Source organism: Meriones unguiculatus, chromosome 1 (genome assembly GCF_030254825.1).
Source record: "Meriones unguiculatus strain TT.TT164.6M chromosome 1, Bangor_MerUng_6.1, whole genome shotgun sequence".
Taxonomy (NCBI): domain Eukaryota; kingdom Metazoa; phylum Chordata; class Mammalia; order Rodentia; family Muridae; genus Meriones; species Meriones unguiculatus.
Window position 1 is genome coordinate 131,700,961 of NC_083349.1, and position 121,896 is coordinate 131,822,856.

The 121,896-nt window shown below is 43.4% G+C and overlaps 1 protein-coding gene, 1 long non-coding RNA gene and 2 other non-coding genes across 5 annotated transcripts; 3 read left to right on the forward strand and 1 right to left on the reverse strand.

The window, feature by feature from the left end:
• The first annotated feature begins 8,742 nt into the window (after nucleotides 1–8,742).
• On the forward strand, nucleotides 8,743–10,861 carry LOC132647157 (uncharacterized). The gene is made up of 2 exons (XR_009585453.1): nucleotides 8,743–9,715; nucleotides 10,633–10,861. It is a non-coding gene; the product is annotated as an uncharacterized LOC132647157 (long non-coding RNA).
• A 49,920-nt stretch (nucleotides 10,862–60,781) lies between these two features.
• On the forward strand, nucleotides 60,782–82,352 carry Sypl1 (synaptophysin like 1). Of its 2 annotated transcripts, XM_021645884.2 has the most exons (5): nucleotides 60,782–60,948; nucleotides 72,800–72,921; nucleotides 74,649–74,856; nucleotides 79,651–79,839; nucleotides 81,004–82,352. In XM_021645884.2, the coding sequence occupies exons 1-5, from the start codon at nucleotides 60,880–60,882 to the stop codon at nucleotides 81,136–81,138; spliced, it is 723 nt and encodes a 240-aa protein (XP_021501559.1). In that variant the 5' UTR covers nucleotides 60,782–60,879; the 3' UTR covers nucleotides 81,139–82,352. The 2 variants fall into 2 exon arrangements, with proteins under 2 accessions (XP_021501559.1, XP_060222885.1); XM_060366902.1 differs by lacking the exons at nucleotides 60,782–60,948; nucleotides 72,800–72,921; nucleotides 74,649–74,856 and adding an exon at nucleotides 75,738–75,798.
• Nucleotides 82,353–96,925: 14,573 nt separating this feature from the next.
• On the forward strand, nucleotides 96,926–97,068 carry LOC132651550 (small nucleolar RNA SNORA48). Its single transcript, XR_009589160.1, has one exon. It is a non-coding gene; the product is annotated as a small nucleolar RNA SNORA48 (small nucleolar RNA).
• A 10,883-nt stretch (nucleotides 97,069–107,951) lies between these two features.
• Nucleotides 107,952–108,079, reverse strand: LOC132652050 (U6atac minor spliceosomal RNA). Its single transcript, XR_009589543.1, has one exon. It is a non-coding gene; the product is annotated as a U6atac minor spliceosomal RNA (small nuclear RNA).
• Between the last annotated feature and the right edge of the window lie 13,817 nt (nucleotides 108,080–121,896).

Consider the following 121,896-nt stretch of genomic DNA (forward strand, 5'->3'; position numbering starts at 1 on the left):
AAGAACATCTCCAAGGCTCAGATGCTTTCTTGAGACTCCTTTGGCTTGAGTTCATATTGTACATATTAAAGAATTCATTAAATCAGCTTTAAAATACCAATAATTTAACATGTTTAAATAGTAACAGCAGCATCACACCTGAGACCCGAGAATCCGGTATTCACTCAGTCCGTGAGGCAGGGCGCCTGAGCAGTCGCAGCCTCATCCTAAATCCCAGAAGGTTCCCTCAGAGCCAGCCCCACACTGAGAGTTTGGAGAGGCTAGTTCTGATAGCAACCATGGAATCATCATCATCATCATCATCATCATCATCATCAGCAGCAGCAGCAGCAGCAGCAGCAGGAAAACCAAGATGGCAGCTCACCCAAGGCGGCAGCTGAAGCAGAGACCGTGAAGGAATTCTGCTCACTCCCTATGGCTCACTCGGCTTCTACCAGTCACCCAGGGCCACCTGGCCTGGGGTGGTACCACCCACAGTGGGCCAGGCTCCCTCATGTCAATCATGAATCAAGAAAATACACCGCACGCTTATCCACAGGCCAGTCTGGTGGTGGCGTTTTTTCTCAATTGAGGTTTCCTCTTTCCAGAGGACTCAAGCTTGTAAGTGAGCAAAAACTAACCAGGACATGCGCTAACTAAAAGCTAAATAAGAAAGGAAATAATCTGTGAAAGCGGCTGTTGAGGAGTAGCAAAGCCGGCTCCCTAAGTAGCACTTTCTGGAGGCCTTGCCAGTGCACTGAACAAGCTCTCTGGAGTCATGCTTTACCATCCCACCGAGATGATGGGGTTGAGTGTGTGGCACCTGACAGTGTCGCACCCACTGAACTTTCAGTGGTGCACAGGGCACAGTGAGGTCCAGCGTCCCCCCCTGCTACCATGTCGTACGAACAGCGCTGTCTCTACTTCATCTTTAATCTTCACCAGAGACCTGCAAGCATCCAGAAGACGGCTGTTTATCTTCTACTTCGCTCACTGATCTAACACACGTTGGGATCAGTTTGCTCAGTGCCAGAAATAAAAGAAAAAATGCTGTAAAGCAAAGTGCCCTGACCTCCAACGCCCTGCTGAGCCTGCTCCTGGCAGCCACCTGTCTTCTGCATCTCCCCTCTCTCTCCCTCTGAATCCAGAACCCAGAGTCCATCCCTTCCATACAACAAATCTTGAGAGAGCTTTCCCCCAAAAGGAGGTCAACAATGGTTAACAATGCCTGCTATTTCCAACTTCTCGTGCTTCAAATGACTGGCTGCTAACCAAGGTCGCTACCCCCATCCACCTGGCCACTTTTTCCTCCATCATGGTACCTTTTATATTGTTACTTACTGATCTCCAGTGTCTTCCCTGGTCTGTGTTCCTCTACTTTCTCTCTTAGCTAAGTGTGGTTTCTCAGTCTCAGGAACCTCCTCTGCTTCGCAGACTATTGGATTTACAGTGTCTTCTGTGGTTCACAGCACATGGCAAGTAGCTATGTGTATTTATTAGATAAATCAATGAGAAGCCGAGCTTCCATTTGGAGGGGAGGGTCACATTAGTCTCGCTCTTTTTGTTAGCCTGGAGTTGTAGGCTCCAGAAAAAACATACAGTGTGGGTTGTAAACGAGGGGGCTAGCCTTCAGCAGCCTCCCTTCCCCTCCGCATCTTTTACAACTGAGCCCTAAGGTGCCTGCCCAGCTTTGAGCCTCCTTAACAGCATGGACCTGCCCAGTGGACTCTGGGTAGGAATGGGCTGTGTCCCCCCCTGAGTTTTGCCCCAGAAAGAAATGAGCACACCTTTCCAGTCCTCATTGCCCTCCTGCTCCCTCAGTGACATCAAGCTGGAAACTTTGTGTTATGGAGAAGAGTTTACTTCTCAGCTGTTACTTAAGGAAAAGCCGTTAGGTTCCATCTCTCCTGAGCCGTGGTATTGGAGAGTTTCTTAATTACAGTAGTTAGGCCGGTACCCTAAAACTTGTAAACATTTTTCAGGCCCCTCCGATGACTCAGAGTGCCTTTGCTGTTCCTGGTTACTGGCTGCCAGAACCTACTACCCCAGACTGTGTGTTGTGGTGGCTTGTGCTGTCCTTACTTTGTCCCAACCTAGTAACCTTTGTTCCATAATTGTTGTAGTGAATAAAATGGTGTTGGACCATATTTATTATTAGCCCCATAATTATTGCTGCAGTATTATTTAACTCGTTATCACAAATAATAAGACACAACACCTGTTAGATTTTATAATTGCCTTATCTACCATGGGCCAGGCAGATACTTTACCTACGCTGCCTCAATGACCTTACCATCCACCTCCCAGCCCCCATCCAATGCCATCCACCTTAACCATTCCTAACTAGGCTACCTTCCATTCATAACCTTATAAATACTCGCTTATATTTTTCATCTTGGTTTTTTTTCTTTTTTCATCCATACCGTCACAGGAGTCCTTCCTCCAGGCCCATGTGGTTCCTTCTCCACGATAACCCATCATGACAACTTCCTTCCTCCTCTCTTCCCATCCATCTCTCTGTTTCCCATGGTTCTCCTGCTCCCAAAGCTCAGGAACCTTAGCCTACCTATTCCGTTCTGCCCTGCTCAGGTTTTAGGCCTTTTAATCAACCGATCAGCTATAATGGCTTAGGCAGGTTTACACAGCTAGGATAAGTGTATCCAGCAGTAAACAGATCTTGAGAGCCAGTAATTAGCACCAAAATACAAGCATCAGACCAACCCCCAACACATAATAGACAATATTTGAAACCTTTCACTCCCAGAAAAAGGGGAAACACAGGAGCTGAACTCTGACAGGAGAGGGTGACAATGCTAAACACCGCAGCTGTGTTGTCTTCATCCTTCCAGTCGACCTGAGTGTGACATCAGTGTTTTCACTCAGTACAGGAGTAAACAAGCTCTGGCTGGCCGTGTAGCTTGTCAGTGGGCACAAAGCTTGAGAAGGGCTGGACTTTGAACCTAGCAAATACCTGACCCTGTGCTTCCTGGTACGATGAACTGACACACACAGTGGTTGAGGACTTATGTTCCAGCTCTAATATTTGTTTTCTCTTTGACTATAACTGATTTTGTTAATAATCATGTGACTTTCATTTTGTACCTGGCTGTTTTTATCTAAAGCTCCATTCTTTGGAGCCATGCTTGTTAGGTTTATAGCAAAAGCTTTGGTACCGTGCATTGTAACATAACCTTTACCCCTGTGACCCATTTTTTAGTGCAAGGTACAGGGCATCAAATACAATCACACTGAGCATCACCATCCATCTCTAGAACTTCTCAGTAGCCCTGAAAAACTACAGCCGTGTCTGGGATTGGCATGTCTGCCTTGCACAGAGCCGTGCTAGTTCCAACTCCAGCATTATGCTACAAAGGGAGCTTTGGTGCTTGTGTCTGTCACTGCTTGTCTAATTCTTGGTTCCTCCCACCCTTTTCTTTCTTCCCTCTGAGCCATGCAGCCCAGTAGTGAGATGGAGCCAGCTCTGAAGAGTGGGAAAAGAGAAGCCAACACAGGCACGCTTCCTCAGACAATGCCCAGTTTGGCTCTACTCCTGTACTCCGCTCTAATAACACCCAGTGATGTGGGCAAATTCTCAGTCTGCCTAACTGAAAGTACAACAGGTTTGAAGCCTTTTAGCCCTCCCAACCGTGAGTTGGTAAGTCAGGTTTGTTCCAATTTGGATACAACATTGGGGTGAGCCTTGGGATGCCCCACAAATGCTACTCATGGAAAGAGGCTCAGAAGCTGAGCCTTTTCCTGCCCCATAATCTTGTCAAATGAACTAATTTAACAGTACTTAGGCCTTTCAGTGTTAACTGAAACAATTACAAACATCTGCTTGGTACTGAGCCTACCCATCACTACGCTTTCCCAAGCCTGGACCTGCTACTTTCTCTTGTTCTTTGCCCACACTGTGTACCCAAGAGAAGTCAGCAGAGTCCTGCTCTAGTCCAGGACACCACACTGCTCCTTGTGGGAGTGACTGGAGGCAGGGATGACCCTGGCTAGCAGAGGAAAGATGGTGAGGATGTCCAAGCCACTCCTCAGCCTGCCACAGGCACAGCTGCATGGACCCTCAGAAAAGGCTTTAAGGAGCTCCTAGTGTGGCATGGACACTCACACCTGTAACCCCAGCACTGGGAGACATAAGTGGGGGGTAATGAAAGTCTGAGAGCACTCAGGCCCAAACAAGTGGAAATAAAAATAAAAAGCAAAAATGTCTGCAAGTTGGAAGCCAGTAATTAGTGGAGGAATGAATTTTAAGAGGACTTCTTATTAACTTACTTGAAGTTTTAAAATATATATTCTATCTTCTTTGGCTATAATTTGCTCTTCTTTTTCTAGCCCCTTAAGATAGAAACTGACATAAGGTGTTCCTCAATTTTAAGACCTTTTTATTGATGCTTTGTGGATTTCACATCATGCACCCCAATCCCACTCATCTCCCCATCCCTCCATATCCATCCTCCCCCATAAAAGAAAACAAGAAATAAAAATAAACACAACAATGACAACAAATCTTGCCATGGAAGCTGTGGTGTGTGACACAGTATACCCCTTTGTCCACACATCTTTATTTACAAATGTTTATTGCAATGAGTCATTGGTCTGTTTCCAGGCCTCTGGCTTCTGCTACACCGTCAGTACTGGATCCTCACAGGGACTCCTCTGGGATATCCTGTTGTTGCCCTGTGTCATGGAGGTCCTTCTGCTTCGGATCTGTAGGACCAGACTCTTCAGGCATTCCAGCAGTTCACAAATGATGTAGATGTTGGGGTGGGTCAGCTCAAAGCCCTGGATCTGGGCCTGGGTCAGCCTGCCAGCTCTCCTGCTTCTGGCTGCTGGCAAGGGGTGGCACAGGCTCTCTGGAACTCATGCCAGCTCTCCAGCACCGTCCCGGCTAGGGGCAAGCCCAGTTTTCTCAAGAGCTGCTGCGGCTGGTGAGGAGCAGGCCCAGCTCTGTGCAACCCAGGGACATCAAGATGACCCCAGGAGACAGCCCAGACCAGGGATGTCCACGTGGTGGTAACATGTGCCACAGACATCAACACAGACCCTTGAAACTTAAGACCCAGACATGACCCTCAGCGGCAGCACAGGCCAGGACCTCAGCATGGCCTCAGGTGACTGCGCAGGCCACTCACATCAAGCGGTTCTTCCCTACCCTTGCTATTCCAGTTCCTCCTCTCTTCAGAGTGCACAAACTATTCTGTTTCTCTTTCTCTCCCAGCTCTCCAGCACTTGCTTGTTCATCCCAGTGGCACCCACCTGCCTTCCACTGTGTGGCAGCTGGACCAGTGTCTCTAGGTGCCTTCAGTAGTTTTTCTTATTTTAAAAGCAATTTATCTTCTAGTTGCCACCATTTGCCTGCAAATTTCATGATTTCCTTGGTTTTAATAGCTGAGTAGTGTTCCATTGTGTAAATGTACCACTGTTTCTTTATCCATTCTTCATCTGAGGGACATCTAGGTTGTTTCCAGATTCTGGCTATTAGAAATTAAATTGTTATGAACATAGTTGAGCAAATGTCTTTGTGGTATGGTGGAGCATCTTCTGGTATAGCTGTGTCTTGAGGTAAAACTATTGCCAATTTTCTGAGAAAATGCCAGATTGATTTCCAAAGTGGTCGTACAAGTTTGCATTCCCACCAGCAATGGAGGAGGGTTCCCCTTTCTCCACATCCTCTCCAGCATGTGTTGTCACTTGAGTTTTTGATCTTAGCCATTCTGATGGGTGTAAGGTGAAATCTCAGAGTCATTTTGATTTGCATCTCCCTGATGACTAAGAAAGCTGAACATTTCTTTAAGTGCTTCTCAGCCATTACTGACTCCTCTGTTGAGAATTCTCAGTTCAGCTTTGTACCCCATCCTGAGTGAGGTAACCTAGATCCAGATAAGACACACACGGTATGTATTCACTTATAAGTGGATATTAGCCATATAATACAGGATATGCATATTTCAAACCACAGACCCAAAAAAGCTAAGTAACAAGGAGGGCTCAAGGGGAGGGGTGCTTGAATCTCATTCAGAAGGGGAAATAAAATGGACATTGAAAGTGGAAGAGGAGAGAGAACTTGGTGGAAGAAGGACTGAGGAAAACAAGTATGGGTATTAGGTGTGAGGAGAGCAAAGGCAGGAGGTGAGAGGGCTGGAAGAGAGAAAGAAAGGGGATGGGGGCATCTCTGGGAAAAGCTGGAGACCTATGATTGAGTAAGCTCCTGGGAGAATATTGTGTTGACTCCAGTTGAGACTCCTAGCAGTAAGAGGATATGAAGACAGAAGTGGCCACTTCCTACATCCAGGCAGGACGTCCAGTGGAGGGATTGGCACATCAACACACTCACAAAACCTTCGACCCAAAAGTTGCCCTGCCTACAAGATGTGCAGGAATAAAGATGGAGCAGAAATTGAGAGAATGGCCAAACAATGGCTGGCCCACCTTGAGACCTACCCCATGGGAGAGAGCCAGCACCTGACACTATTAATGATTCTCTGCTATGCTTGCAGACAGGACCCTAGCATAAATGTCCTCTGAGAGACCCTACTCAGCAGCTGATAGAAACAGACACCGAGACTCACAGCCAAATATTAAGTGGAGCTCAGGCAGTCCTGTAGAAGAGTTGGAGGGAAGATAGAGGGACCCAGAATGGACAGGAACTCCACAAGAAGACCAACAGTCAACTAACCTAGGCCCATGGGGCTCACAGAGCCTGAACCAGCAACCAAAGAGCAAGTATGAACTGGACCTAGGTCCCCTACATGTATGTAGCTGATGGGCAGCTTGGTCTTCATGAGGATCCCCTAGCAATTGGGGTGAGGTTTGTCTCTGACTCTGTAGACTGCTTTTGGGTCACTTTCCCCCAGCAGGGCTGTCTTGTCCGGCCTCAGTAGAAGAAGATGTACTTAGTTCTGATGAGAATTGATGTGCTGAGACATGTTGTGTGTGTGGGTTGCTCCCCTTTCCTGAAGAGAAGGGAAAAGGAAAAAAGGAAGAGGGTGGGAGAGGGAGACCAGGAGGATAGGAGGTACAGGACTGTGACTGGTATGTAAAGTGAATAAACAAATTAATTAATCAGAAAAAATCAATTTATTGTTGGTAGAAAATTAGATATAATTCAAATCATCTTAATTCTACCACCCATGGATAACTTCTGTCAGTATTCCTGACATTTTCCATTTATTTTGACTTGGGTTTGATAGCAAAACGATAGATAGATAGATAGATAGATAGATAGATAGATAGATAGATAGATAGATAGATAGATTAGACTGAAAGAATATGGGCTGGATAGATAGCTCAGTGGTTAAGAGCACTGGCTGCTCTTCCAGAAGACCCAGATTCAGTTCCTAGCACCCACTTAGTGGCTAACAACCATCTGTAACTCCAGTTTCAGAAGATGGTGCCCTCTTCTGACCTGGCGTGAGGGCGCACACATGGTACACAAACATACATGCAGATGAAACACCCATTCACATAAAATAAAATTAATAAAAATATATTTCTTCTAAATAAAAGCTATTAGTTTCTATGGAACTTTTCAAATAGGTTTACACAAACATGAAACAATAAAGCTGGGGTTATAGAATACTAATTAGTTTATACTTTTTTCTTTTTCAAAACAGGGTTTCTTCTCCCCTCCCCTGTGTGTGTGTGTGTGTGTGTGTGTGTGCCTGTTGGATATTGAACCCAGAACTTCATGTATTACACCCCTGAGCTACACCCTCTTCATCCATTATATCTTAACATTCAGTATTTCCAAATATACCTTTTCACTTGAGTCCCTTCACAATATTTTGTTTTCTTTGTGGAAAATTATATTTATTTATCTATTTATTGGGGTGGACAGTGAATCTGTACCTATATAGGAGTCAAAAGACAACTTGATTGAGTCAGCTCTCTCTTCCAACATGGGATTGGACACAAGTTAGCTAAGGTTATCTTTATCTTACCTGCTGAGCAAGCTTGTCAACCATCTGAAGATTTTAATGATGCTGCTTTCACCCTTGCAATGTAGAAATTCCACCAGTTATATATCAAATTATGTATCAAACTGAATAATTAGTCACTTCCCTAATTTGTTTTTTGGTTTGGGGAGGGGGTCTTTTTTTGGTTTTGGCTTTTTGAGACAGGGTTTCTCTGGGTAGCGCTGGCTGTCCTGGACTCACCTTGTAGGACAGGCTGGTCTCAAACTCAAAGATCAGCCTGCCTCTGTGATCTGCTGTGATCACAGGTGTGTGCCACTGAACCTGGCCACTTCTCTTATTTTTAATGTCCTCTTTCCAGAGTCTTCCTGCCTCATGGATAACTGTCCAGGTATTCTCTCAGTCTATTCCTCATCTTCTTTTTGTTTTTACATCATGCCTCAGCCTTTGGGGAGATTTCTGTTGTCACCTTTATCTTCTGCACAACTAGCTCAGTTCTCAGATGTACCTATTTAATTTCATTGACTTCTTTGAAATTTTAGAATTAATTTTGGTAATCAAACTGCCATGATCGCACACCTAAGAATCCTTAGTTGGGATTATTCCTCTTGACAGGAATTTGTGTTTTATTTATAAACATGTTGTCCTCCTGAATCTCACCAGGGTTTCTAATGAGAATGTATCTAAAGTGCCTTCTTTCTAGCATTAAATCACTTTCTCCTCGAGGTGGGCAGCTTTGCTGTGCAAGGTTCAACTCATTTTTCAATGGATGATTTTGCCTAATCACCCAGCTCTCTTTGTGCTTTCACGTTCACAAACAGAAGTCAGCTTGCCTTGGGCTTCCACCGGGTTGTGGTTTGGAAGATCTGCTGACTATGGTGTCTGGTATGTGGCACAGAAACAGAAATATGGATGTTCTCACTCTAATATGGCTAGCATGTGTGAAGGGTTTTTCCTCCTTCTTTCTTTCTAGAGAGAAGTGAAATTGAAAGATTTTACTGTGTACAGGAAGATGATTGAAAATAAGATTTGTAACAGGAGAGACAGACCAGTATGATGGGAAGCAAGACCCCTCTGACAACTCCACTGGCAAAGACTAGAAGACTGGCCTTTCCCCAAGAGCAGAAGCCTGCATCTCTGTGGGATCCCACAGAACTGAGAGGCAGCTACAAAAATGTAGGAATAGTAAACTGTCCTTTATGTTTGGGGCTCAGGGGCCAGCACTGTCCTGGCAGGCTACTCAGGATCCTGGCCAGATCCCTAACTGCCTTATTACTCAACACCCCAGCACGAGGCCTAGGCCTTTCAGGTCTCCCTCTCATGTCAATTTTTAACAAGCAACGCCTCTGCTTCTTTGCCAGCGCTGCTGAGGGCTGTGGTCTTGATTCGCCTTGTATAATATCAGAACTTCTTTTAAAAAGCTGCTTGTGGCAATGCTCAAACACCCTGGAAAAGAGCAAGCATAGAAGACAGGAAAGAATCTTCATGTGCTATCGCCCAGCTTGGCATGGTCCAAGTGAAGGGTACCTGTGTGAAAGTCAGAGGATAACTGTCAGGAGTCAGTTTTCTTCTTCTACGTTTTGTAATCATGTATTTATTTGGGGCAGGGGTGGTACGGCACCAGTGCCACGGCCAGGCTGAGGAAGTCAGAGGACAACCTGCAGGAGTGCCCTCTCTCCTTCCGCCATGTGGGTACCAGGAACTGAACTCAGGTCTCCAGGCTTGGTGGTACATCAGGAGCCACGTTCCCAGTATCTGCCATGAGTAGGAATGTGTGTACTCTGGGCCGTGGGCTAACGGATATACAAAAGGTAGGTCCTGGACTATAGGATTACAAAAGATACCCGAATAACTCCCCACTCGTATCACAGGGCTGCTGCATTCATTTGTAAATACTGAAGGTGAGCGAGCTTAACCACGTGGCAGAAGAGTTGTTTGTTTTTGTTTTGTTTTTTTAACCTTCTGGTGACTGTGCAGTTTGGAATTGAACCAATGTGTGTGTCCGCAGAGTTCTCACTCTAAACTAATTAGAGATAATCTTTAAATTCTGCTCTGAATACCCTTGTTAGACTGATGGTAGTTACAATGATCTTTGCCACTAAAAATATAAAATGCCCAGTCTTGCTGTGGGTTCAGATTTTAACTTACTTTGACATGGGATAGGAAATAGGAGCAAACATTTTCCATAGAAAATGATAAGGAAGAAAGGGACAGACTTGTCCAGATTTCGAGACAAGGCAATTTCGGCTCCTCCCTGTGAGGGGACAGGGATTTTCGCTGGGTTGTGGGCAAAGCCTGGGCCCTGAAGGGTCCCTTCAGAGGCAGTTGTGTGGCTGTCCCCAGCCTGCCTGTCAAGGCAAGGGACTTTGAGCGGGGCTGTAACTGGCAGGCAAAGAACGGAGAACACGATGACCCCAGAGCCCTGGAAATACAGCCTCTGTTTCCCTGGGAATTTATACCTTGCTTGTTTCCTTTCATGGGAATGTGGAGAGGATATCACGAGTACAATGTTCTCACACAGCCCATGACTGACTGTGCCCACAGCCTTAACTCATGATGGAGAGGAACAAGGCCTCCTGTCCAAAGCCGCCATGTTCTCCAAAGCAATTCCTAACAGGCTTTATGTAGAATGGGGGTAGAGACAACTTATAGGCCTGGGACATAGCCCTGGGCCCAGCATTTCCAGGACAATGTGTTAGAGTGTGTTCTCAATTGCACTTTATTGCAGGTTTAAGGAAAGTGCTCAGCATAAACACGGTGCCAGGGGCACGGGCAGTGTGTGCCAAAGGTGTGCTTGACCCAGTCTGTGTTCTTGAGACCAGCCACAGTGATAACAACACAAAATAAGCAAGAAGCAACTGTCAACCTCATCGGCTGTTTAGCAGACAAAGGCAGCTATGACTCCAGAGGATGTTTTTCTTTCATCATCAACAGCAATAAATCACTATTTAACCTAACTTTGCTCTTTCTTCATACTCAGGGAAATAAACAAACCTTCAACCTGTCTAAGCCCCATCAGGGAGCCATACTTTTTGACATGTATTTGTTGCTCAAGCTCCAATATTGTGATATTTCAGACTTTCCCTCTGCAAAGTCCCTTTACAATTTTTGTTCTCCTGAGGAGAATATTACCAGTTAATCTGAGAAAGCTTGATACAGCTCTCTTGGCTTAAAACTATTCCTGGAATATTACACACTTTCTTATACTGAAACAGAACTGGGAAAGAGCGTGTTGGAGCTTTAATGGATTTAGGTTAAGGTTCTCAGTAGGTCTGCAGGTGGGCAGGATCTGTCACTCTGTGCCTCAGCTATACCTGTAAGATGGGAGCAATAGGTTCCCATTCATAGGTTGTTTGTAAGGAGAAGATAAAACATTGACTGTAAAATATATAGCAGCTTATCTGTATTCAGGAAGCCCTAAATCAACAGTGTTATTACTCTATACCACATGAAAACCGTTTCTTGAACAGTCCAAAGAGTGCCTACCATCTCAAATCTAGCATCTAGCTGACTTGGATTCTAATGCACTTCTTCACCAGCTGCTGTTAACTTCGATACTTAACTCTTTTTTTTTTTCTTTTCCATTTCAATTCTTTTTCATTAGGAAGCAGTTGGGTTTCTTTTAGTGTTACAGTCATGTGCTTTTTTGGAGCAGACCCTGGTCTAGAGGCACTATATAAAGATACTGGACACGACTCTGCCAGGTGCTAGCCAAGATGCTTCAGGGAGATACCAGGAGCTCAAGTTTCTGAGCTGAAATGGAATAAAAATATCCTTCCTCAGGGTATAATAAGAATGCCAAGGGTAACAGACTAATGGTGCCTTATAAAGTATAAAATGACACAAAAATATAAGACAATCACCTCCTCAAGAGAAATAAGGACTCAATAGAGGAAATAAAATTGGAAAATTTCAAAACTCTGAAAACATGTAAAACATTTAAGGCTCTACCTTAGAGTTAGGTGTGGTGGCACACGCTTATGAAATCCTAGCACTCAGGAAGCTGAGGCACAAAGACTTTGAATTAAAGGCCAGCTTGGGATATATAGCAAAACCTTGTTTTTTTAAAAAAAGAAAACACAAAATCTAGACAGAATGACTGAATTTCATGCATCTATAATAACTCAATTAGTTCATGGTCTTTTGAGAAAGATGCCCACAGGGGCACAGACTAACTTTTAGCTAAACTTTACTTCTAAGTGTCGGGCAAATGTTTTGCTGTTGTTTGAGGTGGGTGGGGGGCAGTGGCTGAAGAGCACACCTTGACATTTTGTGGGTATTTGGCTACTTGCAAACTTAAGTTGTCTTCCTAATACACCCTCTCATACAAACAGAAAGATCAGATCTGAAACAAGGTGTCTCACTCACTGCCTCCCGGTTTTGTTCTCTGAAAATAAGTTCATGAACATATCAATTGAACATAGCATGCTAGTATTTGAATCTACATTAAAAATTGTTACTAAGCCCAAAATTGATAATTATTTGACTCCTCAAAATTGTTGCTCGTCTCTTTTTCTTGTTTCCTTCTTGCTCCTTCTCCTTTGCACTTTAAAGAGTATACATCTTTCCTATTTGACATTATGAAGTGACTTATGACTGTAAAAGAATCTTAAAGTTCAAGGTATAAGAAAGGCCATCTCTCTTGCCTAAACTCAATGCTTTGGATGCACTGTTGTGGCTCAGATCCTCTTTCTGTCACATAGTTGTTCTCTGTATTAGTCAGAGCTCTCTAGAAGAACAGAATGAAATTATATCACAAAGGAGATTTATTAGCTAGCCTTGCATGATAAGGGCTGGAGAGTTCTACATCAGCCTACTGGAAAGACTGAGAACTCAGTAGTCGTTAAGTCAATGAAACTGGGCATTTTGGTGGTCCCAGTTCAGCAATGAAGGCGTGGAGGTGTCTCTCAGAGCCACTGGTCTTCAGTCTATGCTGAAAGACTGAAGGAACTGAAGTGTGATGTCAGCAAGACTAGAAGCAATGGAGACCAGTGAGAAGGAACATATCAGTGTTCATATCTGTAGCAGTGCCGTTTCCCAAGTGTGGGAACTGCCTCTAGAAGAATCTGTCTGTCATAATTTATTCTGAATAATACTGTGTGTCCTACAAAATATTTTCCTTTCTATTTTGGCATCTTAGCATGTGACTTCTGCAGAAGTTGACTCCAGTTCAAACCACCATGTTTGACTTGGAGTAAATAGCACATTCTTCCAGAATGCTATTTTTACACAATATCACTGGGGAAGTTATTCTGTGATTAGAACCTCACTTCCCAGACAGGGAAACACCAGCTCTTCAGGACTGCTTCCATCAGCCCCAGTGCACACTTGAGGGTCCATAGAGGAGCACAAAACCAGCCAGTGTGGTCTTCCTGTGCTCCCTGTGACCCTAGTCAATACACATGCCCTGGAACTGTGTGGTGCTATCTTGTGACTATTGCCTTTCCTGTTGGCACCTCCTCCTCTACATTCAGTGTCTGTTCTTTGAATGAAAGATGAATGCTCACCTACCACTCACAGTAGGCTCTCAAATGTTTGCATAAGATTTTAAAGATGAAAACCAAGAGATTGGTTCTTTGAACTACTTCATATTCACAAAGTCTCCTTGCTCCCAGAAAGCATCATGTCCATGTGAAGGCTGCTTAACTTTCCCTGTCAGGTTGGTGACCAAGGAGCAAAATGAGTCTTTGAGGTTACAGATGTGTTTACTGAAGTCAGGCTGCTCTCTTCAGTTCTGGATCCTGCACCATACAAGGGACATTGGTATACTCTGCTACACTCTCCCACTCTGGATACCCAGAGAAGACCATCCAGAGGAAGGAGGTGGGAAAACTTCACTACCAAGAAACCTGGCAGGAGCAATAGTGCTGGGTCGCCTCTGTCCTTGGAGTGCATGTACAAATATTTAAGACTGGCTTAGGGGCAAAGATGAGGTGGCTCCTATCTGCCTGTAACTACAGCTCTAGAGGACTAATGGCTGCCCTCTGACCTCCACAGGCACAGGCACACACACACACACACACACACACACACACCCGGCTTGAGAACAAGGGCCAGCCAACCTCAGTGTAAGTATGGAAAACTGAAAAGCTATGAAAAGCTCATCGCTGTGGGTCAAGCCTGGCATGGTGGCTCACTGCCTATAATTCCAATACCTAGGAGACTGACCCAGGAAGATTGCTATGAGCTTGAGGCCAGCCTGGGATATACAGTGAATACTAGGCTAGTCTTGACTACAGAATGAGTCAGCACTCCCATATTAATTTATATGTATAATTTATATATAATAAGCCAATATTTAAAGTACTGAAAGAAAAATATTGTCTATACATTATATAAATGCATATGTATATATTTATATGCAGCCCTACAGTATGCTAGACAAAGAAAAGAAGAATGTCAGAGTGGTTCTAACTAAGCTCCATACACCCGGAAAGCTACAGGAAGTGTTGAACATGTTAAGTGGAAATGCTGATGGTACATTTAAAAGATGCAGTGGACTTTCTGAAACGAAAATTATAGTGTTGAAATTAAAAGTGCACTGCATTGGGCTAAAGCAGATTACACGGTAGAGAGAACAGTAGCAAATTCAATGACAAGGCAAACAATTAAAAAATAAACAAACATAGCGGGAAGACACACTCCAAAGTAAATTAGCCTTCTGGGCACAGCAGCACATACCGGATCCGGAGAGCAGTGTTCAGGAGGCCGAGGCAGGAAGAGCACAGGCTAGACACCAGTCTGCCCTACAAAGGAGCTCCCCTGTACAGCAAAACACGGACTCAAAACAGCTAGCTAAGTAACAGAGCAGCTGAACCGTGGGAAGCAGCTGCGCCCTGATAGCCATGCAATCGGAGTCTCCAAAAGGTAGGGGAAAGACGCAGCAATCACATCTGTGACTGGGCTAAAAGAAAAGTTCATCTAGCACAAGGCACGTGGGAAAATTACAGCAAGACATTGCACAGCCAAATTTCTAAAACGAAATATGTAAGATAAAAATTCTTAAAATCAGCCACAGAAGAAGTAAAGATGTTTATCTTCAGAGGACCAGTTAGTAATTATTTTAACTATCTTTTGCTGTTGTTATTGGAGACAAGGCAAGTAAAAAAAGTATGAAGCAATATTTGAAGTACTGAAAAAAATTTTTTTTTTCAAGAAAATAGCTAGCCCTGCTTCCTAAAAATTAAATTTTTAATAAAACAACCATTTGTCTTAGATAAGCATTAAAACTTGGGGTACATGGGCTAAAGAGATGACTCAGAGCATAATTCACCTTGTCCCACAGGCATGGGGACCTGGTTTTAGATCCCCAACTTCCCTTTAAGTACCAGGTCCACATGGTGGCCCACGCAATGCTATTCCCCAAGAAGTAAGAACCAGATCCCTGGAGCAAGCTGGCTAGCTTGAGTAGCTGAACTCATGACCTCTGGGTTCAAGTGAGGAACCATTCCTCAAAAGGCAATTCGGAGAGCAACGGAACCCACCTGATGCCAGCCTCTGGCCTCCACGTACGCTCTCACACAAGCATATTCTCACCTGCATACACACATGAGCACACCTACCCACCTTCAGAAACAGGCACCAGCACCCACACTATACACATACATACACATGCAAAAGAATAACTGAGGTAGTGAGCACACAAATGGTGGTCCAAAGGGGGATTTTGAGTTGATTTTTAAATCATCAAAATATTCTAATGAACAGTTTTTCAAATGTATATTGCCATACCTGGAAATTCTTCAAGTGCTATGGCTTGCTTAGAGGGCACAGTTAAGCAGCATTACGATGATTTTAATCTCTAATCACTAAGACTAATTACTGACTCTAAGAAGATACATATATTGAGAGTCTCTGGGGACAAATTACAACTGTGGTGGAGCCATCTGCTACATTAGTGAATTATACTTTGGAAAACACCCACAGTATTAGTTTAAGATCATTATCTTGATTGGTGGCCATGAGATTCGACAAACCTTGCCTAAGAGTCACATCTGCTCTCTTTCCTGTGCAGGGGTGGGATTTCCGGACACCGGACTTGTGTGCTGTTGTGGCAGGACAGACGGACAGGGAACAGGATGTGGGCATGAAAGGGGAAAGAGACTCTTCAGCTCAGACTCTGGGTGAAGCCTCTCAACAGCTGAGAATCAAGAATTACAACACTGTCCGTGGCATCCATTTAAGGCCTTGTACTCACCTGTAAACCTACAGTTTTTAGGGTCTCTCTTACCAGAAACCACATACAGTAAAAGACAGGTCCTAACCCCCCTGTGCCACTGAGCTGGCTCCTGGTGGTGTCTTATCAGAACCCGATGTGTAGCCACCACGAGGACTCTTGAAACACAGCTCTTCTTTGATGAGCCCACACCTGGGTTCTCAGGTGCCTCACTCTTCTCTGGGTGCCTGCCTTTCTGCTTTTAATAAATTCCATCTCTGGATCATATTGGCTCGTCCTGAAATTCCTTCCTGCATGGAAATGGAAGCCCTGGATCCAGCTTTTCTCTGAGTGATTGTCTATGAAAAAAAAAAAAAAAATCAGGCTTCTGGTGACAGTGTGAAGCTGTCACTTGTTCTCATGCCTGCCTTAGAGTTTCCACCAGAGGGAGCTGGAAGGTGAGTCCTATCTTGGATGTCTTGAAGGGTTCTCTATAAAATACCAAAACCCAGTTTGTACTCACTGTTTGGTACCAACGAGGGGATAGTAAGAGATGGGGTTTGCAAGCCTTAGTTCCTTGGTCATCACAATCACCCAAGGCTTGTCTGAAGCTTCTAGCTCTGTGGTCTGTGACGGGTACCAGAATCATTAAAAAACAAAACAAAACAAAACAAAACAAAAAATGCTTGCCTAGTGCTGTGGGAATAGGGGAGAATCATTCTCTCTAATTCACTTGATCCTCTGGCTCTTGGCTGTTGCTCTTTCCATCTTTGGGGGCAGTACACAAGCAGATTTAGAAGGAGGAAAGGGAAGGAAGAAATGATATAAGTACAATCTTTAAAAAAAAAAATTAAAAAGGAAGAGAGGGAAAGACAGTTCTCGGAACTGCTTGAATGCTGAACTCAACTCAAAGCACGGGTGTGAGCCTGGCCAGCAGCCCTCAGCAGCTTCCAGCTGAGCGGCCCTAGCTGCCTCACTGAAAACACACAGCATTCGATGAAGCAGCTGCTGGTTAAATTTAGCCTTGGTAAACTAAGGCCTTAGCTGGGTGCTGGAAGCATTGGGGTGGGTGGGTGGGTGGGTGGATGGATGGATGGATGGATGGATGAACGGACTGATGGATGGATGGGGCAGGTGTGATGGCCTGGGATACTGCAGCCAGTGTGATGGTGATGGAGATACCTGGAGGGGTGAGTTGGGGAGCTCTCCTCTCTCAGTGGCCACCAGCCTGGCACAGCCCTTTGGCAGATGCCAACTTGGCATATGTCCTAGGGAAGCATGAAGAAACAAAGAAAAGGAACTCTGGGGACAGTAAGGAGCGGCAAAGCAATGCCCCTAAGAAAACTGCAGTGGTAGGTTACTCAGTAATCACATCAGCTGAGTAAGATCTTGCATGGGGTCCACAGACTCTCCATGTGACCCTCTGGCCTAGCTGTGTGTCACAGGCTGCCTCAGGTCCTTTATGTCCCCATCAATCCAATCTGCTTCCTCAGGGAACTGTTAGAATGTGAACAATAGCGAGCTTTAAGTTTTCTTGGCTAACTCAGTTATTGTCACTGACCCTGGAAGGGGTGGGGGACAGAGGGACAGGTAAAATATAGTCAGCATGAATAAGCTAATGAAGAGAGTGTCTCTTGTGTTAATACACTGAGAATCAAATAAAAGATACACGCATGGAGTAGCTATAGCTAAATGTTAAGAAATTGTCTTCCCTGTTTGGTTAGATGAGAAATAATTTGTCTACTGGGGGCTTCCATGAAGATTAAATGAAGGAACCCAGGACGGTATTTGACATGAGTTAGCTCACTTCAATAAATGCTGAGTGAACTTAACCCTCAGAGGGCCAGGTTCCTCGCGTGGTCAGGAGAGGCTACTGCAGGACAGTCTCTCCCACCTCACAGCTTGCCACAGTCTGAATTTGGCATCTGTGCCTACGGGTCGCCTGACCATCACAGGGCCACATTGCCACCTTCTGGCCATTTGGAACACTTCAGTTGTGCTGCCATTTGAGCCAAAGCTCATGACCTGCAAATGGACCTGCATTGGCTCCACCGCAGGCCCAGGCTGTGCTGGGTGAACTGGCCAGCTGTTGCAGCAGGTTATCTGGGACTTCAACAACCTGGCTTCCAGTCTGATAAGCAAGCTATGGACGCTGGGGATCGATAGTCTGTTTCAACCCTAACATACAGGTTGCTGGCCTTGATTACATTGTGGAATCTCCTGTATACAGACCCCAACAGCCAACATGCAGACAGGTGGTCAGGCTCACTCTTTCAGAAAATACAGAGTATTACTTTTGCCTGTATAGGTGACAAAAATCAGAAAGCCACTTACTTATTCCTGGGTGAGTGGCTTATTCCTTAGATGCTGTTGGTGGTTAAAAATATAAATCATCAGACCGGCATGGCAACGCTTAATCCTAGCACTCGGGGAGGCAGAGACAGGTGGAACTCTGTGAGTTCCCGGCCAGACTGGTTTACAAAGCTAGTCCAGGACAGCCAGGGCTACACAGAGAAACCTTGTCTCAAAAATAACAATAACAAAGAGTAAATTGTCACAGAACTCAAAGAAGCTGGCACCATATAGCAAAATGTACCACACAGCATTCAACCTACCACCCCTGGGACCAGATACCCTAGGGACAGAGCACCAGTGGAGGGCCACTTACACATACAATTGTTTCTCCTAGAATGCCTGGCAACAGAAGCACTGGTAGAGAGACTGTTAACAGTCCTGTGGAGTCAATGCTGACGCATCAAGCCAGGGTGATATGGCTCCATACCTCGAGTAAGAGGAATGAGAAAGCCATATCACAGTTGGAATTTAAGGCATGAGATATTGCTTCGTAAGGATAATAAGAAAGCAACAATGTTCATAATACTGTGCTGTTTTTGAAAGTACAAAATGACAGCATCTTGTGTGTGTGTGTGTGTGTGTGTGTGTGTGTGTGTGTGTGCACGCGCATGCCTGTGTTACCCTGATAAAGTAGTATTGTACGTTTCAACTAGCTGTCTCACTCTGGCTGGGTGGTCCTATTGGCTGTTACACACAGTGACTATCACCCTGCTATGTTTGTTATTTTAAATGAGTATATAGAAATATAGGTAAAAGCGTCTTCTTTTGCTGTGATGAAACACCGTGACCAACAGAGTTTATTTTTCTTACAATTCCACATCACTGTTCATCACAATAGGAAGATGGGGCAGGGACTCAAGTTGGGTGGCAACCTGGAGCCAGGAGCTTATGCAGGGGCTACGGAGGAGGGCTGCTTACTGGTTTGTGTGTTGTGGCTTGCTCAACCTGTTCTCTTAGAGCGCTATGACCACCAGCCCAGGGGTGAAGCATGTGCCCTGCCCCATCAAACATTAGTTAGGAAAATGCTCTACAGGCTTGCCTACAGCCACATCTTTCTCAGCTGATCCTTCCTTTCGGAGGACTCCAGTTGGCATCAAGTAAACAAACTCAGCAAGCAAACTAAGGACGGGCACACCGTGAGTTGTCTTGGAAAGGAAAAGGGACCTCTGTGGACATGAGAATAAAGAATGGAAAATAAAGGAGAAACTAATTTAGCAAGGAAAAGAGAAAAAACACCAAACCCTCTGTAACAATTATAAATTATAGCTCTAGCCATAAAATTATATGTGTGTGGCTTATGCATACACAGTGTTTTCAAATCACAACAGTGATGTTGAATCTGATGGCACAGCCCTGAAACCCCAGCTACTCAAAACGCTAAGGCAGGAGGATCACAAGCGTGAGGTCTGTCTCAGACACGGAGTAAGTGCAAGGCCAGGAGGAGCACTTTCATGAGCCCCAGCCTCAAAAGTAAAAATGCAAGAAGATCTCTGGGTATAGCTCATGGTAAGATATTTACCTACCAGAGCACATGGTTCAAACACCAGTGAAGCAAAACCGAGTAAGTAGCTTTCACTCATCGGTCTTTTGACCGTGCTGTATAACAAACCAAACTAAACCCTCGGTGATGTACTCACAGGAGTCTCTCTCGGATCTGGAGATCAGTCAGTGTGCTCGCACTTTTTAGGCGCTGTGAGTGCTGTTGTGAAGCCACAACCAGCTGGGGCACACTCTCCTCATGGGGAATTGCATGCTCAAGCTAAGCCCAGTCAATGAATTTAAATCTTCAGGCAGCCTTCTTCACCCAGGTTTATTTTTTGATCCCCAAAGGAGTCCCACTTAGAAACCGACATCTATCCCAACTCTATAGGACAAGGAAACAAGGCGCTAAGTCAAAGGGCGCCACCCTCGGAAAGGATGAATGAAGCTCCGAGGTCTCTGGTGATAAAAAGAGCAAGCTGGCCTCGGCTCTTTCAAGTTTCTGGTCTCTGAAGTGATTTCTTTCACAGATATTCTCACTCTGGTGAAATCATGAGATCCCCATTAAAGAACAAAGAATCCTGGCTTTTCAGCCTCCAAAATTTAAGGCTCAGTAAACGTATTTTCTTTGTGAAATTTCTGCCTGCAGGTATTTTGTTGCACCCACAGAAAATAGATTACCCCAGGAGCAGTTACCCAGCTGTCACTTGGGGTACAAATAGCTATTTCCTGACACAGAATGACAACAGATGTGACATTTGCCAGTGGGAGAGCATGAACTGGCACATTTCAAAAATGTTTAACAATATGTCTTGAAACTTAAAACTAATGTACATTTTGATGTATAATTCCTCCCCTACAAAGAAATCTGTCTGTGGATATACCCACAAAATCACATCAAGTAAACTGGAACAGATGCCTGATTAGACAAACCTTGTATTAGTTACTTTGTTGTTGCTGTGACAGAATACCTCAACAAAAGCTTTATTTTGGCTAATGGTGGCAGGGAGGTAGAGTCCATTCCTGGTAGGAGGGCATGGCAACTGGCAGGGAAGGCAGGTGGCAAACAGGACATGGCTGAACAAGCCCCCTTTATCCACACCAAAAAAGCAGAGAGGGGAGACAGGAAGTGGGCAAGGCTATAAACCCTCAAAGCCCTGCCCTGGGTGATTATGTCCCCAAGCAAGTCTCCACCTCCCAAGGTTCCACAGCCATACTAACCAGCAGCTCCTACTGGAAACTCGTGTGGGGGACAGTCTCAGTCAGACCACTGCAAAGCCATGTCCATTGTACAAAATATTCTGCAATTATTTAAAAAATGCAAGTGCTCAACTTATAAATACCTATAAAGGTATCTTCAAAGCATACTATTTACAAAATCAAAGTTCAGAAAAATGAGCTTAGAGCACTCATAGGCAAGTCAGAGAGGAGTGCTCCAACGGTTAATAAATGTGAAGGTATTCGCTACTTTATAGCAACTGGGAGTTCTCGTAATAAGATACAATTTCACTCTCAGGAAATTTACAAAAACTGCTGCTAACAAGACTAGCTGTTGGCACAGAATGAGACACCGGGGACTCGCACACACCGGCAATCATGAAGGGCCTGGCACCCAGCACTGCTGTCCAAACTTGAGAGAGTTGATCATGCAGAAAGGGCTAGAGCTTCCATTTTTGTTTTCGATAGTCGTAATAATGCAGAACAAATATAAACTACAAGTGTAACAAAGCTCTTCAACACAGAAGGCCTTTTCAGCATTCTGGGAAGAACATGAAGTTATATGGGTTGAAGATTTGAACAACTAAAAACATTTAGTTGACCAACAAAAACCAATCAGTACAGACCAGGTTCTCTGGATCTCCTGGGCAATGAATGGATGGTCTGCTCCACTGGACAAATACTTCATCCAACACAGTGTCCACCCAGCTGATTTACTGGACAAAGGAAACGACTGATAGACCCATCGGGAGCAGGGAGATGGTTTGCTGGGTAAAAGCACTTGCCACACAAGCCTGATGATCTGGATTCAACCCTCAGAAGCTACAGTGAAAGGATAGAATGGACTCACAGAAGTTGTCCTCTGACCTTAACAGAAATGCATGGAACCTGGAAACCCACACTCACATTCACATCTTCATAACTGAGGATGATGGTGATGATGATGATAGTCAGAGAAAATGAGTAGATCCACAAACAATAAAATGATGTCATGGACACTGGTGAGAAGCCGAGTGTACAGATACCAGCATGCAGAGCAAGAGGATGGAGTCTGCAGCTCACCTAAAGATGTACACACACCCAGGAGCAGCTACATTATTTACAAGATCAATACCTGGCAGTGCTGTGATACGGCCACTCCCCAGCTAGTTCAGGAGAGGGCAAACCAATGAACTCCACCACTGTGCTCACATCTGATCTCTCCAAACACCTTCCCTTGTGACGAGGGACAGTAAAATATTACTTCTAGCTACAACATATCAAACAGGATGACTGTGCTCCTAGAAAGAATAATAGTACCTATAGCTGTTTAGTGGCTCACATTCTAGAGCTTCAGGCACTGAAACTATCATCAAATTTAATAAGAAACCATAGCTCAGAGAGCCCAGGTCAGGATGGCTGGGAAACGGCCAAGCCAAGACTCTAACTTTATGTCCCTGGCCTTAGACTGTGACATCCCATCAGCCCAGCTGGAGAGTGACCAGGGGAAGGCCAGGAAGCAGAGAAACAGGCCAAGTTTGAGGACCAATAGGAGCACGGGGTAGCATCCGCCAACACGTGGTGCACATCTGTGTGGCATGATATCAGCAGCAGAAAGCATAGCAAAGCTTGGTGGTGAAGGATGAAAATACGTCAACTCTTAACCAGTGAGCACTTATGGGCTAAGGCTGTCCGAGGTCACTATGTGGCAACAGCTCTTCAGTAATGTGACCACACCGGGTAGGAGTCAAAGGTCCAGGTCTGCTTTAGAGACTGCCAAACATAACCACTGGAGCCCCCCGAGCCTGAGACACCCAAGAATAGAAACCTCCTGGCCTTTCCCGGGAGGTGATGCGTTGCCTCTTCAGGTTGTAGATGTCCCAAGTGCTGGTGCCCTGATGCATAAAAAAGAAACGTGCCAGCCAAAAAAAAAAAAAAAGATGGCGCAGCAAGACCACCCAGACAAGCTTTCCCCAGGGTGGACTCATGAAGATGTCCTCTGGAATCTTTGATGGTATTTAGATTTTTTTTTCCAGTTATAAAGAAAAAAAAAAAAAATCCAACATTCTGAGATTTTTCTCAGCTAATTTAACACGGCTATATCAGTGTGAAAAAGACTCCAAGCTTCTGGTTTTGCTGCCAAAGATGAAAATGGCTAGAATTAGCCATCAGTAGTGTTGGTTAGTTAGACAAGCTTTTGATGCCCGACTATGAACCCAGAAGGGAAGGCTGAAACAAGCGGCAGCTTCGCAGTAAACTGAGCTCTGTGAATAGAGACAGCAAGTTTCTACACAGTTTCATTTGTGTGGTTTGTTTGCATTGCCAATGAAATGAACACAGCATCTATATAAAATTTATACATACATATTTTTATATATGTATATATATATATATATATATATATATGTATGTATGTATATATCTCCAGCGGGAAGACAGCCTACTGTGTGTTGGACTAGTACACTATGCTGTGGAAGATACTGAGGTTTTGAGCGTTCCCTTCTCCAGTGTCCTGGAAACATGTTCTTTTGAGATCCCATCACGACAGGCAGTAGTGGTTATACCCCAAGTGCTTTGTGGAGATACCCTCTGTGTACTTCCTGCCTAAAATATGCCAATTGAGAAAACATTTTCATGATTATTATTTTAATTACACTTATTAGTTGTGGTGTGTGTGTGTGGCACACAGAACTCAGGTTGTCAGGCATGGCAACAGACACCTCTATCCACTGAGCCATCTTATCTGCACTAGTAATTATGTTTTTAAGGGAACAGACCCCTGTGTGCATCAGACTCATGATCAGGGGCCGTCAAGCCTAGCTGTGCTTCTGACATTTCTCCAGTGAAAAGCAGCCTACCAGCTCCTCAGAGGATTCTGAGTACCCCATGGCTGTTGGAAGGATATGTGTGTGTGTGTTACTTTTTATGGTGCGTTTCTGGTGCTGGAGTAACGGTCGTTCTTGCAGAGAACCCTGGTTTGGTTCCCAGTGCCCAAACAGTGGCACACAGCTATAACTCATAGTCCATGGGATCTGATGCCCTCTTCTGGCCTCCAGGGGCATTGTATGCAAGTGCTATACCTAAACACATGCAGGCAAACAAGCACATACAATTAGGATGACTATTTTAAGCATGCCTGTGGCTGCACTCTGACCACCCACTTACCTGGCTACCTGATAGGAACTACAATACTGAGCTTAAGAAGTAGCAGCCGAATAAAGCTTTGCTTGCCTACCAGAATCAGCTAGATGACGTCGCTGCCAACATTCTTACCTGAGTGGTGTGCAGGCCAACAGAGCCTAGCTGGCCCCATCCCACTAGCCTCAGTGGCAGAGCACAAAAAAAGAGAAGGTGGAGGTAAGACTGCCCTGGGTCCATTCTCCCAAGGCAAAGAAACACCCTCACCCCCTGCATCCTTTCAGAAAGAGCTCCTAGGCATGGCAGGGGGTGGGGGCAGCTGCCCATCCACTCTGGTTCTCCTCCCAGTCCCTTTCAGGAACAGGGCTAACTAAAACCAGCCAGGCCCATAGGTACGTTGTATGTACTGGTTGTGTTAGCGGGTCTGTGGTCCCAAGGCAATCTGATTACTCTCCTCAGAAGTCCCCGGATCTAAAGACTGAGAATGGCGGAAAAAACTGAGTTCAGCCACGTGGAGGACTGGTGCAGGGCTGACTTTCCCCCAGGCAGTACTCCACATGTTGGTCAGCTGTCTTCCCTTCAAGAGAGTGAGCTCATAGCCAGGCATGGTGGTGTTCCCTGTAAACCAGCATTTGGGAAGTCCAAGCAGAGGGATCAGAAGTTCAAAGTCACCCTCAGCTATGATTCTAATCCAAAATGCACTGTATGGAACCCTGTCTCAAAACAGATCTGTGAGCTCCTCTGGGCTGTCAGCTCTGGCTGTGTTTACAGCATGTAACTCTTTGTGGCTTCAGTCTACAGTCCTGGCACTTGGGCAGGCTGAGGCAGGAAGACTGTGATTTGAGGCCTGCTTAAAATACACTTTGAGACCTTGTCTCAAAGACAAACAGGCCAAAACTAAATAAAGGCAACTTCAAACTTTAATTCTGATGTTGGTTAAATTTCTACCTGAAATCAGAGGCTGCAAATTCCAGAACTGGCTAAGGAACATTGGGGAAACTAAAACATTGTTATCACAAATGTTTTGTGGGTACCAAAGCCTGGACACCTCAGACTCATCAACAAGCACAAATCTCCTCAGCCTCTGGAGCCCTTTGCCACATTCCCTCCTGGGACAGTGTGTTTCAGCCGCAATCACTTTCTGGCACGTCACCCTTATCCCAGAGAGGCTGGCAGTTGTTTGAGATTTGGCTGTCGGATGTGAGTTTGCTCATTGCCTACACTGGTTCAGGAATTTTGAACCACCTGGAGTCCAGGGTTCTCTTACTGGCCGGCTCTGACTTCTCTGACCTTATGGTAACTAACCAAAGCCAGGACTGTGGAGATGATGGGCTGGCTTGTGGTTAGCAAGGGCTGCAGAGACCTTCCTGTTCGCACAAGCCATAGAAGTGGGCTGTTTACTCTTTAACGATAGCAATAGGACCATCGTCTTTGATACACAATGCAAGAATTGGACATGTCCTTCCACCCAGACACCATTATATGGAAAGCGTACCATGCTTGGCCATGCTTAGTTGATGTTTGCTTCCTAACACTGAGAAGAATCTGTTGGAGGTTGGAGTTGATCCCCCCCCCCACCTCCCTGTGTCCTCTGAAGCAATTGTTAATTTTACCTTACATCTTTCACTTAAATGATGAGGAGTCCTTCAAACACAGGCCTTAATAGTATGAAGAAGGCCGAAATGAGTCAGAGATTGCATTCAACTACTAGCTACATCCTTTGAGCTGTTGGAAACAAAGGTGGCTTCCAGCACAACAGGTTAAAACACGTCATGTGGGGCTAGCATGTAGCTCAGTGGCAGAGTTCTTGCCTAGCGTGTGCAAGGCCCTGGCCTAGGTTCGGTCCCCAGCACTGAGAAATAAAGGTAATATGACCAAGGAAATTGAAGAATGAAAGAGAGAAGATAATAATAATAATAATAATAATAATAATAATAATAATAATAAAGTTTAAAAAAATCATGTTCACAAAGCCATAAATCCAAAGTCCACTAGAGGGCAACAGAGGGCCAGGAATGAATGGACTGCAGAGCTATGCATTTGCAGGAGCTTGGGTGACCAAATTCTCTAGGCCGCAAAGTGCACCAAAGAGCAGAAATAAGAAGGCTGAGACACAGCTCCGGTGGAGACTGGACACATCAATCAAAAGCTGTAAAGAAACCAGGCAACCAGTCTATGAGACAGCTCAGTAGGTAAAGGCAATTGCGGCCAAACCTGCTGACTTGAATTCAATATCCAGGTGGGAGAGAACTGAATCCTGCCAGCTCTGTACATCCCATTTCCCTTCCTCATTAGCTGGGTGTGATCATGATGATGCAAGCAGGACCTCTAAGGGAAATTTTTAATTGTATTTATGTGGTGTGGTGAAGGTATGTCTGTGTGAGTGCAAGTGCCCCAGAGGCCAGAAGAGGGCACTGGATCCCCTGGGGCTGGCCTTGTGAGTGTGAGCTGACATGGGTGCCCAGAACGAGCAGTAGGTGCTCTTAACTGCTGAGTCATGGCTCTAGGCTGAAGCAGGTGCTTTTTATCTGAGGTACTTAACGGAGGTTTGATATCTTACAAACTCAGATGTTTAAAACAGTCCACATTAAACGTTCCAAGCATGTCTGTCAGCAGACATTAAGTCAGTGGCGAACTTGACTGGTCTCCCTGACTCTGGCCAGTCAGACCACCTTGAAACTTCTTGATTCTCGACACGGTTTGGGTGGTAGAGGACAGAGGAGATGTTGACATTTGCTTTACTTTGAGTTTTCGCACACAAGCAAGACTGATATTTTAATCACACATTAGATGATTTCGGCTCATGAAAGTGTTCCCAGTACCCACCCTCAGACTGCTGCAAGGATTAAATGTGCCTCAAGCACAAAGGGCTTAGGACAAAACATTAACAGACAGCAGCAGTCCGTGTCAATCACCCCAGCTCAGTAGCTCAACCAACAACCACTCACACATCTGGAGCCAGCTAGCGACTGGATAATCCTGGCTAAATTTAGCTCACCTCCCATCTTTTCATCCTCCTGAGACTGTCACCTACTCGGGGCAACGATGAAATACAGAAAGCACATGGAATGACAGACCACACGGGTACGCGCCCGGAACGGGATCAGCAAGGCTTCTGCCTCCTGCTGTCACATGGCCAAGCGCAGGTTGGAGGCTGGGACAACAGAATCTGCCATGTGACATACACTGTGTCTTTTTATTGTGGGCTTCCCACAACTACAGTGTGAATGCCTCAGATGGGGGGGGACTGTCTGCCTTACACCATTGAGAAAGGAGAGTACGGAAAGGTCACGAGGTCATACAGGGTAGGAGAGGCAAGATCTAAACAGGACTGGCTCTCCTCAAAGCTCTATTGCCTCTCTTAATAAAAGATGGGTAAGTAATTACAGGCTGTATAAGACTTGGGGCCCTGAGTGGGACTTAGATGTCAGAATGCTTTTTTCCTGGAGTTAGAGTCTCCAGTGGAAGCACTAAATTGTTGTTTATTACTGGATCTGGTGGTAGCACGGGAAGGATGCATTAAGAAGAGGGCATTTGCTGGCACAGGGGCCTGATGTGCTGGTGCAGGCCTGTAATCAGCTTCTCAGAAGAGAGGCTAATAAAGGTGATCCTGCAAGTCATAGGGCAGCCTGGGCAACTTGGCAGGTTCCTGTCAGAGAGCAAAGAATTAAAAATCAGTGGGTATTGTTTTAAAGTTTAAAGCACAAGCCTGAACTAAGGCTAGCTAGGTGGAGACATGTTCAGCCACCTGCAGGGAAGAACTAGCCTTAATGCCCTGAGGGGAAGAACTAGCCCTATTTCATTCATTCCTGCTCTATAGATACAGTTGCTAGGAAACCGGCCCCTCTCCCCTAGGGCAGCCAAAACCAGGGGAGCTAGACAATTAATGATCTGGGGGCCTTCCTATAGCTAATCAATTCAAAATGCAACATCCCTTTTGTGTTGCAACCAACAGATGCTTGTCAAGCTGGAATACCCCTGCTTTGGGCATGCTGGGAGGGACCGGACTCTTTAAAATACCCAACTAAACTGAGCACAAGGCTCTCAGCTCTCACTGCTTCCAGTGGTGAGGGAGTGTGAGCTCAAGCTGTAACTTGTAATAAAAAGATCCTCATGTGTTTTGCAACGGACTAGATTCCTGGTGGTGGTCTTTTGGGGTCTCTCAAATCAGGCACAATATCTGTCTCAAAAGTCTTAAAATGTAATTCACAGGTAAAATGCTGCCTGGCACGAATGAGGCTCTGGTTTCCACCCTCCATACAGAAGTCGGGAGGGGAGGAGGGGGAAGGAGAAGACAAAAGCAAAGGCAGACAAATAGATTTCATCACACTCAACATGGCCTGTCTCCCCGGTGAAAGGGCAGAGAGAACGAACACTCTAGAAAATGGGAGGGACATTTGCAAGCTATGTATCTGACAGTGAGCCAATAACTGGAACATAAAAGGGATTCCAGCAATTCTTTGGTAACAATCCAGATAAAACCTGTCAGCAGATCTAAACAGGTGATTCTGAAGGAAGACAAAAATGGGCAGCAAGAGCCTGAAAAAGTTAACACTAACCATCATCTGAGAAACACCAGTCAGTCCCACAGGGAGGTGTTGCAAGAATGGTCAGGGCATGGAGAAGACAGCCAGTTCTGTGGACCAGGAGGAGAAAAGGGAATGTCTGCACGCTGCCTGTGGGAATAAAAATATACAGCAACTACGGAGAACAGTATGGAGGTGACTTTAATTTTTTTTTTAAATAGGACTATCCAGAAATCTCACACTTAGTAAGTTTTTGTCTGTCTTTCTGTTTGTTTTGCTTTTTTTTTTTTTTTCCCTGAGACAGGGTTTCTCTGTGTAGTGTTGGTTGTCCTGGACTGGCTTTGTAGACTAGGCAGGCCTTGAACTCACATCGATCCTCCTGCCTCTGCCTCCCTGACTGCTGGATTAAAATTGTGCACCACCATGCCCAGCTTGTCAGCTATTTAAAAGAAGAGAAGAGTATTGGTTAGGAAAACTAAGCCAGGCCTGTTAGGACAGGCCTATAATCCTCATTATTCAAGAGGCTGAGGCTGGAGGATTGGAAGTACAGCCTTGTTTGCTCAACACAGTGAGATGTCTCAAAATAAAATAAACACATTTTTTTAAAGATCTATTTATTATTTAATGTATATGAGTGCTCTATACACATGCATGCCTGTAGGCCAGAAGCAGGCATTAGATCCCATTGTAAGTGGTTCCGTATGGATGCTGGGAATTGAACTGTAGAGTCTGGAAGAGTAGCCAGTGCTCTTAACCATTGAGCCATCTTCCCGGCACCCACAACAAATACATTTATTTTTTAAACGGCTGAGTATGCAGCTTAGTGGCAGAGCACATGCATGAGGCCCCAGATTCCATTCAATTCTCAGAGATGCAGAAAAAGAAAAGAAAGAAAAATGGAAGGAAAGACAAGAAAGAAAAGCAAAGAAGTCAAACCACCGCAGGGCGTGCAAGATGGCAGGGCTGAAAGAGCTCACAAGACAACCCAGGGTGTGGCCTGTCTCTTCTGCCTCTAAGCAGTGGGCAGACCATTTCCAGAACTACATCTGAAAATGCGTGTCAGCAGCTCATAATTCCATCAGCAAGTTTTGTTACCATTAGACCTGAGTGCCTGGTCTTTACTGTGCTGTGACACAAGGATGGTCTTTTGTGAGGCTGAGAGCAGGGACTGCAAACTGGCAGACTGTGGCTAGAGCCAGCCAGCAGGCACACTGTGTTTTGCCTATACTGATAAAAAAAAAAAAAGTTTGAAAAGTTGCCAACATTTAAAAATAGAGAATGCTCTATTTAAACTCTAGCTGTTCTTGAACTCATTCACGGAAAGGGCTTTCTTTGCTCAGAATTAACTATTCTGTGAGAGTTCGTTGGAAGTCACGGATAAAATCTGCACTTGATGTTTTCTCAAAGGCTGGTATTGATAGCTGGCCTTTTATTTAAGGTCATAAGACTCCATTTTTCTCCTTATTCTTCAGTCAGCTTTAGAAGATTATATTTTCTAAGGCGGCAATAATGTAAGCCTTCAATTATTTTTTTGTGTTTGTTCTTGTTTTTGTTTTTCTAGACAGGGTTTCTCTGTGTAACAGCCCTGGCTGTCCTGGAGGTCGATTTGTAGACCAAGCTGGCTTCATACTCACTAACTCACAGAAATCATCCTGCCTCAGCCTCCCAAGTGCTGGGAGTAAAGGCATGTACCACCACTACCTTCAATTTTATTGGCAAAAGTCAATTCCCTTTTATTACTATAATGCTTTTAGTTTCTATGATTCTATTTCCCTTTTCACTAATGTCCATTTATCTTTCTCCTTTTTGTGGGATAATTTTGCTGTAAGCCTATCTTATTGTTCTTTATTCCCCAATTCTCTGTTATTTCTTTCCTGTTGTTATTTCCTATGTCAATTATTGGCTTTTTATTATTTCTAGATTGCTTTCTTTGTATGTGATATAATAGATTTATTTCTAAATTTTTGAGATCCGATGAGATCTGATGCTTAGTTCCTTAATATTTTCTGATCTAGTACTGAACTCACTAGTTTCTGAATGTTCTTTAAGTTGTACCTCACATGTTTTGAAATATAGCGCTTTATCAATCAATTTTAAATTATTTTAAGTTTACATCATGATTTTTTTTTTTTACTTTGGTTCATGAGTTGTGTTGGGTTTGGTAAATTAGCATTCATTGTCCATTCCAAATCTCTCAATATGCTAAAAAATTATTTCAGAGTTTGGAATGTTAAAAAAAAAACCTCATCTTTCAGACTCCCTTGCAGCTACAGTTCTGTGGATTTGGTTCTTTTACTAAACACAGTTTTACATTATTTTAAAGGTAGAAAGTAAACATCATCTTTTTGCTGAAGCAAGTTCATGGCATGTTTATTTTTACTTCAGCAGAATATTTACATTCTCTGTCTTTCTTTCCCCCTCCCTCTCTTTCTCTTTCTCCCCTTTCTCTTTCCCATGAGGAAGTCCAAAGTTGGCATTGAGTGTCTTCTTTGATCACTCTCCACTTCATTCACTGAAGCAAGATTTCTCAGGTAAACTTAGAGCTTACTAATCAGCCAGTCTATCTAGACAGCTTGCCCTTGGGTTACCATGGCTCCCAAAAGGCAGGGGTTATAGGCAGCTTCTATGCCTACCTAGCTTTTATAGCTTTTACATGGGTTCTAGGGATATAAATTCTGGTCCTCTCATTTTCACTTCAAGTGCTGTGCCCCCTAAGCCATCTTCCTAAACTCATTCCTGATGATTTTTGTCTGTATGATCCAAAAATTAAAGCGATGTCTTTAAACGTTGCACTATTTGGTCTGGAGAGATGGCTCAGCAATTAAGAGCACTTGCTGCTCTTGCAGAGGTCCCAGGTTTGGTTCCCAACACGCAGTGGAGGCTCACAACTATCTGTAACTCTAGTTCCAGGGAAGATGCCCTGCCTGGCCTCTGAGGATATCAGGCGTGAGCATAGCACACATATGTAAACGCAGACAACACACACACACAAAACAAAAGTAAAAGAAAAACTAATAAAATTTGTACCATCATGATAGATTTATCACTTTCTTCTAATGATTTGAGATGTTGTTTTAAATATTACAATGCTGTGTTGTTAGGTGCAGTGTAGAGGTCTCTGCAACCCTCACAGGCATCAAAGCAATGAGCAAAAAGGCAGCGTGGCCCCACACAACTCAGTAGCCAGTGTTGGTACAAACTCCGGGAGTCTGGCCCCACATGGTTTATTTCAGGCATATTTAAGCTGAAAACTATCCTTGTGATTGTTAGGATCAGTAAGCAGGCACTTCTACAGGCGGCCCCAAGGGACCTGACAGACCAGTTATCAGGCATTTGTGAAGACACCCAGACCACCTGCTGACCACCTGGAACTACCTGCGCATGCCCTGGGTCACCCTATAAGAGAACTGGAGCCCTCCCCCCCTCTCACACTTACTCTCTTCTCTATCTCTCTTCCTCTCTCTCTCTCTCTCTCTCTCTCTCTCTCTCTCTCTCTCTCCAACCCCCCTTCCCTTAATAAACCTCCCACGTGGAACCGATCTCATGGTGTGATTTGTGAACCCGCGTGTAACCTCCACATTCCTGCATTGGTCCTAACATTGGTGCGTTTTGGCTGGGATAGGTCCCTCCAGTGAGTTCACCAAGCGGGTAATGCCGGCACCCACTGGAGCTTCTGGAGACCTATTTTTTTTCTCCAAATCTATCCGAGATCTCCACTTTCCTGCTACCAGTTCGCTACAAATTCATCCAACACCAGCTACATTGGTAAGTTTCCCTTTTGGTCAGCATATCCCTATTACTAGACCCCATCTCTACTAGGGCCTCAGTTTCCCCTGGGAGAGCTTTCTACATGTGGTGTCTCTACCTGCTCTTGCAGAAAGCCCTAGCTAGGCAAAACCGTGTTCTCTCGGCCGAGCCACGGGGCACATGCCTTGGTCTCTGGCCAAAATCTGACGAAATATTGGACCAGACCGGACCAATCTGTCTAGAGACTCGCCTTCTTCTGGACCGCCATTAAAAGGCCACGTCTTTCTCGCCTCCCAGTGGATAACGCCCATACGACGCCTTTTATTTCCTCAGCTTCTCCACTAGGATGTCTTCTAAAAAGTTTTAATACTTTGGGTTTACAACCCCAGTTAAAAGTTTCCAAACTCATACGCCTCTATAATAAAACCTGACCTACATACTCTTAGGTAAGGGTCCAAATTGGCCGATTAACGGCACGTTAAATCCCAGTATTTTACACATTCTCAAACATTGTCAGCAAACTGATAAAGGGAAGGAGGTACCCAGGCTTTCTTTCTCCATCGCTCTAAAACTCTCTGTTCCTCCTGTTCTCCTACTAAACTCCTTTTAACCATAAAACTAAATCTAAGGAGTTCTGCCTTTGACCCAGCAGATAAAGTTCCACCCTGCTGCCGCTGCCGCCGCCTCACTCCTCCTGCCTCCTTCCCGGGTGGCCTGCCGCCGCCCACTATGCCCGGCTTGGCCATAGGCGGTTGGGCCCGGGTCTTCACCAAGGTAAACAGCCTGAGTCGTGCCAGTCCCAGCGGCTGACAGTGCTCCGAGACGCGGAGACACACAACACAGGAATCGACTTTTCAAAACTTGGTAGGAAGTTTTGCCAAATTTAAAATTCCCGCGAAAATCCCTGGGCGCAGCCATCTTGGCTTTGGGAAAAATGGGCGGGACCTTGGTTTCATCAGAGGCTTCCACGTGGCTGGCGCCATCTTTAATTCGGGCAAAGAGGCCCCGCCTCCCGTGTGTCTTTCTCCAGCGCCATCCCTCCGCCCCTTTCCCAAGCGTCTTCTATTTAAAAGCTCTCATCCTGATTCCTATATCCCACTCATATATTTTCAAATGCTTTATATAATCTTTATAATTTTCTCATTGGGTTTACATTCCTGGTCTTTTGGGGTTCATAAACTGGCACAACTTTTTGGGGGCTAATCCCAGGACCCCAAGACACCAGGAACCTGACCCCGGAGGTTTTTATGCCTGCCGTAAGTGTAATGTTTCTGTGCAATGTTTGTATGTGTAGTACTTTCTGTTCTCTGTTCTAAAAATTCCTCAGAGCTCGAGGTGTCTGTATCTGGGTAGCAAGACGTAATCAAGGTGGTCACAGCTGCTGAAGTTCAGGGGGACGCCCCTAGCTTCATCAGTATTTTCAGTATTTTGGTGGGTAATCTGTATGCCTGGTCCCAGTGAGTGCCACTGGGTGTCTCCTGGGGCAACAGCCCACTCTCGGTGTCTTACTGGAGCATCAGGGCCTTTACCTCATGCACCCAATGCAGGAGGAATCAGTATGTTCGGCCTGCCCCAGAAGAGTCAGTTTTGGACCCAGAAAATTTGGCCAGCTGGTTAGTGTTTTTTGTCTCAATGTCTCTGTGCAGTATTTGTTTGTGTATACCTTCTGTTTTCTGTTCTAAAAGGCCTCATAAAACTTGTTTAAAATGTGTGCCTATGTGTTTATAAGCTCTATAAATGCATATGTATAAGTTACCACGTGGTATATAAAGTGCCTCAGTGCCTCACCGCCACCTTGACTTTACCATGTGGGTTATAATGTGACCGCCATCTTGGTATGGGTAATTAAAAAAAAAAAAAAAGGAAACCTTGGTAAAATAATTCTCATTTCCTTCTAGGTTAAAAGGATGAGTTATTTTAAATTGGTATTGGTTTTAGAAATTAAATTGTTTACACTGGTAAATTCTGGTTTTAAAATCTGGGTTTGACTTTTAAGATTATGGTTTTGCCTTGTGACTTCTACAAAAGGGGTACTTTGTTTTGATGTTACAAAAACGGGTTTTAAAAAATGTTTAAATGTTTAAGGCTATAAAATATTTAAAGTTTATCAGGCATTTGGATATAAAAATGATCTTGGGTAGTCTAACAAAAAATTTAAAAGTTTCTTGATACTTTGGGGGAGAATAAAAATACTTTGATATTTATTTTATTAATTTTACTAAATAAAACTAAGCCATGTGGTTTGCACTCATTAAAAAGATTGCAGTTTTTACAATGTATCTTATGGAGAGCTGTTTGTTAAGCTGCTTTGTTTATGGAAAAACATGTTTCCACCCTGATCTTTACCTTGAGACAAAGAAAAGAGGAAGTTTCACCAAGTTCCTTAAAGCTTGTTCTAAGTTCCTTAGAGTTTATGTGACCTTGGACCATCTTGTCTGCTACAGGGAAGTAATTTTAGAGAAAGAGTTTAGCAGTTTCAGAACTTTTTGTATTAATGTAACTTGTTTTTGCTTTGCCTATCAAGCAAATTGTAAATGCTCCACTGTGTTTGCTGTATCATCAGCAACACCTAATGGCTATGTATGGTATTGTCAGTCACAGCCTGTGCTAACACGTGGCTAGCCGCCATAATGGTTCAGCAATAGAGAGAGGGTGGAGCTGTAGGGCTTCCAGCTGAGTTCAGTTACACGTGGCCAGCTGCCATGCTGGTCCGGAGATAAAGAGGGTGGAGCCATGAGTTTGTGATCATCTTTGTTTAGGTCTCAAGTGGTAGGAGCAGCAAGATTTGCTAGCCTGTCTATGAACTATATCTGATTAAAAAGTTTGCTTTAATTTTGGTTCAAAAAGAGCAGATTTAAAGTTATGCTAACAACTACAGTTGGTTAAGATGTTGAGCTATACCTAGTGTCTTTGTTTAGTTTTTTTTTTAAGGTTAAGCCTAGGATGGGTAACTAAAGTTGCCTTTATAAACCTACTTAAAATATGGTTCTAGATAACATTCTATTTTATTGGACACAGTTTAGAGCAGATAATAAAGACAGACAAAGTAACTCAGATATGCTAACCCTCAAGTTTGTCAGAGATCTGATGAATATGGCATTTTAACATGTGTAAGCTTATTGTGACAGAAAGTCCCAAAGTCCTGACAGTAGCTCCCCAAGGTCTCTGAGAAGATTTGGGCACAATGACAGATGACTTGGACTCTGGATTGTGGTATGCTAACCACTGGGCAATACTGCCTCAACTGGCCTACTGCTAGGGCCCAGCCTAAACTGTGGACAAAACTGTGGAGAAAACACCTGGAGAGTCAATGTTTCACGTTGCTAAGGGTGAGGTGAGGCCATTCTCTCATTTCTTTCTCCACAGAAACAGTCACATCTTCTGTGCCTAGCTGGACCACCTCTGCCCATGACGTTATGAGACCCCAGGAGCCAGGGACACTGCCTAGGTGATGGACTAACAGTCATCTCTGTCATTTTGATTGGCACATGGATTGGTATATTTATTTAGCTTATAACTTATCCTTCTCAGGTCTCTGATCACCTTGACGGCTATGCTAAGCTAATGGTAGCTTTGCAGCTAAAGAGCAGACAATTAGATCCACTGTTAGCTCACTAATCAGTTTAAGATATATCACTAGATAAAATATATATAGCTTATGTAGGGTCTAAGGATAAAAGGAGTTTAGGTTATAAAAATACAAGTTACACATATTTGAGAGTCTTAAAAAGTGTCTTAAGGTTGGTAAACGTAAGTCATACATGTTTGAGAGTGTAAAATGTGTCTTAAGGTTGGTAATGCAATTTATAAATACTTAAAGGTTCTAAAAAATGTTTTAAGGTTGGTAAATGCAAGTTATAAAGGTTACAAGGTCTAAGGTGATTTAAGGTATCTTAAATAGGTAAAAAGGCTTAATATTTCTTCCTGTTGTTCTGCTACTGTTGTATTGACTGTCCAGAGTTTTGACCTTTATCAGTAGGACTCTAATTTATTAATCTAACTCTGATACAAAAACATTCCACTATACCAGTATTCCACTATTATGCTTCTAAGCTCAAGATTGCAAGCCTCCATAATGTGTATGTTTATACTAAAGGTTAGGATCAAGTGAGTTTCCCTTTTATTTCATAAAAGGCTTTTACCTCTTCAGAGTTCACCTTAAAAAATACTTATGCCGTTAACACATATGTATGTCCACTGCCTTTTTCTCAATGCAGAGTACAAATTGTAATACTAACATGTCTAAAGTTTTATCTCCTTCTTAAAACTTAAAAGTAATTCTTGTAAGCTGCAGAAAGTCCACCTAAATCTATCTCTCAGGACAACTAGACTCCAGATTAGGCACTTATTGCCTATCTCAAAAGGTGGGACTCCTCCCTTTTCCCTGGTTTTGGGACTTCCTTCCCTGGCTACCAGACTGCTGTTTACTGCATGCAACCACTGGCTAGATTGGTGAGTTCACTCCATTTTCTCAACATACACGCCTCTCTTGGCAGGGGAAGCTTGACCACAGAGCTCTGGCAACTTCCCACTATCTTTTGAGATGGAGGGACCCCCCTTCAGCCGTAGCCTTAATTGTCTAGGTTTGACCCTCTTTGCTGACTTTCACTTTAGGGCCACACTCTCCCTTGGGCGGTACACCCCCTCTATGGGTTCCTTCCCCCCCCTCGCTCATGGGAAGATCCCCTCTCTCACACGGTTCCTCTAATTCTCTGCCCCCAATGGGAGACACCCAGACGCCCGTCCCTTCAGACAGGCTGGAAAATTTCAGGTTTCTACACCTAGTGCCAGCTGGCATTAAGGGCCTCTAAGTTTACATGCTTCTATAACCAAACCTCACCTCGATGACAAATGAAAAACAAAGCCTTCTTTAAATATTGCCAGTGATTGTGTAAATAAAGGTCCCTCCAGGTAGACAGAGGTTCCCATGTACAAGCCTCATCAATCCAAACCTTTCAATGTATACCTACAGGATTTTCTCTATACTCAACTTTATCTTTTGCCTATATATGTGTTTCAGTGTCCTGCCAAACACAGATGTTTCCTATAGCCACAACAGTGCCAAAGCAGCTACAGGTGTTCAACTCCAACAACTACATGTGTTCACGGACTTCCAACAAGCTACATGTGTTCGGCTCTGACCTTACAGATTTCCAACAAGCTGGACCTGTACCTTCCCTCCCAGCCATGGGTGTTCTCACAGACCTGGAAAAGCATCAAAGCAGCCTATTCTTCCTGGACTTGGCCAACATTTCAGCCTTTTGACCTCCCTACAGCGCCCCCAGTGTCAGCAGGAAGTAGCCAGAAGAGAATCTACACCCGTTATCCACTTGTTAACAAAAGGCTGAAGTGGTGTGCTTCAGGACCAGGACAAGCAGCTCCAGGTTCTCCCAGTGTTCCCCAGTCCCTACCCGCTGCCTTGCATGGCTGGCAACTCTCTGTTGACAACCCTCTACCCTAAATTTTCCAGGGCAGAGACTTCTCTTATTCTTAACCTTGCAACCTGACCATTTGTTGCTATAACTCTTCTCTCTCTCAACCTCTTGCATGACAACCAAGAGCTGCTTCCAATGAGCCTAAATTTATATACTTTAACTTACCTTATAAAAGGCAGCCCAAGCTCCCTATTTTTAATTATAGAAAAAGGGAGGAATGTTGGAATCAGTAAGCAGGCACTTCTACAGGCGGCCCCAAGGGACCTGACAGACCATCAGGCATTTGTGAAGACACCTAGACCACCTGCTGACCACCTGGAACTACCTGCGCATGCCCTGGGTCACCCTATAAGAGAACTGGAGCCCTCTCCCCCCTCTCACACTTACTCTCTTCTCTATCTCTCTTTCTCTCTCTCTCTCTCTCTCTCTCTCTCTCTCTCTCTCTCTCTGCAACCCCCCTTCCCTTAATAAACCTCCCACGTGGAACCGATCTCGTGGTGTGATTTGTGAACCTGCGTGTAACCTCCACATTCCTGCATTGGTCCTAACAGTGATCATTATCTCAAGCCCACATGTACAACAAAGCATACCTAAATCTCTTTGAGGAACAAAATAACCTAAGTACAAATCAAATGTGACTACATTGAAATTCTTTGTAAAGACATAAGCGAACTTAGTATCACACACTGATAACTTGCTATTCTAATGATTTTGGTACTATTTTGCAAAGCAGTCACAACGATAGACCTGTTTGTATCGTTGTTGTTTTTTTTTAAATTTATGTGTCTGTGTTTGTGTGAGTGTAGGCCTTGTGTTTAAGCACACACAGAGGCCAGAAGAGAGCATCAAAGTCCCTGGATCTAGAGTTACATGCAGTCTGAGCCACCAGCTGTGAGTGCAGGGAATCATAGTCCAATCTTCTGAGAGAGCAGCAGGTACTCCTAACCACTGAGCCATTTTCCTAGCCCCTGCATCATTATTTTAAAGAGTACAGGGGGTGTATATTTAACAACACCCTTTACCAGGATACCTGCATTTCTCCTTCTCTAGAAACTTCTCATTTTTCTTTCAGTTAAACTTTAATTTTTTTTTTCTGGTGATGATTTCTTAGTAAATTCTAACTTGATTTCCCAAAAAGACCCTGCTTCCTTATACTTGAAAGGTATTCTGAGTGTAGTTTTTAGAATTGAAAAAAAAAAAATTAAAGTTATTTTGTCACTGTTTTCTGGGTTTCATTTGGCTACAAGAATCAGTCTTCTCTGTTTGCTTTTTCTTGCTAGTGTGCCTTTTTAAAAGGTGTCCTTTTTGTATAAGTGCCTGGGCTTTGCTTATAATATGTCCTGGTGAACTTCTTGTAATATAAATTCAGGCTTCCTGAATCCAGGGATGGGTTGCTTTGGACACATCAAGACAAATTCCAGCTGCCACCTCTTCTCTCTTTCACATGTTGCCTCATTGATATTGCGTCCTCCTGGAGCTGTCATCTGCTACATTCTCCTCTCTACCCTCTAAATCTCACATCCTCTCCCATTCTTGCATCTGTAGCCTTCAGATCTACATTATGGATAATTTCTTTTATTTTCTAGTTCACTAGAAACTAGCTCTCTTAGCATTTTTGTTTTGTTTTGGCCTGGTTTGGTTTGGGTTTTGGGGTTTTTGGTTTTTCAAGACAGGGTTTCTCTGCGCAGCTCTGGCTGTCCTGGAATTCACTCTGTAGACCAGGCTAGACTCAAACTCGCAGAGATCTACCTACCCCTGGCTCCCGAATTGCTGGGATTAAAGGCCTGTGCCACCACCACCCACTGCCTCCACCTCCTGAGTGGTGGGCTTACAGGACTGTCCCACCATGCCTGGCTTCTTATTTCCTGTTTCCCCAGCTGTCCTTCGATTGAATGCCTTTCCCCCTCCCTTCCTTTTCCTCTTTAACTCTGACCTTGCTTTGCTCACTTGCTCAGCCCTGAGTCGGTCTCTAGAGGAAATCTCTGCAGCTGCTCTTGAGCTGCCTCCTCCTGGAAATTTTCAGGTATGCTGCCATTTCCCTTGGGGTCCTTTCAACGCAGAGCAGGTCTATATTTAACACTGTTTTAGGGTTGTTGTTGTCTTCTTAATCATACAAGGTATATAAATTTAGACCCGGACTCTACGAAAGCCAGTTGTTCATTATAAATTGTCAGCATGTTTTGAACAGTTTTCTCCTATGTAGTGTTGAAGTGGAAATAGTGAGTCTCCTTTCTGTCCTTCAGTACACCAGGTTTCTCTGTGCTTACTCCTGCCCCCAGATCGTAGCCTCCTGGATTCTCACCCTCATGTGAAAGGCTGTCCTCACACACACACCACCTCTGGCACACCCTAGCTTGCTCTGTGTTCTGCGCCATCATCCTCACTACCAACAATGACCTTCAAATTGCACAGTCTTGTCTTAAACCTCAGAATTCACTGGGCAGTACCTCATGAAAGACTTCTCCACTCTCATTCCTTGACCCCTGTACATATGCTGTAGGAGGCTAACTGATATATATGTTTTTTAAGCTCGTAGTTTACCTGACATTTTAAATTTTGTTCTTAAAATTGGGAGACTGGTCCTACTGGCCACCATATCTGACAATCCAAGTTTGATTCCCAAAACATGTGGACCAAGGAAAGACCCAACTCCTGCAAATTGTCCTCTGACCCTCTGACCTCTACATGCTAGCTGTGATACATATATCCCAAATACTCTGTGTGTGTGTAAATAAATGAATAAATGAATGAATGGAGAAGCAATTTGTGCTGTCTAATTCACTATATGGCTCAAAACGATTATGTCAACATTCAAAGGATAGGTCACCCAGGACTGTAGGTGTCTGTCTCAGTGTCCTTCAAGTGGCCAGTGACTGAGAAGGTGCTGAGTCAGTGTTTCTGGGGCCAGGTCAGGCTTTGTGGGATCCCAAGAGAAAAGCTGGTAAGGATTCGTGATTAGTCAGGTGAATGGGGATTGCACAAGATCCCTAGAACAAGCTTCTCCTGTAGAAATGCTGTTACAAAGAGGTCTCTCCTCACAGGCTATCACAATAACTGAGCAAAAAGGACTGTCACTCACAGCAGCACCATTTGGCAGAGACCAATGGAGTTAGTGGACCTATAGACTCAGTGGCAGCTATGTCACCTCTGTCTCCATCTCCCTCCCAATCTCTTTCTCCCTGAGATGTTCAGATATTACAAAAGGAGAGATAGATGCACAACTATCTGGTGTCTACCAAATAACTCGACCCTGGGTGTGTGGGCCAATCTGCAGGGAGCACAGAGGTCAGAGGACCACCGGAAGGCCAAGCACATAAAGTCAAACGATCCAGGCTACAGGTCAAAGGACTCAGGTTCTTCAACTGACAAATATGGCAAGAGGCAGGAATCCATAATTAAAAATTACCTGATGAGATATCAAAAAATTTTCCCAGAGTAGAGACAGTGTTCTAGAAAGAACTGCAAGGGTGATTGCTCTGATATCAGAACAGTGGATCCTGAAAGGGGAAGGAGGCAGTTGTGACCCAGTGCTCTTACCAGCACTCATTAGGCTTTGCTTTTGTGTGGTTTTCTATCTTTGGTTTTTCTTTCATAGTGAAAGGTATGTCTTAAATGTGGGGTGGGGAAAGGCTTCTTCTTAAAATACTGTCTCACTGCCTCTTCATTTTTTTTTAATCCATCCCCCCATGAAGGGTGTCAGCAGGCTTTAAAATTAAACTCTAAGAATGGCAAGCAAACCTGATAACATTTATGTCAACATACAGGTGTGAAATAAGTAGGTAGCTTCGGGTCTGCTGACACACACGTCATTCTTGTCTGTGTCCACCTAGGCCCTGCTAGGTTTTATCCTCTGGTTAAAATAGTCACACTTCATCTTGGCGTAAGTGACCTTTCATGCGGCCTGCATCTGAGCTCTTCCCCCCTGAGTTTCAGCCACCTCAAGATATTTAGGTTTCATTTTATAATCGTGTCCCTCTTTCTGGGTCACTGATAACTGAAAACATCTGACTCGATGCCTGTGCCCCTTAAGTATGAACACAATGCATTGCATAAAATAGTCACGAGCAAGCACTTGTTTTGCAGTGTAAGGAAAGCACTTACTGTCTTTTCTTTCTCAGCTGATAGTTAAGTTGAAAGGCAACTGTCACCGTTGGCCGCTTTTAACAGTCTTGTTGCGCATTCTGTTAATACAAAATTGATTTTTACTTAGTACTCAGTTGTAAATCACAAAGTCTGTAACTTGCTGGCAGCTTCTGTTAAGGGGAAAACATGGCAAGAAGGAACAGGGACTAAGTCCTGAGGATTAGCACTGGTCGTGCTGGCAGCAATGTTTCAGCAGAGGGCAGTAGAGGGCCAGGGGGTGGGGCGGCAACCCTCTGCAGCGTGTTTGCCAGGAACTGCAGGAGGTCTCCGGTCTCAACACGGGAAATTCTCAGAATTAGAAAGTGAGCAAGTTACCATGAGCGCGTGGCTCTCAGAATGAACACGGTCCTCACTGGGTCCGCACTCATTCAAAGTTCACGCCTGTCGTGGGTGGGGTGGTGGCCGAGGGGGTTGTCAAAATGGCCCTGTTTCTGTCGACACAACACACTGTTTCGCCTGATTCAGAACTTCCTTCTGGAAAGCGACCTTTCTTCCGAATGCTGACTTCCCAGAATTCATCTTCAGGGCATCCTCCCTTCTGTTCTGTAGGGCCGCACGTGTTTACTATTCCCGTTTGTGAATTGTGCGCCCTAACTCGGTCCAGCCAGCAGATCCTTTGCAGCGAGGGCTGCTCCCTTGCTTTTTAAGGCCAGGTTTACCGTCGGCCCTTAGATCACAGAAGGAGAGCAGAATGGATCCCAGACTCCAGGGAGCATGTGTTTGAAAAGGAAACCTCGCCACACTGATGCGCTAAGCATGAAGAAAGTCTATGGGCTGACGTTTCTTTCCTGGTTTATACTGTTCCTTCTGTCACTGCAGTGAAAAATGCTATCACAAAAGGGGCCAGATAACAGGCATTCAGGTTTTATGGACTAGACAGTTTCTGGCAGTTGCTCAAGTCCGCCAGTGTTCTGTAGAAGCAGGCACAATGTACTAAAGAGCCTGTGGCTGGCTCCCAATAAAATCTGTTTAGAAAAGCAGGCAGCCCCCCTCGGAGACCATAGTTTGCCAACCTGGGAGGCAGATGTTGTAATAGAGTGAGGATGCCTCCAGGCTAGAGGAAGTGCGGTAATCGATTCTCCCTGTCTACATACGAACGGTAAGTCGAGCTTGAGGCTCGGGATCAGCCTACGCGGGATCACTCTACAGCCTGAACTGTGCCTAGTGAAGGTGCATGAGTGTACTCAGTGAGGTCCGGGGTGGGGGACAGAGCTTCTGCGTGTGTCTCACGTGTCTCCCTTTAGATGATTCGAACTGTCTATAATCTTGTGATTTTGGACATTTGAAGCGGGTCATCTCAGAAATCAATCGGTCTTCTAAACTTCGGGAGAGGACTTGGCAGCACAGATGTCCTTGGAGTAGCAGTGAGTGCCCATCGCCATTCCGGGCTGGTCTGAGCTGTGCATGTCAGCCATGCGCTCCCCCGGAAGGAAAGCAGGAGCCCCAGCTCCTTACAGGTATCTTGCTCAGAGGCCTGCCCCTCTAAAGGAGTCTTGAACTCACCATTCTGTTTTGAGTCGGACCAATAGTTTCAGCAGCTGGTCAGAAAACACCCAAAGAGAGGGTACTCCCCCTCCTTTTCCTCCCTTCCCCCCTCCCCTGTACACATACACACACTGTCCACATCCCCATGTGCACTGAACAGGCTGTGTTCCTTCTACCTGTTTCTCAGCAGTTCAAGCCTGCCGTGTCCATGGACAGCTTATTCCTGCACAAGCATATGTAAAAAGGCATCACTCAAATGGTGAGCATGGCAGACTTGAACTGTGACAGTTTTACCCTATCCACACAGCAGCATCTTGTTTGAGCAGAACTGGTGCATTAAGCCTGATGGCTTCACTGTCTTGAAGGAGGGCCCTTTTATTTTTGCAAAGGGACACAGAGGACAGGCGTGCAGCGGGTGCAGACTATCCTGGGGTGGGGATGGCTCATGAGTGCTTTGCAGGTGGGAGGGGGAATCTTTCAGAGCCAGCATTGGAGTGCTGAGCCATTAGCACAGACCTCTCAGAGGAAGGGCTCAGAGATGATGGTGTGACCTCAGGAGCCACTACAGAAAGAAAAACATAAAGTATCTCTTCCCTCCTGGCTACTGTCTTTCAAGGAGAGAAAATGAGGTTTCTCTCTTTGGAAGGCAAGCAGAGCAGCGTGTCTTGATGACCCACCCAAACAATACCAGACTCTTTGCAGAGGAGAGCCCCTCTTCTGTCGGTAATAACTTCCCACCTCACCTGTGTGGTACCAATTCTGCGCTCTCTGCTGTGCAGCCTAGGCAATTGCTAAGCAAAACAACCCCTGCCCTTTACCGAGCAGAGCTGTGGACATGACTCAAGCTCCCCCAAGGATGGTTAACTTCATATGTCAACTTGACCCCAGAGACGAGGTGCTTTTCTAGGTTGTTTTTCAATGCCCATCAACATTTTAATCAGGGCCTGGAGAGATGGCTCAATGGTCAAAAGCATTCTTAACCTTTGTTGCTCTTACAGAAAGCCTGGGTTCTTTTCCCAGTATGCATATGATGACTTGAAACCATCCACCACTCCAGTTATAGGGAACCCAACACCCTTTTCTGACCTCTGTGGGGTCGGTGATACACATACCTACAAGCAGAAAACACACACACACACACTGAAATAATTTCTAAAATCATTAAGAGCTTGTACTGCTCTTCCAGAGGACTGTAGTTCGACTCCCAGCACCCACATCAGGTGGCTCACAATCTCTTGTTCCAGAAGATCAGATACTTCTAGACCCTGCAGATATCCACTCTCACCAAACATGCCCACATACATACACAAGTAATTTAACAGAAATGTTTATTTTAAAAAATGTTTAATCAGTAAAACAGATTTCCCTCTGTGATGTGGGTCCTCTTTCTCCATTTAATTGCAGCTGAAATAGAAGAGAACACTCCTCTCCCAAATAAAAAAGAACTCATCTGAGACTGACAGCATCTACACCATAGCTCTTTCTGACTGACAGAACACTGGTTCTCCCTAGGCCTTCAACCTGACAGCCACTGACTACCCAGAAGACTGAGCTTGCAGTTCCTAACCGTGACAAGGCAATGCATATGTCTGGTTCTACTTCTCTGTGGAACACCAGTGTATTCATTCTCCCTTTTTCTCTCATGCCCAAGGTTCTGAAGCCTGCGTGTAGACAATCAAACACAGTAGAGAGCATTCCTGCCAGCAGTAGCTACAGCTGGTGGCAGGGACCAACCTCCAGCAACCCAGGGCCTCGTGCCCTTATCTCTCATTCTCATCCTGTTCTGAAGTGGTTCTCAGTCTTCTGTTTCTTGGCCGGCTTCATGTCCTCTGTCAAGCCAAAATCACTTACCTCTGTGGTAGTTTCCTCCGCAGCTCACCTGTTGGAACTTAATCCACAAGGTGATAGGAGGAGGTTTCGGGACTGATGCCTTTAGAAACAACAGTGAAGGACCTGTTCTCCATTTCCATCGTGTGAGGACACACAAGAGGCGCCATCTGTGAGGAGGACAGGCTCTCACAGGCTACTGGTCTGTTGACACCTGAGTCTTAGACCTCCTTCCTCCACAACTCCGAGGAGTAAATGTGTTATATTATAAGTGACCCAGTGGAGAGGGTTTTGTTGCAGCAGCCAGTGGGCTCAGCCTCCAATAGCCTCCTACCTCTGCAGCTCTGCTCTATCTGGAGACAGGGTGAACACAGTCATCCTGGTTCACAGGCAGCATACCTCTTGTCCTTCCTGCTCAAGTAGACGATCTTTCTTCTTCTTCAGATATGGCCTTGTAATAGATAGCTCAGGTTAGCCTGGGCTAGCCTCAAGTCCCCAATCCCCAGCTTCCTGAGAGCTGATATTGTAGGCACCTGCTGCCGTCCCGTTTCCAGAACCGTAACTCCTTTCTAAAGTTCCTTCCTCTTTCTTGCCACCAATGAGCCACCAGATGCTCATTCTCCATCACATCCTGGGCCTTCCACGGGTTTTTCTTAAATAATCCCGATGACAATCTTCAGGAGATGCTGGAGGAGAACCATGACTCTGGGAATTCATGACAGTCACTCTTCCATGACCACACCAAGGGAAAACCCTGTGACCCCCATGAGGGCATGTGCAAAGTTACCCCCATGAGGGCATGTGCAAAGTTCTTATTTTTTACTTAGTGAATGGCTCTATAAGACACCAACTTAAAAAAAAAAAGTTTCTCAACGGGGTACCCTCGGCCTGAGCCATTTTAGGATGGACATCAGCCTGACAGTGAGCAACGCATCATTTGTGCCTCATTACGACTTGTTTTAATGTCTTCCCACAACCCAGGGGATTTATTCTGGGATTAGTCAGGAGTGAAGCTGTGAGGCGCTCTGAAATGGCCAGCCACACTTTCTCACCAGGCAACACAGTTGGTTAACACGCGCCAGGCAGCGTAGTTAACACAGCCGAAACTATCTTGCAGTAAGCGAGCATGCTCTTGGCTTCACTGTGGGGGATTTCAATGATGATGGCTGGCAATTGTCACAGTTTGGTTTAGCGCTCCTGGCAAACTTTGGAGCCAGTTTGCATAATGCAGTGTCTAAAGAACATGATTCCAGCAGAACAGAGCATGTTCAGTTAAAAACAGAACATGGGCACAGTGCTTGCTGCTCATCTATAAACCATGAAGCTGGGGGAGGGACAAAATTAAATAATAGTCCCCGGGGGTTCATGAGCACCTGTCCCTGTCACTCAGATCATGCAATAGCTGGGGATTGTCAGCACACTGAAACAGGCCCTGCCCTCAGACCAAACGTCAGAAATAAACCACCAAACCGACCCAGTTAAATATACCTTTAAGCAGGCCACAGTTCAGGTAGCCTCTCCAGTCTTAACTTTGGAACTTTACTGTGTGTTGGACCAGTCTAGCCTGCCTTAGCTCTCCCACCAGACAAGCTGGACGTACAGCTGACAGGAAGCCGAGGCTGAGCTGGGCAGGAGTCCACTCTTACTCCTGTTTTCACTGGGTGTGCACCTGTTGTTTTCAGTATACAAGGCATAAAATGGAGTCCTCAGCTGCTTCCAAACTGCAGCGTCACAATGACCCACCAAACAGACTAGCAAAGTGCCGAGAATCAGAAAAGAAACCTCTGATTTTCCATGCTAGGCAACAATTTTGACAGGTAGTACAGTCTATCTTGTGTCAGTAAAAAAATAGATGTTTGCTGTCTGGGTGTGTAAAAAGCTAAGCCATCAAAACAATATTGTAAATGCGCTTCCACAAGACTATGGGAAAGAAAAGAGAAGAGAAAGCTGCCTCCTCTCCCATGCTGTCACTCACCAACATCTGACTGGGCAAACTGCTCCTCTTCTGTGTGACTCATCTCTCTCCATCCACAGTGCCATCCCATCCAAACTAAGTGTGGGAAGACTCGCTGGGATCTTGTGTCAATTATTGTTTCTGAATCTGAAAGTCAGCAGTAATAATATTCTCCATGGTTTACAGCCATCTGCATAGGTTTTAAAAATCACGGTGCCAGGGCTGGAGAGATGGCTCAGCATTTAAAAACACTGGCTGCTCTTTCCAAAGACCTGCTTGGATTCCCAGCACTCACAAGGCAGCTCATAGCTGTTTGCAATCACACATATGATTTTACATAGTTCTGACAACATATTAGATGCCACCAGGATGGAGCCAACCAAAGGTGCAGTTGTAATGGGAGAAACCACATCATGAGCAGCTAGTTACCCAGACCTCTTGCCCTTATTTAAATCTAAAACTTAGATCAAGACTGAAGATTAACTGGGTGTGTGGGAAATGTGTCAGTGGACCTCTATTTGTATTCCTTCTCGGTGTGGCCACACTAAACAACCTCCTTTCTCTGCTTTTCCAAATCTCTTGCCTTTTACATATTGGAGACAAGTGGTGGTGGAGTCTGCAGAGCCCAGGCTTTGACCCTAAGAATTCAGATAACAACACCCCTCTCTGAGTTCTGGAGCCATTCTTGACTGTTGCATCACTGATCACACACTGGTAAAGCTTTCAGATCAGTTTTCTTGTTATTTTTTTCCCCAGGGCCTGGGCATATCCCGTTGTCTCTCTCTCCTTGTCATTAGCTGCTCCAAAATGAACAGCTTTTCTCTTTCTTCTCTTCCTTTGACTTGGAGTTCTTGATGTTGAAGTGCTGGGAAATGTAGCAGAAGTCATAGGCTTGCTGCTGGGCTGAGAATGGTGAATAGAAACTAGATCTCAGGGTCAGAGGCTCCATGGGAAGGATGTGGAATCCATAGACTTCCAAAGGGCCTGAAAGAGTTGCAGGATTATTTTAGAAACCTCCCAGGTCAATAGAATTGGATCATGTAATTGTGAAGACTGCAACCTTGTTGATCTGTCTATTTTCCCACAGAATTTTTTTAGGGGTGACCAAATATAGATCAGAAAACAGAAAAGAGTGTGTTCTCCGTTCTTCCTTGTGCTCACCACTACTTGACAATATATTTTCTCTGCCTTTAATATTATTATTGGCCTACTCCTTCCTTTAGGATGTAAACTCTTGGACAGCAAGGATAATATTGCGTTTCTTCTTGCATGATCAGGGCTTAATAAGGTGCCTGGTATGTATGAATGGTTAATAAATGCTGCAAAGAAGGTGTGGGCTGTCTGGCCTGTCTTAACATACGGCCAACAACCACTTTTGCTACCTGTGCTGTTTGCCTTGGTTTTCCTTTCCCTCAGCACCTAGCAGACTCTCAGCCATGCTCCCACAGCTTCTGTAACTCTCATGTCACTTGATGGCAGCCCCCAACTTTGCCCTCTAGTGAAATCTACCCTCCTTAGATTGTATCCCAGACTATAAGATTATCTCTCTGTACACTCTCTCACAGCCAGAAAGAGAAAATCAGATGATTTCCTGTTAAGGCATCACACTGTAAGAGACCATTTGATGTAAAAATTCTCTAGGGTGTTTGCATTTTAAAACAGGGACCTGTTAGCCTATAATGGCATTTCAGGGTTTAAGTGATGATATACGATAGGTAGGTATCATTTTCAAGGCCTCATGATAAAGGTGCTTACTTACCTGCCTTGATCATAAGGTCAAGGTCACATTAGGAGATAGAAAACAAAGACGAAGCGAAACAAGGTCCCAGAGGTGCTTAACTACAAAGAGTGAAAACCCATGCTTTTCCTCCAAGGAAAAGGACACAAAGCAACAAACTGTTTAAGAATGTAGAGACTCGTTTATTTAGCTTAATAAGAAAATTACAAATCATTATTCCTTTAAAGAGAGACAGGTGGGGTAGGGCTGCCAAGGGTGGTGTCAAGAGTCTATAATCGCAGCACTGAGGAAACTAAAACAGGATTTTGAGTTCAAGGCCAGGTTAGGCTACACACCGGAACCCTGCCTCAAAATCATGAGCACTTGCTTAGCATGGAGGCAGCCCTGGGTTATACATTGAACACCACGAAACAAAGCAAATGGTCAAAGTGTAAAAGATACAAAGCTATGCTGGGTAACAGATGACCAGAGCAGGTTACCCTGAGGGTTCCTTTAAATGACCATCGTCTAAAGTACAGTTATAATCAAGCCAAACTGCACTTATAAATAACTTTCTAGAAACCCTGCTAGTATGTGAAGTACTTTCTTCTGCTGCCTAAAGCACTTGATTACAAACTTTCACTGTGTGCTGTGTCACTGCTATTCGGATTACCCAGCTAGCCTTCATTTTGTCATTTCTGTATGTCCCCCTCTTCACATGTTCTGAGATGATTCTGTTGTTGCTGCTACCAGATTGATAGACTCCTGTGTCTAAAGTAGCCAACAAGGAAAGTGGTCACTTTTAGTAGTCTGTTCTTAGCAAATGCTGTGATACTGCTCAGATGATCATGGTGATTCTAATACGAATTCTACAGAGCCAGAATCAGAAGGTGGGCTACCCAGTATTTCTACAGTCCCCTGTCTGTAGACACAGGAAGTTCAGATCCTAAGGCCATCCTGTCCAGTAGGCTTAAAAACACCTTGTCCACAAAAACACCTTGTCCACCCAGTTCACTGTCCTGGAAAACCTATCTCATTCCGTGCTCTCCTTGGCAGAAACCCAGTTCTCTGTGGAATGGCAAACAGGAAAATCAAAACATTCTCTCTCTAGAGATAGATAGATAGGTAGATAGATAGATAGATAGATAGATAGATAGATAGATGTACATATATATGTTTATAATTTATTCACTTTATATCCCAATTGTAGCCCTCTCCTTCTGCCTCCTCTTGGCCCCACCCTCCCTCCCTTTTCCTGTTCGCTTCCCCTAGTCCACAGAAAGGGGGAATCCTCCTCTCCTACCATCTGACCCTAGCCTATCAAGTCTCATCAGGACTGCCTGCATGCTCTACCTCTGTGGCCTGACAAGGCTGCCCAGGCAAGAGAATCCATGTCAGAGACAGTCCCTGCTCCCCTTACTAGAGCACCCACATGGATCCTGAGCTGCCCATTGGCTGCTTCTGAGCAGGGGGTCTAGTCCCTCTCAATGCATGGTCCTTGGTTAGTGCATCAGTCTCTGCAGGGTGCCCTGGGCCCAGATTTTTTTGGCTTTGTGGAGCTCCTGTCTCTTCCCTGTCCTTTTATTCTCTTCTTTCATAAGACTCCCTGTGCTCTGCCCAAAGTTCTACATCTGCTTCAATCCCCTGCTGGATGGAGTCTTTCAGATGACATTTATGGTAGGGTCCCATTCTGTTGCTTCTCATCTGGTATCTATTCTATTTGGCCTTCTGCATGAGAATTAAGCATCCCTTCTAGGGTCTTCCTTGTTATTTAACTTCTTTATGTCTGTGAATTTTAGTATGGTTATCCTATATTGTGTGGTTAATATCCGCTTATAAGTGAGTATATACCATGCATGCCTTTCTGGTCCTGGGTTACCTCACTCAGGATGATCTTTTCTAGTTCCATCCATTTGCTTGCAAATTCCATGATTTCCTTGTTTTTTAATAGCTGAGTAGTATTCCATTGCATAAATGTACCACAATTTCTTTACCCATTCTTTGTTTGAAAGACATCTAGGTTGTTTCCAGATTGTCGCTATAACGAATAAAGCTGCTATGAACATAGTTGTGCAAATGTCCTTGTTGTATGATGGAGCATCTTTTGGGTATATGCCCTCGAGTGGTATAGCTGGGTCTTGAAGTAGCACCATTCCCAATTTTCTGAGAAAGTGCCAGATTGATTTCCAAAGTGGTGGTACAAGTTTTTACTCCCACCAGCAATGGAGGAGTATTTTCTTTTCTCCTCATCCCCACCGGCATTGCTGTCACTTGAGTTTTTGATCTTAGCCATTCTGACAGATGTAAGATAGAATCTCAGAGTAATTTTGATTTGCATTTCCCTGATGACTAAGGACATTGAGCATTTCTTTAAGTGTTTCTCTACCATTCAATATTCCTCTGTTGAGAATTCTGTTTAGCTCTGTACCCAATTTTTAAATTGGATTATTTGGTGAAAAACTTAAAATCAATTCCACTGGAATCAGGCACAAGACAAGGCTGCCCACTCTCTCCATATCTCTTCAACATAGTACTTGAAGTCCTAGCTACAGCAATAAAACAACTAAAGAAGGTCAAGGGGATACAAATTGGAAAGGAAGAAGTCAAAATATCCTATTCACAGATGATACGATAGCATATATAAGTGACCCCCAAAATTCTACCAAGGAACTCCTACAGCTGATAAACACCTTCAGCAAAGTGCCTGGATACAAAATTAACTCAAAAAAAAAAAATCAGTAGCCTTCCTATACACAAAAAAAAAATGGGCTGAGAAAGAAACTAGGAAAACAATAGCCACAAAAAAACAAACAAAGAACAACAACAACAACAAAAAACCCAAAGTATCCTAGTATAATTCTAACCAAGTAAGTGAAAGATTTGTATGAGAAAAACTTCAAGTCTCTGAAGAAAGAAATTGAAGAAGATACCAAAAGATGGACAGATCTCCCATGCTCATGGATAAGCAGGATTAACACAGTAAAAATAGCCAGCCTACCAAAAGCAATCTACATATTCAATGTGATTCCTATCAAAATGCCAACACAATTCTTTACAGATCTTGAAAGAACAATTCTAAAATTCATATGGAAAAACAAATAAACAAAAAATGCAGATTAGCTAAAACAATTCTGTACAATAGAAGATCTTTTGGAGGCATCTCTATCCTTGATCTCAAGCTGTACTAGAGAGCAATAGTAATAAAAAGTACGTAGTACTAGCATAGAAACAGAATGGTGGATCAATGCAATCAAATCAAAGACTCAGAAATAAACCTACAAACCTATAGACACTTGTTTTTTGACAAAGAAGCCAAAAACATACAATGAAAAAAAGACGGCATCTTTGTCAAATGGTGCTGGTCTAATTGGATGTCTACATGCAGAAAAATGCAAATAGATCCATATTTATCACCCTGTACAAAACTAAAGGCTCAAAAATCTCAACATAAAACCAGACACACTAAACCTGTTAGAAGAAAAAGTGGGGAAGAGCCTTGAACTCATTGGCACAGGAGACAACTTCCTGAACAGAACGCCAACAGCACAGGCTCTAAGATCAACAATCAATAAGTGGGACCTCATGAAACTGAAAAGCTTCTGTAAAGGACCCTGTCATCAGAATAAAATGACAGCCTACAGACTGGGAAAAGATCTTCACCAACCCTACATCTGACAGAGCACTAATATCCAAAATATATAAAGAACTCAAGAAATTAAACACCGACAAACCAAACAACCCAATTTAAAAATGTAATCAAACCATTCTCATAGAACTCATTCATGTTGCTCCTCTTCCCTCTTATTTGGAAGGCAAGAGAAAGCAAAGCCTTCGATATACTTTAAATTATTACAATAATTACAATATTAAATATTAATATTAAACCTGAAAACTCTGCAAGAAGCCTTTGGGGACTCTGCTGTCTAGAAGCAAAAAATTGTGGAAGTCCTTTGAATAATGACTTCTGAGACAAACTTTTCAAAATTGGTGTCTTCTGTCTTCATATTGATGCTGCTCACCAGTGCAGGTAGCCTGCTAAACTCACCACCCTGGGGTATGATTTGTCTTCATTCTCAAGTCCTGGGTTATTATCATAAATATCCAATGAGTGTCATCTGACATATGCAAACCTGGTGTTAAACAAATACCCTCATGACATGGACAATGTAAGCCAAAGCCAAAGAAGAATTAGATAGTAATGTTCTGGGGAAACCTGCACATATAACAAACCCACTTCATTCCAACCCCATGCTTTTATTACATGTACTATCGTGCTGTTATTGCTAACTTGGCCGTCTGTTATTGGTCATTGTTACCACGCTGGGGCCTGAGAACTCTTCACCAACAGGCTTAGAACACGCCAGCTATTGTGCATATACCAAGGCTCTCACCGGCTTGTGTTTTATACTCCTACCCCAATGATCTTCCAAACCAAGCTCTCCCCATGTTACTCAGCTTTGCCAGAAAGTAACCACCCGGCAAGGACTACTCCACACTTTTAGGCTGGTGTGTGTGGCTGGTCCTTAAAACCTTCCTTTCTCCACCTGCCACTCATGGAAGAATCTGGCCCCATCCAGGGTGTTCCAACCTTAAATCACTGGCTCTATCAGAGCCTCCCACCTAGGGAAGGCCCATAAACATCTGTTCCAGCTTTAGAGCTACATCACTTCCTCTGTGAATCCTTTTCTCATATGTTTTCTTCCCTTTAAGCTTTGATTTCCAACTGCAGAGGTGTGGATCATAATTCTTATCTTTTTTTTTTAACTCAAAGGTCACATGAAACATGACTGTAAATTCTCCAAAAAGTGTAAAATACTATACAAAGGCCAACTTATACTACTGCAAAATTTGTTTATACAATAGGCCCTTTCTCTTAGAAGCTTTAGTATTTGTGAGGGTTATAAATTAAGATCTACAAATTAGAACATTTCACCTCCGTATTCATCCCTTCGATGTAATCTAAGCTTAAAAGGTGCTGAGATGTATTCTCAATTCCAGCATAAACAGATTAAAACTAGATAGACACAGAAATGGTTAGAATATCTTTGCTTTGTGTAATGTTGAGTTATAAAAGAAATTTATTTTGTGTGCTTTCTAAAATTCCAGTCTCCAGTTTTATATTCCTTTCATCAATAGAAGAGTCTTCCTTACAACTCTGTCCAGTAAAGTGTGATCTCTTTAAATAGCTTTTTGACCTAACACTAAGTCTTTGTGGCTCTTTGGCTAGCCAATTTGTAGATTGATGCACCTTTCTGGGACACAGTGACAGTAAAAGGCTATTCAGTTCTTTTTACAGTACCAGAAACATTATTATTATTACTACTACTGCTGCTGCTACTGTTATTATTATTGTTATTATATTTTAGGGACTCAAGTGCCACAAACCATGTGTGGAGGTCAGAAAACCACCTGCAGGAATTGTTTTTCTTCTTCCACCATTTAGATCCCAAAGATCAAGCTCAGGTTATGAGGTTGACATTCACCAGAAACCCTTTCACACTCTTTTAAATGATCTTATTATGAAGTTCAAATCTTGCTACCACTATCATTTCTGTTCTGCCAGGTAGAAATGAGGATATGAAAGCCTCCAAGCCTCCCACCACACGGCTCGGCTTAGAGGCAGAGTTTAACCAATATCTTGTTCTATAAGACTGCAGAAATTTAAATGACTCCTTATAGGCCCACAGTTAGCATAAAGATTGGGGGAGGGGCAGGAGGAGGCAAGGCAGTGAGAGAACATATCGTGTCATGTAAGTAGAAACATATCATAACCACAAAACAGGAGCCAAGACACAGGGGCCCAAGAAGGGCAGGTGCTGGGAAGTGGAGGCAGAAAGAGCAGCAGTTCAGGTAAGGTCAGCTGGGATCAGGAGACCCCATGCACTGCCTTCTTCTTGTGCACTTTATTCTGTTTGCAGAAGAATGGAAAACAGTTTTGTCTTATAGGCTTCCCTACACTACTGAGCATACCTGAAAAGATCTAATAAGACTAAATGTGGTTTCTTGGGTTGGGTCATAAAGCAGAAAGAGCATTCATGGACTACTGATAGAGTTTAACAATTTTTGTAGTTCAGGCAACAGTAATATGCCAATATTAAATGTATTTTTAATTAATTTTTTGAGAAGGAATCTTATGTAGTCCAGGCTAACATTGAACTCCATCTCCCAAGTGCTTGGGTTACAGGTGTGCCACCATGTTTAGCTAAATTAAAAAAGTTTTTTTGGATAAATATATGGTGGTTATTGAAAATGTTACCATTAGAGAAAACTGGGTTAAACGTGTCTAGAATGGCATTTTATAACTTCCCAGAACACCAACTTTAAAATTGAAGATTTATGGGGCTGGAGAGATGGCTCTCTGGTTAAGAGCAATTATGGCTCTTGCAGAGGACCTGGGCTTGGTCTGCAGCTTCCACATGGTGGTTCACAACCACCCATGACTCCAGTTCCAGGGGTCTGACACCCTCTTCTGATCGCCAAGGACACCAAGCACGCACATGGTACACACACATTCATCCAGGCAAAACACGCATACACATGAAACAAAGAAAATAACAAAACTTAACATTTAAAACGTAATTTTTTTAAATTGCAAGTTTATTTTTAAAAGGCTGTAATTTAATTATTTTCAGATTTACTAAGCTGTCTTTATTAGGATTTCTATTGCTAGGAGAAAACACCATGACCAAAATCAACTTTGTGATGAAAAGGTTTATTCCACTTAAAGTTCAGTCTATCACGGAGAGAAGTCAGACAGGGCAGAAGCCAGGAGGCAGCAGTTGATGCAGAGGCCATGAAGGGGTGCTGCTTACTGACTTGCTCCCCATGGCTTGCTCAGCCTGCTTTTTTATAAAACTCCAGGATCACCTGACTAGAGATGGCGCCACCACAGAGAGCACAATCAAGAAAATGGGAGTCAGGGACAGTGGTGCACACTTTTAATCCCAGAACTTGGAAGGCTGAGGCTGGAGGATCTCTGTGAGTTTGAGGCCAGCCTGATCTACATATCAAGTCCCAGGAGAGCTGCCAGGACTATACAGAGAAAGCTAGTCTCACTACTCCCTCCCCCCCCCCCCCCCACACACACAAAGAAAATGCATCACAGGCTTGTCTTCAGGCCAGTCTAGGTTCTTTTTTTTTTTTTTTCAATGCAGTTTATTCAGGAACCTTGAACAATCCTCGGACCCTGGGGAAAGCCAGCCCACAGCTTAAATAGCCTCTGGGTAGCCAACCCAGGCGTGCCATGTGGGCAATGCAGATAGGTCCACATACATGGAAGCAAGCCAGATCCTCAGCCTTAGCCAAATGTGGAATTGTTCGTGACAGAGAGCACTCACCATCGGGAAGGTGGAAGGCGGAAACCAGCTCCATCTTTAAGGCAGTCTAGGTTCTTAACTGAGGCTCCTTTTCCAGACGACTCCAGCTTGTGTCAAGCTGGCATAAAACTAGCCAGACACAAGCCTATTTAATCAATGTATTGTACAATTAAATGCACAGTTATTTTTTTTCCAAAATTATCATGGAATCTACCAAAGGAAAAACAAACTATTTGTATTCATAAACAAAACTCAGGTTTTTAACTTAATTTTGAAGAATTCAAAATTACTTTTCAGGAAAAAATAAGTTGGGAATTAGTTACAAAGACTTATTTTGCCAGTAAGGTGCCAGAAATTTTATATTTCCACCAAGAAAAAAAACAAAAGTATATTATAGCTACCCAATGATATGATTTTTGTCTAAATACAGTATCTTTTCTGGCCTCTGGACATCTCTAAATCCCAGAGTCACAGTCCAGCAAATGCTTTGTAAACAGCAAAGAAAAAGTAGAACAAAATATTTAGCATCTTATATAGACCTATGACACTACCTCAGGCAGGGCAATTTGGCATGACAAGCACTATTTCTACAGTTGCCCTCATAAAAGAAGTGGGAACAGGACTAGAGAAATGGGCCAGCAGTTAAGAGTGCTGACTGCTCTTGCAGGGGACCTAGGTTTGGTTCTTAACACCCATATGGCAACTCACAGTCCCCTATGACTCCAGTTTCAGGGCATCTAACTTTTGACACCCTCTTCCAGTCTCCACAGGCTCCTGAACACATGTGGTGCACATATACTGATGCAGGGTCATACATATATTCATAAATTAAAAAAATCCATCTTTTTCAAAAATTAAAATGAAGAGGAACAGACTTTGCCCAGAATTCCTGGTCCCTTCCTCACCTTGAACAGTCTTCCCGGGATTTGAACAGTCATGTTTTCAATGAAATGCGGCTGTTATAGGAATATGCCACTCTTGTGGGGGGGCATTAAAGACAGCAGTGCCATGCCACACCTGACTGAAGGCTTAGGCTTCACCATGGTTCTGTTCAGTTAGGTCCTGCAAATGAATCCTGACAAGTGACCGGATGTAGCTCAGCTCACACTAAGCGCTCTCTCTATTTGAAAACCAATGGCAGGGGGCAATGAAGGGACCCTCTTAAAATTCAAGTATTACAGTCTAGCAGTACAGACTTCCTGGGAAGCTGTAATAAGTATGTTTGAACAAGCAGGAGAGAAAGGAGACAGAAAGTAGAAGAGAGACAGAAAAATGAACAGCTCACAAGTTGATTAAGAGCCCAGCCTATCTTAATTCCTAAGACTCCAATAAGTGCAAAACAAAACAAAAACTCAAAAACTACAAAAACTGACTTCCTAATTTATATTGTACATACATACACACACACACGCACATATATATATATATACTTTTTTTTTTTTTTTTTTTACAAAATTTAGCTAGGAATGGCAGCACATGCCTGTAAATCCCAGCACTCAGGAGGCAGAGCCAGCTGGATATCTATGAATTCAAGGCCAACTAAGGCTACATAGTGAGATCCTGGTGGAAGAAATAGAGAGAGAGAGAGAGAGAGAGAGAGAGAGAGAGAGAGAGAGAGAGAAAGAAAGAAAGAAAGAAAGAAAGAGAAGGAAGGAAGGAAGGAAGGAAGAAAGAAAGAAAGAAAGAAAGAAAGAAAGAAAGAAAGAAAGAAAGAAAGGGGAAGGAAGGGAGGAAGGGAGGAAGGAAGGAAGGAGGGAAGGAAGGAAGGAAGGAAGGAAGGAAGGAAGGAAGGAAGGAAGGAAGGGAAGGAGGGAAGGAAGGAACAGGTTTAGACTACATTGTCCTGGCTGAATGTCATCTCCTTCCTCAACCTCCTGAATAGCTGGATTCAGCATAGGACCCCACCTCTCCCTGGAATACTACCTATGCTAATAAGTCCACTGAGTTCATATTTTAAATATCCCTTTTCATGCTTATTTTCCTATAAATCAGCATATACATTGAGACTAGAGAAATTTGGCTACCTTGAGCAAAATAACTGTTTAATAACCAACAGGACTACTCTCCTGCCAGCACTGGCCATCTTGAACATGCCAGGACACCTTGAGACAAGTATGCAGACTCTATGTAGCTGACTGCTCTGGTTCTTGAAGGCACAGGCCTGCCAGGGCAGTTTGTAATAGTTTATATCAGAGCTTTTGCTACCTCAAGTCTCAGTGAACTCTAGATGGTCCTGCAGTCATTCCCACTGTGGCCAGTCATTCCTCTGGGGTCTAGAAAAGAGACTATTGACTAGAGCTAAGAGACAAATCTGTGATCGGCTCCAAGTACGATTTATTTAAGACAAGCAGTTGTGGGTGTCAGTGTCGGTGGACAAGGTCCCCAGGCTATGTAAGGAGGATGTTCAGGCTCACTCAGTGCATTGAGTTAGAGATATTCTACTGTGTTAACTCCTTGGATGTTGCAGCATTAGGCCCCCAAATAACTGCTTGTACGTGGTCTTGCCTACTTCCAGTAATGCATGACAAGATGGTGACACAGACAAGAAAGTGGCAGAGGCAGAAAAGCATCGGCAGTGAAATGGCCCCAGCAGCAGAAGCAGGTACCTTGTGTCTAAGCTGGCAGAGAGAAGCGGCTCTAATAGTCCAGGTGATGACTGGAGTTGTTGAAGGGTTAGGCAGCCAGCTACAGGATAGCTGAAGTAACTGAGCAGTTCAAGAGATGCCAGGCAGGAAGAAGGGCAGTGGAAATAGAAAAAGAAAAGAGAAGGTGGATAACCAAGACAAAAGGATAAAATGTTAGAAAGAGCCAGAGAAGATCAGGGGCAGGCCCGGCGGCCAGAGAGTTCCAGAGAATTGTTAAGCCTTCAGGGCCAAAGGTCTCGTCCTCAGCTAAGAGCTGCCAAGGGCCAGAACTCCAGCCACCTGGACTTAGAGACTGTAACAGGTTAAGGTAAGGGCTAAGTTATGAGGACTGCAACACTAGAGGGTGCCACTGGCCGCTGCTTCTGTTTGGGTTCAGACTAGTCACCTGCTTCCCCTGCCTACCCACAATTCCCATCCAACTGTATAGTCAAACAAACCTAAGGCAGCTGACTGGTGACAGGACGGGAGGAAGGAACCACCGGGGTACAAGTTATTTTGGACCTCTCAGCTCTATGAAGTTGCCAGACGTGCACTATTCCCTTCTGTTAGCCTCTCTCTGTTTGAAATTACATTGAGTCTCCTTTAAATTTTTTTTTAAGCTAAATAATCCACTCCTGGGTGCTTATCCAACAGGCCTCGGCAGAAAATAACTTGAAAAAAAAAAAGGCTTAAAGAGAAATGCTGAGTGGAATACACAGAAATTAGAGTGGGGGAAGGAGGAAGTGTGAGCTTGGTAGCAAATGTTCGCTAGCAGTGGTCAGTTCTGATGAAACGATCCAACGGCATTTACTAAACATGAGTAAGTACGTGCCTGAAAGCTGGTAATGGGATCCTCTCGTGGCAAAGATCTTCCCTCCTTGCTGTTAGTGTTGCTCATCTCACCATGCAGGAGAACAGGCCACTATTCCAGCTCTCCAAAAAACTCAGGGTATTGAGGAAGCCAGAGAAGAGACTAGATTGGCCTCCCCATTCTGGTGGCAGGTGGTAGTGTTAAGATAAATCATGAGTTAACTTTACAAAAAAAGAAGGGAAAAAAAGCTCCTCAAACGGGCTTCCCCAGAGATAGAGCTATGACTTCAAACGGATGGTCTTTCTCCTACCCCAACTCCAGGAACTTTTAAAAAGTAATGTCGGTAGATATGTTTGAAGTACCCTCACCCGAGACAGGTTCGCCAGACGTCTGCAGCTTTGCAATAACTATTACTTTAAGGCCCTTCACGTGAGCTTTGAGGGGCGACTTCATCTGTGGCTCACACTTGACAAATTGGTCCAAAAGTTGAGAACGCGGGTGAAGAGAAACCAGACAGGAGGGCGTCGTGCCGGCGGGTTCTAACAGCCACAAAAGGGCATAGCAACCAGAACGCCGCTGGGCTGGAGGTTCGCGCTGCGCAGGCGCAGGTAGCCCCCTCACCTCACCCCTCCACCCCCACCCCCTCGGAGACCGGAAGCGAGTCTGGGGCCTAGGGAGCGCGCGTGCGCCGTAGAGAAAGAAACAAAGCGCTCGGGACTGGGCTACGGGGAAGGGGGCGCTGCTCACGCATGGCTTCCAATGTCTACTTGGTTCGCCAGCGCCTCAGCCAGCTGGTTCAGGTGCGGCGGGGGGAAGAGCCAGCCCCTCCCACACCCTTCTCAGCATCCTCTTCACTGAGCCTCAGTCTCCTCCGCCCAGTCCCAACCGCCACCAGGGCCCGCCCACGGGCCGCCCCGCCCCACCCCGCCCCGCCGGCCCTGTAGCTCCACCCCGGCCCCGCCCCCGCCCCGCCTTCCCTTTCTCGCCGCCGCAGTGCTCCGGTGTCGCCGCTCCCCTCCTCCGCCCCGCGCCGTGACTCTTTTCCCCCTTCTTTTCCCCTCAGAGGATGTCCGCCTTCCAGGTCAACCTCAACCCGCTCAAGGAGCCGCTCGGCTTCATCAAGGTCCTCGAGTGGGTGAGTGCAGCCGGCGACGCCGACCCCGCCCGGCCCAGCGCGGGGCGCCCCGCGGGGAGGCGGGGACCCGGTGGTGGGGAGCCCTCGCGCCCGGAGGCCGCGGGGCGGAGATGGCGGGCGGCCCGCGGCGAGTCGCCTGTGCGGGCGGCTCCTCCTGGTCGCTGCGGAGGCGTGGGAGCGCGCGGAGTGTTTCTCAGGCTCCTCCGCCACCCGCAGAGGAAGACAGGACTTCCTGCCGCGGTCCAACCGAAACCGGCGGCCGGGGGCCCGCTCCCTCCGCGGGCGCGGCGGCTCCGGCGGCGCGTCCTTCGCTGGCGGCCGCCGCGGGCGCGCGTTAAAAATAGTGTGGCTCGGGGTGGCGGAGGCAAGGCCCTGGCCCCAGCGCGCCCAGCCTGGTCGGCCCACTCAGTACCGTGCCAGGAGGGGACGTCGAGGTTGTTCTCGGCTTAACTTCCAGCAGCGTCCTGCTCGGAAAGTCAGCTTTCAGCCCTTTCCTGGCCAGCAATCATTAACGTCAGAGGAGACTTATTAGCTCGACCCTGTGCACCTGTGGTTTATCCAGCACTGCGATTTTCCTGCAGGCTTCGCGTCTTCGCGGCCCGTTGCCGTTCGGCGCCGATCTTGAGAAGGTTAACTCAGGCGCTTGGCATTTATTTGCCCAGGGTGCAGTCAGGTTGTGTTGTTGTAGCCGGTAACGTTTAACTCCTTCTCGGTTCATTTTGACGGCGAAAAGTAAGAACTTCGCGGTTGCCTGCGTGTGTTTTAACGTAGAACTTCAGTTCTCCGGTGGCTGCTCTGATTTTTGTATTTACACTGCCCCCAGTTTTACGAAAACTGAAATGCTGCTGCTTTCTTGCAGCTAGCAAAAGACACGTGACTTTCTGTACAAACCTGTTTGTAAGAAACTTAATATTTTACTTCCAGAAGTAAAAGTCATAGGAAAAAAAAATCAAAAGACCTTTATGTTTAGTCTCCTTTAAGGTTACAGTTCAGTTCAGTAATGTTTCTTAAGGAAATAACACTTTTTTTCAGTTTGAAAACTTATTATGCAGGCAGTAATTTTGAAGACTCGAGCGTTAATGGTGTAGTGAGTATTTACCCAACAAATATTTGAGTAGGTGTCATATTCCAGCACTGTGCTAAACACCAGTACAGACATGAATAAAATGGCTTTTCCTCATGATCATTCAGTAATGGATGGAGTTTATAAAAATACCATATGGTGAATTCTCTATTAAAGATCTTTGTAAAGTGCAATAAATGAAACAGGGAAGGATCATTGGGGAAGACTTCATAGCTGTAAGAGTGTTTGAAGGCTAGGACTGGCTCACTAGGGTGGTGGACAGGGATTGGCTTTCTAGACAGTCACAGTCAGTGGGAGGAAATTGAAGCAGCAAAGCCTGTGTAAGAAGGCACATTCGTGGAACGTTGAACCTGTTGTGCAAAAGTATGGTTCTGGATGACTGTGACAAGTTTTGAAGCCCTTCTTCCTTCTGAGGTTAGTCTTAAAAAACTGGTTATTTGTGTACAAGATATAAAATATTAGGTTGTATATTGGGTAGTGGCCAGGTAAGCCCAGACTCCAAGTGAATCATTGGATTTGACTTTTAGAAATGTTTCGTTGTCAACAGTATAAAACTGGTCAAGTGTGGAGGGAGAAATTATGTGTGCCTAAAATTAATCGTAGTGAGGGTAGAGATGTCTAGAAATTAGACTGTGTATAGAAGTAGCACTTTTGTGATGACTGTCATATTTCTGACTTGGGTTTGTAATGACCTTATTGTCCAAGATAGAAGTTAGTAAGAGGGATAGAAAAGTATTTGGATTGTTAACAAGGTCATGTTGGTGGCAGTCCCTTCGGCTAGTGCAAAGGCAGTGTCCTACAGGCAGTGGCATATGTGAATCTAATAGTTTTAAGACAGTGGTATAGACTGGAGAGTCATCAGAGCCTGACAGCAAAGAAGAAAGGAATGCTTCGGAAGACAGAGAGAAATATCTTGACATCACTGTTAGAATTTCAAGTAAAGAATTTACAGTAATATCAGGTGCCATGGAGAACTTAGGTAAAATAAGAGCCAAAGCATGTCCCTTGTTTGTAGTAGTTAGGAGACTGTTGGTGGCATTAGCAAGAACAGTCTCAGTAATATCAGAAACCATAATTAATGTAGGCTAAATGGGTTTATGGCTGGTAAATTAACAAACTCAGTGAAGGCTGACCAGTGTTTGAGGCCATTGGAGAGAGTTGGTAGTATTACAAAGAAAAATGCAAACTAGTTTCAGTTTGCAGCTCATTTGTTTTAAATACTTTCTCTAGAGGCAGCCATTATAATTTGATATACAACAAAAAACCTTTGTGTTTCCCACTTCTGTTAAACAAATTTTTACTGCTTCATCAAACACTTTTTCTGTGTGTGGGGCTGGGGGTAAGCTTTTCAGACAGGCTTTCTCTGTGTAGCCCTGGCTGACCTGGACTCACTTTATAGACCAGGCTGGCCTCAAACTCACAGCAATCTGCCTGCCTCTGCCTCCCGGAGTGCTGGGATGACAAGCAGGCACCCCACCAGGCCTGGCAATCAAACATATTCTTTTTATTCATTTATTTATTACAATTTATTCACTTTGTATCCTAGTTGTACCCACCTCCCTCATCTCTCAGTCCCACCCTCCCTCTTCCTATGCCCTTCCCCTAGTCTACTGATAGGGGAGTCCCCCTAGCCTATCAGGTCTCATCAGGACTGGCTGCATCCTCTTTTTCTGTGGCCTGGCAAGGCTGCCACTCCTCCTCCAGGGGGAGGTGATCAAAGAGCCGGCCAGCAGGTTATCAAAGCAGATGCTGAGACTCATAGACAAACTTTGGGCAGAGTGCAGGGAATCTTATGAAAGAGCAGGAGATAGAAAGAGCTGGAGGGGACAGGAGCTCCACAGGGAGACCAACAGAGCCAAAAAATCTGGGTCCAGGGCGTCTTGCAGAGACTGATGTCCCAACCAAGGAACATGCATGGAGAGGGCCTAGACCCCCTGCTCAGACATAGAACATGGGTAGCTCAGTCTCCAAGTGGGTTTCCTAGTAAGGGGAGCAGGGACTGTCTCAAGCATATTCTTAAGTGAACCCTTTTATTTCCAAATTTCTAGTGTGTGTGGTAGTGAATATACTTTGGTAATGTTGCTGATTTTTACTGAAATCCAGCAGTTTTACCCATCAGGCCATTTGCTTTATCAGTACAAGTGTCCCCTAGAATAAATCATGTCTTAGTCTAACTGCTCACACCCTAGTGAGCTAGTCCTATCCTTCAAACACTCTTCCAGCTATGAAGTCTTCCCCAAAGATCCCTTCCTGTTTCACTTACTGCACTTTCCAAGAGTCTTTAACACACAATTTACCATTTGGCATTTTTATAAACTCCATCCATCTCTGAATGATCATGAGGAAAAGCCATTTTATTCATGTCTACTGGTGTTTAGCACAGTGCTGGAATATGATACCTACTCAAATATTTGTTGGGTAAATACTCACTACACCATTAACACTTGAGTCTTACTTCAAAATTACTGCCTGCACAATAAAAAGATTTCAAACTGAAAGCAATATTTCCTTAGTTTCTAAGTATTATTACACTAATTTTGACCTTTGTAGGTTCCTGGGGAGTCTTGGGGAAAGGAGTCTGCAGGCTGTTTTACAGTAATTGTTTTACTTAAAAACAAAACAAAACCATAGGGAACCAGAAACAGAATAGAGTAGAAGCCTGAACAAAGCCTCTGGGTGCATGACTTGGACAGAGAGACGGGGAGTGGCTCAGTGGGTAAAGTGCTTGCTACAGAAACTGGAGGACTCCCAAACTCATCTGTACACACCTGTAACTTCAGTACTGTCAGGAGATAGGTGGACCTGGGGCTTTGGGCCAGTCAGCCTAGTTGAAATAATAAGCTCCAGGTTCATTTAAAAAAAGAAGAAGAAGAAGAAGGAGAGCAGTAGAGGAAGATGCCTTACATTGGCTTCGGGCTTCAGCGTGGGCGTGCAGAGGTTAGCGCAGTTACACCTGCACACTTTCAAGAAAAGATAGAGGCGCTGAGACTTGGGCCAGCCTCCCTGCCGAGGAAAAGACAAATTGAGCCTGAATCAAATACCCTGAAACATCTGGAGAATACCACTTTGTTACGTAAAAATTCAAATTTTATCAGTGGCAACAAATTTTACTAGTTCTCCATAATACAACATATTCATGTCAAGCCAGTCAAATAAATAAAGATGCTGACTTAATCTAAAGATCAAGAAAATATTTGAAAAGTCTTAAAATTATATTTTATCATATGTGGTCAGAAGGTAACATACTGGAATTGGTTCTTCTCCTACCATGTGGGACCTGGTGATCCAATTCAGGTCATGAGGCTCAATGGCCAGCCTGAAAATGATTTTAAAGTAAATATGTTTATGTTCTTTGGAATATATGGCTCTGTACTCAGCCAAACATGGCTAAGAGTATAGATGACATAATTGCTTTCAGCATAATGATTTCCTAATCATTCTTAATCAGAAAAGACTTGTAGCTATTTCAGCTATGTCTAGGAATCTAAATCCTGACGGGTTATGGAACTGCTAGCAGAAGTTTGTGTGGTTGTACTGTAGAAGTGGAGGGAGGGTAAAATAGGCACTTTGATTCTGATTGCCTTGCTCATTTCATGAAAGTAACTTGAAATCTCCCTGTTAAATTCCTAGTGTTTGAATTAGTAAGAGCAATAAATGTATGTTTTTTAATAGGAATATTCACATGCAATGTATTTCCAGTCTTTTTCTAAATATTTTGATTGATTACTTTCAAACTGAAATATTAAAAATGAAGAAATTTATATAGATAACTGTGGTTAATGGCGACACTAAAAAGCAGTGACAATCCTAAACAAGAAGTGCTTTGTTTTGGCACTCATGAATTAAATGAATTCCAGTATCTCCCAGACTGGAGACTGGGACTGAATTCTGAGACTGAAAAGGGTGTTCGTATAAGGATTAGTATTGTCACTTTGACTATAGGATTGATAGTTTACTGAAAATCCCAGGTATCCCCAGGTTTTTTTTTCTTCATGAACTTTCATCAGTGTAAACATTTTTACATAAAGCCCCACTATGCATCTATAATTTGGGTGTTAGTACGTTAAGACATATTGTACATTTAGAGCAAATTTACATTCATATATTTTGTTTTCTTTAGTTTGATTTTTGAGATAGGATCTCATGTAGCCCAGGCTGGCCTCAAACTTGCTTTATAGCTGAGGCTGGCCTTGAACTCCTGATCTTCCTGCTTTCGACTTCTGAATACTGGAATTATATATGTGCCACACACCCAGCTCATATTTTAAAATCCTTATTGAAATGGTCTTGCAGTAATGTCTCCCTCCCAACTTCTAATTTGATCAAGTAGAATCTGTTTTTTATCTTACAGTGTGGCATCCAGTTCTCTTTTGTACATGAATGCATTATCAATCTATACATCTTAGCAGACATTTTCAAACCACTGATCCATTATGTAAAGGTTAATTTGGTTACAGCTATTTTATTCCATAAACTTGTCAAGACCAGAGATACATTGGGATATATGAACACTAAAAATGAGAAAATAAGTGAGGTTACTGTTCTATCCTTCCAGGTATGGGACTCTGAATAGCTTGTTTACTACATTCACATATGACCTTCTGAGGTTTTAATTTGGCTAAAACTGTATAAACAGAAGTGTAAATGTTTAAGCTGATGTGCAGCGGAAGATAGAATACCATGTCTGTGGTGTCAATCTTGGGTAGCTGGGGATGGGAAAAGTGAATTACAGAAGAGGCAAGAAACTAACTGGTTTCACTTATTATAGACTATGATGCAGACTAACATGTTCATAGAGCCACCCAGGTAAAGTGAGTGAATGAAGCAAACTTGTTTGAAAGAAAGGGAAAAAAAGCATTACTACCAAGTTTACTATGCATTCTGCAGTTGTTAAGACAATAGAGGAAAAGCCAGTCTGGAAAATTCCTGCCTGTTTTTAATGCCGCTTCTGTTCCATCTGATTGCTTCTCTATGAGAATGTGGTTCTGATGTCTCATTATCTACAGCTTTCCTGTTTAAGCTCAGGAAAAACAGGAAACCCCGCTCTTATGTGGGTCTAATGATAAATTCACATTTTAGAAATAAATACTGAAAGAATTACACAAATTAGATAGAGGCCAGGTTTTCCTAATGGGTAGCCAGTATATAACTTACTGTTTTGATGGGGTTTTGTTTTGGTTTTTGTTGTCACTTGAATCAGGGTGAATTATACAGCTCCAGTTGGTCTAGAACTTGCTTTCTAGAGCAGAGTGGTCTCAGACTCAGAAATATCCGCCTACCTCTGTATCCCAAGTGCTGGAAATAAAGGTATATGCCACTTCCAGCTAATATATAACTTATCTTGATCAGACACTCTGTAGAATAAAAAATAAGAGATGGTTATACAGTTACTCTAAAAATTATGTTGTATGATTCAGTTATTATAAATATCTCCCTTGTGCCTTTTTCTCTGGGTAAAGTGAATACAAGAATTGCTAGCGTGAAAGCACCACTTGATAGGATATGCAGTACTCTCTTAATTCCTGTGTTAAGAAACTAAGGTGGCTTTTTATTTGTTTTTGATTTTTTTACATGAGAAGATACATAAGGAAAATCACTAGGAAAATGCTACTGGTACAGTTAATACAGAATGGGTTAATGTCTAGCAGTCCAGGAGAATATCAGTTTTACCACAACAGATTAGGTAAAGCTTTAAAAAAAAATCAGGAATGGGGCATTCTCAGAGGAATGTATTTACAACTAAGATATAAGTACTGGTGTGTTTCAGAAACAGCGCAAGTACAATGTGACAGTCATAACAGGCCTGGCAGAGAACAGATTCAGCTAAATCTCGAAAGAAAAAGTTGCAGCTGCATTAGTCATGCCATTTATGCCAAATTTGGAAAGTATTTGTTTTGTTTCTAAAATATAGGCTTGAGAAGTATTGGAGGGCTCCCTTTAACCGAGGGTTACATGATCACATTGCTATTTCAGACTAGTGTGACATCATTCTAAAATAACTGTTCAAAAAACAAAGCAAGCAAACAAAATTATACAAGTCACAGAGTGATTTAATTTTGTGTTAATCATAAAGGTGAAATTATAGAAGAAAAAAATTAATATATTTTACTTAACCCAGTATATTATCATCCTTTTTCTCTTTGTTTTTTGAGACAGTCTTGTGACCTTAAAGTTCCTGTGTAGCCAAGGATGACCCTGACCTTCTGATCCCTCCTTTACCTTCAGAATGCTAGAATTACAGGCATGTGCCACTACATCCAGTTTATTCCATACTGGGGATTAAACCCAGAATTTAGTGCATGCTGGGAAAGCTCCCTTAACAACTGACTACATTCCCAGCCCCAGCTTATGTATTTCTATTTTAAATCTTTTAAATCCGTGGTGTATTTTACACTTACAGCCTGTCACAACTTAGATGACAACACTCGCTGTTCAGCAGCCATCAGTAGCTGATGGCTGTTTAATTGGATTCTGTAGCTTTAACACAGTAGAATATGTGATGATTAGAATGAGATTAAAAACATGAAAAGTTTATTGAGTTAGTCCCAGTGGTGGTTAAGCCTAAACAGAGAAAGTTGTAGGTGTGTTGCAAGCAGCTTTTAAAAAATGGTTCTAGACTAGGTATGCCGGTGCAAGCCAAAACAAAGAAGTGGAGACAGCAAGTTATGAGTTGAAGGCCAGCCTCATCCTCAAAGTGAGGCTTTGTCTTTAAAACAAAAGGTTTTTAAAAGTGTTCATATTCTCTATATTCTTATGTAACATGATTTTTTCTTTTTAACCCAGCATTAGGTTTCTGCAACTCATGTATATTGATGTGGCAAGCTATAGTTCCTGTATCTTTTTTTTTTTTTTTTTTTTCCTAAGAATGAAGGGCTGGTGAGATGATTCAGCTATTTATTAAGAACACTTGTTCTCGCAAAGGACCTGGTTTTAATTCCCAGCACCCACGTGACAGCTCACAACCCTCCATAATTCCAGTTCCAGGGACTTCATTGTCCTCTTTAGGCCTTTAAAGACACCAGGTATTCATGTGGTTTACAAACACATGCAAACAAAACTTTGACTCATGCACATAAATCTTTTTTTAAAACTTGTTTGAATTTACTGCAAGAAAGCAGGGAACCAAGGTAGGAGCTAAACTATACCTGAAGCCAAGTCCTGTATCTCTTGATATGGGACTTTGAACTGTAAAAATATACTACTGCAATCAGTTTTCCTGTTACTGTTCTCCCCTCTCCCCCAATATAACAGTGTTGCTGTGAACATTCATTTTTAAGTCTCAGTACTTAAGAAAGGACCCCCTCTTAGATCTTTGGATTAGTGGGTCCTTTGTGGCATATTTATTACAAGTATTTCACCTACTTTGCAGCTTGCTTTATATTCAGAAGTTGACTTTTGATTTTAATGTATTTTATTTGTAGTTGAAATTAACTATATTTTATGGTTCGTTCTTTTTAAAGGAATCTTAAATTCTACATGGTCACAGAGTTTCTTTTTTAAAAGCTTTCTCATTTAAGTCTGCAGTTCACTTGAACCATTTATTAAGTAACCCTTTAACTAGTTATCTATTACTTTTTAATAAATAGCCCTAGCTTAGGAACTTAAAGCAACAGATATCTCATAGTTTCTATGTGGAAGGAACCTGGGAGTTTGGGTTCAGGGCTTCTCTTGCAGTTATTGTCAGCTGTTGGCCAGGGTCGTACCAACATCATAGTCTCTAGCTCACTCATGACTGACTGCAGGCCTCAGTGGTTCCACTTACAAGCTCAGTCATGTGGGTATAGGCAGTCCTTGGGCTTGTGCCCCTTATGTCTCTAGAATTTGCCTGAGGGGGTTGAGGGTATAGGGGTAGAGCACTTGGCATAGCATGCTCAAGTCCTTGGGCTCAGTCCCTGGCATGTGGCAGGGGAGACATACATGCTAGATATGGTGGCTCATAACGGTGCTTCTAGCCCTCAAGAAGGATCACCACAAGCTCCAGGCCAACCTGGGCTAGAGTAGTGAGACCTGTTCTCAATACAGAAACCACAAAAGTTATCTAATAGTCTTTATCTCCTCCCAATATGGCAATGAGCTTCATGAAGTAGTGAGAAAATTCAAGAGAATACATAAAAGACATCAATGGGGGGTGGGAGGTTGTTTGCTTGATTTAGGCAGTCTTATGTATCTCAGTTGGCCAAGAACTCACAGTGTAGCCATAGGTGCCCTTGAATTTATGATCCTCTGGACTCTACCTCCTAAGTGCAGGAGCCACAGATATGTCCATTTTATTCAGGTTGGGGATCAAGCCTAGAGTTTCCTGCATGGCATGTAAGAAGCTACCAATTGAGCTATATTCAAAGGCCAGAAAGAGCAGTCTTAACTGTAATATAATCGTGGAAGGAACCTGTTTCTTCTGCTATATTCAGTACTCTGTATAATTAAAACTTACGGGAACTGAAGCTCTTCCTCTTGATGGAATTGTGCCAAAGTATCTAGACATATCTTACGGCCACCACAGCCCTTGCTCAGTGATGTGCAGTGGCAAACTCTACCAGGTAAAAATGTTCAAGGCTCCAATCTGTTTGTGACCTCTTTAATTTGATTTATTGGTTCAGTTTGTTTACGTTATTTTCTTCTAATCTTAAGTGTGAGCTTATTTCCAAGACTCAGTTCTTGCTTTTCTCCTACTCTATATATTCATGCATATTTATTCTGAAAGATTGTTCATATCTATCGGTTCCAATGAAACCTTAACAGGAGATCTCAAACTCTATGTAGACATTATCTCAGGCTCTTCATATCTATTACCAAATTCTTTTTTATGTATATCTTCTTTGGAGAAACATTTGTTTATTGTTATGATACTGATTATGACCTGTAAGATTCATTATCCTGGAATGACTCATGAGAAACAATATCTAGCTTTCCATTATTATAACAAAATCATAGAGGCTAATCCACCGAAAACAAGAAAAGGCTTAGCTTCACAGTTTCAGTGGTTTGGGTCTGTGGTCGGCTGGCTTGGTCACTTTGGGGCCTGTGGCAGGTAGTGCATGGGTTAGCAGCTGTATTTCAGGACAGCCCAGAAGCAGACAGAGACAGAGAGTCAGGTTCCCAGTATTTCTTTGAACTTTCCAGTACGGCTCCACTTCCTAAAGGTTTTACTACTTCCCCATCATGCTGAAGGCTGGCAACATGCACTGGCATCTAGGGGATGCTCATCCAGAATCACTATCCATCACTGTAGGCTTTGATAGGAATTATACATAGAAAGATTCTACTGTTTGATTGGTGTAACTTTTAGCAAAAAGACCGCACATGCTTTCATTTTCTATTCTGGAAGGACAAACAGTAAGTATGGTTCATAGTCTATCCTATGTGATGAAGAGGAAATAGAACAGTGTACATAGAGTTAGTATTAGCGGAGGGTGGTAAAGGAGAACCCTCTCTGCTAAGAGAACATTGGCATAGGAGCTATGAAAGTGAGGGAGGGAACATGTGTTAGAAGCAGGGGGACTAGCCAGTGAGAACCCTTAAGGAGTTGTTCAGTGATGAGCCAGCAGATATGTGATGTGTGAAAAGACAACGTAAAGGAAAAAGTAGCAATGTATGCAAGTTAGATTTTAGGGAAATAAAAGACATTCAAGAACGCCGGAGCTGTTTGAGGGCTTTGAGCAGAGGGTATGTATTCTGCCATATAGGTGTGTTTAAACTGCACAGGTTGTTACATTAATAGTACATTGAAATTGGGGCAAAGAGAGGGACTCAGGAACACTATGAAGGCTATTACAGCAGAATCCACCCAACAGGTTGATGTAATGGTCATTTAGATTAGGAGGCGGTGGTAAGTAGATTCCATGTGTATTTTGAAAACATGAACCACTGACATTTACTAAAAGTATTGAATTTTCAGATACGGTAGCACCCAAAACAAAATATTTTTGTTGTGGAAGATTTAGAAGACAAAAAGAAGTTAAATCTTATATACTGAGAAATGACCACTACTTAAATTTTCATGTATAACCTTTTTGGATTTTACCCTCTTTGTGTATAGATGTGGATACATATATAATGCATTGAATGAACAAGTTCTGTATGTAGAAGTTAAAAGCTTATTCTGTTGTATAAATGAATTCTAGTTTATATGACTCTCTAGCAGTACTTAGGATGCTTCTAGGTTTTTCTGTTATAACTAGAATTTAATGAAGCTTTATTATTTTTAGCATGCATAATCAAGAAAGCAGTTTCTAACTACTCTTTGAAACCCTGAAATACATGACCGTTGTTTCACAAGCTTATGAAGTAGAAAAGCTCTACCTCTTGTTTTCAGCAGTATACTGATTACTTGCACTGGAACAAAAAACAAAAAGGCTTCAATCTACTCCCATTTAAGATAGGGATAAATGAGTCTTGAATATCTTTTGTTGTTTTGTTTTGTTTTTGTTTACTTGTTTTGAGGCAGGATCTCTTATTCCTGGCTGACCTGGAACTCTTTGTAGACCAGGCTGGCTTTGAACTCAAAAGCAATCTACATGGCTCTGCCACCACCCTGCCTGGCAAGTCTGTGAATTTCATATTGTATGGACTAGTATAGTCTGTATTATACTTGGGAAAATAAGATCTCATTTGTTGACATTTGCACATTTTAATATTGTATGGCTAGTTATTTCTAGAATTCTTATGAGCTTGTCTTTAATGATCAGTGTACTTATACTTTAATGACCTTTGTTTTGGTTGTAGTAATGTTTCTCTTTTTTTCCTTTTTGTTGGTCTCATTTTATGTAGTTTGCTTCCATCTTCGCTTTTGCCACCTGTGGCGGGTTTAAGGGCAAAACAGAAATTCAAGTGAGTTGTCCTAAACTTGGTAACAATAAGACAGTTACAGCTACTTTTGGTTATCCATTCAGGTGAGCTATTTTTTAATTGTTTAACAGCTATTTTTTAACTTCATATTTAGTCATTAGGATCTCTAACAACTGGGCTGGGCTTGGGCAGAGGCCTGTAATCTCAGCAATCACAACGCTTGGGAAGCTAAGGCAGGAAGAAAATTGCAAGATGATCTGGGGTGGCAAGGCCCTGCCTCAAATGCATGGGCCTAGGAATGTTTTCCAACATTTATTCATTGAAGGTGGAAAAATATTTTAAATTTGCATGCTTATTTGTGATTTTTTAATCAGACTATGGTATAGACCAATGCCTGTCTGCAAACTTTTCCTGGCCTCTGGTGAAGTAAATATACAAAGGGGAATATATTCGTTACTTTCTAGTTGCTGAGACCAAATATCTGACAGAAACAGGAATTGTTTTGGCCTACAGTTTTGGAGGCTATATATACCATGGTAAGTTGCCCTCATACACTTGGGCAGAAAATGATAGCATTGAGAATGTATGACAAAGGCTTCATCTCACGGTGAAACAAGCATGCCCCAGTGTCCTAATTCCTCTAGGAAAGCCTCTTGCTGAAGGTTCTAGAACCTGCCAACTCTTTACATGAGCCTATGTGAGAAATTTCATATTAAAACCCTGATGGAGAGGCCAGCCATGATGTCCCATGCCTGTTATCCCAGTGCTCAGGAGGCAGAAGCAGATAGGTCTCAGTGAGTTTGAGGACTGCCTGGGTCTACATAACAAGTTCCAGGACAGCCAGGGCTACACAAGGGAAGGAAGGAAAGGAAGGGGGCTTCTTGAGTTCTAGGACTAAAAACTTCTATTCCTACATTTTCTGCAAATAAAATATTACATTAGATCTGTGTGTCCCAAGAGCTTACTAATCATCAAAGATTGTCCAACACTTGTCCATTCATTTTTGTTACAGTAACTGTCATCTTTAATGACCATTGATTTTATGTTATAAATGGGGAAAATGTAAGACAGTGTAAATTTTCGTTTAGCAGCTAATTAATCAAGGGTTAAATATGAATCATGGGGCTAGAGAGATGGCTCACTAGATAAAAGAGTACTGGCTGCTCTTTTGAGGGGCCTAGGTTCAATTCCCAGCACCTACATATGGCTCCGTGATTGTCTGCACTCTAGTTCCAAAGGATCTGATGCCCTCCTCTGGCCCCTGTAGCTAGGAGGCACACAGGTGGTGCACAGACACACATCCAGCAAAACCACACACATAAAATAAAAATTAAGACTGGGTCTCCAGGTTGGTTGGAAGTATCTTTAAAAAGAAGAGGAAGAAAGAAGAAGGAGGAAGAAGAAAAAAATATCATCATTATTGGTTCTCCTAGAACTGGTGATACAGACCTCTGCCTCCTAGAATAGAAATGTGGGTTATAAAATATTTTTATAATATGATAATATTATCACATCATATTATAAAAATATGATAATATATAATATAATATAAAATTTTATTACAGGACAATAGTACCTACATGTTAAAACTGTTTAATTCTGTTTATGTTCAATCTGCCATAAGCCAAATCAATTTATTGGAAATATATAGTATGAATTTTTTGATTTAGTGTGAAATTTTTTATTTAGTTAAATAGTTGAGTCTTTCCTTTTTTAGAAAGAAATGTTTTAATGGATTTGGAGAATACATTTTGAAATGTCAATATTCTGCTTACGTATTTCTGTGAAGAGTCCAGTGGTTCATGTATTTATCGGAGTCTTTTTTTAACAGGTTGAATCAGGCATCATTTCACACTCCTTCAGATGTCAGTGTGTGTAATGTGACCTGGAAGAACCATGTCCTCATAGGTGATTACTCCTCTTCTGCACAGTTCTATGTCACATTTGCAGTCTTTGTGTTCTTGTACTGCATCGCTGCCCTTCTGCTCTATGTTGGTTACACGAACCTCTACCGGGAGAGTCGTAAACTCCCCATGATTGTAAGTAACCATCCTGTGTCTATACAAAAATAATGTATGCAAGTATAAGTAAGTTCCATTTCAAGGTAAATACAGGTTTTCTTACGAGAAATCCAAATTATTGACAAGTGTTGACATGAGGAGGGCTTTATTCAGTTATTAAGTTTAATCTAATTTTCATAGCCTATTTATACTTCATAAAGTTTTTTTAACCTGGAAAACCATCATATCATATTTGATAAATTGAGTTTTAAGTAGCAAAAGGTTAAGAAATTAATACATTTAATTTGAAGAATTGCAACTTGCCATACCTTTTCTCTTTCTTCAAAACTCCCTTTATGATACTACCATTTGTTAGGGAGCTTAATTGTCTTTATCATTAAAGTATGGCCCAGAGATCAAATCTGACTTTTTTTGGTTCTTTAGAATATGGCTCTTCCTGCCCCTTTATGGAATGCATTGTGTTTGGCTGTTTTTACATTAAACTCTGAACCAGATAATTCTTATATTCATTATCAGTGGTATCAGTAAGTTACATTTGAACTTTTAGATGCCAGCAAAGGGTTTGAATTGAAGTCCTGATACCCTTTTGAGGGCTTCAGAGTCTACTGAGCTAGAAATAACATACTTTTTGAGATTAAGGGAACAGACTGTCTTGAGTTATCATTGGCAAGGCCAGGAAGATGCCATGGCTTATGTCAGACCTTACATAGAAGTGGCTGTAGGGTCAGTGGTAGTATGGAGGTTTTTAGTCATTTGTATCTATGGAAAAAGCACAGAAGTCGTCAAAGAAGTCGTGAATTTACCTTAAATAAAATGAAGGAACTGCTGAGATAAGTTGTATTTACCAACTTATTTTTCATTTTTGCTGCTTGGATCATAATATGTAAATGGTAAGTAAAGATAAGTTGTATTTACCAACTTATTTTTCATTTTTGCTGCTTGGATCATAATATGTAAATGGTAAGTAAAGGACAAAATAGTTCTTTATCTTAGAGATTTCCTATTTCTTACACCTGGAAAAGTATAAGAAAGCTACATGTTTTCATAAAGTATTTCTTGGGTACTAATTACCTTTTTAAAGTGTTTATTCATTACAAATTAGGAATCTGTAGCTTTGAACATTTCAGAGAATAAGTTTGTTGTTCATTTAGTATAGGATTCTTCATTCTGTACTAAAGTAGTTTAAATCAGGACTATCAAATCAGGTATATCAAAAATGAAATACCACAAAAAGGAATTTCCAAATTCTAAAATCTTTTACAAATCATGTTTTCACCTATTGGTTGGAACCCAGAAGCTTCAGGTAGCTGCATTGCAGGGCTCTAGATAAGAGCCATTTCAGTGAGTTCCAGGGACCCACCTGTCTCCACACCCCCTGTAGTGCTGAGTTTAAAATTGTATTTCCATGTGAACTCAGATCCTTAATGCTTGCAGAGCAACGACTTTGGTAACTGAGGCGTCTCTTCAGCCCTCTGGTTATGCTCTTTAAATCTAATTTGTTGATAATTAGATGAATGCATAACGTCTACATATTTCAAAAGTAGAAACCTTTCTGAACACAGTGGAGAAAATAAACCGCTGATGGAAGAAAAGTAAGGGACTCCTGTGAGGAAATACTTGTTCTCCTAGGTTCTAGTCAACTCCAGAGCAGTCTTAACTGAAATGGAACAAAGTTGAGGAGACTGGAAAAATATCCACCTTGTTTACAAAGATTATACAGACTCTGGAGAAACCTTCACTGATTTCTTTTTTTTTTTTTTTTTTGAACAAAAATAAGTCTCAGCAGCGAACAAAGCTGTATCAAAGCCCCAACACAAGACAAGTGTTGGTAGTGATCTTGATGTGTGAAAATGCAAATACCAAGTTTAAAATGTTATTAGACCATTAAAGGTGCAAGCAGTGCCAATGCATGCATGCATAGGGATGTGACTGTTACTGGTTCTAGCATGTACAATACTAATATAATAGGTCATGCTGTAGCTAGAGGCCTCCGATATCAAAATGCCCCGTGCTTCAGATGCAGGAAATATGTTCATTTGCAAAGAGACTGTGACCAAACCACTAAATGGTTTTAGATCTCAAAGTGCCCAATGCTTTAATTGTGGGAAATATGGTCATTTGCAACAAAATTGTGCAAGGCATCTCTAAGGGCAATGGTTTCTCTAAACATAAACTAGAAAAGAAGGCATAGGCTGCCAGCGGTGTGCAGGTGATGTGGCAAGGGTTGCCATTGGACCAGTTAGTGTGGGTCCACAGAAATATTTATTCAAGGTAATTTCTTACTCTTGGGAAACAGCATTGTAGGCCTAGCTTGAGGCCCTGAAGCAAAAACTATGAGCCATTTCAGCCAAGGAGTAACATGCAGGCCAAAAAACCTCAATGCTCAGTAAGTGAGAATCACCAGATAATTTGTAAAAGGTGTGGAATTAAATCTGCCTACTTATTATAAGGATGTGTTAACATCATAATGGAAGTCAGTGAGTATATAGATTGCTTATATTTCCACAGGAAATAAAGAGGATACCACAAAACAGATAAAGATTAGACTTGAAAAGTAGAGGTCTCCTGAAAACCACTGACCCAAAAAGCGCTGATTTCATTGAAAATGTCTCTGTTTCCAATTTTCTGCAACACACAACACAGTTAATGGCTTAAAACAGAAGCGGGAGAAGTGTAGTGACAATTTTGGAGTTTTGGTTTCTTTAAAAACACAGAAATATATGAATTTTCTTTCATTTTAATCCCAGGAGTAGGGATGTGGGGCTGCTTTGGGCTGTTTCCAATACCTGACAATGATTTGCCTCATGTTCTAGCAGAGGCATGGTTTGCCAACTACAGATAGTTTCTGCAACTGTGTTTGTAATCTTAACTTTTCAGAAGGTATATAAATGCTATGTTCTGTGTTTGTTGCTTGTTTAAGAAGGTTGGTGGCTATAGCTATGGTCAAAGAAGAAATGAAAGGAAAGAAATAATGTTCAAGGATTAGATTCAGGGATTTTTTTTTTCTTCCCTCTATTCTTGTTTCTGTCCTATCTAGTATTGTGGGGTAAAACAGTGGTGGGGGGAGGGGTGTAAAAAAAAAAAGAAGAGCCCACAAAGTTGCAAAGACCAGCTACAAACTTGCATCTCTAGGGACAACCAAGGCAACAGCAATGGTCTTAATTTTGGAGAGTCTCTTGGACAACCCTAACCAAAACCTTTATGCTTGGTGTTGGGGTTTCTGTTAGCAAGTCTGTGGCTCTGGGCTCTTAGGGGAAACATTGTTGGCCTAGATGGGAAATTTTTATTTTAAATATACACACACACTTATGTAATTTTAGCCAGTTAGATAATGATTCCCTATGACTTCAAACATCCTGTTATTTTACCCTCCTTCATTTAACTTCCTCTCCCTAATTAAAGCCCCCATAATTTAAAAAAAAAAATATATATGTATAGGTGTTGTGCCTGCATGTATGTCTGTACCATATGCATGCTGAGCCCACAAAGACCAGAAAAGGGTGTCAGATCCCTAGAAACTGGAATTCACAGATGGTGGTGAGACACATATGGGTGCTGGAAATTGAACTTGGCTCCTGGAAGAACAAGCCATAGTCTTGAACATTCTTATAATTCAAGTTATGAAACTTGAAAGGATTAGTTGTGATATCTCTTTTTTTTTTAACCACTTTATTAAGTTATCTCTTGGAGAACTGTTTTTGACAAGACTGAGAATTTTATCTGAAAATAGGATAAGGAAGTTTATATTGCATATACAAGGGATTATAACTTAGAGTATAAGTAGTTAAAAGAAATAATGACTTGAATGAAGTTGGGTAACAGTTAAAGAAGAAAAACGGTAGGATTGGTTTATAGGTCTTAGCTGAGTCAAAGATTAGGATGAATAAAAAAGATTATAGAATGAAAAAATACTGATCTGGTGGTGCCCACCTGTAATTCCCAGGAAGCAGAAGCAGGCAGATCTCTGTGAGTTTGAGCTTAGCCTGATCTAGATATCCAGTTTCAGGCCAGCTAATGCTACGTTATAAGACTTTTTTTGTCTTAAAAAACAAAACAAAAAGATGATGGGAAAAAAGCACCTAATTTTTGGTGATAGAATAAAGTTTGACTCTCAGAGTATATGGCTAAAATTATGGTGACAATTTACAAAACTTTGCCTTTTTATATAAAAAGTAGACTTTGGGCTAGAGAGACACTTTGGTGAATAAAAAGCACTTATGAAAGCAAGAGGATCTGAGTTCAAATCTCCAGTGCCCATGTAAAACTTGTACATGGTCATGTGTGCCTCTAATTTGAGTGTTGGGTACAGAGAGAGATAGGTGGATCCTGCAGACTTGGTGACAGGACAGCCTATTCAAAATGGTGAAGTTAGGTTCGGCTACAGACCCTGTCTCAAAACATAAGGTTGAGAACAAGAGAGAAAGACAATTGACTTACTCCTCTCTTCTCCTTATGTGTATATGTAGGCCTGCACACTCATATACCAAAATTAAAATTAAAAAAAAAAATAATATTCAGTCATTCTTGCATGGAGGCAAGAAGATTTGAGGCTAACAAAACCTTGTCTTAAAAATAATAAAATTTTAAGTTGTGGACTTAAGGGGATGATTAAGTTTTTTGTGTCTCTGGCATGCTGCTAGAAACAGTAAACATCAATGGTGATTAGACTGCATGTGACCCTTTATACAAAGTGTATCATGAGGACCATTTCTTGGTACCACGGGATTAAGCATAATTCTAATTTCTTTATTGCTGATAGGAAATGTACTATTCTTAAATTGACTGCTTACTAACTGCTCGTTTTTGCTCTAGGACTTTATTGTTACTCTTGTTGCCACTTTTCTGTGGTTAGTGAGTGCCTCGGCCTGGGCTAAAGCCCTTACAGATATTAAAATAGCTACCGGACACAGTATTATCAAAGAACTTGAGCCTTGTCAAAACCTACAAATACAATGTCAGTTTGTCTCTGTGACTAGTATGGGATCCCTAAATGTATCCGTGGTAAGTATCTGATACTTGCACAGTTTGCTTCATTTACTAGAACAAAGCTTAAGAAAACAGCAACTTTCAATACTGACTGAGTGAATAAATTGATTCTTATTTTACTGAATCAATAAATTGATTCTTATTTTACTGGTTCTAATTAAGATATATATTATAAATATACTATATATGTATTATGGGAAAGTATGACCTATAACCAAGATTTAAAGACTGAAAGACACTAATGATGTCCTATCCATTGTGCTATAGTATCTTAAGTTACTCAGCCATTCTGAGAGGAAAATGAAAGTCAGGAATGTTGTCTTCATTGTACAGCTGAGAAAACGTATGTAGCTCCTGTATTATATTCCTCTGAGGAGACACAACTTTCGAACCACATCTGACTTTGAGCCTGTTCTCTTAAGTCTGAGTTACTTAGAAAACATAAAGTTTCTTTATTCTGTAAAATGTAATGTATGTAATTCATTAAACATTTTTCTACTGTGTCATCAAACTGAAGCTTATTATCAATAATGTTGCATATATTCTATTTTGGAAGGATTTCTTCAGAAAATAATTTGACATTAGGTGAATTCAGTACTGCCTTATAAAGCAGTTTACCCACATTCTTGTTTTTCCATTAATTTACTTATTTTACATCTCAATCTAAGCTTCCCCTTCCTCCTCTCCTCACAGTTCCTCCCTCTCACCCATATTCTTGTTATAATTTTGTAATGTGAAACTCAGTACTTAAGAGCTTACATTGACAGAGTGTGTTGAGTGGAACAATTTCAGAAAAATTTTGTGTGCACTCACACAAAAATACAAAGTTTTTGCTTTTAGTTACATAGTACCTCAGGCTTCTAGTCCAACTCTTACTTCATAAGTCACATCACACATTGATGGGAGGACTTAAATAAAGTAGGTAAGTTCAGTCTGTTCACCTCTGAAAAGACTACAGCCTCGAGACTTCATCTAGTCCTGTGATGTGTGGGGGAAGAAAGTTACTGTGTGTTGATCGTTGCAGATTTAGCACTTTAGCATGTCCGAGTATAAGTTATTATATAACCAAAATTTATGCAGTGGACTATGTGTGTAGTCTTTTTTTTTTTTTTTTAATTCTACTTTGTATGTACTCCAAAGCAAACATTAGATTTTTATACTTGTTCTCTTCTTTCGTAGATCTTTGGCTTTCTGAATATGATACTTTGGGGAGGAAATGCTTGGTTTGTGTACAAGGAGACCAGCTTACATAATCCATCAAATATGTCAGCTTCCCACAGCCAAGGAGGTGTTCCACCCCCTTCTGGAATATAATTAAAGGGAGAATACACTGAATGAAATGTGTGCTATACTCTGCCTTGTTGCCAACATCTTGAGAAGCATTATTGTTTCTAATAAAAAGTAATGGCTTTTTCAGTAAATTGGTGGGTTTTTAAATTTGCTGCTTTTCTACATAAAATGTGCCTTTTCTAGAAATTTAAGATGTAAATGTATTTTTACATGTAAGTTTGAAAATTCAGGAGCCTGTTAAAAGATGATACTTATTTTTAAGTGAATAGTAATTTCACTAAGTTGCCTTCTAAAGTGTTTACACCTTAAACTTTAACATAAACCTTCATTTAGAAACCAGTTCTGTCATATCATAATATAGGAAGAATTTGTTTGAGACATACACTACTGTTAGTTTGTATACATCATATATAAGGCTTGGCTTGTTTAAGGAAATCTTGAATGCATAAATCATATTTAGAAAAAAATTAGTGCAATTTTATATCTGAATATTGTTCATGTTAAGATTTTTTGAATTGCAAAACTGGGTATGTATTTTGTTTCTTTTTTCTAAATGACCTGCTATACTTATTAGGTGTACTAAAATTGTCTTAGGAGCAAGGATTTGAAAATTGTAACAAATGTGGAGAGTTAACTTTGCACTTCTGTTGCATGAGGTATATTCATTATTTCTGGTGGTTTCTTAGGCTTGAAAAGAACACGGTTCCCACGATGGTTTCATATGTGTGGGCATTCTCGATGATAGTTGTTTGCTCTCTTTTGTTCATGCCAAGAGAGAAATATCTACTTTTTTTTTTCAGACCCTATTTAGAGGGTTACTAAAAATTAAGGTTGTTTTTTATTTTTGAAACATTTGACATTTGGTCAATGAAGTTGCTTCTCCTGAGTTTAACATTGACATTGTAAAAATAAATGCAGTTCGGATTTCTTATTTCTTAATCTTCATTCATAGGTCACAAAAGGATGATTAAGGAATTATGCTCAGAAATGAATCTAAGTAAGCTGTATTGTGTGTACTATCGTTACACACATTTGGGTGTGTTCAGAATGCAATGCTATTCGTTCCTCAGCTTTTTTGTTGTACAGGGATTCAGACTTCCTATTCTTACATGATGATGTTTGTATGTGACACACATCTTGCAATATTGCTTATTTTTGTTGCTTTATTCATGGCAAAGTGTCTGTGTGAGAATGTATGTTTAATACAGCAAACAATAAAGAAGTTAAAGAATAAACAAGTTGTTACATTACAATGAACTCTTCATCTTCCTAATGGTCTTCCTAAAGATATGACTATTGCAAAATGGATCTACTTTTCAAAGCAAAAGATAGAATTGTAATAGTGTTTTTACGTGTCAATAGAACAGACTAAAATGCTTTGGACATTTTATTCTCGTTTGAAAAATATTTATAACTCTTAGATTCTTTTCCTGGTAAACATTTTCTAATTGGTCACTCAAGTAGCAAAGGTTACTGATTGAGAAGATAGAGCTTCCAGGCCTGGTTCTATAGCTCAGTTGGTAGACTGGTGAGGCCCTGGTTTCACACCCTGCACGCATAAGCCAGCTGTTGTATCTCAAGCCTCTCATCTCAGTGCTCCAAGTTTAGGTCATCCTTGCCCACTTGGATGTTCAAGGCCAGCCTGGAATATATGAGTCAGGCGCACTCTTTCCTTCTCTCTCCCTCTCCTACTTCCCTATCCCCCCTTTCCCTCTTTCCTTCCTCCCTTCTTTCCTCCCTTCCTTCTCTTCCTCCTTCCTCCTCATCTTCCCACCCTGAATGGATTTGAACCTGGCCTTGACCAATTTACTAGCTGGCTAACAAGTGAAGCTTCTGTTTCTATATGAAAACATGGAAATAAAAGTACTGACGTTGGGCAGGAGAAATGGCTCAGGGTAGCAGTACTGGCTGCTTTTCCAGAGGACCCATAGGACAGCTAATAACCACCTATAACTCCAAGGGAATCCAAAGCCCTCTTCTGGCTTCCTCAGATACTACCCACATGCAAAGACAATACCCATGCAGGGAAAACACTCATCACAATTTTTTTTTTTCTCCTTAAACTAACTTGAATAAAACATATACAAAAAAAAGCAAATGTGTGTAAAGGCTGTGAAACGTCTATAGTACATCATAGGTTCTCTATAAATGTGAGCTATGTCTAAGACTGTTAGCCTGAAGTCCAAGGACTGGAGGATACACAGGGTGAGAAGCAGAAAGAGCCTCAAATGTGTAAACATCTCCCATTGTAGTGTTTTCAGTTTTTCCCTGAACCAATCATGGGTATTTGGGTGTGTTTGTTTTTCTGTTGGTGGTAGATATTGGTAAGGTTAATGAAATTAAAAGATAGTAGTCTATTGAAATTAGAGTAAATTTAGAAAGTGCTTCTGTTACCTCGCCACCCCAGTGCCTTTTAGTGAACATTACAGAGACAATTTCTAGAACAAAAGCAATAAAAGCTTTAGCTTCCCAGAAGATAGGCTGCAAAGAGCTATTTAGAAACAGACTCATTATTAATTTTTGTAAAAGATTTAAGTTCAGTCTATAAAAGGTAATGGTGGCATTACATGGTATTTTATGTTTGGGGCATAATTATAAGTATTTATGGAACATTTCCAGAAATAGGTGAATGTATAAAATCATTAGAGAAGAGTTGCTTTATATACACCAGATTTGTAAAAGACAATGTTACAAAAAGAGCCTTTTCCCTGATGAGATACAGTTAGTACATGGAACTAAAAAATGAATATTCTTACCAATACTTGATGCTTGGTTATTCATCGCCAGTCTGAGTTGAAGTACTGTCTTTGTTTTTAAATCTGCTGGCTGCTGCTGAGGCTGGCCACCCTCCCCTGTAGTCATAGTCACCAGCTGCCTTGTTTCTCCTTCTGTATTCCCTTTTCATACCCTCAGCAGAATTTTCTTTTGGGAGAATGTTTTCCTGTGGATGTAAGCAGTTCCCTGCATCATGTTGTCCCCTTGGAATTTACATCTTTGCAGTTTTCTTCTCCCCATCTATGGCTTGTATTTTCACTGGATTTTGTCATACAAGTTTGTTCATTTCAATGGTATGTAACTATCTTCTTCTGTTTTTTAGTTTTCCATGGTAGTTTTGGCTATGGTAAAGTTGTGTATACATTTTAGGATCATCTTGTCAAGTTCCTAAAGACCTTTGTGAGGTTTCATTTGTGAAGAATTGCATTGAATTCATAGATCAATTAATTTATGGAGAATTGTCACATTTATAATGACAGTTTTGTATGTATAAATATGGTATGTTTCTGCATTTACATATTTCATGCTTTCCAATAAAGTTTTATAATTTTCCACATAAAGATTTAAGTTTATAATTAGCCTCAAGAGTTTTCATGCTGTTTACACAGTTACATTAGATTATATTTTTAATTCAGTTGTAACTGTTTATTGCTGTTATATATAAACATCACGTGTGGATTTTTTACCTACTGATATTAATAGAAGTTGGTAGGTTTTCAAACCTTGAACTCTTAATATATAAATTGTTCTGCTATTTAACATGTATCATCTACAAATATTGCTTACTATGTTTGGAAATTAGACTATACTTTCTAATTATCTTTCTCTGATTATGTGTAATTGTCAAGAAAATCTGTTTTAGAAATAGAAAAGATATGTTTATCTGCCACACTGATAGCTGCTGCAGTACAGCACTTGTAACCACAGATTTGCACTGTTTTATATTAGTGGTTGTGGTGACATAACCACTGGTCAGTATCAAGTGTTTGTAGAGTCAACTCCTCAGTGGGAAATACTAGTTGAATTAAACTGATCACAGTTAAAAAAAAAAAAAGTCATGTGTAAAAATAACTTCTGTTTGCCTGAGGTAATTGTCCTCTTGGAGGACTGTAATATTTTCAGCTCTTGAGAATTACTGCTGAATAAGCTCACCCGTTCTAGCTCTTTCTGAGCTCTGGCTGGCTGGTTCAACTTGGCTGTTCTGGCTCAAACTCCAAACTGACTGATTCAATCTGGCTTCTCTCAATTTTTCACTAAATTGATCTGCTTGGCCTCAAAGTGACTCTAGCAATCTGTTCTAATCTGGCTCCTCCTCATTTTCTGGCTCATTCTGCCCTTACCTGTGTCTGGCTTGTTTTCTCTGCAACCTGTCTCTGTAGAAGTAAAAAAGTGCCTCTGAATTCTGCAAACCGAACTGGCACAAACTCAACTGTACTGCACTGCCTCTCAATTCACTGACTCAACGGCCTGAACAGAACTCAGAGACCTTCATGCCTCTGACTCCTAAGTGCTGGGATTAAAGGCATGTCTGTATTCCAGCTGAATCACACTGACCTGGAAGGTCTTTGGATGTGATCTCTTGCCAGAGCAGCCATATTGCTATTGCTCTATTTCTTCCCCCTTTATGAGTCTCTTTCATTGCAAGTTGTTTGAGTTTGCTTGAATAAGAATGGCTTTAGACCATGGTGGTAGTGCCAACACTTGGGATCCAAAGGCAGGTGGATCTCTGTGAGTTTCTAGTTCTGGTCAACAGATTAAGTTCCAGGACAGCCAGAGCTACACAGAGAAACCCTGTCTTGAAAAACTAAATTAAAAAAAGAGGGACAGGGATGTCATTTAGAACCAAAGGAATGTAGTTGGGCATTTAAAAATATATATATTATTTAATTTTATGCATTACTGTGAAGGTGTCATATCTCTTGGAACTGGAGCTATAGACAGTTGTGAACTGCCATGTGGGGGCTGGAAATTGAACCTGGGTCCTTTGAAGAACAGACAGGGGTCTTAACCACTGAGCCATCTGTCCAGCCCCAGTGGTTGGATTCTTTAAGCTTGTTTTATTCAGGGAGAGTTGAGTTACACATGTCTGGAGTATACAATTTAATATTGACATACATCTGTTGAAGCTCACCACAATCTAGAAAATGAGACCCAACCCCTCTGACCTACCCACTCTAGCAACTATTGTCACTGAGTAGTTTCTGAGTGTTCTGTGTGTGAATCACCACAATTTGTTTATATATTCCTCCTCTGATGAATAAGCTGCTTGGAGCTTTGGGCTAGTAACAGTTTATAAACATTCACAAGTCCTTAAGCTGGACACAGTGGTACACACCTACAATCTCAGTGCTTGGAAGCCTGAGGCAGGAGGATTGTGAGTTTGAAGAAAGGCTAACTACATAATGAAACCCTATTTCAAAGGGGAATAAAACAAAAATGACTAAAAAGTGTTAATTCCTGGCACACACTTTTAGACTCCACATTCAAGAGACAGAGGTAGGTAAATATTGCTGAATCTAAGGCCAGCCTGCACTACATAGTGAGTTCAAGATCAGCCAGTGTGCTGGGCATTTTTATGTCAGCTTGACACAAGCTAGTGTCATTAGCCTCAACCTGAGAAAATGCGTGGATAAAATGGGGCTAAATTAGTGAATGATGGGGGAGGGTCCAGCCCATTGTAGGTAGTACCACCCCATGGCTGGTTTTTCTGGGTTCTGTAAGACAGCAGAGTGAGCAAGCCAGTCAGCAGCACCCCTCCATGGCGTCTGCATCAGCTCCTGCCTCCAGGTTCCTACCCTGCTTGAGTTCCTGTCCTGACTTCCTTCCATGATGATAAGTGAACAAACCCTAACTACGTCATGGTGAGATCCTGTCTCAAACAAAAAAATTGTGGAATACTGTAACAGAAAATACCTGGGCATGGTGCATTCCTGTCATTCCATCACTTGAGAGGTAGAGGCAAGAGGATCAGGGTTTAAGTTAAAGGCTAGTCTCAGTTAAGGACATCACCTTCCCATCACACACACAAAAGCAGGGCTGGAGAGGTGGCTCAGTGTTTAAAAACACTTTAGTTTCCGGTATCTGTGCCAGCCATCTAGCTCCTCTTCTAGTGATCCAATGCCCTATGCTGTCTCGAGTGGACAATATGCATACACATGTGGGCACATGCACACCCATAAGGTTTTTTTTTTTATATTTTAAAGGAAAACAACTAGTTGAACAGCTGGGTTATACGGTAGTGATAGTTTAACTTGAGGAGCTGCCATAGTGGTTGTATACCAACAGTGTATGAGAGCCCAGTTTCTTTACATCTTTGTCAATAGGCAGCATGGTCAGAATTTGGAATTGGAGCTGTATGGGGCTGTGTAGCGGTGCCATTGTGGTTCTAATTCTAAAAATAAGCCTGTTACTGTATTTTTATTTTGTCTTTCAAAGACCAACTTTAATTATTTTGTGCCGGGGATTCTTAATTTGTGTTTTCCCATACGGATTTACTTTTGACGTGTCTATGAAACCTTTTTAAATAATCCAACCTTCCATATATCTTTTGGAGTTCCCTCGCTTAAAGGTTCATGGTATGAGTTTTATATTTGAGAATCTGCATTTTAACAGGTTCCGCCGGCGGTTTGTGTGCTTTCAAACTTGACAGCCAGGAGTACCCATTGACAGGAGCTGTGTAGAGCCTTTCCTTTGGAGCGTACCTTAAATATCAGCATGTTAGGTAACCAGAAGTCTTAGGCTGCCTGGCCATGTAAGCATCCGGGCATTCTGAACATTTTACACTGCTTTCTGAAGTAATTTCATTGCCTCAGCTTAAATCATGTTGCAGTGCTTCCCGGTCTCTCAGAACTGGAAAGGAGGCTCTGTGACCTTAAGATCCCAAAGAGCATCTTAACCACAGTATGATTCTCTAGACCTGGGTAGTCCCTGTCCCTGTGTTCTTACTTTACACTTCACCTTCTAGACCGTTTTACCCAACTGCCGCTCAAGTTTTTCAGCTCATATTTCCTGCTGCGAGTGTACCTTGCTCATTCATTGATTTCCTTACTTCCTCTCCACCTCTTGCAGTCATCTTTCACTTGCTTCTTTAACCTGCTAAATACCTGAGCAAGCTGGGTATAGTGCCATGCTGGTGTTCTCCATCAGCATGCCTATCTGGCAAAGCCCAGCCCCCACCACTGTGCCAACTCTGCGCTGCGTTAAGGCTGCTGAGCACTGCTGTGCCACTGATACACCCACACACGTCTGGGTTCTGCTGGGCCTCCTTAGAAGTCCGTTGACAGCTCTTACCCATTCTAAACCATGGGTATTAGCTTCCTGAACCTGCCGGAACAAATTACAAACTGAAGCCAAGAGAGGAGAGCCTATTTTCCTCTGAATCCACACTCCCTGCAGAGAATTAGGGAAGATGCCAGTACTGGCTTCCAGGGCTAGCAGCTCCCCACCCGTTCTCAGCCACTCTTCACCTCATGTATAAAATCAACCTTTGCTCACCCTGGGCTTTTTGGGTTGTTGGGACAGGTTCTTCCTATGTAGGCCAAATTTATTGTGTAACTTCCTATGTAGGCTGAAATTTAACCCACCCTGGCTTTCAACATATTTGTTTGTGCTTCCTGGGTGCTGAGACTGCAGGCCTGTCTACCTCCTTGGCAGTTTGTTTGTTTGTTTTGTTTTGTTTTTTGGTGGTGGTGGTGTTTTGGTCCTTTTTTTTTTTTTTTTTTTTTTTTTGCATAACACAGTGATGTCATTTTCGTCCATTCTTTTTCTCTTAAAGGCACTGGTGATGGCATCACAGACTATTGTATAATCCATAAGCTCAAGGCTCTCCATCACATCTGCAGACTTCATGTCTACATAGGATAGCATTTGAAAGTCCCGTGGTAGAGACGTGGTGTTTCAGTGGTAACCTAACGGTACTATTCAAAATAATTTTATTTTATAGCATATATGAAAATGCGTGCCAGGGCTGGAAAGGACCCGGTCTTGAAAGTCTTCCTGCTCTTACAGAGGACCTGATCAGTTAGTTCCCAGCACCCATGATGGACAGCTCACAACTGCCTGACTCCAGTTCCAGGGGATTCAGCACCCTCTTCTGGCCTCTGTGGACACACACACACACATACACACACACACGTAAATAAAACCTTTGAAAATATATGAAAACATAAGCATATAGCCCCCAGGTTGACGCTGCCAGTGCCTAAAGTGGGTGTCAGTTCTGAGTGGTTTGTTCATGTCTTCCCTTGTAGTTTTTACCGCCTTAACACAGTAGTGACTGTTGACTTCTGAAAATTATCTTTAAAAATCATTTCATTTGCTGTTTTTAAAAATGTGTGTTGATGGATTTAGCCGCGTTGTTGCTCCTCACAGATGGTGTTTCATTATAAATATGTTGTCATTCATATATCTATCCTATTGACTGCGTTGTTGGAGGCGTCTGCTGCTGTGAAGCACGGCAGTGGGATTACCGTGCTGTAGAAAACTGGGACGCCAAGCAGGTTCCCGGAATACGTACACACGTGCTCTCCCCTCAGGGGCACGAGGGGGGTCGTTATTTCCTGGCTTCATATTTGCTAATTCGGTGAATATGAGATTTCATAGTGGTTTTAATTTTATTGATTGTGAGTGAGAGAATAAGCTTAAATGTTTCTCTTTTATTTCTTTTTCTTTTCCAGTCTGGAGTTTGAGCCCAGGGTGGTTTGCATGCTCGGGAAGTGATCTGTCACCACTATGTTCATACTCTTTCTGTAGAATCACTGTTTTTGTTATGTAACTAGGCAGTAAACTCAGTGAGCTGGTCTTCCAGAATACTCTGGATGCTGTTTCATTGTATCTGCCCTCAGGCCCATGCCATGAGCCAACAACTGTTTGCCCTTTATCACTCTGGAATAATTTGTTTATGATTGGGATATTTTTTTTGTTCCCTGAAATATATAATGGGATTCACTAGCTTTCTATTGCCACCTGAAATTCTCTCTGTAGGAAAATTGCTTCTGGATTACTGATTCAGTCTTGCTTATGATTATAAGAGTGTTCAGATTTTCATTCTTAAGCCAGACTTTCCAGAATTTTTCCACATCATGAGTATTCAAATTTCTTAGCCTGAAGTTCTTGTCCTGTAGTTTTATTTCCAATATCTGCAGCTATGTTCTTTTCATTTCTATCACCTTGAGCCCTTTTTTGTCACCTTCATAGTTCTTCTGATATACTAACCACTTTTTTCTTTCCCTCTAATTTAAAATGGTACTTAGCTCATTAATTTTTCAATCTGCCTTTTCCTTTGAACATATATGTTGGAGATTTTTACATTTCCACAGCTTCAGCTTTATACTGTGAGTTTGGTACAGTGTGTTATCACAGCTGACCATTGTTAACCCCGTGGGTGCTGGGAGCTGATCCCATGCCATCTGTGAAAGCAGCACGTGTTCTAGACTGCTGAGCCAACTCTCTAGCCCCAAATTTCTTATCACAGTTCCACAATCAATTAGCAATGTTTCCAAGCATATCCGACTTTTTCTTTCTAACTACTGAAGTAACAGTGTTGTGATCTCTGCACTATCCAGTGTCCTGAAATTCCCTGAGGTTGCGGGGGGGGGGGGGGGAAGGTGCCTAGTTGTAAGCCAGAATTTTACCACCAGTATAGACCAAATGACTTAGCCATCAGTAACAGACCTCACATATGGCAAACAGCATAGTCAAGGTGCAGTATCATACACAGTCCAGGCTTGTGTATCTTCTGATGTTTGCATAATACAGAGATTGCCTGCCAGTGCATTTCTCTGCATGTGACTACCTACACAAGCTAGCCAGGAGCCGTTCTGCTCCACCAAGATTAGGTAGTCCCGGCAACCTTAAAATAGTCCTTGGATGTCTGCAGAGGGAGGTTACAGAAGCCTAAAAAGCAGCTAGTCTGTCATAACAAGTAGATGGTGACAGCTGCATGTTTTTTTGGGTGGCAGTCAAGGAGCAGAACTTTTCTTCCAGGAACTTCAGTGAGAGATAAACGGCTATTAGGTACTAAGATGGACGTCTAGCATCAAACAATTTCATTAGCCATCACAACTGCAGTAGAAAAGTAAGACATAAGGTTTTCCTCCACCTGTCTACCTTTGGAGATTTCTTGTATTTATATTAAGGACTTTTTTTTTTCTTTACAGCAGAAGTAAGAAAAAGTATAGATTCTACCTTTTGCAGGCTGAAGTTCTCTCTCGTTTTCTTAGTTGCCAAACTGTATTTACTCAGCAGGTAGAGGAGAGACTTCCTAAAGACTTCGTCTTCTCTTTGTTTTTGTTTTCCTTCTGCCTAGCACAAAGTTACTAGAAAGACTGTCCAAGTCTGGAAATGGAGTTAACACAAAATTTCCATTCTCTGAGATTTCAAATGGCAAAACAGTCTTTGTGTAGTTTCAATTAAAATCAGAAGTAGTTTTATGCAATGTGTAAAAAGAGATAGGTGGAAATCAAAGTGCTGATGTCAGCATTGGAAGACTCAGTGCCCTCACTGTAAGTAGGATCTAGTAAGCTGGAGAGAGAGCACCATCCACATTATTTGCAAAACAGATATACACTGCAGTGCTAATCCAGCCCCATTTAGCTAGCACATTTAGGCCAGATACCACATCCTGAGTCAGGACAACACAACCCTCTGCAGCTCTTTCTGGGACAGAGAGCTTGGAGAAGCAGACAGTACAATGACTTGACATCTCTTAGTTACGAGACCCGGCTCCTCCATCCCCTTAAATACCCTATGCTGTGCTAATTCATGTGATGTCGAACTTCCTGCTACCCCAAAAGTTTATAATATGTCAGACCTTTTATGGGACCGTAACAGCCCAGGGTTACTGAGGAAAGGTTGAAGGAACGTCAACCCCGAACACCTCAAACATGAGGACTGTGGGAGTTGGCTACCTCTCTGCTCCCCATGTGGTGCCATAAAGTCAGCTCCCCAACTATCAACCCCAGTGAGAACTTATTATCCTGACAGTTATCAGGCTTTTTGCTCTTTGTTTGCCCTTATGAGTTTTTTTCCCCCACCTTCACTCAATAACCAGTGCCCAGCTAAGCTCCCCTCCCCTCGGTCTAGTCCAGTGCACAACAGGCTTGGGTACCCCAGGGAGAAAGTGGGCACACAAGATTGGCCAGAGATTCCTGAGTGGAGGTGCAGGGGCACAGGGGCACGTGCACTGAAGAGGCTCCTTGCCTCGCCCCATTCCCATCCTCCTCATGTCCTCTTTATCTTCACATCTCTCATCCTCTGATGAAGCATCTCTTCAGATTTTAAAGGGAAGCCACTCCATCCCTTTAAGGCCCCATTGAGTTTAGATCTCCCAAAATGATATTATTATTGTTGTTGTTGTTCTTCCTCCCACCTCAAGCCCCAATCATGGCTTTGAGCCCTTTCATACTGAACCTCATCGAAGGGAACTGTGTTGGCCTCCTTTGCAAACCAACAGCTGCTGCTTCAATTCTGTTACACCCCACCCACACACTATATTCCACTATAACCTTTTAAACTAGCAGGAAAGCCCCCCCCATAACAGAAGGATCCTCTAGTTAGTTAGACAGCACTTCCTTGTATCACGTTAGCCAAATGCCTTACTGGTTTGAAAAATATAAATGAAAAAAGCCCACCCAGGCATTTACACCCTTTACACGTGGGCCCAGAGGACAACTCTATCCTCTGTTACTGCTGAGATATTATTAATAGGATTAAGGATGGGAGCCATTGTACTTCTTTGACAATGCATTGGTTATTATCCATGGCAAGGGCACTTTCAATGGAATTTTAGGGACAATGGCCTAATTAGAATAGTACGCGAGAGAATAATTTGGGATCAGCGGGTGAAAATGAGCAAATGTGGGTGGTCCTTCTGAGATGCTTTGCTGTAAAAGGAAGCAGGGAACCGGAATAGAGAGTTTTATTTTTCAAGTTAATGCCCTTTAGAACAGGAAAAACTTGCTGATAAGGGGAAGAAAGGAAGGATGATTGCAGGGCCAGAGAGAAGAGGAAGAGCAAGGATCCAGTACCTGAGGAAAGGGTGATCTTGCTGAAAGCACAAACAGCCCATTATATTCGGAGAGAACAGTGCGTCTGTGCCTGTGTGTGTGCTGGTGTGTGAGAGCAAATGTGTGTCTGTGCCCGTGTGTGTGCTGGTGTGTGAGAGCAAATGTGTGTCTGTGCCCGTGTGTGTGCTGGTGTGTGAGAGCAAATGTGTGTCTGTGCCCGTGTGTGTGCTGGTGTGTGTGAGCAAATGTGTGTCTGAATGTATGTGTAGGCTCCTGTGTCATCCTCAGTGACTCTCCACACTGAAACTGAAGTTTACTGATTCTTTTAGGTGAGCAGCAAATTGCAAAGGCCCTTCCAGCCTCTGCTTCCCTCATGCTGGCATCACAATCACACTCTAACACACCCACTTTTTTTCACATGCGCACTGAGGATTGAACCAACATCCTCATGCCCAACAAGCTATCTCCCAGCCCCATCACAAGGAGAATTTTAAAAGAAGTTGCTTAGATTCAGTGGTGAAGAACGTTCTCTTTAACTGCAATGTGTCCTGAATATAAGCAAAATCTCTTGAGACTGGGTAGGAAGGCAATATATAGTCTCGGTGAGCAGGAGGTCAAAGGACATGGACTACTTACATTAAAAGACATTGCCAGGCATGGCGGACACTTTGTAATCCCAACACGTGTGAAGTGGGGGCTGGAAGCCCAAAGCCAGTAGGCTATAGAGAGGCCCCATCTGAAAAACTAACAGCTGGGGATGGAGCTTGCTTAGAGCCACAGTGCTGAAGACATTGTGAGAACAAGATTGTACTAGGGATTGTAGCCAACACAATAGGAAAAGAAAAACTATCAAAAAAGACAAATTAAGCTATTACTATTAGCTGTTAATAGTAATTATTTATTAACTAATAAACTTAATAAATTAAGCTGTTACTATTACAAGTGTCCAGGTAGGAGACCCCCAGAGAAGCTTCAACCACCAGTAGTAGCTTATAGAGATAGTGGAATAGAAGGTAAATATACCAAAACTACACAAGCAGTTATTAATAAGAGATTCCACATAAGGTTGTAGACAAGCTGCCACCGTGTGAGCTAACAAAGAAGTTAAGAATTAAAAATAAATAAAAATAGAAAAGACTACCTGAAGGGGGAAGAAGGGAAGCGCTTTAGAAATTGAAAGTTAATGATAGAACAGCTGAATTGTAAACCTATAGTACACACTGAAAAGTAAGCCATGCCACACCAAACACAGGCCCAACCATGCAGTTCCCTGGCAGGGTGAGGAGAAGCAGGCCGCAGGTTTTGGTGAGATTGTAATTCCTTCACATGTAAGCGAAGAACAATCCTATATTACCTCTCTGTATGACTCAAAGCAGAGTAGCCAGGCAGCATTTTCAAAGAGAAAGCATTGTGTAAGAGTGAGCCACAGGGGGACCAGATAATAGGGAACAACCACAAGTCAGGGGGGCTGAACTCAGTGTGCCAGAGCCCCAGGCTGAGAGGCCCTCGACAGTTGTGTAGAATGGGGAGGTGGGGCTTACAGGTGCCTAAAAGGTGAAAAACGCAGGCAGCAGGAGGCTGTTTAGGCAGTGAGGCGCACTGGGAAGGAATCAGACTCCTCAGCAGTGAATAACTGGAGTCTCACAGTACCAAACCTGAGGAATAAAACGAAGCACCAAGCAGCCATTCACTGCTCTGCAGTCTGAGCTTTGAAGCGCCAGGGGAATGAGTCATCAGCAGCCATAAATGCATCTCTGTAGCAGGGGTTTCACCACTCAGCAGGCTTGGGAATTACAGAACAGGTCTTCCACCTACACAGATTCCAGGGCTGTGGCCACTTCCCCAGCCCAATATACTGGAAGATGCCTCACTCCATGTGGCACATTAGCCACAAATTTATGATCTGGGGAGTCTCGGGATAGTGGGTGTCTTAATCACTGATCAGTTTCTCTGAAGAGACACCATCATGACCATGGCAACTCTTATTTAATTGGGGGCTGGCTTACAGTGTCAGAGGTTTCGTCTATTATTTGTCATGGCAGGAAACATGGGGGCATGCAGGCAGACATGGTGCTGGAGAAGTAGCTGAGAGCTACATCCTGATCCACAGCCAACAGGAAGAGAGAGCCACCAGGCCTGGCTTGGACTTTTGAAACCTCAGAGTTCATCTCAGTGTATACTTCTTCCAATAAGACCACACCTATTCCAACAAGGCCATACCTCCTAATCCTTCTCAAGGTGTGCAGTGCTCCCTGATAGCTAAGCATTCAAATATATGAGGCTGTGGGGCCATTCTTACCCAACCCACTACAATGGTATAACCTGCCTAACCCTCAGACCACAAAGCTAGGTGTGGGCAAAAGGGTACTCTGACACACAAAGAGGACACAGTTCTGACAGACATTGAGCACCTGTCCCATATAGGCTCAGTACAGGCTCAATACCAGTATAAATCACAGAAAGACACTTACCACCTTGTGTTAAAACAATCTTTCAGGAAAATGTAACTAATATGTGTGTGTGTGTGTGTACAATTTGTTATATGTATAAAATATATATAATGTTGGGACACACAATTTCATGAAACAAGCATTAACGGCATGAAAGCTCATGTGGATCCTGATATGATGGTAGTGTGACTTGAATACTCTAATGATACACCTCAAGGTCTCAAACACAAAAGTAGGCAGCAAAAATAATAAAGAGCAGAGCAGAGAGGCTGGAGAGATGGCTCAGTGGTTAAGAGTACTAGTTGCTCTTCCTGAGGACTCAAGTTTGAGTCCTAGCACCCACATGGTGGCCCACAAACATCTATAACTTCAGTCCCAAGGGATCCAATGTCCTCATCTAGTCTTGGTGCACAGATATAGATTTAGGCAAAACACCCATAGACATAAAATAATAAAATATTTTACAAAAATTAAGCCAGGGCAGAAAATAATTAATAACAAAAAGTTATTTGAAAAAAGAAAGAGGACCAACAGACCCCCAATGAAAAGAAAGGCAATCCAAACTAATAAAATTGCATAAGGAAAAAAAGAGATTACAGCAGATTCTAATAAAATCCAGAGGATCACTAGGGAGCATTTTGAAAACATATTTCAAAAACATAGAAAATCTAGATGCATGTGACCAAACAAAATTAAATTAGGATATTAACAACTTCAGTGGGCCCATTAATTAACAAGCAACAAGATTGAGACAGGAACAAAAAGTCTCCCAACAAAGAGTAACCCAGGACCAGATAGAGCTGTTGTCAAATGCTATTAAACCTTTAAAGAAAACTACTCACACTGTTACATAAAGTAAAAAGGAAAGGACATGGCCAAGCATTCTCCTGATCCCAAAACCAGAAAAGGACACAACAAATAAAACTATTGTTCAATTTCCTTGATAAACATACACAAAAATTCTCAATAAAATTCTTGAAAACTAAATTCAAGAAGGCATTAAGAAAAATTATGCTACAGCCAAGTAGTTTTCATTTCAGAGAAGCACAGATGGTTCAAAATATGTAAATCAATAAGTGTAATACAGCACAGAAATAGACTTGAGGACAGAAATCACATGATCATCTCAATAGTTTCAGAAAAGATCTTAATGACATTTAATAAAAGCCCCGAAGAAGCCGGTAAGGAATGGAAAGAGTATATCTCAAAATTATAAGCAGGTATAGACAAAGCTCTAGCTGACATTATATTAAGAGGAAACTGAAAGTGTTTCCTTTCTTCAGGAATGAGACACACTCAGTGCAGTAGTTGGGGTATTAACTAGAATAGTAAGAGAAAGAAATAAAAGGGATCTAAATACGAAGGGAAGAAACCAAATCACCCCTATTTGAAAACAACATGATCCTATATTTAAAAGACCCTGAAGGCTTCATAAGAAAACTCTTAGACCTGATTAAACATTTTCAAGAAAGTAGCAAGACAGAAAATCAATGTATAAAAATCAGTAGCTTTTCTATATACCAATAATTAATTTGCTGGGAAATAGATACTAGCTTTAAGAGAAAAAAAGAATATATTAACAGCCCTGGCAATGGGCTAAGAGACACCTTGTTGGTGATGTTGTTCTTTTATCAGTCAGAAGCAGAGCAGATGGCAGTCCTCTGTCCATCCTAGCTTAATGCCTGGCTTGGTGGTCAACGCTGTTTAATGCCTAGGACACATGAAAATCAAATCAGATCCAATCCAGGCAATGCATTGAGGGAGGAGGAAGACAGACAGAGACCTGCGTTCTCGGAGGGGAAAATGACCACAGAGCTGCCCTGCCCTCCATCCCATGACACAGCCCTGTCCACCACCTCCAACAGATTGTCCATCCCATGACACAGCCCTGTCCACCACCTCCAACAGATTGTCCATCCCATGACACAGCCCTGTCCACCACCTCCAACAGATTGTCCATCCCATGACACAGCCCTGTCCACCACCTCCAACAGATTGTGTTGGGAAAACTGGATGGAACTAAATCCATATCTTTTACCTCACACAGACGTTAGTTTAAAATGGATCACTGATCTTAAAATAAGGCTTGAAATGCTAAAACTTCCAGAAGAAAACACAGGTAAAACAATTCAACATCTAGGCAGAGGGAAGGACATTTTAAAAGGATGAAACAGCATAATAAATAAAACCAAGAACTAACAAATGAAACTTAGGAATAAAAACCTTCTGCATGGAATAGGAAACAATCAGAAGGGCGAGGAGGCAGTTTATCGAAAGGAAGAACATCTATGCCAGCCGAACATCTTATGAAATTAATTCCTACATTTTATAAAGCACTCAAAAAATAAAAATACTGCCCTCCAAAGCAAATCACCCAGTCTAAATGAGCTACAAATTGAATAAGCAGTTCTCAAAGGAAGAAATACAAGCAGCCAGTAAATATTTGAAAAACTATCTAGCATCTTAAGCCATCACTGAAATGCAAATTTAAAACTGCTTTGACATGACTCTCACTATAATCAGAATTGATGTGGATAAGAAAACTAATGACAGGGCTGGAGAGAGATGGCTCAGAGGTTAAGAATACTGGCTGCTCTTCCAGAGGTCCTGAGTTCAATTCCCAGCACCCACACGGCAGCTCACAACTATCTGTCAGTTCCAGGGAATCTACAAGCTTCACACAGACATACATGCAGGCAAAAACGCCAATGTACTTGAAAAATAAAAGGAATTATTTATAAAAAAAAAAAGGAATTATAAAAAAATTGTAAAGACTTAAAAAAATGACAGGAAATGGTGAGGAAGTGGAACTCTATACACTGCTGATGGACTATAAACAGGTGCAGCCACTATGGAAATCAGTGTAGATGCTCTGAAAAAAGTGGGACTTCTATTCATACAGAGAGTTGAACGGAAGTTCCCTTACACAGGGAATAGAGCTCCTCCATGAAGCCCTAGATTACCAAGCAAGAAGATTGGCACTAGGAGTGCCACGCCTCTCCTTGTTGAGTTGTTGGTCAGAGGCCCCCAAACAATACAGACTATTTCCATTGCTCCTGTTTGCTCACCACAACTTGATGGTAAATGCCTGTTGCTAAAGACACCACATACTTTGGTCATAGAATATGAAGAAATCAAGTTGGTGCTGACCAGGAAGTTTCTTCTCTGCTAGCAAGATTTCATCATAGTAGACAGTGTTATGTAAGCTGCTGTGAGGGAAAAGTCATCAGCAAACCAGGTCATCAGCAAACAGTCTTACCCAGCTGTGAACCCTGTGAGCCACAATGATAGGTATGACCAACATGTGTCATGGTGCACTGGTGCCGAGTGTCATACATGTAAGCAACTGCTTTCTGGTTGGGTTTAAGAACCATCTCACAGGAGGAAACTCAGGCTTAAAACTCATTCCTTCAAAGGTGTGTGGTTGGGGGGTTCAAAGACCTCAAGATGGACCTACTACTATTTGTTGTAGAAAACTGACATTTACTATTAATCCATAGATTATTACTGTGGTTGTTATTTAAATCTCTATTGTTTCAATAAAAGAGAGATGTTTAGATTGTTAATATGCCTTAAACTCTGAGGCTGGGGCAGATTAGACCCAAAGTAGATTAGCTACTTTGTTATCTCTCAGCTCCACATCCCAGGCCACTTGCTTTATTATTTCTGTCTGGGCTACTTCCTATCCATAACTCCCATAAATACTTGCACATGCTTTTCACCTGGGCTTCTCTCCATGGCTGATCCTCAAAGCTAACTCCTCCCAGCCATATGGGTTTTTTTTTTTTTGTGTGTGTCACTCTCTGCCTCTTCTTCTCCTCTCCTGTCTCTCTCTTCCTTTGTCTCTTCCCCCTCCCATGATCCTCCTGGCCCCCAAGCTATAGAACCTTAGCTCTACCTACCTCTCTTCTGCCCTGCCCAGGTGTAGACAACCTTATTAGCCAATCAGGGATAAGCTGGAGGCAAGGTTACACAGCATTACTTGGTACACTTGAGGGTCTGCTTACAGAACAGTAAGAATCTGGTGGGGGGGGGGGGCAAGCAATTCATTAAATACAAAGCACCAGACCATGCTGTAACTATTATTTTACTAAACATAATATCAAACTTCCCTCTAAACTTACATCTCTCTACCCAGAGATTGCTGCCACTCTCAGGCCTCCTTGCAAAAGTGTTTTCATGTGGGGGACACTGGATAATGCATATTGGCAACTCACAACTGATCAAAGTGCAGAGAGTAAGTGTGAGTAGAGTACTCAGCCACAGACATGACATCTGTGTCCCCTCCCACAGCTCAGGGACCATCTCTGAAGAAGGATGGAAAGATTTTAAGAGCTGGAGGTCAGGGAGGACCAGAGAGAAACAGTGTCTTCTGGACATGACAGGGTCACGGCAGTCATGAACTCACAGCAGCGGTGGTTGCTGTGGTTGCATTAGACCCACGAAAGTGGTTGAGTGTCCCTTATCCAAAATGCCTGGAACCAAGCGGTCTGGGTTTCAAATACTTTGATTAGGCAGTCTTTGAGAAAGTGAACACTTGAAGAGAGGACAAGGGTGTTTGATCTTGCACTTATCTAATAGGGGAGTGTCTTGGCAGAGAGAAAGTCAAGGCAAAGGTGAAGAGGTGAGAACGGGCACAGGAGAGAGCATTCAGGGGGCAACATTGTGAGTGCTATGGAAGGTGGCGTGTTTAGAAGCTGTGGTGGGAAACCAATGGAAGAGTGCCTCTGCCTTGAGTGACAGATCCAAAGTCCTGGTAGACCAGCAGGCCCGGTAGTCTGGAAGCAAAGCTCAATATGCAGCAGGAGAACTAGAGAGAAAACTGGACCCTGTGAAGTCAAATGGGAACCTAGATGGACACCTTAGAACCCACCCGGTCCCTGTGCCTCACCCTCAACCACACAGGAGAACTGCGGGTGGCATTCTTTGCAGAGCACTGTGACCTGGGCTCAGGATGCAGATCGGGAAATCTGGCAGCAGCTGCCCACATCCACAGAGCAACCACAGATCAGCAGCAACCCATGCAAGCTGCTGTAGAACCCGGCTGTGACCTGCCCTGCATTGTAACAGCTTCTTCATTGCTGCATTCCAAATCTCAAATCCTATTCTCTAAAGACCGGCACCCAGATTGACAGCCCAGGAGGAATTCTGGGACATGTAGTTCAGGCTTAAGCAAACTGACACACCTTAAAATCAGGAACAGCAGAGATGTCAATGCGGTCAGACAGGGGTGAGTTTGGGGCTAAGTGGTAAGGGATGACTTCACAGTGCGTTGTGAATAAACTATGCCTGAGCGTGAACCCAAATGACTTCCTCCAACTGTTCCTGAAAACAATTCACTAAAGGTAGTGCTGTATTTTTCCAGGCTGAAGAAATGCCATCAGCAAGTATGGATAGAGGGGTAACAAACAACAGTGGCCATTAAAATTTGAACAAATTCTGTGATTTGTCTTTGGAAACTTGGGTATCTAGCTGAGAAGAAGTTACCCGTGATTTGATCCTAAATAATAAGGGTGTGTGTGTCCTGGAATAAGACCTTGAGTTCAGGAAACAGGACTAATCTATGAGTTACGGACGTTTCTTTGCACCCCCTCCCCTTTGCAATGTTGTCGCTTGCTTTTTGTAATTTCATGGGAAGGCTTATGGCACTGTGTCTTGTAGCTACCCATTTGAGACTAGCCTTACGGCCTAGCTTGGTGTCAGGACATCAGCAAGATACAGTAGAGCTCAATGGCCACTGTGTATTTCCCTGATTCCCTTGCAGCTATGTTTGGCTTTGTGGCTCAGTGTTGACCTCCTTGGTGCTGGGATTACAGGTGAGTGTCACCATGGTGGCTTTTTGTGTGTGATCAGTGAATTGAAGTTAGATTCTCTTACTAGCTAGGCAAAAGCTTTGTGAAGAAGTTGTGTCTTCACCTCCAATCTTAGTGTTCTATTGCACCATTGTTGGAGAGAGGGCTGATGTGAGAGACAGGTTAGGACAGAATAGAGGCTGCTGCCTTTCCTGGAGGTAGGGAGGTAAAATGATGCTAACAGTCTAGCTCGGGGATGGGTGTTGGTCTCATAGTGTTCATTATTACTTGAGAGTGATGTAAAGGCAAAAGGCCATTTGTGGACCAGTGACCATGTACCATCCATCAAGAATGTTCAGTAATGCTTCTACATGCTTCAGGGCATTTTTTAAAAAGCGTATGTCCATAAGAACATACACTGTCAATGAATTTTTCCCTTAATCCCACTATCCAAAGCAGCAAACAGCTCCTTAAAATTCTCCGCTAATGACCTGGAGCACGCTTTCATGGCTTTCAAGTGAAGTGTGAAGTATTGCAGTTCTCCGCCAAGCAGAGCCATGTGACACTCTCAGCAGCTTAGACCAGGGGAAAGATTTAGAAAAGTTCGGCTCTGAACTTTAGAAGAAACAACAACAATGTCATGTAAGTCTCTCTAGGGATGAGTTACCGTGAGTTTACTTTAAAATCAAGCTCCAAAACGATCATCTAAATTCGAGGGGCAGAAGGTATTGCAGAGTAAGTGTTTATCTACGCGCTAACATTTGCCTTAGATCACATGTATACTGTCATGTGCCTTTTACTTTTCTTCTGTGTGATTGCTTATCAAAATTTTATTTATAAATTATACACCCTTCATTTTCCACACTGCAACATGGCAGGGTTAATTCAAAAAGAGCAAAAGAAATAAACGCAGGGTTTTGTTTTAGGTTGGGGTTCTTGTTTAAGACAGCCTCCATTTTTAGCCTAGACTATCCCAGAACTCAAGATCCTCCTGCCTCGCACTCTCAAGTGTGACACTGTGATTCATGGAGGTGCGTTAAAAGCACCACCCTTAGCCAAGCTCACACACAGGGCTCATCACCTCGTGGACAGGGCCTCATGGGTAGTCACTGGATACTGTGAAAAGTAAGCAACTACCTGTAAAACCCCAAAGAAAACTCATTTCTCTAAGGTTCTCCCATGCTTCCAACTATCTGAATTTGTGACTGAGATCCTCCTTCCAAGCTCAGGGTTAGTGTAAGGCCATGGGCTGCAGCGCATGCCACTGTCACAGGTCGCAACCGAAGGCCACCGGGTGAACAGTCAGTCTGGCTCCACTCTCTACCTCTCAAAGCATGGCTCACTGTAAAGAGTGCAGGATTCTGATGGAAACCAGCCAAGCAAATCTGACGTGTTTAATGCCAACTCCCTGATCAGGAATGCAACTCCAGACATGAAAGCTTGTTCTCATGACTGAAATTAAAAAAAAAAAAAACAAAAACAAAGTCTTTCTCTCTCTCTCTTTCTCTCTCTCTTTCTCTCTGTTGCAGAAACCTATTTTAAGGTGATTTGGATTGTGTGTAGGTGCTAAAAACAAGACTGTTTACTCACCCTGCTGAGCCTTAGGCAACAAGAAGCACTTAACTGCCAGATATGGAAGTTGGTGTGGAGTTTCACCTCACTGGAGAGTGGCACTATCACACTCACGCAAATGGGGTTCTGTTTGGAAAGGGAAAGGATGCCCACTCTGAGCAGCCCGTGGCCTGCTATTTATTACAAAGTTTGCTAGAAAAATCTCGTGGTAATGACTGAGGCTGGCCGGTCTCTGAAATATTAATTACCTAGTCAGTGAAGAACTGTAGATGTTTCCTGAGCCGGCTGAAGAGCTGGTGCTTGTTCCAATTACTTCACGCTGTCGTCTCAAAGGCTCTTCATCTTTATTTCTGGTTGATCACCCTCTCAGGCTGCCACTCCCCAAATGTCACCCTGAAAGCTTTCTGCCCTACAGCTGCTCTGAGGAGTAAGTTAATGGCATGTAAACAAATCCTTAAATGCCTCAGGAGCCCCATTAGAATTCTTTGAACAGCACATGTGAGTGGGTGAGCTGGCTGGACCCTGCGCCTGGCGCTCTGGAAGGCAGCAAGGCCCTAAAAGCCAGCTCCAGGCTCTCCTGGAGGTTCTCTGTTGTCTTCCATGACCAGGGAAGAAGTGTCTCTGAAAATCTTGTCTTGTATTTTTTTTTTTTTTTTTCGGAAGTAGGAGGAAGATCTGAAATAGGCCTGGCAGCTCGATCAGGCTTGGCTGCCTCTACCCAAAATATGTAAAATGTGTTTTTCAAGGAGAAACGTTTGAGTTCTAGGCCACAAGAAGATACACGGTTTCTGTGCCTGCCCCCACACCCATGCCCTTCCTCTTCCTGCTTAAACAGGACCGGATGCCTTCCAAGGGCCAAGGGCTGCTTAGGGTGGATCCTTTCCCTTTTCAAACAGGGAAAGGATTTGGGTGAGTGTGACAGTGGAGTTAGGTGAGACTCCACACTAACCTCCATCTCTGGCAGCTGAGCGTTCCTTGCTGCCTAAGGCTCAGCAAGGTGAGTGCAAATACTCTTGTTTTTTTTAACACCTACACAGGCAGTTTCCAAAGAGGTCAGAAGAATTTGCGCATGCCTCCCAGGTACCCGCATCTCACCGCAAGAGCTCTTCGGTAGAACGCCTTACTTATTTGTTAGGCAAAGCTTCATCCTCAAATATCGGTTCACTGAGCTGCTCAGAATGTCCTCACAGGGGTGTCTGACTCACCATGCTTCCTGTTTTCTGTAGAATTTGCGCAGTGTGCTCGTGCTCCAGGCCTTGGGCCATGAAAGGGGACGGTACTGACAGCGAGGACAGGGGCTGTGCCTCTTGTCTACCCTCATCTGTCTTCCCCTGTTTCCTAGGAAACTGACGTTCTCAGGTCACTGAGCCTGTGGTCCTACTCCCTTCCTTAACAGTGTAAGGCAAATGCTGAGGTAAAGCTGGGGTGACCCTCTGCTTGTTCCCGGGACACATGAAGGCCCAACTAAAACAGAGACAGAGGGATAAGCACACCTGGTCAGTCCAGCCCCTCTGGTGGGGACCACGAGCTGGCGGGGAAAGCTGGAGAGAGGCAGTAGAGCAGTGACGCAGTACATGTGTTTGGGAGGGGCAGCGAGAGTGAGGCGAGCCTGCCAAGAGGGACCACAGACAAAAACAGCACAACCCCCTTAGTTTCCCCAGATTCAAATGAAATGTTTGGTTTTTAACTTTAAGCGTAAGTTAAGCAAGCAGTCCTGTTGCCACTTAGACAAGCCTTCCTTTTCTGAAGTGGGTCAGGCCACGCCCACACTGGACACCAGCTGTTCCCCTGAAGGCTGAGCTTGTTCATCCTTTGCTCCCTGGCTCCAGCCGTGTGTGTGTGTGTGTGTGTGTGTGTGTGTGTGTGTGTGTGTGTGTGTAGCTCCTGCTGCATGGCAGATGAAAAAAGACATGGCTCCCTCCTTAGACCTCTCCAACCAACCTTTGATGTGACAGGCTCAGCAGGGACTGCTGGGGGACTAAGGAGGAAAAGAGCCCCAGCTGGGGGCGGATGTGGGGTTGCTGGTGAGAGGCAGTAGAGCAGTGAAGTAGATAAGGATGGCACTTATTCCCTGGCCAGTTCTTACCTGCCCAGCTTCCTGTCCCCACTGCTTGCCTGCCAGATGCAAGGTTTAGAGGGATGGCACCAAGCCAGCGCAGTGCGCTCCTGTCTGGGGCTGCACTAGCATCTCCTTCCGGAAACCTGATGTTCACAGCCTTGGGACATGCCCTGCCATGGGCTGGAACTGAGCAATGTAGTGTTCATCTTGACTTGGGAACTCCAGGCAGAACCCACTGGCCCCCAGGCTTCAGAAATTACTTTGAGAACAATTTGTGGGTGGAGAGTTGAGAAGTTTGTTTGCAGCCTAGGGTCTGGAATCCTGCCACTGGGTGTGACGAGCAGGCCAGGTGAAATTCCAGGCATGTTCTCAGCAGGGAACCAGATTGGAGTCTGGTTGTTGCTTCTTGGTGTTTTTCAGGGATGGTGAGCACCCCGGCCAGCCTCATCTCAGGAACTATTTCCCTGCACCCCACCCTGACGCTCTTCTTGTACTTTGCTACACAATGCCTGACAGAATATACCCTTTCCCCAAAGCTAGCCTGGCTCCTCAGTAGGCATGTCACTTCTCCTGCCCAGTGAGATACAGTTGTGTGAAATTCAGATCATAAGAGGCTTCTTCTTGAGCATTTGTTTGTCCCTCTCAATATGCTGTAGTCATTCCAAGACCAATATCTGTTTTTCTAATGAAAACTTGAAGCTCACTGGCCTCCTCCTCCCTGGGCTCCCACATTCTTTTGCCCTCTGCCACAGCCCAAGAATTCAGCCATGCAATCCATCTGTGGACCTTTCTGTCTCCCCAACAGGTCCTGAGCAGATTCTGTGGGATGGAGCTTGCTTCTGCTGATATAAAGGCTTCAGCCAACACCAGAAGGCTGTAAATGTCATCGAGAACTTCTCCTCGACCATCTTGAATCTGGGCAGTCTCAAGCTTCTTATCTATCTATCTGTCTGTCTATCTATCTATCCATTCTTCTATCAATCAATCAATCTATCTATCTATCTCTATCACCTATTATCTATCAATCTATCATCTATTTTTATCTATTATCTATCATCCACTTATCATTTATCTATTCATCTATCATCTGTCTCCATCTATCTGTCTATCCATCTATCACTTATCTATTTATCTATCATTTATCTATCATCCATCTATCTATCATCCATCTATCTATCTATCTATCCATCTATCATTATCTATCTATCATCTATCTGTCTATCTATCTATCTATCTATCTATCATTTATTTTTTTGGAGAATGGTTTTTACATTGTAGTCCTGGGTGGCTCAGATTTTGATAGACTCAGCTGGCCTCAAACTCACAAAAATCTGCCCACCTCTGCCTCAGGAGTGCTGGGATTAAAGGTGTGTGGCCTCAAATATCTTATTTAGATTTCATCTATCTTCTTGAATTGTAGTGTTGGGTAACCTGAACTCAGAAAACAGTATTAAACTGATACTATTCTAGCTTCTGCTGTTTCTTCTTTCTCAGGAACCTCTGTCTTCTTGAAGCATCCATAAGGCAATAGACTGAGGTATTTGCCTGCAGTTATGTGAACTCAGATCCTTCTCAGAGTGGCGTGGTGCACGGCCAGCAGAGGAAGCAGCATGTGCAGTGGCCCCGAGACTCGGCTCCTTCTCTAGAATTGCCAGCAGGGCTGAATGGCTACAGCACATGCTTGGCCTGGGATGTAGCAAACAATTTTATACTCATCAGATTGGTCTCCCTCGACCATCCTATGTAACAAAGCATCCCTGGGTCACGTCTGTCCTTTTAACTTATATCGCATGTGATTTCATATGTTTATTGTCTGTTCTCTATGTTTCTCCACATGATGGCTGATCCTATCAGAGCCTGCTGCAATTCTCTTTGTAGAACCCAGGGAAGCAGAAGAGGCTGTCAGGACAGACAGGAGAGGTTTGCACCAGGCCTCAGAGCATATCAGCCCTGCTTGGTGATTAGGCCAATCCTGAAAAGTATGGGAGGATCTTTTTGGGCCCTAAAATGTCAGCCGTGTTAATGGTGGGTGTGCGGACCATGAGAGTGCATCAGAAAAGGGGAGATAGTTGTGGTAATCAGGAAAAAGTAATCTGTGTAGGTCATTAGAACAGAAGGAAATTCATGTTAAAGCTGCTAAGAATGTTGGTTGAAGGCTGGCCAGATGCCTCATCAGGTGAGTGGGCTCAGTGCCAAACCTGAGAACTTGAGTTCATTCCTTGGAAATAGGTGGTTTAAAGAAGAGTGGACCTGACATCCACACATCACATAAGTTATTTATACACATAAACATACATACTTATAACCATATAAGTATATGTGTAAATATGTATAGGTATGTATGTGTATAGAAGGATGATTACTGGCAGGGCCTGATCATTGTTGGGGCGTGGAACACAGCGAAAGGGAGTCACAGATAGCTGCTTGGTCGACCAGCAGAAAATAAGAACCTGATTGGAGGTGGCTGTCTAATCGGCTCGGTACCACGTGTGAAAGCATGAGCACCTTTCTCGTCCAAGCATAGCTTGACACAAATCCAAGGGAGAGTGATCTGTTGCTGGTGCCAGGGCCTGAGTGTGCACTGGCAGAATTGTGGGGCTCACAGAACTCCAAAGAGACTACGGGGCCCTAGCTGTCATTGTGGTGGTCAGCTGCAAGTTGGGGAAGCTCCATTTCGCTCGGCTTTCTTACATTTCCCCCTTAAAATAGTTTTCTCCTTTTCTCCCCTGTTGGTTTGTGTAATCCTGGCTGGCCTCAAACTTTCTGTGGGATCCAGGGGATTGAACTCAGGTCCCTAGGCTTGCATGACATGCACCCTGACTCACTGAGTCATCCTGCTGGCCCATGTGAATGTTAAGGGAAGCCTTGACAAGACCCTAGGACTGTGGCTGGTCTCGGCCTGCAGGAGCCGAGAGGCTGGCAAGTGCACTGGTCCAGAACTCGGTCTCTGCTGCCCCAGATGATCTCATTATTCCCTCTGCCACTTAGGCTTTATTGGAGAAAAGAGGATTCGAGGGAAAAGATGCCAGACGTTTTAGACAGCCATTGTGTTTTGTATTGTTTCGTTTTTCTGCACAGGGCTTCTCTATACAACACTCCAGCTGTCCTGGAACTCAATGTGTAGACCAGGCTGGCCTCAGACTCACAGAGGTCTGCCTGCCTCTGCCTCTCGAGTGCTGGGGTTAAAGGTGTGTGACAGACACAACCCAGTAGCAGGTGGTACTGCCTTAAGCTCGTGAGTGTGGTCAGGCCCAGGGGCCTCTTCCGTCTTTGTCAGGGCGCATGCTAAGCTTCTCTCTTTTTGTGGGCTGTTCTTACCTACCTGCCCCTCTGAGACAGGGTCTCACACTGTAGCCTAGGCTGACCTCAAACTTATAGCAAGCCTGCCTCAGCCTCCCGTGCTGGGATGGCAGGACGGTACCCCAGCTCTGAGCTACCACTTTCATGTGCTTACAAAGGAGTTTGCATCTTTCTTTCTTTCCTTCCTTCCTTCTTTCTTTTTCCAATACAATGTCATTCCCCATAGCCCTGGCTGTCCTGGAACTCACTAGGTAGACCAGGCTGGCCTCCAATTCTATGGCTCAGGAGTTTGCATTCTTAACAAGGACCAGGAGAAAGATAAAATAGGAGGTCAATACAGATAACCAGAAATGACTTTGAGAAATTACACTGAGCCTCCTACAGCATGAGGCCCCACATGAAGGAAATGACTTTCCTACATCATATGTGGAAAATGCTTTCACGTCCAAGGGACCATTACTCACAATTTAAAGCATAGTTTCCCAGAACTGGAATGAAGGAGGACTCTCCTAATTTCTGCACAGAACTTCTATTCCATGTTTCCCTTTTTAGTCTTTTCCCAAGGGATTCTCATCTCCATGGCAACACCGCTGGTAAACATTCAGTTTCCTAATACTAGACTCCTTCTCAGGCACTGCAGGCTTCCTCGAATCGTCACTGATTAAGAAATTGCTATTGCATGTATTAATGAGGCAGCTTATAGTCATTTTAACTTAACCTGTACGGGGGTGGGGCGGGAGGGGCGGTGGGTGCAGGTTTTATTATTCCCCTTTGACAAACAAAGCAGAAGCGCAGAGAGGTGGCTCACCCAGGGACACACAGCAGAGCCAGGACATGATCTCATAAACTTTTGGCCCTTGGGGCTAGCACTGGTATGTCTGCACTGCTGCTTATGCGGTGGGCTGAGGGGAATCACACCAGCCTGGCCAGAGTGGGAGGAGGGTTTGGAGACAGCAGGCACATCCCTCACTGCCAGCAAGCCGTATTTAGCCCACACCCCTCCTCCTCTATCACTCACACACTTGAGCACTGTGATTTCATGCATCCTGACTTCAGAGGACAGCTGATCAGTCTCCCTGTATTAAAAGGAGCTCATTTGGAGAAAGGCCTCCAAAGAAACAGTCACAGAGGATCACTTGGGAAAACAACAGGCTTGTCCAGGAATGGTGGTGCATGCCAATAATCCCACCTCCGGCCGAAGCAGGAGGATCCTGGGTATGAGAACATCCTGGGCTACATAGAGAAGCTTCATCTCAAAGAAAGATGTAAATGAATTTTTCTGTATTATGTGGAGTAATCCGAAGTCAGTATGGGGCAGCTTGTGAGGCTGGGAGAGGGAGTTCAGAGGAATGAACAGGCATTCCACAGATCATTCCAGAAAGGAATTCCACCCATCCTGAACACTGGGTTTCAAGTATTAACAGGAAGCCTTGGAAGCAAGGAAAGGGTCTGGGGATAAAGGTAAAAGAAGGTGTCCCCCAACCAAGGACCACACATGAACTGCACCTAGGCCCCCTACACAAATGCAGCCAATGGGCAGCTTGGTCTTCATATGGGTTCCCTGGGAGCAGGGGCTGACTCTGACATGGACTCTGTTACCTGCTTTTAACCACCTTCCCCTGTTGGGGAAGAGGATTCACTCAGTCCTGATGCAACTTGATGAGCTGGGGTGAGCCGGCAAGGGAGGGGCTCCCCTTCTCTGAAGAGGGAGGATAGGAGAAACAGGGAAGGAGGGTGGGACTAGGAGGAGAGGAGGGAGGAGGCTAAGACCAGGATGCAAAATGAATAAATAAAAATTAAAGTTAAAAAAAGAGGGTGTCCCTCCCCTGGTGTCAAACTCAGCATTTAGACATAACTCGGGGCACCCAAGGTGAAGCTTGTGAAAGCCAAGCAAAGCCAAAGTTGACTCAAAGGGAAGTAACAAGGGCAGAAGGCAGACAACTTGTGAAAGAGGGGATGAAGTCCGAAGCTAGAGTCCTTCTGGGGTCATAGATTTATCCCTGCAGGTCAGAACCCCCTTTGGGGGATGAGACTCAAACAATCTTAGTGTCTAAAAGTAACCCCCAGGCACACAGGCAGTGAACATAGGCAGCTACTCAGAGGTGGGAAAAAAAACATACTGTTTCAGTTACACTGGGGTGGAGGTCAGACACTGGACAAACAACCTCACAGCAGGGAGGAAGGCTTTAGATAAGGAAGCCCACAGTGCCAGGAAAGGCCAGTGTTTGAAACAAGCCAGCAAACAAACAAAAACCAAGAGCTTGCCTCTTGGGCTTCTCATTCTCTAATTTCCCCAGCAATGTGGATCTCGGCTGTGTACTTAGGAAGCAGCGATGGCAGGCTTAGTAATGAGCCTTGTCAGAGATCTGGAGTTCCAATTTAAGCTGTGCGGCTGCCTGCTGTCTGTGAGACTGAGCTGGAGGTGGGGCTCTCTAAGGCTCAGCTTCCTTGTATATAAAATATGGTTAATTCTTCATGGAGCTGATGGGAGGATTAAACACAGCAGCATATGGCAAGCAGGAGGGGGCCCAACAAAGGAGAGTTTCCTTTATCTAAGCAACTGAACTCCCTCATCACTCTGAGGGAGGAAGAGAAGCCGGTGGAGCCTGTCAGGGAGGGATCCTGTTGGTTTTAGGGCCGTGTCTGTCACTGTGGAGGGTGAATAACACACCTGCTGGGTTCCACACTTCTCCTAGGGAGAGGCCTTATGCTACAGCTGTCATTCTCGCAACCCACAGGGTGAGGTTTGCAATGGAGCTCTGAGCACAGCATGGCATGAGCCCCAACCCCGCAGCCCAATCCCAATGACACTTGTTTCCTCCACACTGGCTCTCCAGCTCCTCCTGGACCCTCAGCCTCTCAGCTAGAGGAGGAAGGGATAGTCACTAGGAACCTTTTATGGAAACATATTAATCTTTAAAAAAGTTATTTGCATAGGATTATTGTGTGTATGCACATTATGTTGGGGTGGAGAGGGTGGGTGTACATGCCATGGTGTGTGTGTGTGTGCAGATCAGAGGACAACTTTATGTAGCCAGTTCTCTCCTGTCACTTCTAGTGGAGTCTAGAGATTGAACTAAAATCACTGGTTTGCACAGCCGCCCTCTTTGTCCATTGAGCATTATATTAATCTTAAGAGAGTTTCTGCATCAAAGCAGAAGGACTTTTTACCGTGTTTGACTTGTTCTGAGGAGCTGGAGTCCCAGTTTCAGCTTGCTCTCACCTGAACGAGTTCTGTGCTGTTCTACCGTGGTGGGATTCAAGTATTTGGATTCAAGTCACTGCATACCTTGGGGTCACCATAGAGTTTAGAGGACATGCTTAGGGACATTACTTCTGTGATGTAAAACCTCTAAAACCTCTAAAACCTCAGGAAACACGGGAAAGGAGTTCTTAGGTTGATTCTATAGGCAAAGACAGCTCTGAGAGAGGCTGGGCAGCTCACCCGAGGCCACACAGCTTACTGATGTCTTGGTATTCTTCTGCTACAAGTCAGGAAGAAGCAAGCATCATGGTTGGTCTCATAGAGCTTTACCGATGCGTTCTGCATACCTGTGAACAGTCTGTTTCTCCTGTAGATTTGGTTTCCTGTCACTATTGGCAAGAAGGGACATGGAAATAATACCTCTGCGCTGTGCTGTAGACTCTGCTTTGGGGAAGCATTATGCAAGGGCCATTGGAGTGGGGGAACCTCTCTGCACTCCAAGACACGTAATCTCTCCTAGGGCATACACACTGCATCAGCAGACTCAAGAGCTTGCCTTGAGCCCCTGCTTCTGAGAGTCCTGGGCCAGAAGCCTCCAGACATACCATACCTCTGACCGTGTGCTCTATGTGAGGGCCAGGCAGTCTGTCCAGGGCAACCCTGTGTCCCTGTGAACATCACACCTAGCAGGGGCCACTACCAGGCAGCTCTTGACGGGTCAGGTCAGATGGGTGTATCCAGCACAGACAAAGCCCCTGCAGAGGAGGGGGCCAGCGGCCGCTTCCGACTCAGTAGCAGACTCATTCCATCACCCTTAGGAAGAGTCGCCACTTGCCTTGGTCCCTGTTCTGCTGCTGTGAGGAGACACCGTGCCCATGGCAACTCTTACAAAGAAAAGCATTAGATTGGGGCTGGCTTACAGTTTCAGGGGTGTACTCCATTGTCAGCACCGCAGAGAACATGGTGGCTTAGAGGTGACATGGTGCTCGGGTGTCTACATCAGGATCCACAGGCAGCAGGGAGAGGGGGACTCTGGGCTTGGCAGCTTTTGAAACCCCACATGCTACCCCTCCCCCAACATCTCCTAATCCTTTTAATCTGTTCTAATAGCACCACAGTCCCTGGTGACTGCACATTAGACTATATGAACCTGTGGGGGTCATTCTTATTCAAACCAACACACTTCTAATAATCTAAAGTAGTGATTAAACTTTAATATGAGCATTGGCGAGGACATTCAGATGGTGGCACACGGAGACGAAGCATGAGAATCCCAGAGTCCCCTGGTTTTGCATTCAATCTGATTCCACATCTCAGAAGATGGGTGATGGTGGGAAGTCACTGCATCTCTTCTGCAACCTCATAAGAACAGTCCTGCGCAATCTGAATGAGTTTCCACAGGGTTGCTCTGTGACAGCCCACGATTAGTTAAGTGGTCCATCCCAACGGTGCTGCTTTCACAGCTGCAGCCATTCCGACACTTGGGAGTTCTTCTCAAAACCGCATATTGCTCTGAACGTGTTGTGGACGTCACTACTTTTGTTTCTGGCTTCGACTGGAATACAGTCTTCGTGAGCACAGGCCCGTAAGGCTGCCTTGCTCGTGGATCTATCTTCTGGTCCTACAAGACTACCTGGCGCTTAACGAGAGCTCAGCTCATAGGGTGAAACCAAAAAGAGGAGGATTAACAACCCGAGAAGCAAAGTCTTCTGCAGTTGGCTGGAGCTGTGTGCATATCTGTCTAGCTGACCTGTTGCGTAAAGGTCATGAAAAACGATAGCAGCCTCAGTTGTAGAACAGGTTGGGACACGAGGTAGAAACGGGAAACTCAAACCAAGAAAGCTGTGCAATAAGGACAAAAGATTGTGGCTAGGTGGTGTGAGTCACCACATGACCAAAGGGTTCACTTAAATGAATCTAGTCAGAAAATGACCCCTAAGCCCCGTTGTCTCTTGGACATAGAATGGCACAGACATTTCTGGTTAGTCCAGAATGGCCTCCCTCATTTCAGGATATGCTTTCTCCTGCCCATGTAGCCACTTTAAGGCAAATCAAGGTAGGCACCTCAACCTGGTAAGCCCAAAAGGAGAAGCGCCCACAGCCACTAGGGCAACCCCTGTCCACACTATGCCTTGTTGTATGGGGGCTGCCGGCAGGGGAAGGGTAGCTTTGCCTGCTGAGGAAAGCCACTTCTTGGCCGACTTTGACATAGAAGATGTTGATTGCCACCTGTAAAACGTTTTCCTAGCCCTGGGTCCCCATGGAAAGCAGCCTTGAGCAGTGAGGAGAAGTCAGATTTCATATTTGAAATGTTATACTTGCAGATCAACTGTCCCGGACTGGAAGAACACCAGAGGGAGACCAAAGAGGGCTGTGGCCATGAAGGATCTATTGGTCAGGATATAGAGGAAAGGCTTTTGGAAGAATTCTGGAGGGAGGATGAGGCAGAGGGTTCTGCAGAGTCCAGGCTAGGCTACACAGAGGAAGGTTCATCCTGGGGGCTCCAGCCTCAGCAGGCACTAGGCCTGGACTCGGGAGATGGGCCTCACTGTGGGTGTTTTGGATTTCCCTGGGTACCAATAGGTTTATTCCCCACCCTCTCGAATCCTGCACCATGTGCTCTCCTGTGAGTAAATCGGCATTCACACTTTCCCCCAACCCTTTCTACTCGACCAGGATTACATAACTCCGTGTATTCATGTATTCTTGGTTCAAGGCCTTTTGTCATTTGCATGTTATACATACTATTTTTTTCTAGTTTATGGCTTATGTTTTAGTTTAGTTTAGTTTTTTTTTTCCAGTATCTGCAATGAACAAGAAATCTAAAATTGCAGTATAAGTATCCAATGACTTGAGATTTGTTGTTGTTGCTTGTTTTGTTTGGTTGAGACAGAGTCTTACTGTGTAGCCCTGGCTAGCCTGGAATTCACTATGTAGAGCAGGCTGGCCTTGAACTCACAGAGTTCTGCCTGCCTCTGTCTCCTGAGTGCTGGGATTAACATGTGTGTCACCACACTTGGCTTGAGTTGTGATCTGTGGTGTGTGTGTGTGTGTGTGTATGTGTGTGTTTCTTAAGAAATTCCAGTGGCTGGAGACATCACTTAGTGGTCTTGTGGAGGATCCCAGTTCAATTCCCAGCATTCACTTCCATTCATAATCCCGTTACTCCAGCTCTAGGGAATCTGATCATTCTGGACTTTGAAGGCACTTGTACTCAAACTCACACGTACACATTTTGCCACCAGCACATACACACAATTAAAAATAAAATAGCTCTTTCAAAAAAAAAAAAAGAAAGAAAGAATGAAACTCAGGAGCCAGAGGAGGCAGAAAGAATAGGAGCTGGAGAACTGGGGAGTGTTATGGAATGCTTTTTCCAGACACGACATCGCTGTTGCACTCATGACTTCATAGCAGCTGTGGTCACCTGCACAAAATGTGAATGAAGCTGACCCATCAATAGCCTGGAACGGGCTGAGATCTGCTCCCACTACTACTTCAGTAGTCATTGGCAAGGAATGGTCTCCTCAGTGGTGTAGCCATCGGTTAGTTATCCTTTGTTAAAGACCTTCTCCCTATTGAACTCATTGGGACTAGCCTCCTCTCTCTCTTCCTCTCTCAATCTGTCTCTGTCTCTGTCTGTCTGTCTCTGTCTCTCTCTTTCACACACACACACACACACACACACATACACATACACAGCCATGAAAGTAGAAGATCCCATCTCTAAGAAGTTATAACTGGAAGGAGAAGCAGTAGAAGAAAGTAATGGGGATAGTGAATATGACTGAAATGTGTTACATACATGTGTAAAATTGTCAGTTAATTAATTAAAACTAAGAAGAGAGAAGAAACTCCCAACCCCACAATCAAAGAAGTACTTGAGCCTACTTTCTTTGGATGGATGCCCCACCCACAGGCTTGCTGCTGATGTTAATGTTCCGAGACAGTGATGGGCAGCAATAAACATGCCATGTAGTTGCCCCCTGCTGCTAAAAGGACTACAGAAGGGCTGTGCACAACTGTGGGGACCCTGTTCCTGTTAACTGGAATAAGTTTCCACTATAGTCCGGCTTCAGTCTGTAGCTCCAAGCCACCATCGCTAGCACAAGCAACCCCACCTTGGGCGCTGCACACAAGGTGCCATGTGGGGAGGTGGAGGCAGCCCATCTTGGAGAAACCTCAGAGCCCAGCTGCTGCATCAGATGGGACATCCTCTAAATACAGTGGCCACCACACAGCTGTTCACCACATGCCAGGATCTGCCAGGGACCAGTCTCCCAGCTCATGACAAATCCTCCTGTCAGGACCACAAAGCAGGGCATTGTAACGCTGTGTTAGCCTGTGTCTTCCCAGGGTGGCTCTCCAGACCAAGATCATCCTGGAACACTGCGGACAAAGGAGCCATAGTCGGAGCTGGGTTTGAAAGGGAAGCAGCTTAGAGAATGGAGGCCCACTCCCCCCAGCCAAGAGGTTCACACTGTCCCTAAACCCCCCTGCCACGGGGTCAGAGTAGAGCAGCAGTGTAAACTAGGCAGCTCCCAGCTTGCAATGCCAGGCCTGCTCCAAGGCAGGTTCCAGATACCTGCCCTGGCCCGATTTTCCTGTTCTTCCTGTCAAGGCTGCTGGAAGACACCTGATGGATTTGCCAGAAGTCTGGCCTTTGAGCCAGGTCTGGGAGACCATTGAACCATAGAGTAGTCAGAAGGCCTTTAAAGGAAACTTGTAATTCTGTCTCCTTCCTCTGTCAGGCTGGTACTTAAGGACCCAGGGAGGAAGGGGATGGCCCACCTGAGCTGGGTGGTGCTTGGGCTCTAAGTTCAGGAAGATGTGTGTGGCAAGAGTAGGGGCGAGGCTGGGGAAGGCACTAGAGTATGGAAGATTGAAGGGACTTATGGGAAAATGTTGCTTTTAGTGGGTATTAAAAGCAAGAAGGGCTGTTGGGGGAGGGATTTTAGTATTTGGGGGTTTTATTTTTATTTTTTTTTCCACTTAGAAGATACTGAAATGTAAATTTGCATAGTTTCTTATCAAGCCAGCTTTGATCTCTTCCTGGGTTCCACTTGGCCAGCCTCACCCTCTCACTTCTGCCTTCCTGCTGTGTCTCACACCTCAGCTTCCTGCCCATCATGTATCTCCGGTATAGACCACCAAACTACCCAGACTGTTCTCGGCTCCCCTCCCACCATTACAGGCTGTGGTTCCAGCCATTTTAAATACAAGCTTTCCCGTTTAGCCCAGAGTATTGAAAGGACCCCATCCCACCCATTATCTTAGACTTACTACAGACTCTGAGATAACGCTGGACTCATAGTGAACTAATAATACATAGCAAAATTTTCTAGATTACACAATGGGTAGAAACTTGCTAGTGAACAAAGTGACCATGAATTTGGGAACCATGTTAAATGCAGCGGTATCTTCCCTACGTGCAGCTAGAAGCCTTTGGAAGCCACCAGATCATAGCCATCAAAGGCATGTTAGCTTCTTCAGACTGGAGATGGTGCACAGAGTATGTGGCCACTCTCTTCTTGAAGGGCACCATAGTCTTCTTGGGTCTAGCAGTGGGCTGCCTTCTCTGGGTTCTCCCACTGAGACAGCTCAGGGCTTCTGGTTGTAGAACCTTAAGGTCCTGATGTGGGTACAGCCCACACTGCCTGCTACTGAGGAAAGTCAAGATCCATCGGAGTGGGAGCACTGGCTGGATTCAAAAGGTCCTTTACCATTTGGGTGTGGGGAAACAAACCCAGGGAAGGAAGAGCTTGGAGGCTCCCCCTGAAAGGTGCATTTTACAATTCAGGGAAGTTCCAGAGTCCTGGAGGTGAGACACAGGCACCATGACCCCACAAGGCTACACCATCGATTCAGACATTTCCAAAGTCATCCCAGTTCTGACTCTTCTGGTTTGCTTCAAGTCTGCGGAACCGATTCCCTGACAGAGACTCCACGGAAGTGAGAGAATGTGTCTTCCCCAGTGGCGTATGTGAGCCATAAAGCCCATGATGGGTGACATGGTGCCACCTTCTGCTTTCATCTGGAAATTGCACCTTCGCAGGCTCATACCCACTCTACAGTGACTTCCCTTTATTCCCCAACCCCAGCTCCTTATATTCAGGGGCTTTGCTTGGAATGTTCTCCTAGAGGTCTAGTTTTAAAGCTATTTATGCAAGTACATATTTTAAGTCCATAGAAACTATTTAATTAATTAATTAATTAATTTTAATTCCCAACCGCAGTTTTCCTTTCCTCCTCTCCTCCTGGTCCTTCCCCCATCACCAACACGTATCAAATTGCAGGAAGACTAGGTCCATCTTCTCTTGAGGCTAGACGAGGTAGTCCAGTAGAGGGAAAGGGTCCCAAAGGCTGGCAGCAGACCTAGAGACAGCCTCTGTTCTCTCTGTTAGGAGTCCTACATGAAGACCAAGCTACAGAACTTACAAATGTGCAGAGGGCCTAGGTCAGTCCCATGCATGCTTTCTGGTTGGTGGTTCAGTCTCTTTGAGCCCCTGTGGGCCCAGGTTAGTTGCTTCTGTGGGTTTTCTTGTGGTGTTTTTGACGCCTTTGGCTCTCACAATCCTTATTCCCCCTCTTCTGCAGGATTCCCCAACTAATGTTTGGCTGTGGGTCTCTGCATTTGTTCCCATCAGTTGCTGGGTGAAGCCTCTCTGATGACCGTTATGCTAGGCAACTCTCTGTAAGTATAGCATGAGTATCATTAATAGTGTCAGGGACGGGCTCCTGAGAGAGGGCGCCCTCTCATGGCATAGGTCTCAAGCTGGACCAGTCATGGCTTGGCTGTTCCCTTAATTTCTGCTCCGTCTTTACCCCTGCACATCTTGTAGGCAGAACAAATTGTAGGTCAAAGATTTTGAAATGGGTTGGTGTCCCATTCTCTCCATTGGAAGTCTTGCCTGGTTACAGGAGATGGCCAGGTCAGGCCCTGTATCTGCCACTGCCAGGAGTCTTAGCTAGAATCACCCTCATACATTCCCGGGAGTTTCCATTGCCCTAGGTTTCTGGCTCATCCCAGAGATGCCCACCAGCACCATTTCAGTTGCCTTTCTCAGAACTCCCTCCCTCTGTCCTTCACCTACCTGATTCATCCTATTCACATCAACAGCCCTCCCCCATCCAGCCTGCCATCATTCCCCTGTGATGTCTATTCTATTTTTCCCTTCTCAGTGACATTCACAAATTCCAACTTGAGCCTTCCTTGTTACTTAGCTTCTTTGGATCTATGGATTGTAGCATGGTTATACTTTACTTTAAGGCTAACAACATCCACTTATAAGTGAGTAAATACCATGTTTGTCTTTCTGGGTCTGTGTTACCTCACTCAGGGTGATCTTTTCTAGTTCTATCCATTTACCTGCATATTGAATGATACCATTGTTTTTAATAGCCAAGTAACACTCCATTCTGTAAATGTACCACATTGCCTTTATCCATTTTTTAGTGGAGGGACATCTAGGCTGTTTTCAGTTTTTGGCTATTACAAATAAAGCTGTTATAAACATAGGTGAGCAACTGTCCTTGTGGTATGGTGTAGAGTCCTTTGGATAGATGTCCAGGAGTAGTGTAGCTAGGTCTTGACGTAGATCTCATTCCAATTTTCTGAGAAACTGCAAAACTTATTTCCACAGTGGTTATACAAATTTGCACCCCCACCAGCAATTGAAGAGTGTTCCCCCTTCACATCCTTGACAGTATGAGCTGTCCCTTGAGGTTTTGATCTTAGCCATTGTGACGGGTATAAGGTGGAATCTCAGAGTCATTTTGATTTTCATCTCCCTGCTGACTAAGGATGTCGTACATTTCTTTAAGTACTTCTCAACCATTAGAGATTCTTCTGTTGAAAATTCTGTTTAGATCTGTACCCCTTTTTAAAATTGGATTATTTGGTTTGTTGATATCTAGTTTCTTGAGTTCTTTATATCATTTTGTATACCAGCCCTCTGTCATTTGTAGGGTTGGTAAAGATATTTTCCAGGTCTGTAGGCTGTCGTTTCATTCTGTTGACAGTGTCCTTTGCTTTACAGAAGCTTTTCAGTTTCAAGAGGTCCCATTTATTGATTGTTGATCTTAGTGCCTGAGCTGTTCAGGAAGTTGTCTCCTGTGCCAACGAGCTCAAGATTATTTCCCATTTTCTCTTCTACCAGGTTCTAGTTTTATGTTGAGGTCTTTGATTCACTTGGACTTGAGTTTTGTGCAGGGTGATAGATATGAGTCTATTTGCATTCTTCTACATACTGACATCTAGTTAGACCAGCACCATTTGTTGAAGATGCTGTCTTTTTCTTTTGTATAATGTTGACTTCTTTGTCAAAAATCAAGTGTCCATTTTGGGGAGGGGAGTGTGTGGAGAGGGGGGAGGAAGGGAGGCATTGGGAGGGGAGGAGGGAGAGAACTAGAGGGGGGATACAAAGTAAATGAAGTATAATTAAAAACAAAAAAAAATTGAGTGTCCATAGGTTTGTGGATTTACTTCTGGATTTTTGATTTGATTCTATTGATCAATCTGTTTTTATGCCAATACCATGTGTTTGTTTGTTTTTTATTACTGTTGCTCTGCAGTACAGCTTGAAATTAGGGATAGTGATTCCTCCAAAAGTTCTTTTATTGTACAAGATCATTTTAGATGCCCTGAGTGTTGCACTTTTCCACAAGAAGTTGAGCATTGTTCTTTCAAGGTCTGTAAAGAATTGTGTTGGAATTTTGATGGGAATTGCATTGAATGTTCTTTTGGTAAGATGGTAATTTTTTACTAAGTTAATTTTACTGATCCATGAGCAGCTGAAATCTTTCTATTTTTTGATATCTTCTTTAATTTCTCTCTGGGTTAGAGTTACACCAAGATATTTTATATTATTTGTGGCTATTGAGAAGGGTATTGTTTTCCTAATTTCTTTCTATTCCTATTATTCTTAGGTTTGGTCTTTTCATAGTGTCCAGATTTCTTGGATGTTTTGTTTCAGGAATCTTTAGATGCATCATTTTCTTTGACTGACATATTGATTTCATCTATAGTATCTTCTATGCCTGAGAGTCTCTCCTCCATTTCTTGTATTCTGTTGATGATGTTTGTGTCCGTAATTCCTGTTCACTTACCTAGATTTTCCATCTCCAAGATTTCCTCAGTTTGTTTTATTGCTTCTATTCCCATTTTCAGGTCTTGATAGTTTTATTCATTTTTTTTTTCATCTGTTTGATTGTATGTTCATGTACTTCTTTAAGGGATTTCTTTATTTCCTCTTTAAAGGCCTCTATCATCTTCATAAGATTAGACTTAGGTCCATTTTCTTGTGCTTCAACTGTGTTAGGCTACCCAGGGCTTGTTGTATTAGGATAGCTGGACTTTGGTGGTGCCATATTGCCCTGACTGTTTTTGGTTGTTAGATGGGTGGGTTTTTTAAAAATGTTTTTTTCCCCTTGGTTTCTGTTTCCTCTTGAATCTTCTGGCCTGAGTGCCTAGGGTTCTGGTGATCAGTGAATCTTCATGTCCAGTAGGGTGTCTCTGCTGGGGTTTTTGTGGTCTGTATGACCTCTGGGGTTTTGAATGCCAACATTGCCTCTAGGGTCCCTAGAAATGGCATGGGCTCCAGGAAGGCACAGGTCTTCTGCCAAAGTTGTGGGCCAGAATATGGAGTCCAGGGGATGGGGTACACTTTGTGACTATTGGGTGTGCTTTAAAGGCAGTTGGTGGGCATAAGAAATAGGGTGAGGGGTCTTACCTGATGTCCCAGGAGCTGGTATAGCCTCAGGGAAGAAGGTAAAGTTGTCGGCCGGAAAATGGAGCTTAGCGTATGGGGGTCAATAAAAACAAATTTTAATAAAGATGCTTTATTTTCATTTGGAATACTATTTAGAAAAGACCACAGAAGTACATTAAGGATTTCTTTTTAATTTGATGCAACTTTGGGAAAAGGTTGATGGTTACAGAGCATGTATGAGTCATCTCTCATTAAATTTTGTTGCAATAACAAGCAGCATCAAAATGTCAATAACAAACACAGACAAGCAGACCTATCTCTCAAGTTGCTTATTTGAGTAGTCAGTTATGGCTCTTCTTCATAGAAGAATGGAGGACTAATGAAAATCCAGAAAGCCTTCTCCCTTACCTTCCCTTAAAAAATAGAGTGGCTCAAAAAGAAAGTGCCAGGAAGCCCCTCATCCACCACACAGAGAGCCTTGATGGGCGAAAGAAAGCTAAAGGCTGTAGCAGATGCTTCCTCAGATTGCAGATTTCCCACTATGCCTATCCTGTCCACAGCAGGCAAGACTGCCACAATCAATGTCCCCATCATCGAGGGGACAGACAACGTTGTGGGCATTATGTCCTCAGCCAAGACACACATGCAGAACCCAAAGTCACCTCAAACTGGAGGAATCCAACTACTTCCAAAGCCTTCCCAGTCCATCTGCCTCAAGATGGGGTAGGAAGGCATCTGGGCTCTTGAGGAAGCCTCAGCTGATGGCAAAAAGAAGAATGTGGATGAGGACAGAAGAGCAGGAGGAGCAGCTGACCTGCAGGTGGGGTGTGGCAGCTCACCTGGAACCATTAATACCAAGCTGACTCTCTCCCTGGAGCCTCTTTTCTCACAAAACAGACAGGAACAGCCCAGCT

Coding starts and splice junctions, on each gene's coding strand:
- Sypl1 (XM_021645884.2), top strand. CDS start 60,880: ATGTCCGCCTTCCAGGTCAACCTCAACCCGCTCAAGGAGCCGCTCGGC. Junction 72,922..74,648: donor ACTTTTGGTTATCCATTCAG/GTGAGCTATTTT, acceptor TTTTTTTAACAG/GTTGAATCAGGCATCATTTC. Junction 79,840..81,003: donor GATCCCTAAATGTATCCGTG/GTAAGTATCTGA, acceptor CTTCTTTCGTAG/ATCTTTGGCTTTCTGAATAT.